At 43.1% G+C, this 144,179-nt stretch overlaps 2 protein-coding genes and 1 long non-coding RNA gene across 4 annotated transcripts; 1 reads left to right on the top strand and 2 right to left on the bottom strand.

Moving 5' to 3' along the window:
• The first annotated feature begins 14,120 nt into the window (after nt 1-14,120).
• LOC129703018 (claudin-14-like) lies at nt 14,121-58,125 on the top strand. Its single transcript, XM_055645184.1, has 2 exons — nt 14,121-17,307; nt 54,958-58,125. Exons 1-2 carry the CDS (start codon nt 17,284-17,286, stop codon nt 55,771-55,773), a joined length of 840 nt encoding a protein of 279 aa, XP_055501159.1. The 5' UTR covers nt 14,121-17,283; the 3' UTR covers nt 55,774-58,125.
• LOC129703019 (uncharacterized) lies at nt 28,285-32,246 on the bottom strand. The gene is made up of 2 exons (XR_008724490.1): nt 30,350-32,246; nt 28,285-29,308 (listed from the first exon to the last, which is right to left on the bottom strand). It is a non-coding gene; the product is annotated as an uncharacterized LOC129703019 (long non-coding RNA).
• A 26,026-nt stretch (nt 58,126-84,151) lies between the features above and the next one.
• On the bottom strand, nt 84,152-108,392 carry si:dkey-229b18.3 (uncharacterized). Of its 2 annotated transcripts, none has more exons than XM_055645185.1 (7): nt 107,328-108,392; nt 104,232-104,302; nt 100,290-100,515; nt 95,354-98,037; nt 89,901-90,122; nt 89,020-89,144; nt 84,152-86,959 (listed from the first exon to the last, which is right to left on the bottom strand). In XM_055645185.1, exons 1-7 carry the CDS (start codon nt 107,779-107,781, stop codon nt 86,950-86,952), a joined length of 3,792 nt encoding a protein of 1,263 aa, XP_055501160.1. In that variant the 5' UTR covers nt 107,782-108,392; the 3' UTR covers nt 84,152-86,949. The 2 variants fall into 2 exon arrangements, with proteins under 2 accessions (XP_055501160.1, XP_055501161.1); XM_055645186.1 differs by having other exon boundaries at nt 95,966-98,037; nt 107,328-108,391.
• Nucleotides 108,393-144,179: the final 35,787 nt, after the last annotated feature.

Raw genomic sequence — 144,179 nt, forward strand, 5'->3', positions numbered from 1 at the left:
TTATAAGCTATCTGGCTTCTTAAAAGTGTCTCAACTCCTTTTCTCCCCCTTCTCTCCCCTTCTCTACCTTTCTCTCCCCTTCCCCTCTCCCCTTTCTCTCCCCTTCTCTCCACTTTTTTTAATCACGAGTATTTTTTTACTCGTGGACATCTTTTACATGGGTGAAAAAACTTCACGAGTTTACCGGATGTCCCAAGTACCTACCGTTAGCATTACGAGCTGCTATGAGACACCACGAACTCCTACGGACCCACTACGGACATTCTCCGAGTTCGAATCAGGGGAAAACTCGTGAGAACTCTTGAATTACTTCGTACAGTGGGACGGGGCTTGTCATTTTTTTTAATGTAAATTACATTTTATCTTTCTATGTTTTATAAAATTAAAGATGGGTGTTATTTAAAATTCCTACCATATTGTTGTTACTGGAACCATTGTTTTAAATCTTTGTTTCTGGGATTCCAGCTATGAATAAAATATTTATCAATGTATTAACTGCCACAGTTACATTTGTTACATTTTAATTACTTTAGGTTTCGTGAAAAGATCATTTCATAAATATAATTATTTCCTTCAAAACCCATTGAGACTTTACAATGCTCAGAGATAATTTAAACACATATTAATGCACATTGTTAAATTCTTGTAGAAAAAGATTTAGCAGCAAACATTACCCTCATACATGTTGTAATCTGCCTAAAACTTCCAGGCTTTTCAATAAATTATTCCAGTCAAAACACTATTGCAACCATGCAAATAATTTCAAGACAAGTTCATTTAGTAGGCACGTCGGCTTTTAAACTCCCAGTTCAGAACTCCCTGTAGAGCCATCATTCCTCTGCAGCCTAAATAAAGAGCCAAGATTTTTGTGTGTATATATGTTTGTCTATTTTTTAGTTTAGGTTTAGAGATACAGTGCGGAAACAGGTCCTTCGGCCCACCAAGTCCACACCGACCAACGGTCCCCACTCAACACTACCCTACACACACTGGGGACATTTTTTACTTTTGCACCAAGCCAATTAACCTACAAACCTGCCTGTCTTTGGAGTGGGGCAGAAACCAAAGGCATTGGAGAAAACCCACACAGGTCACGGGGAGAATGTACAAACTCCCCACAGACAGCACCTGTATTCAGGATCAAACCCGGGTCTATATCCCTATAAGTTATGTAAGGATGTTATATACAAGGAAGTTAGATATATATAGGGTGAGTAACACAGGACAGTTGGGGAAATGCTAAAAGGTTTCCTGTCTCTTGTTTTCAGATGTAGTATTTTATTATGGCTGTGAGGTTTGGACCGAACGCTGGCAAGCTGATCCATTGTGCTTATATTGTGGTCCACATAACATATTTTTGGCGGAGTTTATCACTACTCTGTGGTAGAGATGTCAAACCCATGATCTATCTTCCCCCATTCATATATATATCTCCTCTTCCCATTCTTCCACCGGAACAGGCATTCTGTTCTGGTACAGTTCGGCTCCTCTCGGAGGCCGTGATCTCTGTTGGTTCGGCAAAACGGATAATCCAGTAAGGCTCTGGAACCAAGGGTGTGAGAAAGTCGGTGGTGGAGTTGTACTCAAATATCAACGATCCATGTCATTTAGGACTCAAACACGTTGTACATGTAGGTCTGCTGCGTTTCTCTACAAGATTTGAAGGTCTCCAAATGCCTCTAGATGCATCCCCCACCCCCCAATGCAATACTCACTAACCCTCTCTCTCTAGGTAAGGGAGCAACACCACAAGTTATGGCAGCCGCTAACCAGAGAGGTGTGTCTCCGTATTGCATGCTAGGATCATCGGCCACATAGAGTAAATGACTCCGGAAATGTAAAGTAGGAACAAACATGTGAAATAAGAAACAAAGCACATCAGGAAACATCAATGGAAAAAAAAGAGTTAACGTTTCGGGGTAGGACCGTTGGTAGAACAGTTGCCTCAGGGGACCAGCGACCCAGGTGTGATCCATGCTTCGGGTGCTGTCTGTGTGGAGTTTGCACGTCCTCCCTGTTCTTCGGCCCACAATGTTTGTGCTGAACATGATGCCAAGTTAAACCAATCTCATCTGTCCATACATGATCTCTTCCTTGCACTTCCATCTGTGTTTCCTCGGGGTTTCTCCGGTTTCCTCCCACATCCCGAGGACGTGCGGGTTTGTAGTTTAATTGCCTCTCCGCAAATTTCCCCCAGTGTGCAAGGAGTGTGCAGAATTACTATGTGGACGGGAGATCGATGGGTCGGAGCGGACTCGGTGGGTCGAAGATGCTAATGATGATGCCACCGAGTCCGGCATTCCCTCTCTCCCTATCCCTCCCCCACCCAAATCGTACTAGCTTCTCATTTTCACCCGACAAACAGCTTACAATGAATGGCCTGTCTCCTTTATCATCGTTACGTTTTTGCACATCTTTCGTTCATTGTTCTTTATCTCTCCACATCGTCTATTTCTCTCGTTTCCCTTATGCCTAACCAGTCTGAAGAAGGGTCTCGACCCGAAACGTCACTCATTCCTTCTCTCCAGAGACGCTGCCTGCCCCGCTGAGTTACTCCAGCTTTTTGTGTCTATGATGATGATGATGATGATGCTTTATTGCAGTGAAATTCTTTGTATTTGCAACCAAAGTACACAAATATAGTCACTACAAAGGAGCCGACAGTCACAGAAAGTATTCACTCCTTCTTCATCCTCCCCACCGGGTTCCCATTAGTGCTCAGCGGCCCCCGGACTCCAGGTCCCCCTTAGTTTTCGGAAACCAGAGTACCCGGAGGAAACCCACACGGTCACGGAAAGAATGTGCAAACTCCACACAGACAGCGCCCGATGTGAGGATCAAAGCTGGGTCTCCGGTGCTGCAAGGCAGAAACTCTACCGGCAGTGCCACCGTACAGCACATAGTTCATCATTTCCTTGAGAGAATTGTGTTTGTTCCACGGCAGCAGAAATGTTAGGAATGAATCACGCAAATCTTTTATCAAGGAAACGACACTTGAGGTCATTTCATGATATCTCATAGACATGACAGCGATATACATTGTCTCAACGATAGTAGAAACCAATTGTGAGCATTTATCGGGTCTAGCTTGTGATCAGTAACTCTGATGATCATTGACTAATTTATCTGGATATCGTCAAGTACTATTTTTAAAAGATAAATTTCTCCAAGTCTATGGTGAAACCTGAATTCTTTCAGCCTTGCCCTTCAATTTTAAATCTGTGGTGAGAAACTAAATATTCGCTATTTTGAGGTTAATTGTGGGATTAAAACTGAATTAGGTTCAATGGGAGTATAACTGATCCATCGCAGGTTTAATATATCATGTACCAGCATAATGCAGCCGTTCAGTCTCAATGCTGCAGAGTTTCGTCACTTTTAATATGCCCAGAGCCATGTAATCCTCTCGGCTTTTGGTATAAGACACCCATCCCTAATAGAGGATACAGTGACCGCACATTAAGATAGACAGCATAAATCACATAGAATACACTTAAAACAAGATGATCTTGCAGTGTTGTAGAAAAACAGGTAACTTTCAATCATGATGATAACTTTTTTACTATCTCCTAGACATTCCATCCTATTGTCTGAGAAAACTAAATGAGTCAATGCAAAGTTCTGTCAGTGTCAGAATATTTCACAGCAATGAGCCCATTCTGTTTCCAATCTGCAATCTAAAAATAGATTCAGCATTGTGGAACTCAGTGTCTGAAAATGTCATTTGATTATTCAAGATAGACACAAAACGTTGGCGTAACTCAGTGGTGCGGGTCAGGCAGCATCGCTGAAGTCTGAGACTCTGAGTCTGAAGAAGTGTTCCGATCCAAAACATCACCGATCCTTTTTCTCTGGAGATGAGTTACTCCAGCACTTGGTGTCATATAAATCAGCATCTGCAATTCCTTCTGATGCAAAGCCTTAACAACTTCTTTACTGGTGCAACAAATTGGCTCGATCTTGGAAGTCCACTAGTTAATTCACACTCTTTGCCAATTAATTTCATATCCTTTCATATGCCTCTCCCCTGACTCTCAATCTGAAGAAGGGGCTCAACCCGAAATGCCACCTCTTCCTTTTCTCCAGAGATGCTGCCTGACCCGTCGAGTTACTCCAGCTATCTGTGTCAAATTTTCTCGTTGTCCACCTTCTCTTCACAGCATCTACTTTACCTGGCAATCCCATGAGCTCGAGAACACCTGCTTAAATCCAAGCATAAATTTTGAGGGGGAGACTGGAGAAGGAACGGCATTATGTTGGAGCTCTCTGATCTTTGTACATAGCGCTATTTATTATAAACAAAAGCTGTTTGAAATTGTGATCAGTTTCAATTGTGGTTGACCCCGGTATCACATGGTGCCCAGTGTGGGCCTTGGCATCAGATGGGCTCTAGGCCCAAGCGGAAACTGGGACTCAGGTATTGGGCAGATCAGCATATCTACAAATTCAAAGTTGTCATAAGTTCACAAGTCATAGGAGCATAATGAGAACATTCGGCCCATCAAGTCTACTTCGCCATTCAATCATGGCTGATCTATCCTCTCAACCCCATTTTCCTGCCTTCCCCCCATGACCCTTGACACTCTTACTAATCAAGAATCTGTCAATCTCTGTCTTAAAAATACCCAATGACTTGGCATTCACAGGTGCGGCAATGAATTCCACAGATTCACCGCCCTCAAGAAATTCCTCCTCATCTCCTTTCTAAAGGAACATCCTTTTATTCTGAGGCTGTGGCCTCTGGTCCTAGACTCTCCCACTAGTGGAAACATCCTTTCCACATTCACTCTATCCAGGCCTTTCACTATTTGGTAAGTTTCACTGAGGTGTCCCCCTCCCCCCATCCCAATATTTCTAAACTCCAGCGAGTACAGTCCCAGTGCCTTCAAAGGCTCATCATATGTTAACCCAATCATTCCTGGGATCATTCTCAAAAACCTCCTCTGGATCATCTCCAACGCTACTCGTTCTCTCTTCTGAATTTTCCTTCATTTTAATTCACCATCTTTCCATGTTGACATGCCAGAAATTAGTCTCTTGTAAGTAATCATGGGCCTAATCTTATCCATACCATATACTTCCAGGGGCAAAAATCTCAAGGTATCATTTTTAGAAGTTAAGTGCAGGATTTCCTGATGCTCGTGCTTATTCAAATTTTCATTCTTTTCCTGGGGATGCTTAGTTTTACTCTAACGAGACCTGACATTTGTTTTAATTTCACCTCAGAGCAAAACCAGACTGCGGAATAATCTGACCCATGTTTCAGCTTCAGTCATCCTCTGCTCACTCACTGTGCCTTGGCCATTCAGGGTGCCCACCCTCAAATAGTTCAGAGCATTTAGGGATAAAGGGTGAAGTTGGAATAGATTATAACGCCGCTGATCGTTACAGCTATGATTTTCGCTCGAAATAAAACGTGTCAACTTTACAAAGGTACATCGGCAAGAGTGCGAGATGTTATTAATTTTCACATGATACATTTTTTAAAAGTGACATTTAATTTCCTCTCCGGCCCAGGGAAGAGGGAGGTCAACAGGTGCTGCTCTATTTGGCAGCCTACAGCTGAGCGGTGAGAACAAAATTGTGAGTGAGGATTATAAGCGGATCAAAATGTCCGTAGAATGACTGCTCAAATAGCCAATTTGCAATTTACACTTTGTAGTGTTAATGAAAGACACATTGAGGGGAATTCTCTTCTTTAATGGTGTGGCGCAGTCCCCCAAGGCTCCTATTTGACTATTTTATTTGGCGGCCTGAAGCATGTTTTTTTTTTGAGTCTTTGAATATTTATCAATTGGCTCGTTTAAACACATTTCCAGAACATAATTGTGACAGAACAGCAAAATTACTTGGGAATATCAGCAGGAAAGTTGGCTTTCAAAGTACTGCCAGTAATGCAGCGCTCATTTGCTCATGGTGAAAAGACAAAGAGCTAACACTAATTCTGGGTAAGATTGGGTCTCCTTGGGTGAGTGACAGTGTGTGGTTTTAAAACCTTACTCGCACTTTATTCACGGACCGCAGATATTACTGGCCAGGCCAGAATTTATTGCACGTTACTAATTACCCTTGACGAGGTGAAAGGGAATTAATTGCTTTCTCGAACTGCTCATCAATGAAGTATGGTTGTGTAATGGAGACTCAAGAGACTGCAGCTGTTGGAGTATTGAGCAAAGAGCAAAGTGCCGGAAGAACTCTGCGGGCCAGGCAGCACCTGCGGTGGGAATTGGACAGACGAAGTTTCGGGTCAGATCCCCTTTTCGGACTGAAGGTCGTGTATTGTTTAGGATTCAACTGGCCAACAATCAGTAGACTGATTCCCGGGTGTGGCACGGTGGTGCAGCAGTAGAGTTGCTGCCTTACAGCATCAGAGAATTTACATGCTGCTCTCTTTCCATTTTGCATGGGATGCCATTTTCGTTATCCATCCCTTTTCTTCAGTCTGAAGAACTTCAGTCTCTTCAGATAAGTCTGAAGAAGTGTCTCAACCCAAAACCTATTCCTTCTTTCCAGAGATGCTGCCTGACCCGCTGAGTTACTCCAGCATTTTGTGTCTATCTCCAAAAAAAAAAAATGAAAGTGACGGACAAAGTACTTGTGCCTGGTTCAACAACGTACCTCGGTGACTGTCAATCACCACCCCCCCCCCGGACACTTATTATTATTTATTCAAATCATTTGCTATGTCGCTCTTCCAGGGAGATGCTAAATGCATTTCGTTGTCTCTGTACTGTACACTGACAATCACAATTAAAATTGAATCTGAATCTGAATCTGAATCTTGTTCCCTGAAAGTGCCATCACGGGTAGATAGGGTGCTGAAGATAGCTTTTGGCAAACTGGCAGTCAGTCAGGGAAGTGAATATAGAAGTTAAGACGTTGTGCGGGCGGCACGGTGGCGGACTGGTAGAGTTGCTGCCTTACAGCGTTTACAGCACCAGAGACCCCGGTTCGATCCCGACTAAGGGTGCTGTCTCTATGGAGTTTATACGTTCTCTCCGTGAACGCGTGGATTTTCTCTGAGATCTTTGGTTTCATCCCACACTCCAAAGACGTGTACGTATGTAGGTTAATTGGCTTGGTGTACGTGGAAACTTCCCCTAGTGTGTGTAGAATAGTGTTAATTTGCGGAGATCGTAGGGCGGAAAGGCCTGTATCCCACTGTATCTCTGAACTAAACTAAACTAACCATTATATTACAGTTTTAGAAGATATTGGTGAGGTCGCATTTGGAGTATTGCATTTGGTTGTGGTCACCCTGATATAGGAAAGATGCTATTAAGCTGGAAAAAGTGCAGTGAAGATTTGCAAGGATGTTACCAGGTCTGAGCCAAAGGGAAAGGTCGGGTAGAAGACTTGGACATTATTCCTAAAAGGGTAGGAGGCTGAGGGGTGATCTTACAGAGGTATATAAAACCATAAGGGGAATACATCGAGTGATTGCACAGAGTATTATTCCAGAGTAGGCAAATCAAGATCTAGAGAGCCACAAAATACTGGAGTAACTCAGTGGGACAGGCAGCATCTCTGGAGAGAAGGAATGGGTGACGTTTCAGGTCGAGACCCTTCTTCAGATCCAGAGACCGTTGGTATAAGTAGAAAGATTTACTAGGAGGGGCAACTTTTTCATTCAGAGGGTGGTGGGTATATCAAACTAATTCATATATATATGAAACAAATTCATTTCACTTGCACTTTATATGCAAGTGATGAATAAAACTGATTGATTGATTCATTAATTGATTGATTGATTGATTTGTGAGAGGAAGTAGTTGAGGCAGATGCAATAATAACGCTTAAAAGACATTTAAAGATCGACACAATCAAGAATCTATCTACCGTTGTCTTAAAAATATCCATTGACTTGGCCACCACAGACTTTCGTAGCAATGAATTCCACAAATTCACCACTCTCTGACTAAAGAAATTGCTCCTCATCTCCTTTCCAATGGTACGTCCTTTTATTCTGAGGCTATAAGCCTCTAGTCCGAGACACTCCCACTAGCGGAAGTATCCTCTCCACATCCATTCCATCTAGACGTATATTCTGTTCTGATTTATGCATTTAAAAACTCACTTTCTCCTGAGAGAATTTCCGACTGAATTTTTTCTGATGTTTACTGCCGGACTGATTGTAAATTCACACCCTTCCATTAGTTCAGCGTTGAGTTGCTGTTGAGGATGACCACAGCACTGGAGGAGAGAGTCACTGACACTAGCTTCTGGATTTCCATACATTGTGTTGTGTACTACACGCTACTGACAGATTTCACCCACAACCATAAAAAGCACCAATAACAACACCATTTATCAAATTCTCCGTCATTGGATCGTTTGAGTGTAGGAGCAGGGAGGTTCTACTGCAGTTGTACAGGGTCTTGGTGAGACCACACCTGGAGTATTGCATACAGTTTTGGTCTCCTAACCTGAGGAAAGACATTCTTACCATAGAGAAGGTTCACCAGACTGATTCCTGGGATGGCAGGACTTTCATATGAAGAAAGACTGGATAGACTCGGCTTGTAGTCGCTAGAATTTAGAAGATTGAGGGGGGTTCTTATAGAAACTTACAAAATTCTTAAGGGGTTGGACAGGCTAGATGCAGTAAGATTATTCCTGATGTTGGGGAAGTCCAGAACAAGGGGTCACAGTTTAAGGATAAGGGGGAAGTCTTTTAGGACCGAGATGAGAGAAACATTTTTTACACAGAGAGTGGTGAATCTGTGGAATTCTCTCCCACAGAAGGTAGTTGAGGCCACAGTTCATTGGCTATATTTAAGAGGTAATTAGATGTGGCCCTTGTGGCTAAAGGGATCAGGGGGTATGGAGAGAAGGCAGGTACGGGATACTGAGTTGGATGATCAGCCATGATCATATTGAATGGCAGTGCAGGCTCGAAGGGCCAAATGGCCTACTCCTGCACCTATTTTCTATGTTTCCTATTTTCTATCTAATTACCTGTCAACTTATATGCACCGTATCTATCATGATAAGGAGAGAATTCTAGCAACGTAATTTTATTGTCTTATCAACCTGAGGTGCTAATTTTACTTTGGGGTCAGAGATACAGTGCAGAAACAGACCCTTTGGCCCACCAAGTCCGCGCCGACCAGCGATCCCCGTACACCAACACTATCCTACACACAATAGGGACAATTTACAATTTATACCATGCCAATTTGCCTACAAACCTGTACATCTTTTGTGTGTGGGAGGAAACTAGAGCAACCGGACAAAACCCACACAGGTCACGGGGAGAACGGACAAACTCTGTACAGACAGCACCTGTACTCAGGATCGAACCAGGGTCTCTGGCACTGTGAGGCAGCAACTCCTGAACCTGGATGTTACATTTTTCAGGCTCCAACACCTTCTACCCGATGATGATGCTGGCTGCATTTTTGAGGCAACGACTCTTGTAGATCCCTTCAATGGTGGGAGTTCAGTACCCATGATGGACTGACCTGTTTCCATGCTGTTTCTCTTTTAGTTTAGTTTAGTTTAGAGGTACAGCGCAAAAACAGTTCCTTTCAGCCGACCGAGTCCGCGCCTTTGGATTAGTAAGTAAGTAAGTTAGTAAGTTTATTGGCCAAGTATTCACATACAAGGAATTTTCCTTGGTGCTCCGCCCACAAGTAACAACATGACATACAGTGAAAGTTACGAGTGACTCATAAAACACTAAACATTAATAATAATAATAATACATTAATGATAAAACATCATTGGTCAAGCATGTGAACCAACAAAATACCAGATCTAAGGGAGGCTTTATCCCTTTGGGATAAAGGGATTATCAAAGAAAACCCACATAGGTCACGTAGAGAACGTACAAATTCTGTACAGATAGCACCCGTAGTTAGGATTGTACCCGGATTTCTGGTGCTATAAGGCAGCAACTTGACTGCTGCACCATCTCTAAAAAAATGTAAATGCTAAGCAGCAAACTGTCAGACCCCAGAGTTATGTCATTATATAGTTCAATTGAGCTAGAACAAGCCTCACCTACAAAACTGTCATGGAAACCATTGGCGGGTAGGAACGCCACGCCTTCAGCTTTGCTGACTGTCAAATTCTTGGAATGTTTCTGAATGTCCATGATATTCAGAATTCACAAACTATTAAAACAGAAATAAATCCTTGAACTTTTTTTTTTAAATGATGAAGTTATTTTGTAATTAAACACACAAAAAGAAAAATTAATTTAGCTGTCCTCTTTGCAGCTGCAATTTCTGCACTGAAGTGAGCAGGCACTAAGATCCCACCCTAGAACTGACCTGATGAGTAAATCGCCACAGTACAGGAGCTGAGGAATCTCAGCATGTTGAAGTTTGGCCACTGATAGATGCACTATCTGGAATCTATCTAAATTCAGAACTATTATAGAGTCATAGCATAATACAGTATGGAAACAGATCCTTCAGCCCAACTTTCCCATGCCAACCAAGAGGTGCCATCTTCACTAGTCCCACCTGCCCATGTTTGGCCCATATCTATCTAAGCCGTTTCCTGTCTATCTACCTGTCCAAAATGTCAAATAGTACCTTGAAGTGAGTCCACGGATTGGTTTAATGGCGTTGATAAGGTGTTTAAAAGGTATTCAGTATAATTTTTCTTATTAGCCAAGGTATTGGAGCACAAGAGCAAGTAGGGTTAGGTTAGAACTGGCCTCAACATGAGCATCATGTATCATTCCTGTCACCAAAATATAGAAATGATTTACAGCAGAGGGTGGAGAAGAGAGGAATAGATCGGGTAGACACACAGAGGTTCTTCTCAGAGTAAGGAAATCGAAAATGAAAGGACATAGGTTTAAGGTAAGGGGAGGGGGGGTGAATTAATAGAAATCTGAGGGGGTAACTTTTTCACACAAAGGGTGATGAGTGTATGGATCGAGCTGCCTGAGGAGGCAGTTGCAACGTTGAAGAAACATTTGGACAGGTACATGGATAGGATTTAGAAGCATATGGGCCAATTGCAGGCAGATGGGACAAGCGTAGCTGGGGCATCTTGGTCCGCTTGGGCAAATTGGGCGGAAGGGCCTGTTTCCACACTGTATGACTCTATGACTCTACTTGCCATCACTCTGGGCTTGGGTGACATCCTCTGCCTGAGTTAACAAATTGCGGAGGGTAAGGGTAGGGAGGCAAAACGCAAAGTCATCTCTTTTCCTGTCCTCAGCCCAAATCTACACGTCCACATTTCCTCTGAGGAGCCACTGCATAAGGACCGATGATCGCAAGAGCCTTCCATTTTTTTTCCGGCCTCACTTGTTCAAGACTCCGTGATCGATTTCATCGCGTGAAACAACTATTCCGAGCTGACTATAGAAAGTCAGGAGCAGATCAGAGAGCAAACCCAATGAATCAATGTGTCTTGCACAATACTGGACAGTCAAAGCAACTCCAAGCCATCATGAGAATCAAAGAGCAGTTCCTGGGAACCAAGAAAATAACATTTATTCTAATGGAAGTGATCTTCCTATTGAAGTGGGACTCCACTATGCACCATAATGGAATTTTTGCCAGGATCAGGGAACAATCATTGATTATAATGAAAGGTCTGTAACCACAAGACTGTAATAATGTTATTCCATTGTACATGGATTAAGCTTCTCCCGTTTCTTTGCTGTCTTTGAAGGAAATCGGATTGACAATAATTGCTAAACTGTTAGAATGGAGAATGAGGAAACACGAGTGAGCATGGACAGTTTCTTGCTTGAATCTTTTAATGCTCTAATGCAAGGCTCTCACATAACTAGAGACCACATGCGCACTGGGCTTTTCCATGGGCCCATTAGAAATCAGGAATATATAAGATGGAAAAGAAATGTAACCGTGTGAAAAGACTTATATGAGTAATCAGGGGATTTGTAGCACTTTCGGTGATTACAAGGTCACAATGGTGAATACTCGAGCTTTAAGCTTGTGGTGTTAGCCACTCCTCTGCACACTTAGGTATACACAGCTGTTAGAATGAGCACAAAAGACAGTTTTTTTTCCAAATGAAAAGTGGAAGAATGAGAATTGAAGGAAAGCTGATCTGAGCCCTTTCCATTCCATAGTGATGATCCTACGCTAGTCAATGCCAGTAAAGCTGAAGAACATGAGAAATTTCACATCGGTGGTGATTGCCAAACAGATATCAGTGGGAACGCTGATATTCCCCGTGGTTTATTACTTGCAGCGCAGTCTATTGGGATTACATTGGAGCCAGATCCATGTTTAACCAAACTAGGGCCTTTTTCTCCTTTGACCTTAAGAAATCCACACCTCCGAACAATTCTCAGAGCAATTTCTTTCTGTTTTATTATTGATATGCAGAACATTTAATTCTTATTTATTGATTTGCTTAAATGCTCTATCAGGAGCATGTTTACCGCTCATAGTGCGGCACGGTGGCGCAGCGGTAGAGTTGCTGCCTCACAGCGCCAGAGACCCGCTTTCCAACCTGACTACGGGTGCTGTCCGTACGGAGTTTGTACGTTCTCCCTGTGACCGCGTGGGTTTTCACCGGGTGCTCCGGTTTCCTCCCACACTCCAAATACGTACAGGATTGTAGATTAATTGGTTTTGGTCAAATTGCAAATTGTCCCGAGTGTGTAGGATTGTGCTAGTAGACGGGGTGATCGCTGGTCGGCGCAGAGTCCGTGGGGCCAAGGGCCTGTTTCCGCACTGTATGTCTAAAATAAAGTCAAGAGTGGTCAGGAGTGGATAGGAGTGGTCAGGAGTGGACAGTCACAGGTTTTGAGTAAAATTAGGCAATTTGGTCCATTGAGTCCACTCTGCCATTGAATTATGGCTGAACTCTGCCTTCTAATTTAGAAGTTTTTATCCATGAGTAACTACTCAACTCTACTCAACAGCCAAAAATCTGTAGCCTCCCTTTGATCTGGTATTTTGTTGGTTCACATGCTTGATCAATGGTGTTTTATCATTAATGTTTTATTATTATTAATGTTTAGTGTTTTCTGAGTCATTCGTAACTGTCACTGTATGTCATGTTGTTACTTGTGGGCGGAGCACCAATGTAAATTCCTTGTATGTGAATACTTGGCCAATAAACTTACTTACTTACTTACTTACTAACTTACTTACTAATCCCATTTTCCTGTCTTCTCCCCATAACCCTTGATACCCATTCTAATCAAGTCATGAGACATTAGGTAGTACCCATTAATGGGGAGGGGGCTGGGTGGCAGGGTTTGCATTTAGCACCACTCAGATCTCTCTCTCTTGTTCTATAGGAGGTGATGCTAAAGTAAATCAGACTGATAAAGATGAATTTTAACCATTTTTCACCCCAAATCGTAAACGCACATAGCATTCTGCATCTAACCCAGGAATTTATAAAATGCATTGAAGAGCGTTATCATAAGCATCATGTATAGAATCCTACTTAGGAGAGAGGAAGTCTGAAGAAGGGTCTCGACCGAAATGTCACCCATTCCTTCTCTCCAGAGATGCTGCCTGTCCTGCTGAGTTACTCCAGCATTTTGTGTCTATCATCGATTTAAACAAGCATCTGCAATTCTTTCCCACCTACTTAGGAGAGAGCTGCACTAGAACTGATCGAACATAGAACTGCACAGGGGCAGGCCCTTTGGCCCACAACGGTTGTGCCAAACATAACGTCAAGATCAACTATTATCTGACTGCACTTAATCCATATCCCTTCATTCCCTGCATACCCACGTTACTGCCCAAAAACCTCCTAAATGCCATTATCATATCTACCTCCATGACTATCCCTGGCAGCACCTTCCAGACAAACCACCCTCCCACTTATCTTTTAGAATGAGGATGGGCAAGTGACCATGGTGGAACATTTGGGAACAATGACCATAGTTTGTAAGATCCAATGCAGCCATTCAACAACATAGAGTTGATTCTCAAGTTAGGGTCCTAAACTGTGGGGGTGATAGATTTTAATTATGTTAGGATATGGGAGAGGATACTTGGGAGCAGGGAATGGATGGGATCTGTGGAGCATCACTAGATCGCGGCTGATATAGTTGATGTCTGGGCATGGGGATTGGTGTGACCGGAGGCAGGAACATGTAGTCATAGAGTCATAGAGTCTGAAAGTCATAAAGTGTGGAAACAGGCCCTTCGGCCCAACTTGCCGACACCAGCCAACATGTCCCAGCTACACCAGTCGCACCTGCCAGCCTTTGGTACATACCCCTCCAAACCTGTCCTATCCATGCACCCGTCTAACTGTTTCTTAAATGTTGGGATAGTCCCAGACTCAACTGCATCCTCTGGCAGCTTGTTCCTTATACCCACCACCCTTTGTGTGAAAAAGTTGCCCATCAGATTCCTATTAAATCTTTTCCCCTTCACCTTAAACATATGTCCTCTGGTCTTCGATTCACCTACTCTGGGCAAGAGACTCTGTGCATTTACTAGATCTATTCCTCTCATAATATTATACACCGCTATAAGATCACCCTTCATCCACCTGTGCACCAAGGAATTAAGTCCCCGCCTACTCAATCTCTGCCTGTAGCTCGGCCCTCTAGCCCTGGCAACATCCTTGTAAATCTCCTCTGTACCCTTGCCAGCTTGACAACATCTTTCTTATAATGCGGTGCCCAGAACTGAACTAAATGTGGCCTCACCAACGTCTTATACAATTGCAACGTGAGTTCCCAACTTCTACACTTCTACGATGGAGTTGTCTTCCTCATCTTGGTTATCAGGTGACTTTAGTCATCGAGAGGGCAGACATCATCCTGGGGAAATCTTTTTCCCAGGATGGAAAGGCCAAAGACTAGAGGGCATAACTTTAAGGTGAGAGAGGCAAAGTTGGAAGGAGATGTGCGGGTCAACTTTTTTTGCACAGATTATGGTGATGACCTGGAATGTGCTGCTACTGTTGGTGGTGGGGGCAGATGCTATAGTGTCATTTAAGAGACTTTTGGATATGAATATGGTTATGCAGAGAATGGAGAAATATGGATTATGCACTGGTAGATAAGAGATGGTCTTGGCATCATGATCGGCAAAGACATTGTGGGCCAAAAGGCCTGATCTTGTGTTTGTTTTACGTGTTTTTTGTTCTATGTTAATTAATAAGGAGAATTGTCCAATTATTAATCCCATGACTTAGACTTAGACTTAGACTTAGATTCCTTTATTGTCATTCAGACCTTTCGGTCTGAACGAAATTTCGTTGCCTGCAGTCATACACAATAATAATAAATACCAAAACATACAATAAACACAAATTAACATCCACCACAGTGAGTTCACCAAGCACCTCCTCACTGTGATGGAGGCAAAAGTCTAAGAGAGACTTAGATAGAGCTCTAGGGGCTAGTGGAGTCAAGGGATATGGGGAGAAGACAGGCACGGGTTATTGATTGGGGACGATCAGCATGATCACAATGAATGGCAGTGAAGGGCCGAATGGCCTCCTCCTGCACCTATTTTCTATGTTTCTATGTTTCTACACGTTCCAACCATTGAATCCAGCAAGAAACAAATGTTCACTATTGTTAGTGCGGTTCTACTCAAATGGGGAGGCCTTGCTTCTCTGTAACGCAAGTTGAGAGTTATACCCACAGCAATACTGGTAAGCCTCGAACTACAGCTGTACAAACAGCAAATGACAAAAGATGCAGCACAGCATTAAGCAGCCATCAGAAAGGCTCTAACAAGTTTCAATAACTTCTTTTGTCCTACGGACTTAAAGCAGCGCAGAAACAATCAGAAGCTCAAAGATGCATCAAGAAGAACCAAGTCCCAAGAATACAAAGGAATCAACAAAAAAGGAACAAGCCTGCATGTTCTGCTTCAGTTAGAGTATCACTTAGTCAGTTGGCCATTGCTTGCATATTTCTGTTGCGTAATGGAGACGCCCCTGGATTTAAAAGAATCTGGGCACTTTACTGAGCTTTGTGAAGAAATATGATGGGTTCAAATATGTACCTGTGTATGCCCACCATGGCAAACTATATTAGTGGCAACATGTGAAATGGAATGGACACGGACATGAGTCAGCACAGACTCGGTGGGCCGAAGGGCCTGTTTCTACACTGTATCTCTAAAGTAAAGTAAATCTGCAGTTCCTTGTGTCTGTATCATAGCATGGGATGAGCAGAACCGACAGGTGAAAGACAACCTTTGGCATCCAAAACTTACGTCAACAGGAGCAGAATGGAGGGTGTGAGGTTTTGAGTTTGGGTAATAGGAAGAGGATAATGGGGGGTATAAAATACATTTTTAATAAAAACACGGTTGGTATATCCTTTTTTGCGGAGTTTTGTGTTACAATAGAGCGATTGATTTTCCTTTCTTCTTTTTTTTCTTTTCTTTCTAGGGTCTTATTTCTTTTCTTTGCTTCCTTCTCTAATTCCTTCCCTAAGGGGTTCTTTACTCCCAAAACTTTCCTGCACTTTCACGATTCTTGCTTACTTTCCTTACTTCTTTTATTTCTATCTTTTTTAAAGCTCAAAAAATGAAGTGGTACAACATAATGTAATAAGATATATGCGATGTATTAATGTGATTTATTGTACTGCTAATAAAAATAAAATTTAAAAAAATAAGTTAAAAAAAATAGGAAGAGGATCTGAGAATCATAATTTCTAATCCCCATTATAACATGCCAATGCAAGAAACAGTTCCTCACAATGCCTAGAACATCTGACCACCATCTGAATCCCTGCTACATGGATCAATGGGTCTAAATGATAGTACGCGCAGTGTAGTGCTCCCGTGCATGGCATGACATGTCCGCATAGACTGCACGCTCCAGCAAGTGTTAAATGAAAGGCTTTCTGGCTAACAGGTCAAAGTGCCAGCCACACGCTGTATGGCTGCAGACTGACGCAGGTAGGCTTCAAGAATGAGCTCACGGACTGTGCACAACCTGGCCAATTGAAGATTTGACCCCATGCTCTTTCAGGAACAGATGTGAGGCTGTTCCAAGCAGTAGACGGTGACTTTGCGTGAAGCAGGTGTTAGCAGGTGTGCGGTCTCCGGGGATCAATGTAACGCAGGCTGTCAACTCACTCTGGCCCATTTTACATCTACCCACAATTGCCATTCAACTCCCACAGACACATTCAGAGAATCACCTTTCAGGCTGCTCCCAATGCATATTTCCTACCTCAAAGTAGCACAGGAACAACCAGCTTCACTGCTATGTGTGTTGTTCTTCTCTCTTTTCCCAGTAATTCATTGCTTCAAGTTACAACTCCAGCTAGAATTTGGCTTATTTTCCCACCTGTTTCATATTAACCAGAGCATGAAGTCCATCAACTAGCGGAGGGGGATGAATATCAAGCCGAGAAATCAGGTATGCTCAGATACAGTCTACCTTTTGTAATGGTTTGTGTACAATATTCTGCACAGATGATAAGAAATATGAACACGCGATGATGGAGATCTTTGGCATATGTTTGGTGTCTGTCCAGAAGCATGGAATGCTAAAACACCAGCACTAGAATGCTCACGAGTCATATCTTACCTAGTATTGTATGTGTAGGAAGGAACTGAAAGTTCTGCTTTATACCAAAGATGGATGCAAAGTGCAGGAGTAACTCAGCGGGTCAGGCAGCTTCTATGTAGTAAACTGTGGGTGATGTTTCAGGTCGGAACCCTTCTTCAGACTGAAACGTCATCCATCCTTTTTCTCCATAGTTGCTGCCTGAACTGCTGAGTTAATGCACCACTTTGTGGCTATCTCGCCTTCTATGCTCCATCAACGATCTGTTGGGCGGCACAGTGGTGCAGCAGTAGAGTTGCTGACTTAAGGGTCTGTCCCACCAGCATGCGTCTGCATGCGGCAAGCGCGACCTAATGTGGTCGCTTGAGCCGTACGGCCTCGCGGGGCCAGTCCCACTTCGATCACCGGAGCCATATGGAGTTGTGCGGAGCTGGTCCCGACATCGCGCGGGGCTCCGAAAAACTGACACTGTCCAAATATTCCGCGCGGCAACGGCCTGCCTGGTCGCGCTCGCCGCATACAGTCGCATGGTGGTGGGACCGGCCCTGTACGGGGATCACTCGACCTCCGCGCGGCCCCCGCTTCCGGTTTGGTCGCGCTTGCCACATGCAGTCGCATGCTCGTGGGACAGGCCCTTTACAGCGCCAGAGACCCGGGTTCGATCCTGACTACGGGTGCATGTCTGTGCGGACATTGTACGTTCTCCCCGTGACCAGCGTGGGTTTTCTCCGGGAAGACCCGGTTTCCTCCCACACTCCAAAGATGTACAGGTTTGTAGGCTAATTAGCTTGGCATCAACGTAAATTGTCCCTAGTGTGTGCAGGATAGTGCGGGGATCGGTGGGCTGAAGAGACGGTTTCTACACTGTACCCCTAAACTAAACTAACCTAAACTAACCTAAACCGTTCTTTGAGCCAGTGTGAAATGCTTTTGTTTTGCATTCATCGCTGTCAGCGGTTGTGAGATATTCTTAATATTCCCACCCAGCAGGATCAGACTGTCCCTGTTATTAACTCCTCGAAACTCTGAAAGTCTGATTTCTAAATTCACTGATATCAGTCAAGTTCCACTTAACAGCTATTCATGTGGGAAACTGCTGCATATTTCCTTGTATAAAATAAGCATGCAAGTGAAAAATGCCAATTGTGTCCATTGGAACCGTCTGCATTCTATTCAGAGTTCTACAATACTGCCTATTCAGGGAGACCCTATCATATAAACACAAGGCCTATTGATCCACAATCCATATTTCCTTAATCCTGCCCTGTAGTGTATACAGCTGTCTTTTAAGAAGGTGTTGGCATTGATTTTTCATCCTCTTGAGAATTTCTTGCGCTATTGTATATAAATAAATGTGAAATGAACCTTGTGTGCCTGACCTCCCCTCATGTTATCTCTGCCATTTGACAAACCACAGGAAAGGAAGAGGGAAAGTGGTTCAGACATGGATTTATTTGACAAAGTTATACTGAAAATACTTTGAATGGAATGGGTAAAGGTTGATGGATCCAGCTATTAAACGTAAAAATGCCGGAAACACTCAGCAGGTCAGGCAGCGTCTGTGGGGGGAAGAAGCATATTTAATGTTGCAGGTCAAAGACATTTCACTAAACTAGGAGGAGTTCCCAATCACCCAGGAATGATTGGGTTAACATATGATGAGCCTTTGAAGTCACTTGGGCATGCGCTCGCTGGAGTTTAGAAGGATGAGGGAGGGGAAGCCTCATTGAAACTTACCGAATAGTGAAAGGCCTGGATAGAGTGTATGTGGAGAGGATGTTTCCACCAGTGTGGGAGTCTAGGACCAGCCATGGCCTCAGAATAAAAGGACGTACCTTTAGAAAGGAGATGAGGGATTTCTTTAGTCAGAGGGTGGTGAATCTGTGGAATTCATTGCCATAAACTGCTGTAGAGGTCAAGTCATTGGATATTTTTAAGGTAGAGATTTAAAGATTCTTGATTAGTACGGGTGTCAGGGGTGATGTGGCGAAGGCAGCAGAATGGGGTTAAGAGGGAGAGATAGCTCAGCCATGATGGAATGCCGGAGTAGACTTGATGGGCCGAATGGCCTGTTTCTGTTCCTAGAACTTATGAACATAAACTTATGTTGGAAATTAAGTGTGTTTTAAGCTGCGGAGCTGTGGGGAGGGTGGAGGGAACAACGAGAAGGTCTATCGCAATCAAGAGCGGCATGAAGGATTACCAATCGCTGATGATATTTCTACAGATGCAAATAGAAAAGATACGATGATAAAAGAAAACAATGCTGGAACACTGAAATACAGAACACTGGTACTTCCGATAAAGAATGCCAGAATATATGGGTGGCACAGCTGGTAGAGTCACTGCCTTACCGTGCCAGAGACCTGGGTTTAATGCTGACCTTGTGAGCTGCCTTTGTGGAGTTTGCACATTCTCCCTGTGACCACACATGGGTTTCCTTCGGAAGCTCCAGTTTCCTCCCACGTACCAAATATGTGTGCATTTGTAGCATGTAGAAAGGAACTGCAGATGCTGGTTTATACCAAAGATAGACACAAAATGTTGGAGTAACTCAGCAGGTCAGGCAGCATCTCTGGAGAAAAAAGGATGGGCGATGTTTTGGGTTGAAACCCTGCTTTAGACTGAAGAAGAGTTCTGACCCTGAAATGTCACCCATCCTTTTTCTCCAGAGATGCTGCCCGACCAGGTGAGTTACTCCAGCATTTTGTGTCTACGTGTGTTTGTAGGTTAACTGGCCTCAGTAAATTGCCCCTAGTGTGTAGGGAGTGGAGGCGAAAGTAGAATAACCTCAAACTATTGTGAAAGGATAAGTTGGCATGGACTTGGTAGGCCGAAGAGCCTGTTACCATGTTGTATCTTTGAACAAAACTAAACAAAATACTCTGCAGATCAGGCAACATCTGTGGAGAGAGAAACGGAGTTGGACAACCTTTTTGTCAGAACTGCCACTTCTGATACTGGAAAGACTTGCTCTTTGAAATGATTGAATTCATCGATGAGTACCAAGGGCTGTGACCTGCCTGGTCAGAAGATGGGAAACTCCTGCTTGAACTTGTATCAGGTTCTTTGGAACCATGCAAGAGACCAGAAGCACGCAGTGGGAATAGAATAGAACGGAGATGTCTAGTGGAAGCTGAGGACCTCCCTTGCGACTGAATGGAGGTGTTCTAGTCACCCAGGGTGAGTTTGGTTTCTTTAGAGTAGAAGAGGTCACATCATGAGCTTGGAGTGCAGAGCATTATACTGGAGGAAGTGCAAGTTCCATCCTGAATTTTGCTGAGGGGACCAATAAAGTATTTTTTATTATTTTATTATTATTATTATTATTATTATTATTATTATTATTATTATTATTAAGTGAATTGCTGCTTCATCTCTGCAATTGCTTCGTGCATCAACGTTTCTTCCACATGGGATCTTCCATAGATAGGGTAGACAGTCAAAGCCTTTTTTTCCCCCAAGGTGGAAATGTCAAATATCAGAGGGCATTTCTTTAAGGTGAGAGGGGCAATTTTAAAGATGTTTTTTTACACAGAGAGTAATGGGTGTCTGGAACATGCTGCCAAGAGAGGTTGTGGAGGCAAATACGGTAGTGGCATTTTAGAGGCTTTTGGATAGGCACATGGATATGCAGGGAATGGAGAGATATGGACCTTGTGCAGGCAAATATAGATTGATTTATCTTGGCATCATGTTTGGCACAGACATTGTGGGCCAAAGGGACTGTTCCTGTGCTGTACTGTTCTATGTTCTATGTTCTGAGGTTAATGGGTTCAGAAATGAGCCAGAGACAAATCAGTAAAGTAGTGACTCAGTGGGTCAGGCGGCACCTCTGGAGCTCATGGATAGGCACGCATTTCTCTCATTATCCAGCCCCCCCTTTTCCCCTTCCCCCAGCCCCCTTCCACTTACATCCCTTTCTCCGACTTCACATTTTGTCTCTTCCCACCTCATCTCACAGTCGCCTGTCTCCTTTTCATCTTCTGACTTTGTCCATCCATCTGCAATCAGCTATATCCACCTATGCCTGGCTTTGTCCCGCCCTAAACCTCCCTTCCAGCTTTCTCCCTCCCTACCACAATCAGACTGAAGAAAAAAAAAAAAGATTCAATTTATTGTCATTGTCAGTGTACAGTACAGAGACAACGAAATGCATTTTTAGCATCTCCCTTGAAAGGGAGACACAGGGCGTCGCGGTGTGCCCGCGCCTGCCGCCGTAATTACATTCCATTACACACAGGCAAAGGTGGGTGAAGTGTCTTGCCCAAGGACACAACGACAGTATGCACTCCAAGCGGGATTTGAACCGGCTACCTTCAGGTTGCCAGCCGAACTCTTAGCCCATTGTGCTATCTGTCGCCTACATTGTGCTATCTGTCGCCTACCCGTTGAGATATTCCAGCACTTTGTTTGTTTGTTTTTTTGTAAAATAGCATCTGCAGTTTCTTGCGTCTACTCTCCAGATCTTCCAGAGAACCAGGACAGGGCAGATTCTATCTGGATTTGTGTTCCTGGGTAAATTACAGAAGCTTCCCATTAGCAGTGTTAGCAAGATTCAACTGTTAGGGCTGACTTGGTCATAGACTCATACAGCACAGAAACAGGCCCTTCGGCCCAACTTGCCCATGCCGATCAATATGCCCCATCTACACTAGTCCCACCTGCCTGCATTTGGCCCATATCCCTCTAACCCTTTCCTATCCTTGTACCTGTCCAAATATATTTTAAATGTTGTTATAGCAACTGCCTTAACCTACCGCCTCTGGCAGCTCATCTCATATATCCACCACCCATTGGGTGAAAAAAAATCCCCTCAGGTTCCTATTAAATAGGCTGTCCCACTTGGGCGACCAAATTGGCGAGTTTAGAAGAGATGGAAAAAATGACATGTTTAAGACCTCCTTGGGCTATGTAGAAGACCTCCTTTGACCTCTTTCGAATATGTTGAAGACCAGCTTCGACCAGCTATGACTAGCTACGACTAACTTCAGGAAAATTGGACACCGAATAGTGGAGAGTGAAGACGACCTCCTTCGATCTCCTTCAATGTCCTTCGACCTCCCTTCGACTTCCCTTTGACTATGATGAAGACTATCTTTGACTACCCTCGATTACCTACAACTAACATGCCAATCTACTACAACCTACTACGACTAAACCTACAAGTAAAAAAAGTATTGATTTTTTCCATGGCGATCTTTTTTTGTTCGCGGGCATTTTTATAACATATTGAAAAAAACGGCGCGACCTAGCTGAGGCCTCGAGTACGCGGAGACCACTCTCGATCATGAAGGAGAGTTACGAAGACCTCCTACAACCTCGTGTGTCAACCAAGCTGCGAGTATGAGTCGAGGGCAAACTCGCCAGAACTCGTGGATTAGGTCGCCCGAATGGGACAGGCCCTTAAATCTTTCCCCCCTCACCTTAAACCTGTGACTTGAAAAAGAGAAACTTCAATTCTCACTCTGCAATTCCGATCATTATCCCTGGTTGAGGTTAGACATTGGAGACGATGGTCTGGTGATCATTGTAGACAAAATGCATACTGCACTGTCCCCTTGTGGCAGTAATCGGCAGTGCATACTGATTTAATATCACAGGTATATTCATTAAACGGACAAAAGGGTAAGTATGATATATATCATTTAATGCAGTTGAATTTTTCAATTATAATTTTATCAGGTTAAATTTTTGCAATTAGTGCTGATCAAAAATTAGATCACAGGTTGATGCTGGTTTTAATCGAAGGTAGACACAAAATGCTGCAATAACTCAGAGGGACAGGTAGCGTCTCTGGAGAGAAGGAATGAATGACATTTCGGGTCGAGACCCTTCTTCAGACGGATCTCGACCCGAAACATCACCCATTCCTCTCCAGAGATGCCGCCTGTCCCGCTGAGTTACTCCAGTATTTTGTGTCTACCTTCGATTAAAACCAGCATCTGCAGTTCTTTCCCACACATTAGATCACAAGATTGTGGGTGTATGGAACGAGCTGCCGGAGGAGGTAGTCGAGGCAGGTACTATTGTAACGTTTAAGAAACATTTGGACAAGTACACTGATACAACAGGGTTATGAGCCAAATGCAGGCAGGTGGGACTAGTGCAGATGGGAAATGTTGGTCGGCATGGGCGAGTTGGGCCAAAGGGCCTGTTTCTACTCTATTTGACTATCTCTATGACTATTACAAGGGAATTGTCTCTCTTTTGGCAGTCGTGGTCTAAAACCGACTGCCTCTAAGAGTTCTGGAGGTCGAGATCCACATTGCAGTTAAAAAAATAAGGGAGCAGGGGAAGAAATGTAACCCACAGCAGAATGGCCAAGTACTTGGTGGTGGGATTGGGCTGAATGCCCTTTTGTAGGCAATGTAGACACAAATAACCCTGGAGATACAAGAGACTGCAGATGCTGGAATTTGGAGCAAACTGCTGGAGGAACCCAACGGATCAGGCAGCATTTGTGGAAACAGAGGGATGGTCGACGTTTCGGATCAAGATTCACTTGCCAGGAATATTTTGCAGTCAGTTTTAGTGGCATGTCTCCAGTACTTTGAAGTGCCTATTTATGGATATGTCAGTCCCCTTATTACGGAAAGAATATACCTGCATTGGAGATAATCAAGAAGAGATCATCGCTAGCTTGAGAGGATGTCTAAACATGTTATTTTGGGCTGGAATGAATGAGGGTGATCAAATTGAACCAACGAAGATATTAAGGGTAGGGTACATGTTGCTACTAGTGAGCGAGAAGGGACATGGTTACAAGATTAAGAGGCAATCGTTTAAAATGGTCATGTGTAGGAATTTCTTCTCAGAGAGTGGTGAATCTCTGGAATTCTCTGCCACAGAGAATTGTATAGTTAGATAAATTGAGGTGTTTAATGCCCCTGTCCCACTTGGGAAACCTGAACGGAAACCTCTGGAGACTTTGCGCCCCACCCAAGGTTTCCGTGTGGTTCCCGGAGGTTCCCGGAGGTTTTTGTCAGTCTCCCTACCTGCTTCCACTACCTGCAACCTCCGGCAACCACCTGCAACCTCCGGGAACCGCACGGAAACCTTGGATGGGGCGCAAAGTCTCCAGAGGTTTCCGTTCAGGTTTCCTAAGTGGGACAGGGGCATAAAGGAGGAGACAGATCCATTTTGAAAGATCAGGGGGATTGAGGTTCATGGGAAGCTGGAACAGAGGAGGAATCGAGACCTGGGGTAGATCAAACACGATCAGGTTGAATGGGGCAGGACAGGCTTGAGGGGCCGAACGGCCTACTGTTCCTATGTTCTTGTGTTCTCGACTACCAGGCCAGTCACAGCCCATCTTTATGTCCTTCACCTAATTGTTCTGTTGTCAACAAATTCACATCAAAGTGATAACAAATCAATGATAAAGCAGCAATGAGACCTGGCAATTATGCAGATGGCAGAGTGGCGTAGTGGTAGAGCTAACGCCTTACAGCGCCAGAGACCCGGGTTCGATCCTGACCAAGGGTGTTTGTCTGTGTGGACTTTGTACATTCTCCCCGTGACCCGTCTGGGTTTTCTCCGAGATCTTCCGTTTCCTCCCACACTCTAAAGACGTATAGGTTAGTCGATTAATTGGCTTGGTGTAAATGTAAAATTGTCCCTAGTGTGCATAAGGTAGTGTTTTTATGTGCGGGGATTGTTGGTTGGTGTGGACTCGGTTGGCTGAAGCCTGAAGGGCCTGTTTCCACATTGTATCTCTAAACTAAATAACATAATTCTAGGCTGCTACCAAAATGTTTTGGCAGAGTAACAGAAATGAACCTGTTGGTATTAAACTGAAAGGTGAAGAAAGTGACCAGGACAGATTTGAATGCAAATGCTGGTAAAGTAAATCCTTTTATACAATAAATTTAAATGATAAACTAAGATCAGATTTCCACAATGAATGGAGGTCGAATAAATGAAAGTTTATTTTTTCTGTTCATATTCATTTGGTTCCGTTCACCAAAGCTGTATGGAATGTCTTTTTTTTTCCATAGGTTTCCAGTGCAACGAAAATTGATAAATTAATAAATTCCCGCTTTAAAACAGATTTATCCTTTGGTGTAGAATGTTATTTTTACTGCTCAGAGTGAAAGCACAAAAATGTGAAAAGCCAGATTCTATGCAAGGCTATCATAAACCATTGAAGCAGCAGGTACATTCTGCTCCTGCCATGTGAAAAGACCACATATTTTATTTTCCAGCCAAACTTCCCTTTGCACTATTTGAAAATCCTGGTCAAGAAAATGTCTTCTCTTTCTTTACCTAATATAAAACATTTCAGTTATAATTGGCAGCAGTGAGAGGAAACAATGAAAATGGAAGAAAGTACACGGTATTCCATTTTATAGTGTCATGGACTCATACAGCACGGAAACAGGCCCTTCGGCCCACCTTGCCCAAACCGCCCAATGTGGCATAAAGCCAAAGAATACAATAGGAACTTTATATTATAACCATATAACCATATAACAATTACAGCACGGAAAACAGGCCATCTCGGCCCTTCAAGTCCGTGCCGAACACTTATTTTCCCCTAGTCCCATCCAAAGATCGTAGAGGGACAAGATAGACCACTCCTTCGAAATTCAATGGGCTGACGTGTAGTACGCAACGGAACGTCACGGCCGCCATTTGTTACAGCGACACTCGACTTCCGGTATTCCACCCGCTGTGATTCAAAGCAAAGATTATAGAGCTCCGATATAATCTTTGATCCAAAGCAAAGATCCTCAAGTATCTTGTAGCGGGAACAGACCCCTCCTTTGTGTAGTTTCCCTTGCATTGTATTGCTTTAACACACACTGCAAAAAATTAAATTTAACGTATATATATTTAATATATTTATATGAATATGTGTCTGTGTGTGAGAGGCAAGTTAGAGATAATAGTTTATTCTCATGTATCAGAAGCAACTTTGATTTAAATCATCACTATTAATTTATTTGTCTTGTAAGATGATATACATAAACCATAAAGGCAATTATATATATAATTATATAGTAATAATAAATATATGCATATATATATATATTTATACACACACATACACAAATGCACATACATATTGATACATTTATATGCATACATATATAAACATATATATATATATACACATACGTATATACACACATATACATGCATATATACACATACATGCATATATACACATACATATATATTTATATATATTATCATTTTCCAACGATCAATAGATTTACGATCAGCTCCTGTGGATTGGAGGATAGCTAATGCTATCCCACTTTTCAAGAAAGGAGCGTGAGAGAAAACGGAAAATTACAGACCAGTTAGCCCGACTTTGGTGGTGTGAAAGATGCTGGAGTCAATTATTAAAGATGCAATAATGGGGCATTTGGATAGCAGTAAAAGGATCTGTCCAAGTCAACATGGATTTATGAAAGGAAAATCATGTTTGACTAATCTTCTGGATTTTTTTGCCACAAGGCTTGGTGTTGGGGCTGCAACTGTTTACCATATATATTAATGATTTTGAAAAGGGAATTAGGAGCAAAACTAATGTATACATACCTACATATGTACCCATGCGCTGCTGTGACCCGAGCCCCGGAGATTCGGAGGCTCCAACCGCAGGCCTGGCAGACAGTAATATCGGAGCCTGCGGGTCCCTGCTGGGAGACCGCTTTTCGGGGCTTCCGCAACGGCAAATTATTCCGCCCGAGTAGCAGGGGTCGAGGATGACCTGGAGCGGGGCCTTACATCATCGCCCGGCGTGGCTTAAATGGCTGCGGCACTTTTCTAGCGCACGCCGGGGGCTCCAACAACCTCTATGAGGTTCAAGTGACAAATAAATTGTATTGTGTATTGTGTATATTTAAATTAATCTGGCAAGTTGGTCAAATAACATGGGCACCTTCTTGCTTTTTTTGCAACATGGATTTTTTAAATGTGAATGTCTCATATCAACACATTTGTGGGTCAACAGTATTTTGTATCAACCCCCACAATTTCAAATAATTCTCAATTGAACTTCTTAAACAGGAAAACAATTTTTATTTACATCATTTTGTGTGGCTGTCAAGGTAGCTGTGTAGACTGTAATTATGAGACTGCCGGGCAGTATCACTGTGAATGGTGGTGGCTGTGTGTTTTAATGCAAGTGTGAAAAGGAGAGTAAATTTAAAGAGACAATGTGAGAACCATCAGGGTTTCATCCAGGAACCAATTTAAAGGCAAGTTTCCATCAATTACAGTATTTTAATTGAAAATCTTACTCTTAATATTCTTCCTAATTAGGCTTTTTGTGTTCCCTCTTGAACCTTGTGTCTCCCAGAGCCTCTGGGGAGGTTCTGGAGATACAATAACCCAATTTTGAGGCAAATAACCATCTTTAAAACTGCCTTTAATTCTACATTCTCCGAGGATGCTGGATGCCGCGACAATCTCTTGCAACAAGTACAGAAAGGCAGTCAGCTGCAAAAAGATCAAAGAGAGGAAAGAGTATGGAAGGGAAAGGCTTTTCAGAATCATAATCAGATTTTATTTTCCAAGTATGTTTTGCAATATACGAGGAATTTCATTGGCCAGGTCAGTCATACAATGAAAAGCAACAGCACTCAAAAACACATTTTAATACGGACATTCACCAAAGTGACTCCTACACATTCCTCACTGTGATGGAAGGCGAAATAAAGTTCAAGTCCCTTCCTTTTGTTCTTCCTCGGTCGGGGGCCTCAAGCCCCCCGTTCAAACTCCGTTCAATGGTGAACTCCTCTTGGTCTCCAGGCCTATAGTGCTGCACAAATCACTGCACCACATGCATCTATTTATTCATTTTTCACATGGTTCATATGCAGCTGGATATTAACTTGCTGACATGGAAAGAGATGCAGTGAGCATTCAATAGTTCAGACTTCTGTGCGAATTAAGGGACTGCTTGATGGGCTGAGGGTAATCGAGATTGGCTGATTGTCATTCTTTTGCAAGAACTGATGGAAGTTCTTATGGAAAAGCTGATGAATTGACTACGGGATGAGCTGGTGGGCTCGAGGATTGCTGGATGAGTGTTTTAGAAATATAGAAAATAGGTGCAGGAGGAGGCCATTTGGCACTTCGACCCAACACCGCCATTCATTGTGATCATGGCTGATCAGCCCCAATCGATAACCCATGCCTGCCTTCTCCCCATATCCCTTGATTCCACTAGCCCCTAGAGATCTATCTAACTCTCTCTTAAATCCACCCAGTGATTTGGCCTCCACTGCCCTCTGTGGCAGGGAATTCCACAAATTCACAACTCTCTGGGTGAAAAAGTTTTTTCTCACCTCAGTCTTAAATGGCCTCCCCTTTGTTCTAAGACTGTGGCCCCTGGTTCTGGACTCGCCCAACATTGGGAACATTTTTCCTGTATCTAGCTTGTTCAGTCCTTTTATTCATTTAGATGTATCTATAAGATCCCCTTGCATCTAACAAGAGTGTTTTATTGTCATGTAGAACAATTTTCCTGCATCTAGCTTGTCCCAGATAGAACAATTAAATTCTTACTTTCAGCAGCACAACAGAATCTGTAAACATAGTACACTGTAAACAATATGATAAGATCTCCCCTCATCCTTCTAAACTCCAGTGAATACAAGCCTAGTCTTTTAAATCTTTCCTCATGACAGTTCTGTTAGGTTATTTGATGGTTAGGACAGGTTTAGAGGGGTATGGGCCAAATGCAGGCATGTATCGTCATTTGCATTAGTTTTGTGCAGTTAATAAATCACAATTTCACACAATGTACATAAGACGGCAGTTTTTTGACAAATACTCTGCAGTTCGGTGCAGGAGATCTTGTCGATGAGTATTCTGGACCCACTGTTGACATCTGAAATTACAGGAGATATCATTTAGGATTAACTAATAAGAAGAAAGATGATCATAACTACATGCCTGAACAATGGATGATATATCACTTAAATGCAATTGTTTTCAGTTGTGTGGAGATCTGTATGTTGAAGATGTATTTTGCCTCTAATATGTCAATTTACCTTAAATGTAGAAGAGCTTATTAAAATCTTCTTACAAAGACCATTAAGTATTTTCTTTCTATCCTCTTTTGGACCCAAGGCATAGCAGAGCTGCCAACTCTCACGAAGAGGTAAGGGAGGGAGAGAGGGAAGGGAGGGAGATCGAGAGAAGAGAGGGAGAGAGAGAGATCGAGAGAAAAGAGGGGAGAGAGAGATCGAAAGAGGGGAGACAGAAGAGAGGGAGAAGGGGGAGAGGGAGATGGGGAGAGGGAGAAGAGGGAGATTGGGGAAAAGGGGGGGAGAGGGAAGAAGGGGGGAGAGGGAGAAGGGGGACAGGGAGATGGGGGGAGAGGGAGAAGGGGGAGAGGGAGTGGAACGATAGCACATTATAACGCGCAGCCGTCCCATTCCGACCAAAGATTATAGAGCAGAGCTGCTCTCGTATCTTTGATTGCGGCCGCCGCCGCCTAACCCCCCGACCCACCATTGCACCCAAAGATGATAGAGCAGAGTTGTATAATATTTGAATGGGCGGGCTTGTGATCACGGCGGGCTTGTGATCTTTGCTTGTGATGTCTCGACAATTCGAGGGATATAATAGGTAACAGCCGCCGCATTCTCGGACACGAATCTGAGCTCGAAAAATCCCGTGGCCACTGGGCCTGATGTGTCCGCGGGCCATATTTTGGAAATAAATCCCTTACAAGAACAAAACCTAAAATGTACAGAAGTGTTAAAACTGTCTTTATTATTATGGTAAGTAAAGATCTATTAAACATAAGTCTAATAACTTTATAATGTACCGACAAACCCATTTCCCAATGGCTGTTGATGGGAGAACAGAAAATAACATTTTCACGACAGAATATCGACTGAAAATAATAAAAATATTTTCTCACCTTTCTTTTTTATTGGGGAACCTAAAGAATGACAGCACTGGTCGTTTAGATTTACGATTAGAACAGTTGATAGCGGAGCAGTGAGATGTAGATTTAGCTGAGGACGCCATTACAGCCCAATAAATGCTTAACAATATGGCGTCGACGGTCACACACGTCATACTACGCGTTTTTCGAGGAGTGGTCTATCTTGTCCTCTAGGATCTTTGGTCCCATCTACCTGCACTCAGACCATAACCCTCCATTCCTTTCCCGCCCATATACCTATCCAATTTATTTTTAAATGATAAAATCAAACCTGCCTCCACCACTTCCACTGGAAGCTCATCCCACACAGGCACCACTCTATGAGTAAAAAAATCCCCCCTCATGTTACCCCTAAACTTCTGTCCCTTAATTCTCAAGTTATGTCCTCTTGTTTGAATCTTCCCTACTCTCAATGGGAAAAGCTTATCCACGTCAACTCTGTCTATCAATTTCATCATTTTAAAGACCTCTATCAAGTCCCCCCTTAACCTCCTGTGCTCCAAAGAATAAAGACCTAACTTGTTCAACCTTTCTCTGTAACTTAGTTGCTGAAACCCAGGTAACATTCTAGTAAATCTCCTCTGTACTCTCTCTATTTTGTTGACATCCTTCCTATAATTAGGCGATAAATATCTAGGAACTTTCTTCCCAGATATACGTTATTCCCATTATCCTGTATCTCTACACTGTGGATGGCTCAATTGTAATCATGTACCTGTATAGTCTTTCCACTGGCTGGATAGCACACAACATAGATCAGCCAAGATTTAATGGTGGAGTAGACTTGATGGGCTGAATGGCCTAATTCTGCTTCTGTCACTTATGAATACAAACCTTTTCACTGTACCTCAGTACATGTGACATTAAATTAAACTAAATTAAATTTAACTATTCACTGGTATCACACTTCTGACAGAATATCCTCAGGGTTCAGTGGTTATGGGGTGAAGTGTGCCAGGGATTATGGGGAGAAGGCAGGAGAATCAGGTTAGGAGAGAGAGATAGATCAGCTATGATTGAATGGCCAAATGGCCTAATTCTGCCCTTCGAGCCAGCAACACCATTCAATGTGATCATGGCTGATCATACCCAATCAGTACCCCGTTCCCGCCTTATCCCCATATCCCTTGATTCCGCTAGCCCGGAGCTCTATCTAACTCTCTTTCGAATGCATCCAGTGAACCGGCCTCCACTGCCTTCTGAGGCAGAGAATTCCACAAATTCACAACTCTCTGGGTGAAGAAGGTTTTCCTTATCTCATTCCCAAATGGCCTACCCTTTATTCTTAAACTGTGACCCCTGGTTCTGGACTCCCCAAACATTGGGAACATTTTTCCTGCATCTAGCTTGTCCAATCCCTTAAGAATTGTATACGTTTCTATAAGATCTTCTCTCATCCTTCTAAATTCCAGCGAATGCAATCCCAGTCGCCCCATTCTTTCATCATATGTCAGTCCCGCCATCCCGAGAATTAACCTGGTGAACCTACTCAATAGGAAGAATGTCCTTCCTCAAATTAGGAGACCAAAACTGCACACAATACTCCAGGTATTATTGTATGATATTCCAGCGCTGTGCAAATATTATTTTAATACTTTATTACTTGTGTTGCTTCTTTGCTCTAGTTTCTGAAATGCTCAGAACACCGCCTGCAATAACACTTTGGACAAAGTCCTACAATATGCAATCAACGAATAAATCTCCAGTGAAGTGTACTGTAGAATAATCAAGTAAAAGGGGTAGCAAAGAATATTTGGCAGCTACCTGCCATAAATTACCCAGCTACTGAATTCCACTCTCCCAGCTAAAATGAAACATTCTTTAAATTACTGATTAAGAGGTAAAATATTACACCTTACATTATACAAATATGGCATATCCTTTACAAAATACCAGTCAGTCACGAGAAAGCAAAAAAAAAAAAACCCCGTAATTGGGGAAGGAATAGCGTTAATCTTGCCAACATTAACATTTTTCCTCCACACTGCATACACAATAGCTCTATTGAATTACTTTAACTGGGTTTGACTTGTATCAACCTCAAAGAGCCATGGTAAGAGTGGTCTTGTTAGCTTGGTGTGGGAGATAAACACCATGTCCGGACAAATGGAATAGGTAACGTTTTGAGGCCCGAAACCTCACCTATTCTTTTTCTCCAGAGCTGCTGCCTGACCCGCTGAGCGACTCCAGCATTTTATGTCCATTTTCGGTGTAAACCAGCATCTGCAGTCCGTTCCTACACGTAACGTGGTGTTGGCATTGGTATATTATTGTCGTGTACCGAGACACAGTGAATTTTTTTAGTTTGCATGCTATCTAGGCAAATCATACTACAAATGAGTGCATCCATCCACACCCGAGTTCGGCAGATAGTGCAAACAGAAAATAGTCAGAGTACAAAATGTAACGTTACAGCTACAAAGATTCAGATTCAGATTCAGATTCAGATTCAGATTCAGATTCAGATTCAATTTTAATTGCCATTGTCAGTGTACAGTACAGAGACAACGAAATGCATTTAGCATCTCCCTTGAAGAGCGACATAGCAAACGATTTGAATAAAAAAAAAAAAATAAGTGTCCGGGGGGGGGGGGGTGGTGATTGGCAGTCACCGAGGTACGTTGTTGAGTAGAGTGACAGCCGCCGAAAAGAAGCTGTTCCTCGACCTGCTGGTTCGGCAACGGAGAGACCTGTAGCGCCTCCCAGATGGTAGGAGGGTAAACAGTCCATGGTTGGGGTGAGAGCAGTCCTTGGCGATGCTGAGCGTCCTCCGCAGACAGCGCTTGCTTTGGACAGACTCAATGGAGGGGAGCGTGGAACCGGTGATGCGTTGGGCAATTTTCACCACCCTCTGTAATGCCTTCCGGTCGGAGACAGAGCAGTTGCCATACCATACTGTGATGCAGTTGGTAAGGATGCTCTCGATGGTGCAGCGGTAGAAGTTCACCAGGATCTGAGGAGACAGATGGACCTTCTTCAGTCTCCTCAGGAAGAAGAGACGCTGATGAGCCTTCTTGATCAGAGTAGAGGTATTGTGGGTCCAAGAGAGGTCATCGGAGATGTTGACTCCCAGGAACCTGAAGCTAGAAACACGTTCCACCTCCGTCCCGTTAATGTGGATGGGGGTGTGCGTGCCGCCTCTGGACTTCCTGAAGTCTACAATGAGCTCCTTGGTCTTCTTGGAGTTAAGGGCCAGGTTGTTGTCAGCGCACCATGCTGCTAAGTGCTGGACCTCCTCCCTGTAGGCCAGCTCATCGTTGTTGCTGATGAGGCCAATCACCGTTGTATCATCTGCATACTTGATGATGGTGTTAGTACCATGTACAGGTGTGCAGTCATAGGTGAAGAGGGAGTAGAGGAGGGGGCTCAGCACACAGCCCTGAGGAACGCCGGTGTTCAGGGTGAGGGTTGAAGAGGTGTGCTTGTCTAACCCACAGACTGGGGTCTGTTGGTTAGAAAGTCCAGTATCCAGTTGCAGAGGGAGGGGTCGATGCCCAGGTTACCGAGTTTGGTGATCAGTTTTGATGGAATAATGGTGTTGAATGCTGAGCTGTAATCGATGAACAGCATTCTTACATAAGTGTCTCTGTTGTCGAGGTGGGAGAGGGCAGAGTGAAGTGCCGTTGAGATGGCATCCTCCGTACTCCTGTTCTTACGGTAGGCAAACTGATAGGGATCCAGTGTGGGGGGTAGGCAGCTTTTGAGGTGTGCCAGGACCAGCCTCTCGAAGCACTTGGTGATGATAGGGGTAAGTGCAACTGGGCGGAAGTCGTTGAGGCTTGCCGCAGTTGAGTGTTTTGGCACTGGCACGATGGAGGTGGCTTTAAGGCAAGTGGGGACAACTGCTTGGGCAAGTGACAGGTTGAAGATGTCAGTCCAGACGTCTGTCAGCTGCGCAGCACAGGCTCTGAGCACGCGCCCGGGGATGCCGTCAGGGCCAGCAGCCTTACGTGCATTAGTCCTACTCAGTGCCACGTACACGTCGTAGGGGGTGAGTGTGAGGGGTTGGTGATCGGCAGGTAGCACAGCCTTGATGGCTGTCTCTAGATTGTCCCTGTCGAAGCGGCCATAGAAGTGATTAAGCTCCTCAAGGAAGGAGGCGTCGCTGGATGTGGGGGTGATGGTGGAGGGTCTGTAGTCCGTGATGGCCTGGATGCCTTGCCACATGCAAAGAAAGTGCAATTTATAAAAAGTGCAAGGGGCAAAATGAGGTAGATTGAGAGAATGGGACTACACCCCTAACCTATGAGAGGTCCGTTCAATAGTCTGATAACAACAGGGAAGAAGCAATTCTGGATTCTAGTAGGACATGGCATTAACCTTTTATCTACTGCTCAACTGGAAAGGGGAGAAGAGGGAATGATTGGGGTGTAATGGGCATGTCCCACTTAGGCTAATTTCTTCGGCGACTGCCGCCGACTGTCATAGTCGTAGCAGGACGCCGAAAAACTGGCGACTGGACCCTCGTACGACAATGTGTACGGCAATGCCTTCAACAACCTACCTCCTAGTCGACGTCAAGCTACTGGCAAACGGCAACCGATAGGACGTCTACCTACGACAACGTACGTCCACCCGCGACAAGCTACGACGAGGTGAGACAATTAATTTGCCGGTCGATGTAGGTTGACGTGGGTAGTCGCCAAAGGATGTCAGCACCGGCGACAACCTACATCCTCCTGACGATAGCACCACGTCAGATTACGATCGTTGCCGTCCAGCACACGGGCGCCGACTGTCGCGGAAAAATGTTGAACATTTCAAAATCCAGAGGTGACCAGAAAAAAGATACGACTCTTTGGGCAACTGAGGAGACTACACACGACCAACCAGGTGACAAGCCAGCGACTATATGGTGACAGTCTAATCGCCTGTAGTCGCCTAAAAAAATCGCCTAAGTGGGACAGGGGCATAAGTGGTCTGTGGTTATGTTAGCTGTTTTCCAAAGGTAGTGTGAAGTGTAGATAGAGTTGATGGTGTGGTTAGAGGCTTTTTTGTGTGATGGACTGGGCCGGGTCGGGACCCTTCTCCAGAGATACTGTCTGACTCGCTCGAGTTATTCCAGCATTTTGTGTCTATCTTCAGTGCAAACCAGCATTTGCTTTTGCTTCCCACACCAAAGGACTACATTGAGCCAGGTAGCTGGAAGCCTGAGAGTGCAGTACCATCGACAATTCTGCAACAATTGACTGCAGACGTGTGAATCTGGAACAAAGAACAGACTGCTGGTGGAACTCAGTGGGTCGGGCAGCATCTGTGGAGGCCAAGGGGGAATCGACGTTTCTGATGGTGAACCTGCATCAGGACAGGGAACGCCACTGTGCTGCCCTTTCTCTTCCCTACTCTAAACCAGGCTCTCGTTTTTTTTAGTTTAGTTTTTAGTTTAGTTCTGAGATACGGTGCGAAAACAGGCCCTTCGGCCCAGTCCGCAGTGGTCCATCGATTACCCTACAGTGTAAGAAACATAGAAACATAGAAACATAGAAAATAGGTGCAGGAGGAGGCCATTCGGCCCTACGAGCCAGCACCACCATTCATTGTGATCATGGCTGATCGTCCCCAATCAATAACCCGTGCCTGCTTTCTCCCCATATCCCACGACTCCACTAGCCCCTAGAGCTCTATCTAACTCTCTCCTAAATCCATCCAGTGACTTGGCCTCCACTGCCCTCTGTGGCAGGGAATTCCATAAATTCACAACTCTCTGGGTGAAAACGTTTTTTCTCACCTCAGTCTTAAATGACCTCCCCTTTATTCTAAGACTGTGGCCCCTGGTTCTGGCCCAACATTGGGAACGCTTTTCCTGCAAGAACTGCAGATGCTGGTAAAATCAAAGGTAGATACAAAAATGCTGGAGTAGCTCAGCGGGTGAGGCAGCATCTCTGGAGAGAAGGAATGGGTGACGTTTCGGGTCGAGACCCTGAAGGGTCTCGGCCCGAAACGTCATCCACTCCTTCTCTCCAGAGATGCTGCCTCACCCGCTGAGTTACTCCAGCATTTTGTCTCTACCAGTAACAATTTACATTTATACCAAGCCAACCTACTAACTACCTACAAACATGTACACCTTTGGAGTGTGGGAGGAAACCGGAGCACCCGGAGAAAAGCCACTCAGGTCCAAACTCCGTACACACAAGTACCCGCACAAAGTCCAGTCCCCAACCCCAGTTCACCTCCACAGTTGCCTCTACGGAGGCCCGATGTTCCAGGCCGTTCTCGCCGGGTGATGTTGCTCCGGCGTCGGGAGAGTCCTCTCAGCGGCTTGGGAACCCTGGAACGGCCGCTTCCGTACTGGAGGCCGCGGCTTCCGAAGCCAACAAGGCCGCGCCGGTTGGAGCTCCACAACTGGCGATCTCATCTAGAGATCCCAGGCTCCCGGTGTAAAGTTCAGCGCCGCCGCCCGCAGCTGGTCGCTCCACAGTCCCGCAGCTCCGCGATGTTTTCCTCAGCGATCTTCAGCTCACCGGAGCTCCAGCGCGGCGACCCGGGCAAGGCATCGCCCGCTCCGCGATAGCGCTCCAGCGCTGTGCCGCCGCCGAAGCCGAGGTTCTGGGCGGTCCCCGACAGGAAACGCCGCTCCAGGCCCGCTGGTAGGCCACGAGGACGGGTCGAAGCTGCAGCCTGGAGAAAAGCTGCCTCTCCGACCAGGTAGGGACCCTGAAAGGTAGTTTCCCCCCTCCCCCCCAACATAAAAAAGTCTAGACCTCCAAACAAAACACTTTAACTAACTAAAATAAAATAAAAAGATGAAAAGACAGACAGCTGCTGGCTGGGCAGCCATGCACAGGACAGCGCCCCCTAGAATGCGCACACATTCCCAGCAGGGAGTCACATATGTGGGACTCTTACAAGTGGTAACTCTCTCTGAGGCTCTGTGCTGCAATTTGTAACGTGAACCCCTAAAAATATGTAAATTCACCACCCAGATTAGGGCACTTGAGTGAGGGGGAGAGGCCGAGCGAGATGCAAACTTACAAAATTCTTAAGGGGTTGGACAGGCTAGATGCAGGAAGATTATTCCCGATGTTGGGGAAGTCCAGAACTAGGGGTCACAGTTTAAGGATAAGAGGGAAGTCTTTTAGGACCGAGATGAGAAAATCATTTTTTACACAGAGAGTGGTGAATCTGTGGAACTCTCTGCCACAGAAGGTAGTTGAGGCCAGTTCATTGGCTATATTTAAGAGGGAGTTAGATGTTGCCCTTGTGGCTAAAGGGATCAGGGGGTATGGAGAGAAGGCAGGGATGGGATACTGAGTTGGATGATCAGCCATGATCATATCGAATGGCGGTGCAGGCTCGAAGGGCCGAAGGACCGAATGGCCTACTCCTGCGCCTATTTTCTATGTTTCCATGTTTCTATGAAATGTTGACATGGGAGAAAGCCCAGGAGCAATCTTATTACAAGTACTGGATGTGCTCAGAGGCACGAACAAGATAATAATGAACACAATTTACATTAAGCCTGCTCTATGGTGATTAGTAATTGCCTGCAACTTGAAATGGAAGAAGGGAAAGAGAGTTTGTATTACCTGAAGCTGGGTGGATATCAGAGTTCATGAGTTAGTATAGCGGGTAATGTGTGCTATATATTTCCTGGTGCCGTGATAGAGGCAGATCCATCTCCACCACATCTTCTCCCAAGGCTTTCCAATTCTAGGACATCCAAGATGTCCTCATTTTTCAGTAAACGTGGTCCACCCTCTGCTGTCATAGATGGGTCCCTCACCCGCGTCCCCTCTGTCCAGTAGCTCTGTCCCCACTCCCCTTCCCCCCAGATGCAACAAGGATAGATTCCCCCTGGTCCTCACTTTTCACCCTGACCAGTCTCCGTATCCAACACTTCAGACTCCAACATTTTCACCACCCTCAACGTGATCCCACGGCCGGCCATATCTGTCCATCCCCACCCCCTTCTGCCTTCAGCAAATTGCGCAAGATTTTAAAATCCTTTTTGCTTGATCAAGCAACGGTAAAAATCAATTTTGTCAACTGCAAAGCAAGACTGAAATAATCGAGAACAGCGGCACGGTGGTGCAGTTGTAGAGTTGCTGCCTTACAGCGTCAGAGAGCTGGGTTAAGATCCCAATTATGGGTGCTGTCTGTACAGAGTTTGCACCTTCTCCTTGTGACCGTGTGGGTTTTCTCCGGGTGCTCTGGTTTCCTCCCACATTCCAAAGATGTACAGGTTTATAGGTTGATTGATTGAGGTGAAACTGTAAAAAAAAATGCCCCTAGTGTGTAAGATATGTGGTGATCGCTGGTCGGCGCAGACGCAGTGAGCCGAAGGAGCTGTTTCCGCGCTGTATCCTAAAGTCTAAAGTCTAAAGAATATAGATGAATTTAAAGGAATTCTTTCTAAAATAAAACTACATGCACTGCCAGAGGTGATGGTGCAGGAAAATATTATCATCTTTAAGAGGTGATTAAGAGATTTTTGGATATGTACATGTATATGCAGAGAATGGAGGGATATGGAGCACGTGCAGGCAGAGATTAATTTAAGATGGCATCAAGTACAGCACAGACATTGTGGGCTGAAGGGCCTGTCCCTGTGATGTCCTGTTTGTTCTATGTTAACTCGCCTTTTCTACTGGACTTGTTGAATTTAATCAGCGGTTTCTCCCAGCTACGATATTGATTTAAATGGCAATGTCACATTCCATTTCTTGTACATTTCGCTTCAGTCACAATATTGCACAGAAGATCCACAGTAACTTTTATTCAGACTGCACCTTTACCGTGGCAAACCGTTCCTGGGAGGTATTAACAACTAAAATTTGATATTGTGCCGCCGTATAAGAAGGTAGTTGGATAGATGACAGAAAGCTTGGTCAAAGTGTGGTTTTCTCAGAAGCATCTTGAATGAAATATGGTAAAGAGGCAGTGGGATTTAGGGAAGGAATTCCTGAGCTTAGTACGTTAGTATCCCAGCCAGCTTCCAGCTTCCAGCTGCCGTGTGAGAAGATGGGGTCCTAAATCAAGTTGAATCACAATGACTGGTTGGCATTTGTGTTTCAGAGCAAGTAGAGCAGCAAATATATTGCTATTGTGCACACTTTCATTCATTTCTATTGACCTTTTTGCCTTGAGGGTAGACAAGGCAGCGGCTTATATGTGTGAGCAACTGCATTTGGCAGACAAAGCCGGCTCTCTTCACTTGCCTAGCTCGATGGTTTAAAAAACTAAAGATGCTGCTGCAGAGATATGACTAATTATTAGAACAAATAGAGCATAACTAAAGCAGGTGAGTACAGATTTGTGTTCATAATCGGTCCTCATTAGGTTTATGTAACTTAAGTGAAGTCTATTAACGCATGATGCCACTATGAATTGTTCAAAGTTCATAATAGCACTTTCAAATGTTTTCAATTTGGGACTTTCAATTTCTTTAGCATTTTTGAATACCACTAACAGGTCAATGGCTTCAACATGTATTAAATCAAATGTCTCTGGCTGCAACCTTGTAGGTAATTCAACAAGTAACTGTAGAAAAGAATTTACTCGGTAAGTGAGATAGATCTGAAGACCCCCTCTGAGAGGCAAACTATGCTTTGATTTTACCATGGAAGTTCAGCAAATACTTAAGTTCCACTCTGAGTATTGCATTCAAGATAATTAAGGATCGGTTTGCAATTAAAAACAAAATAAGTATCATTATGGAATGCGAGTTCCAGTAAAAATTACTTGGTGGAAATGGGACTTGACAAGTGTGCAATTTGAGCCGGTGGTCCTTTCCAATGAGGGAACGTATTTTGGAATTTGTGTGTGAGCCTGATTTCTCGAAGTGCTGCCTCTGGGTGAACCTCAGCCCTCCAGTATAATTTTGCAAAGGTAACTCAATCAGCCACTATAAACAAGAGGAACCAAATTATGGATGGTGGAGTCCAATCTCCACAAACATGAGCAGCAGTCTCAAATCTCAGCTCATTAAAAGCAACTTATTCACTGGAAACCAGTTGACTTGACAATATGTGTGGGGAGGATGCTGGTTTAAACCGAAGATAGACACATAAAGCTGGAGTAACTCAGCGGGTAAGACAGCATCTCCGCAGAAGGGTCTCGACCCGAAACGTCACCTATTCCTTTTCTCCAGAGATGCTGTCTGACCCGTTGAGTTACTCCAGCATTTTGTGACTATCTTTGACGACGATATTGTTATGTTTTCCTCTCTGTACTGGTGAAATCATAGCAAAAGGATTTGAGTATAGGAGCAGGGAGGTTCTACTGCAGTTGTACAGGGTCTTGGTGAGACCACACCTGGAGTATTGCGTACAGTTTTGGTCTCCTAATCTGAGGAAAGACATTCTTGCCATAGAGGGAGTACAGAGAAGATTCACCAGACTGATTCCTGGGATGTCAGGACTTTCATATGAAGAAAGACTGGATAGACTTGGCTTGTACTCACTAGAATTTAGAAGATTGAGGGGGGATCTTATAGAAACTTACAAAATTCTTAAGGGGTTGGACAGGCTAGATGTAGGAAGATTGTTCCCGATTTTGGGGAAGTCCAGAACAAGGGGTCACAGTTTAAGGATAACGGGGAAATCTTTTAGGACCGAGATGAGATTAAAAAAAATTTCACACAGAGAGTGGTGAATCTGTGGAATTCTCTGCCACAGAAGGTAGTTGAGGCCAGTTCATTGGCTATATTTAAGAGGGAGTTAAATGTGGCCCTTGTGGCTAAAGGGATCAGGGGGTATAGAGAGAAGGCAGGTACAGGATACTGAGTTGGATGATCAGCCATGATCATATTGAATGACGGTGCAGGTTCGAAGGGCTGAATGGCCTACTCCTGCATGTATTTTCTATGTTTCTATGATTACAAGCGTGGGAAGTATTTTACATCAGTCAGTGGTGTCTGGTCAGAATTTACGCAGTTTTGGAGGTGATTTGAGAACATAGGTATATATTTCCTTCAAAAAAATTCACAGCCACCTCAGTGGGGGGTGCCTTTTGACGAGAACAATCCACAACACCAATAAATGGCAATTCTTGAAATAAGCAAAACTGAGAGTTTATCGGTGCAGAGGAGAAGTCAAATGCAGGATCCTGTTGCGGTAATGAAGTGGCAGGAACATGGACCTGAAGCCAACAGAACAGCCAGAGCGTTATTGAATGACCAGGCAGCTCGAGGGAACTTCAGGCATTCCCCTTCTACTATTTTGCTTAAAAAAGTACCCCTTTGTGCCGTCAATGTTGTTTGCTATATCGCTGTTTTCAGTTACTCCTGGTTAAACTGAACTCTTAAAGATAGCGGAGTCAGGGGAGATGGTGAGAAGGCAGGACCAGGGTACTAGACAATAGACAATAGACAATATGTGCAGGAGTAGGCCATTTGGCCCTTCGAGCCAGCACCGCCATTCAATGTGATCATGGCTGATCATCCCTAATCAGTACCCCGTTCCTGCCTTCGCCCCATATCCCCTGACTCCGCTATTTTCATGAGCCCTATCTAGCTCTCTCTTGAAAGCATCCAGAGAACCTGCCTCCACCGCCCTCTGAGGCAGAGAAATCCACAGACTCACCACTCTCTGTGAGAAAAAGTGTTTCTTCGTCTCCGTTCTAAATGGCTTACTACTTATTCTTAAACTGTGACCCCTGGTTCTGGACTCCCCTAACATCGGGAACATGTTTCCTGCCTCTAGTGTGTCCAAGCCCTTAACAATCCACTGATTGGGGATAATCAGCCATGATCACATTAAATGGCTCGAGGGGCCAAATTTATTGTCCTGCAGATTCTTCTCAGAAGTAAGGGTTGGGGGGGGGCATCTGCCACTAACACATGTTTTGATGGAAACAAGATAGAATTGATTTTTTTTCTGCCAACTGCACTTGATATTTTGATTCAAGGCCCTGGCTTTGCATTTAAATGGCAGGGTGAGATCTAGGTGGTCTGCTATTATCTGTGGATGAGTCTGAGGTTCCCATCTTGGCCTCATCGGTCACCTCTGACACTCAAAGCCAGAGTCATCTTCCATCCCAAGTGAGCAGAATAAGACATTCTCCGCGTTTCTAAACACCCTGAGGTTTTGGTAAGTGATATTCTACGTTCAGCAGCCACGACATATCAAGAGTCAATATTTTATTGTTAAATGCCCCGAAACGGAACAATGAAATTCCTACTTGCAGCAGCAGGGCAGCACGGTGGTGCAGCAGTCGAGCTGCTGCGTAACAGCACTTGCATCGCCAGAGACACGGGTTCGATCCCGACTACGGGTGCTGTCTCTACAAAGTTTGCACGTTCTCCCTTTGACCTGCGTGGGTTTTCTCCAAGATCTTCGGTTTCCTTCCACACTCCAAAGATCTACAGGCTCGTAGGTTAATTGGCTTGGGTTTGTATACTTGGTATAAATGTAAATTGTCCCTAGTCTGCGTAGGAAAGTGTTAATGTGCGGGGATCGCAGGTCGGCGCGGACTCGACGGGCCGAAGGGCCTGTTTCCACACTGTATCTCTCAACTAAACTAAAGGCTGTGTTTCACATTGGTTCAGGTGTAGAGAAACAAGGAAGTGCAGATGCTGCTTAACAAGAAGAGACACAGTGCTGGAGTAAAGAGCCTATCCCACTTGGCGAATTTTTCGGCGAATGCCGGCGTCTTTGATTGACATATCAGGTCACCGAAAAATAAACTGCGTGACGCGGCAGCGACGCAGCGTGATGACGTATGACGAGCGGCGTTTTTTCAAGTGTCGCAACATTTTTTTTGTCGCCGCTGGATTTTGAAATGTTCAAAATCTTTTGGCGACACAGATATGACTCCAAGCAAAATCGCCAAGTGGGACAGGCCCTTTACTCAGCAGGTCATGCAGCATCTCTGAAGAACATGAATAGGCGATGTTGTGGGTCACATATTCATGTTCTTCAGGGATGCTGGTTAATACACAAAAGGACAAAAGGACACAAGTATCTGAAACAGGGCCTTGACCAGAAACATCACCTATCAATTTTCTGCAGAGGTGCCGCCTGGACTGCTGAGTTACTCCAGCACTTTGTGTCCTTTCCCCTTTTGTTATTTTCCTTATTTTTTGGGTTGCATTCATTTTTCATCAATGGGCTAATTTCAACCTCACTAATAGAGTCCTCTAAAGGACACAAAGTATTGTGTTGTGGCTGAAGCAAAGCAAGAATTGCATTGTCCTATCAGGGACGCATTCGTGATTCAGCTACCCGTTCCTTTCCCTCCTCCCAGCCAAATTCTCCAACCTCCAAGTTGCATTTTCCCACTTCACCGCTGAGTCCTGCCACCATCAGCTGAGGAGTCCATAAACATTGCTAACACCTCCTTTAATATTATTTAAAATGTATTTACATCATTCAATTCTCCTTCCTGCTTGACCTATCTTCTCATGCGTCACAATTACCTGATGCGTGTCAAGTGTGCAGAAGAGCGTGACCATTTCAGAAATATTATTCAGCAGTGCATGACATTAACATCAACAGCTGTACCACACGAGAAAGTAAATCTGTGTATGTAGAGAGTCTCATTATTTTTCTTTTCTATTTTCTTAGTAATATAACCAACAGATTTGTTCTGGGTAAGGCACTGTGCACGCGGCAGCCAGCCAATAGACGCTTGTCTTTTTCGTTTTGTTTTCACTTTTAATTTAATTGTAATTTCAAGTTTATCGTGTACCTTGTTGTGTGTTGTGACTGTTGGCAGACCAATTTCCCTCCGGAGATGAATAAAGGTCTATTGTATCGTATCGTACTGTAGATTTTGCAGCATGCTCTATTAGAGTACGATTCTAATAAGTTATATTGTTAATTTGATGTAGCCTTGGGCGTCACTAAGTTGATTGAACAAATGTATGTGGACATCATTTCTCCTGTAACCATTCCTTCTCAGTCACCTTTTCCCTTGAGTCAAGATTCAAGATTCAAGATTCAAGAGAGTTTATTGTCATGTGTCCCAGATAGGACAATGAGATTCTTGCTTTGCTTCAGCACTACAGAATATAGTAGGCATGAATAATACAGAACAGATCAGCGTGTCCATATACCGTACGAGGTAATTCAAGAGTTCTCCCGAGTTTCCCCTGATTCGAACTCTGAGAATTACGGTAATAGCCGCTCGTGGGTATTCGGGGCTCTTGTGGACATTTTTCAACATGGTGAAAAAACTCATGAGCTTACCGGGTTTCCCGAGTACCTGCCGTTAGCGTTACGAGCCGCTAAGAGACGTTGCGAGCTCCGACGTACCCGCTACATACATTCTACGTACTTACCACGACTTTGATTTTTTTTTAAACTCGGGAGAGCTCTTGGGTAAACTCGTATACTGGGACAGGCACTTTAGTCCGGCATTTCGTGTCTATCTTCCCTTTGTAGAACCTGACAGCTTTCATTTCCATGGATTCTCAAACATTGTTTTATTTAACAGCAACGGACAGCTGTACAGCCATTGGCAAGTTGAAATCCTGTCACCAAGAGGGCACCTCGAGGGTGCTTCATTGAATGGCTTAGCGAAAGCAGGATTGACCCAGAAGGTTGGTCAGAGTTGGACAATGACATGGGAGGGGCAGAAAGACAATTGATGGCTTTGCTTTCAACATCATCATCATCATCATCATCCTTTATTGTCATCTTGCAAAGCAACAGTTGTACAGTGCAAAATGAAAAGACGTTTCCCAGGGAAAACCGGAACATCGCACATAAAACTTAAACATTTCACGCATAAAATAAAAACAATAATCCAGTTCCTGATAAAACAGTACGAATAGTTTAAAAAAAGTGCAGGTAAAAACAGCAACATTAAAATACAATTAAAAACAGTCATAAAATGTCCTGGGCAACTGATTTAAGTGGCCAGAGCCAGTGCCAGAGTTATTACTCAGTGCCAGTTATTAAATTGTCAGTGCAAAGCAGCAGAATCAGGTGGAGTGACTGTTTAGCAGCCTCACAGCCTGTGGAAGGAAACTGTTTAGCAGTTTAACAGTGGGCTGAAGGGAGATGAGTTGAGTACTGGGATGAGAGGAGTGGATATTTGAGAGAGGCTCGTTCACCTTATCCACGCCCCTCGTGATTTCACATACCTCCATAAGCTTACTTCTCAGCTTCCTACACTCCAGCCTCTTCTTGTAATTCAAACTCTCTAGTCCTGGTAACATACTCAATCTTTTTTAGCACCATTTCGAGTACAATGGCATTCTTCCCTTCACAGGGCAACCAGAACTGTACACGGTGCTCCAAATGTGATCGTGACAAGTCTTGCACAGGTGTAACATTACATCCCAACTCCATCTAGCTGGTGGAGGCACGGTGGTGCAGTGGTAGAGTTGCTGCCCTACAGCACCAGAGACCCAGGTTTGGTCCTGACTACAGGTGCTGTCTGTTCGGAGTTTGTCCGTTCTCCCCACGACCACAAGGGTTTTCTCCGGGTGCTCTGGTTTCCTACCACACTCCAAAGACCTACAGGTTTGTAGGTTCGGTGAAGATTGTAAATTGTCCCTGTTGTTTTAGGATAGTTAGTGTACGGGGATCACTGGTCAGCGCGGGCTCGGTGGGCCAAAGGGTCTGTTCCCGCACTGTATCTCTAAACTAAACTAAACTGGTTAATACCCTGACCAATGAAGGCGAGCTTGCCAGTTGCTTTCTACACCATCTGTCCACCCTTGTCATCATATTTATGCACCTAAACCATGAGGTCTCTTTGTTCTACAACAGGCCCCAGTGCCCTTCCAATTACTGCATAAGTTCTGACCTGGATTGTCCTAACAAATTGAACCAGCACTCATTTTTTTCTGAATTAAACTCCATCTGCCACCCCTCGGCCCATTAGCGCAGCTGATCAAGATCCCATTGCAACTAGAGGTAACCATCTTCACGGTCCACTATACCACCAATGTTATTGTCGTCTGCAAACCATGCCATTTGCAGTCACATCCAGATTCTTAATATTAAATAAAGAACAACAACTATCCCTGTGGTACACCACATGCCCCCCGTCTAAAAAACAATCCTTTACCGCCATCTTCTGCCTCGTAGCTTCGTCAATTTTAGACCCAACTGGCTGGCTCACCCTGGGTTCCATGCGATCAAACCATCCAAACTGGGCCACATCTACGATTCTCTGTGATTTCATGACTTTCATGGGCCTCGGAATCAGCACACCACATCAGTCCTCGTCCTTCCAAATGCATGTAGATCCCGTCTCTCACAATCCGGCATCCCCTCTGTTGAGTTGCGGCCGTCCAAATAACTGAAGCCTTGCACCGCGATAAAGGTCCAAAGACTTTATTAACGACATAGCAGAGGGTAACTTCATGCTGACATATTTTTCTAACAATGCAGGAACCAGGCAGGGAGGATTACTGTAAAGCTAGTGGCGTAACTACAAAACCATGACTTATAACATGAGTGACACTGATCTACACCCTCCCCCCCTTCTACTTTCAGTCTGAAGACCCGAAATGTCACCCATCCTTTTTCTCCAGAAATGCTGCCTGACCCACTGAGTTACTCCAGCACTTTTTGTCCCAGGTGTAATCACGTCCTTCCTATAATCTTCAGTAAGGGCAGTGTGAGAGAGGGGATGGGTTCAGGAGTCTGGTAGCAGTGGGGAAGAAGCTATGCTGCAGTCTGGAATCTAGAGCTTTCAAATAAGAGACTATACTACCTGTTGAAATCTTTCTAAAACAATCCGGTCATTCTCACTCCCTTAACTATCACCAGAGATCGACTAATCATAGAAATTAGGTGCAAATTAATCATTTGCTATCATGTACCCATCCAATTCCCCTTTGAAGGCAACTGATGGATTATCAGCAGTATGTTCCAAACCATTTCCACTCCCCATATAAAGATGCTTTCCTTCAAATCCTCTTATTTATTTTGTCTGTCACTTTAAATCCCTATCCCTCAGTCCTTGAACCTTCTGCTAATGAGAACAGCTTCTCTCTATTTACCCATACTAAATCCGCCATAAATCTCTGGCAAATCTCCCAACTTTTTTGTTTGGCTCCAAGGAAGACAATCCAGCTTTTTTTAGCCTTCGCTCAAGTCGGTGATTATTTTTGTCACAGCTGCAAGTTGCCAACTTAAGCACTAGAACCGCTTCAGGGGATATCCTTGATGCTAAGGTAAACCTGTGCCTTTTCCTCCCTCAGCCTTCCCTCTGCAATCCACCGCGTTTTAAAGCTCATTACGATGACTACAATATAAACCAAAGGCAAACCAAACACGTTATCTACTTGCTATTGTTTTATTCACGTTTTCATGTATCACCCGAGTGGCCATTCAGCCCAATGGATTAATGCCAGCCCGTTCAGCAATCCCATCCCCGACTGATTTCCCCAGTAATCTGGTCTCTTGCGTATGCCCATTAACACTTGCCCAATTCTCCCACTAGCCACTTACACCAGGGATGTTCCATAGCGGACAATGAGCTTAATAAACAGCATATCGTTGGAATATGGGAGGAAACTGGAGCATTTGGAATATTGTCGGCTGTTTAGTTTAGTTTAGAGATAAAGCACGGAAACAGGCCCTTCAGCCCAACGAGACCAGCGATCCCCGCTCACTAACACTATCCTACACACACTTCTTAGGCCCCCTTTAGTCATGGCTGACCATGGGTGGCTCCAGGGTGCTATTCCCTATATGGAGGACACCTGTGCGTGACTTTGTTTAACGTGGTGAGAGTGGTGCACAGACAGCCACCCCACGGTCCTTGACAGATCTGGGTCAGGATCCAGTGGCATGGAGTCCAAGACGACCGGAGACCCTTTTCTGCTGCAGCCTTCATCCGCCTTCCCAGCCGTTGTGACGCTCCACTAAGGTCAGCCATCGTCCTCCGCCTGTTCCACCATTGAGGTCTTGGTTGGATTGCTCTTTGTCAGAGACCTCCCCCTTGACCTTACCGCCATGGGTGGCCCTACCAGGAGCATAGCTCCAGACGGCATCGCTCTCAGGATCTCAGGTCCACACAAGCTTCTCCACCACTACAAGGTGACAATCCACGGAGAAGCCTGCACACACTAGGGACAATTTTTTTACATTTACACCAAGCCAATTAACCTACAGATCTTGGAGAAAATCCATGCAGGTCACAGGGAGAATGTACAAACTCTGTATGGACAGCACCCACAGTCAGGATCGAACCTGGGTCTCTGGCGCTGTAAGACAGGAGCTCTACCACTGTGCCAGCGTGCTACTGTTCTGATCGCCCCATTATGGGAAGGATGGGACGATGATGGAGAGGGTGCAAAAGAGCATTACCAGATTACTGCCTGCATTAATGGGCATTAAAGGTGGACAAACTAGAATTACTTTTTCTGGAGTATCAGAGTTGCAGTTTAGGGTGATTGCATCAGATGGTAATATCACATCCTCTGGGAAGTATGCCATCTTTCTATAGACTGAAGACCTGATATAAGTCTATAACCTTATGAGAGGCATAAAGAAGGTAGACAGTCAAGACCTTTTTTTCGAGGGTGGAAACATCACTGACTAGAGGGCATAATACTCGCTAGTACTCGGCTTGTACTCACTAGAATTTAGAAGATTGAGGGGGGATCTTATAGAAACTTACAAAATTCTTAAGGGGTTGGACAGACTAGATGCAGGAAAATTGTTCCCGATGTTGGGGAAGTCCAGAACAAGGGGTCACAGTTTAAGGATAAGGGGGAAGTCTTTTAGGACCAGGATGACAAAAAACATTTTTTTACACAGAGAGTGGTGAATCTGTGGAATTCTCTGCCACAGAAAGTAGTTGAGGCCAGTTCATTGGCTATATTTAAGAGGGACTTAGATGTGGCCCTTGTGGCTAAAGGGATCAGGGGGTATGGAGAGAGGGCAGGTACAGGATACTGAGTTGGATGATCAGCCATGATCATATTGAATGGCGATGCAGGCTCAAAGGGCCGAATGGCCTATTCCTGCACCTATTTTCTATGTTTCTATGTTTCTAACTAGGGGCCATTTACCGCCTTTAGAGGTCCATAATTGCAAGGGTTTACTGCATGTGATTTTTCAATCCTGAGAAAAAGGTTCTGACTGTCTACCCTATCCATGCCTCACATAACTTTATATATTTGAGGTCTCCTCTCGACCTCCGGCATTCCAGAGAAAACAATCCATCAGCATCAGAAAGTGTCTGGATTTGGCTTTTTTCAGACAGGATCTTTCACTGTGAACATCCAGTTACAACATTCCTGGCACTTTTGTGCTTTTATGTTGAATGAAAATGATGTTGTAGAAATTGCAAGACCTAAAGGTTAATTGTCCATTGACAGATACCATGATAACTATTGTAAAATATAAAGCATGAGGAGCACAGAAATTAATTTAGTCCATTGCCTTCTAAGTGCTGGTTTTAAATTGCTCTGAAATCTATAAATAGCAGGTGTATTGCATCTAAAAATAAACTGTAAAGAGCAATAACACACATTAAGCAGTGCTTCGGCTCAATATACACAGTTAAGCTCAGTTCTAATGGGTAGTGTGCTGCAACCAAGGTATGTCTTTTACATATTTTTGCTCTGTGCTTTGATCTGTACTTTAACCCTGATTGTGACCTTGGGCTGACTTCTGAATGCAATGGTTAGCCTCTCTGCCTGCAGGCAGATTTACAGTGTATCTAACATCCATCAACAAGAGACCCCTGTGAACCTGCCACAAGTTCAGTTTAGTTTAGAGACACAGCGTGGACACAGGCCCTTCGGCCAACCGAGTCCGCGCCGACCAGCGATCCCCGCACGTTAACACTATCCTACACATGCTAGGGACAATTGGCTCAGCGGTAGAGTTGCTGCCTTACAGCGAATGCAGCGCTGGAGCCCCGGGTTCGATCCCGATTGCGGGTGCTGTCTGTACGGAGTTTGTACGTTCTCCCTGTGACTTGCGTGGGTTTTTCTCCGAGATCTTCGCCTTCCTCCCACACTCCAAATGTGGGAGGTTTGTAGGTTAATTGGTTTAATAAATGTAAAAATTGTCCAGTATGAAATTGTCTAACTTCCAGTACAGTCCCCTGTGGACTCTTTGGAAGTGATGAACTCAAGGCACAAGGTACCAAGCCACTTAACCTACAAACATGTACTTCTTTGGAGTGTGGGATGAAACCGAAGATCTCGGAGAAAACCCACGCAGGGTCACGGGGAGAACGTATAAACTCGGTACAGACAGCACCCGTAGTCAGGATCGAACCCGGGTCTCCGACGCTGCAAGGGCTGTAAGGCAACAACTCTACCACTGCACCCTGTTCTTCACTGAAGCCTTGTGAGCTCCACATTTCTTTTTATTCATTCATGGGACGTGGGTCTGCCAGCGAGGGCAGCATTTGTTGTCCATCCCTCCCGAGCTGTTCGGCAGTGTCAGAGGCAGTAAACAATTCAACACGTTGCTGCAGTTCAGGGGGCAAATACAGCCCATTCCAAATATTACTGCACCAGGCTAATTCCCGGGATGGCAGGACTGACTTATGACGAAAGAATGGATCGACTGGGCTTGTATTCACTGGAGTTTAGAAGGATGAGAGAGGATCTGATAGAAACATATACAATTCTTAAGGGATTGGACAGGCTAGATGCAGAAAAAATGTTCCCCATGTCGGGGGGTCCCAAACCAGGGGTCACAGTTTAAGAATAAGGGATAGGCTATTTAGGACTGAGATGAGGAAAAACTTTTTCACCCAGAGTTGTGAATGGGAAATTCTCTGCCACAGAAGGCAATGGAGGTCAATTCACTGGATGTATTTAAGAGTGAGTTAGATAAAGCTATTTGGGCTAATGGAAACAAGGGATATGGGGGAAAAGCAGGAAAGGGGTACTGATTCTGGATGATCAGCCATGATCACATTGAACGAAGGGCCAAGTGGCCTACTCCAGCACCTATTTTCTATGTATCTATTAAGTAAACAAGTTCAGTATTCTAAGACATTGAGTTTTCTAATAAGATTCCAAGATTTCTGAGAGTCTACTTCAAGGGTATTCTAATTAAATTCCAAGAATGTTATTCCATATTTATTTGAAACATCTACATATATTTAAACTCACCAGCTATTTTGATGGGCTTAAAGAGAATGCCTCTAATTACTAGTGCAAGACCTTAGATTGTTAGTTCAGTACTATGGCCAGAGTGTTCTTACATCATGTCCCACCTTGTCCCTATACAAGGTAAGAGTCCAGTACATAACTTTAACATCAGAACCAGTTCATCCCTATTCGGTATGGCGATGAATACTCTTTTGAACTTCTCTACAGGTGTACGGTAGAGAGCATGTTGACAGGTTGCATCACGGCCTGATTCAGTAACTCGGACATTCAGGATTGAAAGACATTGCAAAAAGTGGTGTACCATGTGTCCTGACGTCCCCACCATCGAAGGGATCTATAGGACGCGCTGCCTCACCATCAAGGACCCACACCACCCTGTCCATGCTCTCATTTAATTCCTGCTATTGGGGAGAAGGTGTGGAAGTCTCAAAACCGTTACCATTAGGTTCAAGAACAGCTTCTTCCCAACAACCATCAGGGTATTGAACCTGCCACCCTGCCACTACATCTCAATTTATCCTTTAGTTGAGAAGATCATGGATGGATTCTCTTGAACAACTAAACTTTGAACTATGACCCGGCCTGGTTGCACTAGTCACTCACCGCTAAAGAATAGTGGAGCTTTCCATGGTGGTGGGTGCATGGCTTGAGCTACCAGAGGAGGTAGTTGAGGTACTTTTGCAACATTTAAGGAACATTTAGACAGGTACATGGATAGGATAGGTTTTGAGGGATATGGACCAAATGCAGGCAGGTGGGACAAGTGTAGATGGGGCATGTTGGTTGGTGTGGGTAAGGTATTCCAAAGGGCCTGTTTGCATGCTCTATGACTCTATGACTAATAAACCTTTCAAAGCGGTTTAGCAAAGTTTCTTCTTCTTCATTCAATGAAAGAAGTGGAATAGTTCAAGGGCCTGTCCCACTTAGGCGACTTTTTAGGCGCGTGCAGGAGACTCTGCGCTCGCCTTATGATCGCCACATGGTCGCCACATGTTCGCTGGTGATCTCTGGTGAGTCTCCTTCATGGTCGCGAGGAGTTCCCGCATTCTGGGAACTAGCCGAGGCCTCAGTATGGTCGCCGCAAGTTTTTCAACCATGGAGAAAATCGATAATCCCGTAGTCGTAGGTGTACTTGTAGTGGGGTCGCCATGTAGTTGAGGGTAGTCGAGGTAATCGCAGGTAGTTTTAGTTAATCGCCTTTGCTGACTGCGCATCTTCATTGGCTCATTGGGGAAAAAAACGTAAGTTTTCAGAACCAAGGATAACCGATTGTTAATGTTAATTGCCCGCCAAAATACACAGCTGTGTATCTCTGGCTTATTAAAAGTAGTCTGGTTTCTTAAAAGTGTCTCCACTCCTTCTCCCCCCTTCTTCCCCCCTTCTTCCCCCTTCTCCCCCCCCCCCCCCCCCCTTTTTAATGAGCGGTGTGTGTCTGTATCACCTTGGCTTTGCATCGTGTGAATTTCAGACAGAGCTCCCCCGCTTTCCCTGGTCCCCGCCTTTGCGATGTACTTGTGTGTGTGTGTGTTCCACTCTGACAGTCGTCGTTCCAGCTCCCGGCTTTTCAGGCGAGTGCCACGAACTAGACAGTCGCCGGCAGTCCGCTGAAAAATCGCCTAAGTGGGACAGGCCCTTGAGTTTCACAAATATAATGTTTGCAAATTATGGGAAAATTGGGCTCAGATTCTTCAAACGTGGTGAAAGTAGATGCAGTTAATGAAGAGGAAAAGATCTCTCTCTCTCAGAACACGTCATTATAAATCAATGTGGAATGCAGGCTGGTGACAAGTTGTGATGTGAGATGGAGGATTGTGTATTGGGATCGCTTTAACTGTACCTCAGTGCAAGGGCCAATAACAAACCTGAAACTAACCGTAAGGATATCACAACCATTGATAGTTTTGGCCCCTCAGTGATTGCAATCAAAAATGGTCAGCAGCATGTCTTCATTGGGGTAGAGGGCACAGGGTTGTGGCTGTCCACTTCCAGCTATTTCAAGCTTGTGAACCTTATTCTTCAATGTGCTCATCAATGATATGCCAACAAAGGTTGTGAATGTGTAAGGGTGATGTGTAGAGCCAGGATTTTGCCATAAATGTCATGTGCCTTTTCATGCCTCACCAAGATAATGTCTTTTTCACGATCGAGTGCCTAAATCAGCCTTTTTTTGCCGTTTTGCTAAAAGGTTGTGCTATTTTCTCTAGTTGTACCATGATTACAATGATGTTTTCTATGTTAACACGTTAATATTAATGTTATTATTAACGTTTTAATATAGTATAACTTACAAGAAAAGTTCCATCACCGGGGCGAAACTGGGAGCGCCACCATCGGTCGTTCATTCGTTCGTGCCGCTGCACGCTGGTTCAGTCTTCTCCAAGATCTATTTAAGAAAGAACTGCAGATGCTGGAAAAATCGAAGGTAGACAAAAAATGCTGGAGAAACTCAGCGGGTGAGGCAGCATCTATGGGGAGAAGGAATAGGCAAAGTTTTGGGTCGAGACCCTTCTTCATACTGATGTGGGGGGTGGGGGGGATGAAAGTAAGGGGCGGTGACAGTAGGACTAGAAGGAGAGCTGGGAAGGAGGATGAGGGAGAAGACAAGGGCTATCTAAAATTAGAGAGGTCAATGTTGATACTGCTGGGGTATAGACTATCCAAGTGAAATACCCAAGCTTGTCTCCTCACTACATTTACTGCTGGCTCCAATCGCAAATCTGAGTTTTTGAGTGATCTGTGCAAGGCATTCATTGATGCTGGAATTCCACTGTGGAAATTGGAAAACAAATCTCTCAGGGTTTTTTTTAGAAAAATACACAGAGGAACATATACCAAGCGAGTCATCATTGTGGAAAAATTATGTTGACAGCAACTTCAACATTGTTGTGCAGAAAATTAGAGATGAAGTTGCATGCAACAAAATATGGGTCTCAATAGACGAGAAAACCAATGCTGTGGGGAGATATGTTGCCAATGTGGTCATCGGTACATTGGAGGCAGGTCAACCATCAAAGGGGTATTTGTTGACATTGGAAGCACTGGAGAAATCAAACAGCTCAACTATAGCTCGGTTGTTACATCTTTTCTTGCTGTTATTTGGCCAGAAGGTATAAAACACGAGAATGTTCTTCTGTTTGTGACTGATGCAGCTCCGTACATGAAAAAAGCTGCTAGTGCTCTTAAAGTTTTATTCCCCAAAATGTTGCATTGGACATGCTTAGCTCAAGGATTTCATAGAATTGGCAGGCACATACATAGCCTGTTTCCAAATGTCGATCGCCTAGTTTCCAATGTCAAGAAAATCTTCCTCAAAGCACCGTCACAAGTGCAATTGTTCAAGGAAATGGCACCCGAGATCCCGCTACCTCCTCAGCCCGTTTTGACTAGGTGGGCTGATTTCATACTGTGAGATCCTATGACTCTATGCGTAAATCCAAGCTTGCAGTTACCTGCCACCTTATCTCTTCATCTCGTTCCGACTAGGAGCTCTCTGCTGTATGACTGCATGACTCTGTGATGTACCCTTACACCAATTGTGAAAGACCATGTTTGAAAATTACTTACATTTTATTAAACTGTTCATTGTAAATAGGTTGGCGTCAGCTCCTCACGTAAGAAGGACAGCAGAATTCCCCGGAAAGGTGGTGTTGCAGCTGCATCCATCCAAGAAGGAAGAATACAGGGCAAAGCCTGCATCAAAATGGCCAACATGGCAATTCAGATCATTGGCTTCTCTTTCGGTCTCCTCAGTCTCTTCGGAACATTGATTGCCACCGTTTTACCGCACTGGCGTAGGACGGCGCACGTGGGCGCGGATATTATCACCGCCATGGAGTTCATGAAAGGACTTTGGATGGAATGCGTCTGGCAAAGTACGGGCATCTACCAGTGCCAGGTCCACCGATCGCAGCTGGCACTGCCCACGGACCTCCAGGCCGCTCGTGCCCTGATGGTGATCTCCTGCTTGCTTTCCACGCTGGCCACTTGCATTTCCGTGGTGGGTATGAAGTGCACAGTGTGCTGCAGGGAAACCTCATCCAAGGATCACATCGCCATCTCAGGAGGAGCCTGTTACGTTCTGGCCGGCATCTTGTGTCTCATTCCAGTGTCCTGGTCAACTAGTGACCTTATCCGTGATTTCTACAACCCAGTCTTGCCAACCGGCACCAAATACGAAATAGGGGAGGCTCTGTACATTGGCTTTGTATCGACAGGCATGGCTCTCGTTGGTGGGACTCTCCTGTGTCTTCCATGCCCTCAGCAAGGCAATGGCAGACCCGACCAACCCCAAGCCTCATTCACGCAGACTACACCTCAGCATGGTCCGCCTTCCATTTGTAAAGGCAACTATTCCACATCACAGACGTCTGCCTCACTTAGCGATTATCGTTTAAATGACTATGTCTGAGTAAAGAGAGACTTCAGTACAAACCACGCATCGAGGTCGCATGCAATTGCAATGAAGTCGAATGGAAGTGCGAAAAGCATCTGCACTTCAGAGCTGCAAGACGTAATGTACCGTATATATTAACTTTGTTCTGCACCCTGCAGATCAATGGGAGTTCCAGTTAACTTGTAGGAGAAATTCACTGACTTTTGCTAATGGAGGGAGCAGCATGCAAACTTTCATTAATCCAACTTTTTTGAAAACACATTTCACTGTCCCCATGACCACATGGTAGAACTGTAGATTGCAACTAACGAGTTCAATGTTGGCCGTTTGATATGTGATCTGACTAGGTCTTTGAAAATAATTGTTCACTATGGACCATTGCTGATAATTACTGAAGTCTTATGTGTGCCAGATTTTTGGAAATGTGCCACTTTACAGAGATCCTAGATGCAGTATTCGAGTCTGTGTATATTTTGTTATCTGAACGGAGAATTCTGTAAAATAATCAATGCAAAGTTTGCCATTGGAAGGTTTTGTTTTACAACATATGCACCTACAATGCTTGATAAAAAAATTAGATGAGAAGATTTGCTTTATTTCTATTTTTAATGGATCTCTGTTACTAGGAATTCATTTTGCTGCTTATGTGTCTCAATTTTTGCATCTGAGCAGATCACTTCAAATCTGAAACCGGCTTTGTTTTCTTGTCAAGAGATTCTCTGATATACAGTTGCAGCATGGGACCCAAGCACAAATAAAAAAAATTCTTCCATTGAACGTGTCCAAAGACAGGCAGCTCGATTTGTTACTAACACCTATGAAAGAGAAGCGAGTGTTACCAAACTTCTGAATTCTCTGGGGTGGAACCCTCTCCAAGACAGACGTGAAGTTCACCGTTTGACCTGTTTTTACAAAATGTTAAATGGCGAGCTCGACATAGATCACAAAACCTACACCAAACCCAAACCAATTAGGAGCAGACGAGGGCATTCGATCCAATTTGAGATACCAGCTACCAAGACAGATGTGTACAGCAATTCATTCTTCCCCCCAACAATTAAAGCATGGAATAGTGTTCACCCTACCATAGTTACCCAACCAGATGCAACTCAATTTAAGGTAGCTCTTTCTTCCCAAAAACCCTTTCTGGCTTAAGTCCTCCCTCCACCACCTCCAGTTTAAATTCCATTTGGAATATTTTGGAGGACCAAGAAACCAAGAAACCCAATTTACTTTTCATCATTTTGTGACAAAACCAATGAGCATCCATGGAGAAAGTTAGCTTCAGTGTTTAGGTTGTCAGGAGGGTCAGATGAATGAGAGAAAGGGAAAAGAAAATGCTGACTCTGGCGAGGGTCTAGAGAAGATTTACAAGGATGATCCCAGGAATGAGTAGGTTAACCACTGGGCCTGCACTCGCTGGAGTTTAGAAGAATGAGGGGGGACCTCATTGAAACGTACGGAATAGTGAAAGGCTTAGATTGAGTGGGTGTGGAGAGGATGTTTCCACTGGTGGGAGAGTCTAGGACTAGGGGGTCATAGGCTCAGAATTAACGGGAGTTCTTTTAGGAAGGAGATGAGGAGAAATTTCTCTAGTCAGAGGGTGGTGAATCTGTGAAATTCTTTGCCACAGAAGGCTGTGGGGGCCAAGAGTTGATATCTTTAACGCAGAGACAGATAGGTTTTTGATTAGTGTGGGTGTCAGAGGTTATGGGGAGAAGGCAGGAGAATGGGGTTAGGAGGGAGAGATAGGACAGCCATGATTGAATGGCAGAGTAGACTTGATGGGCTGAATTACCTAATTCTGCTCCTGGAACTTATGAACTTATTTTATTTTATTTTATTTTATTATTTATTTCAAACAGAATAAAAGAATAAAAAGCCAGTGTGAAACAGCATACAAAAAACAAAACAAAAATATTTATAAAGTGTCATAAACAATATCTATAAATAAATGAAATCATATGTGTCCGAAAAGGAGCAGGAAGAAGCCAAAGCTTATTTATTCCCACCCCTTATTCAACTGCTTGTAATTATCTTATACAAATTTAGCAGCTATATGTACACCATATGTACACCAGCCACTATATGTACACCAAATTATTTACATATGAACACTAATCAAATATTTACAAAGCCATACAAAAAAGAAAAAAAGAAAAAGAAAAGAAGAAACCCGCATATAAAATGCTGGAAACACTCAGCAGGTCAGGCAGCATCTGTGGAAAGAGAAACACAGTCAATGTTCCAGGTTGAAAATCATTTGCCGTTCCTTGTTATTGCTCACAGTAATCTGGTTGTTTCATGGATACCAGTAGTTTTTATTCCAGATTAGTCATAGAGTCATAGTCATAGAGTGATACAGTGTGAAAAAAACAGGTCCTTTGGTCCAACTTGCCCACACTTGCCAACATGTCCCAGCTACACTAGTCCCACCTGCCTGTGCTAGGTCCATATCCCTCCAACCTTGTCCTATCCATGTACCTGTCTAACTGGTTTCTAAAAGTTGGGATAGTCCTAGCCTCAACTACCTCCTCTGGTAGCTTGCTTGTTCCATACACCCACCACCATTTGTGTGAAAATGTTGCCCCTCAGATTCCTATTAAATCTTTTCCCCTTCACCTTGAACCTATGTTCTCTGGTCCTCGATTCCCCTATTCTGGGGAATCTCCCTGAGCTTTAAGTTCAACATCTCATAACTACAGGCATTCCCTCACATTCCAAGTTACAAGATTTAACAAAGTCAATTAAACTGAAGAAGGGTCCTGGCCCGAAGCGGCACCTATCCATATTCTCCAGGGATGCTGTCTGAGCCACTGAGTTACTCCTGCACTTTGTGTCTTTCCTGCAGAAACCAACAAGTGCACCTTTAGTTTAGTTTAGAGATACAGCGCGAAAACAGGCCCTTCTACCCACGGAGTCCACACCGACCAGCGATCACTGCACATTAACACTATCCGACACTATCCTAGGGACAATTTTACATTTATACTAAGCAAATTAACCTACAAGCCTGCACGCCTTTGGAGTGTGGGAGCAAACCGAAGATCTCGGAGAAAACCCACGCAGGTCACGGGAAGAACGTACAAACTCCGTAGAGACAGCACCCGCAGTCAGGATCGAACCTGGGTCTCTGGCGCTGTCAGGCAGCAACTCTATCGCTGCACCACCGTGGCCCCATGCAGTACATGCAAGTGTTCTGTCACAACTCTACATTGAGAGCAACCATAAGCAAGACACTGGTAGAGCTTGATAACCTGATGCTCCCTTTCCATTGAGAAGGAGGCAATGCCAGCTACAGGAATATCTGGCCCGTATTCCTGGAGTACTAGTATTTGAACGAAGATGCTGCTTTTCATAATAATACAGATAGACTCTGAAAATAACATTCATGTCACTCCTGTAATTTTTATACATCCTTCACATAGTCATTCTTTATGAATTTAAGGAAGAAAGTTGTATGTAAGCATAGATTCATTATGACGAAAGTTACAAGATTTAAACATTGTGTATATAATAAAGAGTTATTAAAGGCAATAAATTTACAAGTAAATCTATATATTTTTCTTTTTCTAGCGTGATTTAGAATACTTTTACATTTAAGAATAAGGGATAGGTCATTTAGCACTGAGATGAGGAAAAACTTTTCACCCAGAGAGCAGTGGAGGCAAATTCACTGAATATTTTCAAGAGAGAGTTAGATATAGCTCTTAGAGCTTACAAAATCAAGGGATATGGGGAGAAAGCAGGAACGGAGTACTGATTTTGGTTGATCAGCCATGATCGTATTGAATGGTGGTGCTGGCTCAAAGGGCCAAATGTGCTCCTCCTGCACCAATTTTCAAAGCTTCTATGATGTATTCGCAGTGAAGAAAGCGAATGGTATGTTAGCTTTCATAGCAAAAGGATTTGAGTATAGGAGCAGGGAGGTTCTACTGCAGTTGTACAGGGTCTTGGTGAGACCACACCTGGAGTATTGCGTACAGTTTTGGTCTCCAAATCTGAGGAAGGGCATTATTGCCATCGAGGGAGTGCAGAGAAGGTTCACCAGACTGATTCCTGGGATGTCAGGACTGTCTTATGAAGAAAGACTGGATGGACTTGGTTTATACTCTCTAGAATTTAGGAGATTGAGAGGGGATCTTATAGAAACTTACAAAATTCTTAAGGGGTTGGACAGACTAGATGCAGGAAGATTGCTCCTGATGTTGGGGAAGTCCAGGACAAGGGGCCACAGCTTAAGGATAAGGGGGAAATCCTTTAAAACCGAGATGAGAAGAACTTTTTTCACACAGAGAGTGGTGAATCTCTGGAACTCTCTGCCGCAGAGGGTAGTCGAGGCCAGTTCATTGGCTATATTTAAGAAGGAGTTAGATGTGGCCCTCGTGGCTAAGGGGATCAGAGGGTATGGGGAGAAGGCAGGTTTGGGATACTGAGTTGGATGATCAGCCATGATCATATTGAATGGCGGTGCAGGCTCGAAGGGCCGAATGGCCTACTCCTGTACCTAATTTCTATGTTTCTATGTTTCTATGCATTATTATGTTTGCCCCAGAGTGATGGAGTAACGCCACAGGTCAGGTGGCAACTCTTGACATCATGGATGGGGGGGGGGGGGGTGTTTCAGGTCGGAAGGAGGGTCCGGGCCCAAAAGTCACCTGTCCATATTAGAAATGCCACATTTGTCAAGAAACTGGTTGCTCGTGTAGTCAGGCATTCTTCTTCAATATAACTTCTTCTGAGAATCAAACATTCTGAATGACGAAATATAGCAAAACAATAATGTAACAGAAACTATACACAAAACACTTTGCTTGAACAGCTTACAACCCAACGGTATGAACGATGATTTCTCTAAAGCACCTCATATTTCACTTGGGTAGCTTCCAGCCCAACGGTATGAACATTGATTTCTCCAATTTCAAGTAACTCCTGCATTCCCTCCTTCCCCCACCCTAGTGATAAGGTCATAAGTGATAGGAATAGAATTGGGCCATTCGGCCCATCAAGTCCATGCCACCATTCAGTCATGGCTGATCTATCTCTCCCTTCTAAACCTATTCTCCTGTCTTCTCCCTATAACCTCTGACACCTGTACTATCAAGAATCTATCTATCTCTGCCTTAAAAATATCCTCTGACTTGGCCTCCACAACCTACTGTGGCAAAGAGTTCCACAGATTCACCACCCTCTGACTAAATAAATTTCTCCTCTTCTCCTTCCTAAAAGCACGTCCTTTAATTCTGAGGCTATGACCTCAGAATTAGTCATCCTACCTGTTCCACTCTTTGCATCCTTGTATCCCTCTTGTTATCACACCTTCCCCAGCCAACAATGGACCATTGTGGGCTCCACCCTTCCTGAGGTCATCTGTTGCCGGCCCTGATTTGTTATGACCTTTTCCCAATTCCTGTTTGTTTCCCCCTTCCCCACCTCTACTTTCAGTCTGTAAAGGATTATTAAAGGTTATTCTATTCTATTCTATTCTTCTAGAAGGGTTCCGAACCAAAACGTCACCTACTCCTTTTCACCAGAGATGCTGCCCGACCTGCAGAGTTGCTCCATCTTGTGTCTGCCCCAAAAAAACTACTGCTGTGGGAGCTCAGTGGACCAGGCAGCATCTGCGGAGGGAAATAGACAGTTGACATTTCAGCTTGAGACCCTTCCACTGGCTGAGAGTGGAGGGGAGGTAGCCAGTGTAAAGAGATGGTGTAGGGGTGGGACAAGAGTTGGCAGAGGATAGTAGGACCTAGATGAGGAGGGATGGGTTGAGGTTGGAGGGGTGGGGATAACCAGTGCACCCCATAACCCATGTCATTTATAAAGATACGCACCCCAATACATTATGCTTGCTTATTGCCAGATAGCTTCTTTGATAAAGGATAAGGAGGCAAGTACCACTGTCAAACTGCATTGGACAGGGTGGCACGTTGGCAGTGCATTAGAGTTGCTGCCTCACGGCACCAGAGACCCAGGTTCGATCCTGACCAAAGGTGCTGTCTAATCGGTGTGTGTACGTTCTCCTCGTGACCTCCGTGGGTTTTCCCGGGGAGCTCCGGTTTTCTCCCACACTCCAAAGTCGTGCAGGTTAATTGGCTCTGTAAAATTGAAAAATAACCCTCGGATGGTGTTAACTTCCCGGGATCGCTGGTCGGTGCTGACCCGGTGGGCCAAAGGGCCTATTTCCGCGCTGTATCTCTAAAAAACTAATATGGTGTGCACTTTATAACTCCTCTGCAGTCTAAAGGAGATTAGTGGAATTGTTTGCAAAGTGCTTCAGATTAATTGAGCGATAAATTGGAAGTGAGTGAAAAACACTTAAAAATGAAGATGTGCTTCACTTAAAACTGACACCACAAATGCCTTTTAGCGACCATTAATCAATATCACCACTCAACTGCTATTGCTTAAATCGATTGCTGATGGCTAGCTCAACATTGTCAATAATGGGGATTGAACAAAAATCGTGTAACTGGCTAAATTGTCACAATTACGAATATAGATGGCTTCAGATGATATCATGTTCATGATGTTGTTTTCCTTTGTCACAGATTCTGTTCCCCATTTCGTCAGTATGGTATTATTCTGGTGGAGTACAATAGGTAGCACCGTGGTACATCATCTGGAGGCAGGATAGGTGGGAAAAACTGGACAGGAACGTTCCCTCTTGTTCGTGAAGACGGACATAATTTATTTCAATTAAGTTTAAGAAGAATGTTTTACCAGATAGAACGTCGAACAGCACACCACAGGATCAAGCCCTTCAGCCCACATCGTCACTGCTGAACAAAGCTTTATTCCCTTTATCATGTATCTGTACACTGTGGACGGCTCGATTGTAATCATGTATTGTCTTTCCGCTGACTGGCTAGCACGCAACAAAAGATTTTCACTGTACCTCGGTACACGTGACAATAAACTAAACTGAACTAACTGTACTTCTGTGGAAATCTGAGAACTACCTCCATTCAAAGTCAAAGGTTTAGAAGGATATGGGCTGGTGGAACTAGTGTAGATGGCGCATCTCGGTCGACATGGACAAGTTGAGCCAAAGGCTTTAGACGTTTGAGATACAGCGCGGAAACAGGCCCTTCGGCTCACCGAGACTGCACTATCCTACACACTAGGGATCATTTATCATTTTACCACAGCCAATTAACCTTCAAACCTGTAGGTATTTGGAGGGTGGGAGGAAACCGGAGCACCCGGAGAAAACCCACGTGGTCACAAGGAAAAATGAACAAACTCTGTACAGACAGCACCCGTAGTCAGGATCGAACCCGGGTCTCTAGCGCTGTAAGGCAAGAACTCTACCACTGCCCCACTAAACCTCCCTGATGGGCCTGTTTCCATGCTGCATCACTCTATGACGTTTAGACAAAGGATAAACCTCCATCTGCAGCAAACCAGACCTCTCTGCCTGTCGTTCCAAATCAGCAGCAATTTCTCCAGGTGCCTAACAAATGTATGCAAATGTTACAAGAGGATTCGGGAGAGAAAACACTCACAATACTCAACAGGGGTAAATGGACGTGATGCTCAAAGGCAGTAAACATGTACTTAAGAATTAATACACAGTTTTTGCAGCAAATATGTATCCCTTCAAGGCACAACAACTCAACAGGAAAATTGTTCCAGCCCCAGTTAACATGAGAAGTTAAAGATGGTTTTAGATCAAAGCAACAGACTGATAAATGGTGCCAAAAAATAGCAGGAAGCCTGGGGATGTAGACATTTTCATAATTCAGCAAAGAAGGTCTGTGGAATTGATAAATGTAAGCAGAATAAGAAAATAATCTGGCAGGAAACATAAAGAGGTATACTCTTCAAAAGACACAGTAAATCCTCGGAACAACGGACCACGGTGGGTGGGCTGGTGTCCGTTATTGCCGATCGTCCACTATAACAGAGGGAGGGGATAAAGTTTAACCTCAGGTTGGGAGGGAAGAAAGTTGAGTGGGAGTTAAACAAGTGGAAATATAACTCTGAGGGCTAACGGAATCAAGGGATCTGGGGAAAAAACAGGAACAGGAAACACTGATTGTGGATGATCAGTCATGATCATATTTAATGGCGGTGCTGGCTCGAAGGGCCAAATGGCCTACTCCTGCACCTACTTTCTATGTTTCTATGAAATTCACGGGCCGGGGAACCGCAGAGCCCCCGGCCCCACACGGTGGTTAGAACGGGTGTCAAAGGTTATGGGGAGAAGGCAGGAAAATGGGATTAGGAGACAAAGATCAGCCATGAATGAATGGCGGAGTGGACTCGATGGGCCGAATGGCCTCATTCTACTCCTATAACTTGAGAAATTATGAAATGGCGGTACGCCAGGGATGGGCCTGGTACTCGCACCGACCTCATGCTGCTAGCTCTCTCCACTCACGCAACTAGATGCTCCCGCCACGTGGCAACTGTTGGGTGGGTAACCTGGGAGGGCAGTGCAATGGGAGCCTCAGTCCTCTATAACTGAAATCCACTTGACAGAGGTCTGTTGTCACCAGGGCTTGCTGTCTCTTTTTCTTGCGTATGGCGTGCACAGCCTAGAGTTGTTGGTCAAGGGTAGACATCCAGGCCAGGACAGCATCAGTTACTGGGTGGATGGCTTTGATGCCCCCAGGGAAAAGCCTCAGTGGGCAGTCATTCATGATGTGTGGGATCGTCTGGTCTGGATGTCTGCAGACGCAAGCAGGGCTGTCTGTCATCCCCCACTCATGCAGGTGATGGGTTGTTCTTGCATGGAGGGTGCGGATTCTGTTCAGGGTTAGCCATTGCTTGCGATGGAGGTCAAAACCCGGTGGTTTCACTGTGGGGTGTGTGATGACCTCTCCGTTGTTGGTTTCGGCATCTTTCCAGGCTCTGCTCCACTCAGTCTTGGAGTCAAAGTCTCCCAGGGATTTAACGGAAGACCAGAAGGGTTTGCGGGACTTCAGGCGCATGTTTAGCAGATTGTTCAAGTCAGCGTGGATGGGAAGGTCAGGGTTAGCCTCGGTGGTGTACCAATCTTTCAACATCCTCTCCCTTCTGCGTATGCCGGGAGGGGCGATATGAGAGAGGACAGGGAGCCACTGCAAAGGTGTTGACTTAAGTGTCCCTGTGATGACCTGCATTGCAGAGTTAAGGACAGTGTCAACTCGTTTGGTGTGGCAGCGATTAGCTCAAGCTGTTGAGCAAAACTCAGCGGTTGAGTAGACTGGGGCTCAGCTTGCGGTACGGAGGGTGTGGACATTGGATCCCCAGCTATTGCCTACAGGTTTCCTGATAATGTTGACCCTTGCTTTCAGTTTATCAGCCACCCTCTTCAGGTGTTGTGTATAGAAAGGAAAAGATTGACAAAAGTGCCACGTCATTGCATTACACCTAATACATGGTGAGGCAGGAGAAATTATGTTGGGAAATAGGGAAATTGCAGACAAATTAAACAACTATTTTGTGTCTAAAATTAAAACAGAAAATGTTGGATATACGGGTCAGGCTGCATCTGTGGGAAGAGGCAGGAATAATGGATCAGGTCAAAGACCCTTCCTTGGTTCTGTTGCAGGATCTCCAACTTGAAGTGTAGAGTCTGTCTCTTTTGCACAGATGTGGCCTGACCTGCTGAGTATTTCCAGCATTTTCTGTTGTCAGGGTCTCGACCCGAAACATCACCCATTCCTTCTATCCAGAGATGCTGCCTGGCCCACTGAGTTACTCCAGCATTTTGTGGCAACCTACAAACCTGTCTTTGAAGTGCAGGAGGTAACCGGAGCACCAGGAGAACGTACAAACTCTGTACAGACTGCACCCAAGGTCAGGATCGAACCCGGGTCTCTGGCGCTGTAAGACAGCAACTCTATCGCTGTGCCACCATGCCGCTCCAATTGTGTTTAATAACTTTTTGCAAAGCACTTTAATGAAGGCCTCTGGAAGCCCAAATGTGCCACATCCACTTGCTGCCCCCTTTTGCTAACAAAATCCTTAAGTCACAAACTAATCAAATAACGATAGCACAGTCATTCCATGTACAATCACCGTGAATAAACACAGGGCCTTTCTGCCAAGGTGGGTCGGAATTAATGAAATGATTCGGTTCATTTATCGGGGAGTCATGTTGTGACTGATAAAAGCAGAGTGTGTGTCAGTGGATAAAGGAGTGGGATTAGTCAAACAGCCATTGTCCAGCAATTGCGAATATTCTGCTGAAGCGTACGGTGAATTAGCAATTGCTTGGTTTAACTAGCTGACCCGTGTTTCAAATCACACTAACACGAAGTGACAGCTCCGGCCACAAGGTTAGCCAAGTTCGCAGCTCTGGCAATTACACGGGTCCAAATCTCTTCTGCAAAACCTAGGTCACGTCTGCGCCATTCTCCGTCTGCAAGGCTGAAATACACCAGGGGCCGAGGTCTCAATCTATCAGCTTATGGTTCGGGTTAGCGAGCCCTCAATCAGCCTTCTTATGATGTTTTATTACAACATTTTACACCCGAGCATGCCTGCAACTACTTTGGGTCCCAAGGAGCAGCGAGTGGTTTTAATTGAACACTGATGATGTTGGTATGTAGCAAGGTCACTCCTACCCGCACACCCCTCAAACTGCAAGCCCCTGCCAAGAATGCCCCGCTCTTCCTGAATAACTTGAGATGAACAGATCAGGTAGACGCACCGAGTCTATTGCCCAGAGTAGGGAAATCGAGAACCAGACGACATAAGTTTAAGGTGAGGGGGGGATAGATTTTAATAGGAATCTGAAGGGTAACTTTTTTGCACAAAGGGTGGTAGATGCACGAAATAAGCTGCCAGAGGAGGTAATTGAGGCAGGTACTATCGCAATGTTTAAGAAACATTTAGACAGGTACATGGATAGGACAGGTTTAGAGGGATATGGGACAAACGCAGGCATGTGGGACTAGTGTAAATGGCATGTAGACACAAAATGCTGGAGTAACTCAGCCGGGACAGGCAGCATCTCTGGAGAGAAGGAATGGGTGACGTTCCGTGTCAAGACCCTTCTTCAGACTGAGGGTCAGGGGAGAGGAAGACATAGAGATATGAAAAGGTATGGTGTGAAAACACAGTTAAAAGGGGGCGATGTTCAAGGTAAATTTAGAATGGTTCAGTGTTAGCTGAGGGGAAGGTGACAACAAGGCATACAATCAGTTACATGTGACCAGGAAGAGAGTGAGATGAGTCAGAGAACTAGGATGGGGGAGGAAGGAGAGAGAGGGAAAGCTTGGGTTACTTGAAGTTATAGAATTGTCATAGCGCTGGGTTGAAAGCTGCCCAAGCGAAACAAAGCTGGGTGGCAGTGTGAGAAACGATGAGGATGCTATGAGGCTGCAGAGCGACTCGAATAGGTTGGGTGAGTGGGCAGAAGCATGGCAGTTGCAGAACAATGTGGATAAATGTGAGGTTATCCACTTTGGTGGCGAGAACAGGAAGGCAGATTATTATCAGAATAGTGTCAGATTTGGAAAAGGGGACGTGCAACGAGTCCTGGGTGTGCTTGTACATAAGTCACTGAGAGTAAGCACGCAGGTACAGCAGGCAGTGAAGAGAGCTAACGGCATGTTGGCCTTCATTGCGAGAGGATTTGAGTTTAGGAACAAGGAGGTCCTACTGCAGTTGTACAAGGCCCTGGTGAGACCGCACCTGGAATATTGTGGTGGAATTTTGGTCTCCTAATTAGAGGAAGGACATTTTTTGTAATTGAGGGAGTGCAGCGTAGGTTCACCAGGTTAATTCCCGGGATGGCGGGACCGACATACGATGAAAGAATGGGTCAACTGGGCTTGTATTAACTGGAATTTACACGGATTCAAGGGGATCTTATAGAAACATATAAAATTCTTAAAGGATTGGACAGGCTAGATGCAGGAAAAATGTTCCCGATGTTGGGGGATTCCAGAACCAGGGGTCACAGTTTAAGAATAAGGGTAGGCCATTTAAGACTAAGATGAGGAAACATTTTTTCACAAAGTGAGTTGTGAATCTGTGGAATTCTCGGCCAGACAAGGCAGTGGGGGCGAATTCACGATGTTTTCAAGAGAGAGTTAGTTTTAGCTCCTCGGGCTAGAGGAAACAAGAGATGGGAAAAAACAGGAACGGGGTACTGATTTTAGATGATCAATCATGATCATATTGAATAGCAGTGCTGGCTGGAAGGGCCAAATGGGATACGCCTGCACCTATTTTTCCATGTTTCCACATGTTGGCTGGTGTGAGCAAGTTGGGCCAAAGGGCCTGTTTCCACGCTGTAAGTCTTCATGACTCTGCAACTTGTGAACATCTCTCCGAGATCGAAATGGAAACATGGGTGTCTGGGAAAGAGGCATTCGACATGGTGGCGGTGGTGGGAGTGGGGGGAGGGGGATGTTATTTCTACAGCTCTTGTTTTAGATGATCTTTCATTTACACCTGTGGCCAACTACAGTGCATGGTGATATTTGATCTATTGGCACATTTAACATAATCACTTGACCTGTGGAGATAAAGCTGCTTACCAGAATGTTACCAGAGTGTGGTCTTACTTCAGCCCACCGAGTCCACGCCGACCAGCCATCCCCGCACCCATTACACTATCCTACACACACTAGGGACAACTTACAATTATACCAAGCCAATTAGCCTACAATCCTGTACGTCTTTGGAGTGTGGAAGGAAACTGGAGATCCCTGAGAAACCCCATGCGGTCACGGGGAGAACGTACTAACTCCGTACAGACAGCACCCGTGATCCGGATGGAACCCTGGTGTCTGACACTGTAAGGCAGAAACTCTACCGCTGCGCCACTGTGCCGCCTGTTTGCATGTACTCTGGCAGAAACATGTACCATGGAGTTATCAACGATGGATAGAGTGCCAACTTCCTGATTATTGATTTCAAATAATGCGAAGTGCATTAGAGGCAGCGACCAATCCAAAACAATGTTTCACCCATGGAGTTGTGAATCTGTGGAATTCTCTGCTACAGAAGGCAGTGGAGGCTAATTCACTGGATGTTTTCAAGAGAGAGTTAGATATAACTCTTAGGGCTAACGGAATCAAGGGATATAGGGAGAAAGCAGGAATGGGGTACTGATTTTGGATGATCAGCCATGATCATATTGAATGGCGGTGCTGGCACGAAGGGCCGAATGACCTACTCCTGCACTTATTTTCTATATTTCTATTTATAACTACTGATATGTGGTGGAATACAATTCTCTGACTGATGTTCCACGATGCCTCCATAAAAGGCCAGGTTTGAGAATTTAGTCTGTTCAGAATCTAAACTGTTCCGCAGAATGGTGGTTTACAACAAAAAGAAAAGACACAAAGTGCTGGAGTGACTCTGCAAGTCAGTTAGCATCTCAGGAGAACATGTATAGGTGATGCCTATTTCCTTCGCTCCATAGATGCTGCTGCACCCGCTGAGTTTCCCCAGCTTTTTTGTGTAACCTTCGATTCTCCAGCATCTGCAGTTCCTTCTTAAACACTATGGATAGGTGATGTTTCACCTTGGGGCCCTTCTCCACAATGGTGGAGCCATGCAATGGGACAGAGGAGATGTTGAGTATGAAGATAACAACTTGGCCATTGTCTAATGGAAAGACAGAGCAGACTTGAGGGGCTGATGGCCTTACTCCTGTTCCTATGAGATTTTTGTATGTCAATAACTTTGACAAGATAATTTATATGAAAAAACAATGAACAGAAGTTCCAAAACCAGATGTGCTCTGTTTGTCATAACTCATCATTTAGAGCTTTTCCAATTGATGGCCTTCTTCTGTTTCCTATTATTTTGCAATTAATAATGCGCTTTCTATATTTAGCTCCTAGATATGTGCTTTATTAAATCCATATTTGCATCAATCAGCGTGCATTCATAAAAGGGCTTTGTAGATGAGGTGTAATGGTTGTGAAGCTACTTAATGATGACTCTGAACACTTGATATTGAGGTTTAGAAAATTCCCTTCTTTTCCTGCAGCACCTTGGGTTATACTGAAGATGAGGTGAAATATTTCAATAAAGACATGAGAAACTGCACTTTATGGAATCCTGAGCAAAACACCAAGTGCTGGAGGAACTCAATGGTCCAGGCAACACCTGGGGGGAGAACGGACAGAAGACATTTCAGGTTGGGACTCTTCTTCAGACTTCTGGTCATCTCTCTCCAGATGCTGCCTGGCCTTATGCTTGGTGAGATATTCCAAGCGTCATATTGCATTAGTTTAAGAAAGAACTGCAGATGCTGGAAAATCGAAGGTAGACAAAAATGCTGGAGAGGGTGAGGCAGCATCTATGGCGCAAAGGAAATAAAAGTTTTGGGTCGGAAACCCATCTTCAGGCCTCTAATTAGTTTGTTATTTTCAAGATATAGCATTAAAACAGGCCCATCAGCCCACCAAGTCTGCGCCAACCAGCCATCACCCATACATTAGTTCCATCCTACACACTAGGGGAATTACTAATTAACCTACAATCTTGCACGTCTTTGCAATGTGGGAGGAAATCAGAAAACTGAAAAAATCCACAAGGAGAACATACAAACCCCATACAGTCAGCACCCGTAGTCAGGATGGAACCCAGGTTTCTGGCGCTATAAGGCAACAACTCTACCACTGTGCTGCCCCAACACAGTGAATCGGATGGGAGATGAAAGCAGTCATCCATATTTTTACTGAGATTAAATCCACGTTTGAATCTCTTCTGTCTCGACTGACTCTGGTGGAACAGTAATTATCCTCCTGGAGTGGAGGAAGAGATGAGGATAGCTGGAATTCCCATTCTTCACTCATCTGTTATGAGTGAATGGATGTGGCAATCGGGTTTAAAGTTAGAACTGACAGAGATCGTGGTGCTACTGAAGTTTGCAACACAGAATTTGACCATTTGACCCTTTCTGTTCATGCCAGCCAACGAGACCATGTTAATCCTGCTTCCAAGCATATGGTATAGACTTTCCAGTGTTGTTTCATCCAGCTGTTTTATTGATGTGGTGAGAATTCTATTTTTCACATGGTGAAATCCAGACACCCACTGAGATCCAGACAGCCTACTGCCCACTGAGTGATATTCTTTCCCAAAATAATTGAGGGGTATGAGTTATGTGTAAAAGGGAAGTGAAAGTCTTGGCATTATGTTCATAGAAACATAGAAACATAGAAATTAGGTGCAGGAGTAGGCCATTCGGCCCTTCGAGCCTGCACCGCCATTCAATATGATCATGGCTGATCATCCAACTCAGTATCCCGTACCTGCCTTCTCTCCATACCCTCTGATCCCCTTAGCCACAAGGGTCACATCTAACTCCCTCTTAAATATAGCCAATGAACAGGTCTCGACTACCCTCTGCGGCAGAGAGTTCCAGAGATTCACCACTCTCTGTGTGAAAAAAGTTCTTCTCATCTCAAAAAAGTTCTTCTCATCTCAAAAAAGTTCTTCTCATCTCAAAAAGTTTTCTCATCTCAAAAAAGTTCTTCTCATCTCAAAAGAGTTCTTCTCATCTCTTCATCACTGATATTGTGGGCTGAAGGGCCTGTTCCTGTTCTGTTCTACATGTCCTCTAATCCGTCTTCCAACTAATAAGTCAACAATCCATACAGGTGGCCTTCATAGCCTGTGTCTTATGCTTAACTTCCCAGCAAGTAACTTTAGACTTTACTTTCGACATACAGCGCGGAAACAGGCTCTCCGCCCACACCGACCAGCCCACTTACTAACACCATCCCACACACTAGGGACATTTTCCTGAAACCAATCTAACCTACAAACCTACACATCTTTGTAGTGTGGGAGAAACCGAAACACCCGGACAAAATCTAAACGGTCACAGGGAGAACGTACAAACTCCGTACAGATAGCATCCGTAGTCAGGATTGAACCTGGGTTTCTGGTGCTATAAGGCAGCAGCCCTACTACTGCAGCACTGTACCGCCCAACATCGGTAACATCCAGTGGATTTCCAGTAACCAAAGGGACGGTGGCCAGCTTATTACTAACTTCTGAAACTGCTGGAGCAAAATGGTGGTGAATCTGAGGAATTCAGTGCAACAGAAAGCTGTGGAAGCCGTCAATGGATATATGTTTAAAGTAGGGATTGATAGTTTCTTGATTAGCACGGGAGTCATGGGGAGAAGGCAGGAGAATGGGGCTAAGTGGGAAAGATAGATCAGCCACGATTGAATGGTGGAGTGGACTTGATGGGCTGAATGGCCTAATTTAAGAATAAGGGGTAAGCCATTTAGAACGGAGACGAGGAAACATTTTTTCCACACAGAGATATGTGAGTTTGTGGAATTCTCTGCCTCAGAGAGTGGTGGAGGCCAGTTCGCTGGATACTTTCAAGAGAAAGCTAGATAGGGTTCTTAAAGATAGCGGAGTCAGGGGAGAAGGCAGGAACGGGGTACTGATTGGGGATGATCAGCCATGATTACATTGAATGGCGGTGCTGGCTCGAAGGGCCGAATGGCCTACTCCTGCACCTATTGTCTATTTTCTGCTCCTCTGAATACATGGATAGGAGGGATATGGGCCAGACATGGGCAGATGGGACCAGTGTAGCGGGACATGTTGGCCAGTGTAGGCAAGTTGGGCTGAAGGGCCTGTTTCCACACTGTATCACTATGACTATGAACTTATGAACACAATTATTTGTTTTCATTAGGTAAAAGGATAAATCATCGAATTTGCTGTTATTCAGAAGGCACAAGTGAATCGAAGATTGCAGTGCGTTTTTGGAAAGGTGGAGAGACAACAGATGTGCATTGCCTCCTACCAGGTAGACTTGTCATTCCACACACTTTGGAGGAAACGGCAGCTGGAGTTAGTTTGGGGCACTTCAATTCTTTCCACAGCAGATCAGGTTGAAACTGTTCCAAGCTTATTTTACTTGCAATTTTAACGTACGTCAAAGAGCGGAGACTGTTTCATTTACCAGCTCTGGGCTATATAATCAAACACCAGTCTCTGGAGAGGAAGATTGCTTGAGAATGTGACACCGACCAGCGGCACCTGCTTGCTGCTGGATATACTTATGCTCCTTTGGAAAAAAAAAATCCTTTTGCTGCTTCTGAAGCATTATAAATGAAATAATGGTGTGCCCAAAACAATTTCCATTCTGATCTCTGAATGTTCATTTCCCACAGGTATTATACCTACAGGAGTTGCTGCTTGAACCAGAAAACAAAAGACTTTCAGATTTTATCCCTCGTAAGTGATAGACCTACAGCAGTCATGAAGGCGATCCATTGACAACAATCAAGAAGGTGATCCATGGGCATCAGGGGTTGTGGGGAGAAGGCAGGAGATGGGGTCAGGAGGGTGAGATGGATCAGCCATGACTGAATGGTGGAGTAGACTTGATGGGCCAAATGGCCTAATTCTGCTCCTATTACATGATCTTATGATCTTGTGATTTTGCTTCTGTTGCATAAATTTGATGAATTAGTCATTAGTTTATTGTCATGTGTGTGGTGAAAAGCTTTTGTTGCATGCTCACCAGTCAGCGGAAAGGCAATACATGATTGTAATTCGAGCCATCCACAGTGTACAGATACATGATAATGGGAAGAAATCATGAATTAATGAAATGTTGCTGCCAGAGCAGAGATTTAAAAGAGTGGAACGATTGTAACGAGTGATGGCAGATCCGCCTCTGTGACTCGCCCACCTGGGTTGGGCGCCATCTTGGATCTATAAATCAAGACGAGTTTGCCTTAGTTAGGGAGGGTCAATAAATGCTGGCATTTCCTCCAGTCCGCACATCCTGCAAGATATAACTGGGGAGAAAAATAAGTTGGAGGCAACAAAAGAGACAATCTATGAACGGCTTTGTTAGTGCAAAAGATATGTGAAAGGTGTCATGGCTGCTGCTGCATTTGTTTTCAAGGGAAATTATAACTTAGAAAGGAATATTGGTCATTATCACTGGGCTGGTGCTACCTGATTAAACTCAGTTCCTGAAATACAATAATAATACATAGAAAACCATATCAAAAGATCTTAGTTTATAAAGAACTAAAACAACAATTTTAAAGTACCCGTTCAAGTTCAAGTTCACATTTATTGTCACATGCACCAATTAAGGTGCAGTGAAATTTGAGTTACCATGCAGCCATACAATCAAGAAGAACACAATACCCAATAGAATTTAACATAAACATCCATCACAGTGGAATCAACATTCGTCACTGTGATGGAAGGCAATAACGTTCAGTCAAGGGCCTGTCCCACTTGGGCGTCATTTGCACGTCATTTACGCCACATCATTTCGCATCGTGACGCGCACGTGATGCGCGCAGGTGTGCATTACGCACGCGTGGTGATGTAGGCAGTGACGAGTGGTCGCGCGCGGCACCCCAGGATTTTGGGATGTACAAAATCTTTGCGGGCCATCTGCGTGACGCGCAAATGGCGCCCAAGTGGGACAGACCCTTCAGTCTTCCTCCTTTGTTCACCATGTTCGGGGCCTTTGAACCCTCCGTAGTCGCCGCTACAGACGGCCCGATATGCAAGCCCTCTCGTCGGAATGATCAAAACTCCAACGTCGGGACGCATCGGAACACAAACTCCGTGGCTTAGAGTTCCCGAATCGGCCACTTTCTTACCGGAGACCGCGGCTTCAAAATGTAAGTAGCATTTTAATTTTTATCTGTTGTGATTCTTTAGTTTAGTGTAGTTTTTAGTTTAGAGATACAGCGTAGAAACAGGCCCTTCAGCTCACTGAGTCCGCACTGGCCAGCGGTTCCCACAGACTAAGACTATCCTACACACACTCTGGACAATTTGCAATTACACTGAACGCAATTAGCCTCCAAACCTGTAGGTCTTTGGCGTTTGGGAAGAGACCGCAGCTCCTGGAGGAAACCCCACGCAGGTCACGGGGCGAATGTACAAGCCCCGTATAGACCGCTCCTGTGGTCTGGATCTAACCCGGGTCTCTGGCGCTGTGAGGCAGCAACTCTACCACTGCACCACCGTGTTGCCTTAAACATTATAATTTTATATGTTCATTTCCTCCAATGAGTTAAGTCATATTTTGAAGCATGAAGATCATGGCTTGTCCACGTGGTGAATATGGCACTTCTATTTTTGAGAGCTCCACCGTGGTTGCCTGCGGACTTACCATCGCGGAGCTCGCGATCCCTTTGCCAGGGATCGACCTCGGAGCTCCAACCGTGGGTGTATGCGAAATTAACATCACGGAGCCCGCAGTCTCTGGTCGGAGACCGACTTCAGGAACTCCAAGCTGCAGGAGTTTCGATCGCCCCGACGGGGGGGGGGGCTTCGTCCACCCCTATGGATGGTTCGACTGACCCGACCGCGGGAGAATAAAGAGAAAGAAGATTGGACTTTTGCTCTCCATCACAGTGAGGAATGTGGGGAATTCGCTGTGGTGGATGTTTAAGTTAACTGGTATGTAGTTGTGTTCTGTTGCTTTTGTTTTTGTATGGCTGTATGGTAATTCGCATATCAATGTACCTTAATTGGTAAATGTGACAATAAAATACCTTTGAAACCTTTGGTGCTGTATCGTGCTACATTAATGTTTATTTAACTCCTTGAATACTGCTATTTTGCACACAAGGTTGATTGTTTTTTGCACAGGGCAGTGGTGGGGATGAAATGGTCTCTGCACCTCACCACTCCCTCCTTCTCAAAATGGGTAAGTTTATAATATTTTGTAATAGAAAATTAGGGTTATGCTTATGCCCCTGTACAATCCTGTATATTTTACTTTAGACTTTAGATTTTAGGGATAAAGTATGGAAACAGGCCTTTCGGCCCATCAATCCGTAGATTAGCTTTATCCTACACACTAGGACCATTTACCCTAGGTTAACCTACAGACCTGTACATCTTTGGAATGTGGGAGGAACCCGGAGCACTCGGAGAAAACTGACTCAGTCACCGAGAAAACGTACAAACTCCGTACAGACAGCACCCATCGTCAGGATCGAACCCCGGTCTCTACTGCTGCGCCACCATGCCGCTTTGTGGAATTTGGTAACACAGAAGGCTGTGGATGCCAAATCAATCAGATTCTTGATTAGTAATGCCCTTGTCCCACTTAGGAAACCTGAATGGAAACCTCTGGAGACTTTGCGCCCTACCCAAGGTTTCCGTGCGGTTCCCGGAGGTTGCAGGTGGTTGCCGGAGGTTGCAGGTAGTGGAAGCAGGTAGGGAGACTGACAAAAACCTCCAGGAACCGCACGGAAACCTTGGGTGGGGCGCAAAGTCTCCAGAGGTTTCTGTTCAGGTTTCCTAAGTGGGACAGGGGCATTAGGGTGTCAGGGGTTATGGGGAGAAGGCAGGAGAATGGGGTTTGGAGGTAAAGATAAATCAGCCATGATTGAATGGCAGAATAGACTTGATGGGCCGAATGGCCTAATTGTGCCCATATCATTTATGAGCTTATGTAATGTTCATGATATTATTTGCACAAGATGTGCAATCTTATTTTTTTTTATTGCGAGAAGTGGAGTTTGAAAAATGGAGGAGTGATCGAGGGTTGGAAATAAAAACTGACTTTGAAAAATGATCAGGAAAGAAATAATAAACCAAAAATGTCTTCTTCCATCACTCTACCTTTGCTCAAGTCACTCTGAGCAATAAATTCAGATGTAAGTAATGAGAGCATAAAATTAATCAACCTTTTTAAAAATCAAAGCCAGTGTAAATCAAGTCTCTGCTACTGAACAACTGAACAATTTTAAGCCCAGGGTTGTGGCTATGTTCAGTTCAATCAGTTAACTGCAAATTAATCCCCAGTGCTACAGGAAACCAGCTCCCAAGTAACGTCACCATTTCTCAGAAGTGAAAAACTGAACTGTTTTTACACTTAATATCCACTACGCTAGCCTATAAAATATTGTATTTATTTTAAAAGACACTTGGGACTGATTAATTAACATTTAACCTATAATTTCCTGAAGAAAGTTTGAATTTTGGTACCTTACTTAACTAAACATTTCCTTTTGAGAGAGAGAGAGAGATGGAGAGAGGGAGGCAGACTGTGCTTCCAGGAATAATTGACCCAATTATGTAAATATCTGAGAGGAAATATTAAAGAACAGTGCGCTCTTTATTCAAATTTAAAATTGTATTGTTTGGATTGCAATCATTTCTGGATTGTAAGAATAACAATGTGAAGGCGAGGCAACAATATAAATGAGACGCATGCAAGGTAAGATTATTCTAAATAGGATGATGGAAACTATGGTAGTTACTCAGTAGAAGTTTGTAATAGATTTAATGCAAGTCTGGAATAAAATAACATGAGTAAAAGCAAAGAATTGTTACTTACTTTGGACATTTATCTACTTTACAAGAACAGCACCAGCAATCTCTGAGATTCTAATTTCAAATGTAACCTGTATGAATGATTCATTATATATGTGTTTGATTAGGAAGGCAATTAAAAGCAACTGAAAAGATATGTTAAATTGACGATAGGCACAAAATGCTGGAGTAACTCAGTGGGACAGGCAGCATCTCTGGAGAGAAGGAATGGGTGACATTTCAAGTCGAGACTCTTCTTCAGACTGATTATTGACTATTGATTGATTGATATTTTATTGTCACATGTACTTGGTACGGTGAAATTCTTTGTTCTGCATCCAATACTCGTTTGTAAAGAGTTGCCATTTATAGGGCACCAATAAAGTCACAAAAGTATTCAATATAGTCCCAATGGTCTCGCTTCCTTCCAGACCAATAGTGATTGTGTTTTTCCTATTTTGTTTAGTTTAGCTTAGACATAGTGGAAAAAGGCCTTTCAGCCCACATTGACCATCGGTCGATCACCCATTCACACTAGCTCAATGTTATCCCACTTTCACATTCTGCACACAAGAGGCAATTTGCAGAAGCCAATTAACCTACAAACCTGTGTCATTTGAATGTGAGAGGAAACCTGAGCACTGGGAGAAAACTCACCAGGTCACAGGGTGAACATATACTCACGATTGAACCCAGGTCTGCCGCTGAGGTAGTAGCTCTACCTCTGCACCATGGTGCTGTCCTGCTGCAAGCTGTTGTCTTCCTGTTTAGATATCTTTGCATCACATCCTTTTGTAAAACAGTGATTTGGCCTCAGTAAGTTATCGCAACTAATTCTGGTCACTGCTCTTTGGGCAGTTGTAAAAGGCCTCGAGTGTATAGAAAAGAGTGCTCTGATGATCTTAGGCTTTGGTTACCTGAACAGAATAGAGAATCTTGGGTAAGTTTGGCATGGAGAGCAACTGTTGAAAGAAGATTTGACAGATATGTACAATATTATAGACAATAGACAATAGGTGCAGCAGTAGGCCATTCAGCCCTGGCCATTTGAGCCAGCACCACCATTCACTGTGATCATGGCTGATCATCCACAATCAGTACCCCGTTCCTGCCTTCTCCCAATATCTCTTAACTCCGCTATCATTAAGAGCTCTATCTAACTCTCTCTTGAAAGCTTCAGAGAATAGGCCTCCACTGCCTTCTGAAGCATTATGATGGCTTTAGAAACATAGAAAATAGTTGCAGGAGTAGGCCATTCGGCCCTTTGAGCGTGCACCGCCATTCAATATGATCATGGCTGATCATCCAACTCGGTATCCTGTACCTGCCTTCTCTCTATACCCCCTGATCCCTTTAGCCACAAGGTCCACATCTAACTCCCTCTTAAATATAGCCAATGAACTGACCTCAACTACCTTCTGTGGCAGAGAAGTCTAGAGATTCACCACTCTCTGTGTGAAAAATGTTTTTCTCATCTCGGTCCTAAAAGATTTCCCCCTTAACCTTAAATTGTGACCCCTTGTTTACTTCGAGATGTTCATTTCCTGATACTTTTGGATCAGCCCATGCCTACGTGTTGTCTTGGTCTTGTTGCATGATGTGTAAGTTACCTCATTAGCTGAGGTGTTAACGACTGGAATTGAACATACTGCAATCAACGTTAATGAAGTAGCTGTAGATAGCCCTGATACTACCAACCTATTTTTTTGCCAGCAGTTCCACACATCAAAAGAGAATTAAATGCTTATTTCCCTTTCTGCAAAGAAGGGAGGCTGTTGTTGGCCAAGTGGGGTATTAGTTATTGGTTCATTTTAAGGCATCATTAATCTATCTCTTTATAGAGCTATTACGGTGTCCAACAACAGCACAGTCCTAGGTTACAACAAATAAACCAAACAGTTCACAAATCAGATATGTAACCGTGAACCAAGTTCTCACATGGCAGAAGATGTCCCGGGCCCTATGGTAACCGGCAAATCCACACAGCTGCTCGCCTGTGCGAATTTACTGTATGTAAAAGTCAGCCATTCAAGATCTGGGGAGGACCTGCATTATAGTTGTGTACTGTATCAGAATTGGAAACACCATTAATCAAGACTGTGGTTCAAAAAGTGATGTTTGTTGATCTTTGAAGCCCTACTGAAGATGAGCAAATTGGAGAAACAGGCAAAGAAAATGGAAAATTATTAACAAATTATTAATCTATGAAATCACTCCCCTCGCCTTAAATCTATGTCCTCTGGTTCTCAATTCCCCTACTCTGGGCACACGACTGTATTTATCCGATCTATTCCTCTCATGATTTTGTACACCTCCAATAGATCACTCCTCATCCACCTGCGCTCCAAGGAAGAGTCCTAGCCTGCTCAACCTCTCCATATAGCTCGGGCCCTCAAGTCCTGGCAACATCGTTGTAAATCTTCTCTGCACCCTTACCAGCTTGACAGCATCTTTCTTCTAACGTGGTGCCTAAAACTGAAAACAATTCTCTAAATGTGGTCTCACCAACACCTTGTACAACAGTAACATGACCTCCCAACTTCTAAACTATAGTAATTCTACCAACTCTATTCCCCAAGTGTTCTAGCAATAACATTTCTGCTCCAAGTTAAGCCAGTACAGTTGGAAATAGCATTATGGAAATAATGATGCAATTAAGTATATCCCTGACACCAGAAAAATATCAGGCACACTGACATGAGTAACACATGAAATTAGCCAACTAATTTGATATTAGTGGGTGTAATTTTGAATAAAAGAAGGTCAATATGTGAAACAGTTTCCGACATCCTACATTCATTTATAGTGACTCCCAAAATCTCTTGGAAAGATTGCCATCCAGTGGCAAGCTAGATAAATTGTTTAATGGTGCTTTTTTAAAGCGTTCATCGCATGTGTTGTTGGTGAGGTTCAAAAAGCTTACTTACCAAACACTGCTAAGGTTTTACTACATACTGGAGAATCATTACAACATTTAAGCAAGCAGTCTGATAATCACTTATGTCAGAAAGTTCGAACAGATTTTGTTTTTGTTTTTTTTGACATTTCTGTGATAATATGAAAATTCAAGACCCGGATCGATTACATCAAATTTTACTGTAAAAGACATGGAAGACTAACGAAGACAGAGCAGTGTTTGAATAATTTAAATAAATATGCATTCGTGCTGGCAACTTTATCCACCGAGGTGAATGGTTTTATTTTGATTCCAGTACAAAAATATCAAACACATCATTTTGAAGGCATATCAGCATTAAATGGAAAATAAAGAAATACAGCTGTGTGGAATTAGACACTCTCAAATTGAGTAAAAACCTATGTTGATTTAAAAAAATTAGACATGTTTGCAACTGATTTTTTCTGCACTAATCCCTGTTTGCATATGCAACCTGACTGCCATGCCTCTTGTTTTGTCTATTTGTTTTGTCATCTTTCTCTACATTTTTTTCAAAACCAATTTGGTATACATCAAAATGTACATCCAGGTTTTTACCAGTGCTGTTGTCAAATGTGGGTGGGTGTGGGTTGATAAAGATATGTCAGAGATTGAATGAATTTGTAGGAAAGGGCACTATTTACACAGAAAGTATGCAAAGTCCAAGACACTGAAATGAAAGATTAACCCTGCAAACTAAGAGAAAGCCAGCGAGTTAACTAGCTGTTCGCCATCTGTTTGGGATGCTTGATCCTGACTTGCCCTATTGCAACAGCTGCCTAGAGTTACTTAGAATTGCATGTCAAGGAATTATTCAGATTTAAGATTTGATACTGACCTTGAGTTGCTCCATGGCACTTTAGACGTTGACACATCTGCCAGATCCTTCAGATAAACACCACCCCCCCACCCCAAGGAAGAAATAGCATGAACTGAGATCATGTCATTAAGGAACCAATTTGGGCGTTATGATTTGAGAGAAAAGATGGTGGTGGTCTCCAGGGAACCTTTCTGGAGTCTACCCAGGCAGAAACCACAGCACAAAATGTGGACCACAATCCAGTCATCTTGATAGACTAGTGTCAAAAATAGCTCCATCTACCACCTTTTGAAGTAACATAAGGTTTTGGTTATAGCTTTCAGCACGAGACATATTTCAAGGCAACTTGTGGATGCAATTCAGATTTACTATTTTTCATACGAAACATGGATAAACTACTTTGGCCTTTGCAAATCCATGCTTCTACAAAATGGTCACCTCTGATTGTGGTGGTGGCTTAAGCCTTTTTAAATAGACTTCACCATATAACTTACACCAAGACTGCAGAGGTCCTGATCTTCACTTACAAAGTCAGTTAAAGGACATGGAGCAGGTGTCATTTTGGGTCAAGACCCATCTTTCTCAACCCAAAACATCACCCATGCCATTTCTCCAGATATGCTGCCTGGCCCGCTGAGTTACTCCAGCATTAAACCAGCATCTGCAGTTCCTTCCCACGCATAAAGGACATGGCTACCTTTTTGGGTGATTCTTGGATACTCTATTCTTGCTTTTATTTACACGTTTGCCTCTGGTTGGAAAATCACAGCCCTGGATCCATTTGCAGTGAGCCTAGAATCTGCCAGAGGCTAGTGAAAGTCTGGTTCAGGGAGGGGTAGAAAGCAGGCATTAAAAGGGAGAGGCACTAGAAGAGTGGGTGTGATTAGGGGAGTAAAAAAGCTGAAGGAAGCAAATAATGGATTGTGGGGAGGGGTGGGGAACTGAAGAGAACGGTGCTGTAGAAGAGACTGCGAGAAAGATTGTGTTTGTAACCCTGCGTTGTGGCTGAATGTGCACCTAAATATTTGAGTTCAGCCTTTGCTGCAAAGTCTGGACTCTATAATTATTGTGAACTTACTTGTCAAAGAATCAAACCTCATTGTCTTATCTGGTACCTGGTGTGCGAAGAACACCCCTCCGTAAAGTGAGTGAGAGAGAGAACATGTTATTGCATTTACTCTTTATAACTATGGGGGAAAATGGCTTAGTCCTAGGTCATGAGAAATTAGATCTTCCACCCTTTAGAACTGGAGTGAAACCATGTTACCCTTAACTGTGACAAGCCACAAAATAAAGAGAACATATCCAAAGGTATTTTTTCCATTGCATACTTCATGGCATTGTCGAGAAACTAACAATTCTCTTGGTATCTTGGTTTACTTTGTTGCCTCAACCAAAACATAGAAACATATAAAATAGGTGCAGGTGTAGGCCATTCGGCCCTTCGAGCCTGCACCGCCATTCAATACGATCATGGCTGATCATCCAACTCAGTATCCTGTACCTGGTTTCTCTCCATACCCCCTGATCCCTTTAGCCACAAGGGCCACATCGCACTCCCTCTTAAATATAGCCAATGAACTGGCCTCAACTACATTCTGTGGCAGAGAATTCCAGAGATTCACCTCTCTCTGTGTAAAAAAATGTTTTTCTCATCTCAGTCCTAAAAGATTTCCCCTTTATCCTTAAACTGTGACCCCTTGTTCTGGACTTCCCCAACTTCGGAAACAATCTTCCCGCATCTAGCCTGTCCAACCCCTTAAGAATTTTGTACGTTTCTATAAGATCCCCCCTCAATCTTCTAAATTCTAGCGAGTACAAGCCAAGTCTATCCAGTCTTTCTTCATATGAAAGTCCTGACATCCCAGGAATCAGTCTGGTGAACCTTCTCTGTAGTCCATCTAATGGCAAGAATGTCCTTCCTCAAATTAGGAGACCAAAACTGTACGCAATACTCCAGATGTGGTCTCACCAAGACCCTGTACAACTGTAGTAGAACCTCCCTGCTCCTATACTCAAATCCTTTTGCTATGAATGCTAACATACCATTCGCTTTCTTCACTGCCTGCTGCATCTGAATGCCTACTTTCAAAGACTGGTGCACCATGACACCCAGGTCTCGTTGCATCTCCCCTTTTCCTAATCGGCCACCATTCAGATAATAGTCTACTTTCCTGTTTTTGCCACCAAAGTGGATAACCTCACATTTACCCACATTATACTGCGAACTACCAAAGAACCGAGTTCTTACTCTTTATCTAAATTAGCTTTATTTGAAACAACTATCTCTAATATTTTAATTTGTCAACTATTGTCAATAATCTGTCAAATCGCTAGAATTTAGAAGACTGAGGGGGGGGGGGGATCTTATAGAAACTTACAAAATTCTTAAGGGGTTGGACAGGCTAGATGCAGGAAGATTATTCCCAATGTTGGGAAAGTCCAGAACAAGGGGTCACAGTTTAAGGACAAGGGGGAAATCTTTTAGGACCAAGATGAGAAAAACATTTTTCACACAGAGAGTGGTGAATCTCTGGAATTCTCTGCCAAAGAAGGTAGTTGAGGCCAGTTCATTGGCTATATTTAAGAGGGAGTTAGATGTGGCCCTTGTGGCTAAAGGGATCAGGGGGTATGGAGAGAAGGCAGGTACAGGATACTGAGTTGGATGATCAGCCATGATCATATTGAATTGTGGTGCAGGCTCTAAGGGCCGAATGGCCTACTCCTGCACCTAATTTCTATGTTTCTATTCAATTTTGTATATTTTATAAAATATCACCTGGCCTTGCATTTCACCAAGTGCCTTTCACATTTATTGATGAAAGCAACTCGGGACATCATAAAAATGTAATAGGACAGTACACAAACAATTTCAATTTTCTTTAAAACTACTTGTGGTACCTGTGCCAAAATAAGATTTAATATACATCTCATTTTTACAGAGACATGACTGAGCATCAAGGAAATAAAGACTTGAATTATATTTCTCTTTTTACAGCAGCTGAACGGTTAACAGCTATTTCTAACATGGTCACTTCTGTAACATGGGAGAAACAAAAGCCAATTTGGACAGCAAAGACCCACAAATAGCAATATATCTTTTGGGTGCAAGGTTAAATGACAAATAACAAAATCCCAACCTTGAAATAATTGAATGGGATTTTTCAATCTTCCCTCATCATCAGAGAGTTTCGACTGAAAGGCAAGACTGCCTGGTATTCCCTCCACGCTGCACAGCACTGCGTCTGGATTTTTGTGCTCAACTCGAGCGACCACAAAAATAGCAAGTCAGAAGGTAGATTCTTGTGCAAGTAATTCAGTTCCATACCTCCCAAAGACATTTCAATGGAAGGGCACAGCAATGGACTTTTTTTTTTTTTTTTTTTTTTTTTTTTAAAGCATTGACTAACCTAATCAATATTCAGAAACGTAACTAAAAACTCCTAAACCACTGTCATTTTTTTTAAATGGTATCCTACGGCAGTGGTCTGTTTCAGCAGATATCTTTGCGGCCACATTGCTATGTGGAAGACACTATCAATTTGAAAACTCTTGCCTTAAACTTAAGGGATCAAACAAACATTTCTGCACCAGCAAAGTTCAAACATTGAAATTTCAGCATGGTAGATGCAGTTAGATTGGAGGCAAGTAGTAATGAAAAGACCGAGAAGTCTGTTGTTCAAAATAACCAGTAGCAGACAAATTATTTCAGAAAATGTCTTTATTGGTTGTATAATCATAATATAAGGAACAAAGAACTGGACAGGGACCAGTTTCCATTTGGAAACTTCAGAAAAGATCAAAATATATTCTGCAGCTCATGGGAACATTCTCCACCCAAATGGCAGCCACAGAAACTATATGCAAGAAGTACTTAACTGCAACTGTACATTGTGGATAGATTCAGTGTAAATTATTTTTATACATTTTAATCGTGTAAAGCAAAGAAATTAGCATCGTTGTTCATATTTTACAGCTTTTTTCATTGCATAAGTGTAATCAAAGTTATAAGTGTCTGAAGTGACTGTACATTTATATTTTTATTATTCTAAAACAATGAAAAAACTTATGAAACAAAGAAACTTAATAGATCAAAATTTAATTACTTGAAAATCTATTCTAAAACTACTTGTCAAAAGTTAAATTACAAAATAGTACAATTAAGCATTTAGTTCATCTTTGCTGGGGGATTTCAAAACTACATTATAAAGTCTTCAACTTTGCGAAAACCCCTCAGAATTATGTACAAAAGTTAAGGTGTTAATGTTCATACAAAATTTACATTCCTAAAAAGTTTAACATTTGGAATGGGAACCAAATTCAACTTTGACTGTAAAGCATTAAACAGTTTGAGGAAGGATTCTCTCCGAGACCTGAGACTAAGGAAAATCCACGAACTGGAGGTATTCTTAACATGTCACTTTGTTCAGCATTTCAGATAACTGTCCTTTCAAAATAAAATATAAAGCAACATGCAGTAAAAGGGTACCTAATGTGTTCCTTTTGGAGGATTTAAAACACCTTCGGAAACAAAGACTTGTGCAGTAAAGTTGTCGTTGGTTCAGCTACATCAATGAACACGTTAAACTTCAAATTCACATTTTAAAAGGCCAACCGTGGCGTTCTACCTAACATTGGCAAAGTAAAAACATAGAAAGCAAATTAGAGGTTGTAAAAAAAACTGATTTAACTTCAGTAGTGAATCTTTGTATAAATAACTTGATAAACCCAATTTCAACACAAAACCCAATTTCAACAATGCCCCTTTCTGTTCTATCGCTAGAGACTGTTTCTTCTACAAATATAAGGATTTTAGTCAGAGAACTATATCTGGGAAGATTCAGAAAGCAGCTCATGTCTTAAGGTCAAGAGAATGCAACTGGTTAGAAATGAGGCCGCTGGTGAGTGAACAATGATGCCAAGACTGTATAGAATATATTTTAATTTCTCAGTTCAAATTTGATAGTTTCAACTTGCTAAAACCCAGAGAAGGTTGAGATGAGAGGGTTTTCTGCAGGCTTCAGCGTTTTCAAACTTTTAGACTGATAATTGATAATGTTAAAACAAATCTGAAAATGAAATAAATTTAAATTACATCTTTCTCTCAAATACATTCACCCAAATAAAACCTGAGCAGGAGAGTGCTTTAACACATGTATATTTGTGTGCTTGTCAGTGATATAAATACACTTACAATACTAAAACACATACAACTGAACTAGTTAGATTTGCAGAATGAAAAAACTTCCCAAACATTAATGGCCATTTCAATTGTAACATTAGAGTAAACACCTTTTGTAAAATATTAAGTTCCCTTTTTTAAAAAAGCTGGTGTACTTCTGAGATAAAACGTGCAACACTTTAAAGAACATCTTAAAAATTATGAAGTAGTAAAACCTATAATTCTACCATTAGTTTCATAAATATAAATTTTAAGTATGAATTTTTTCACCAGTTAGTTTGTGTAGACTGTTAATTGGATAGCCATATTCTTTTAAATAGACTGAACATACATGTTTCTGAATATTTACAACAGCAATTATATCCAGTAATCTACAAAACATTACAGTGTTTTGCACAATTGCTTCATTCTAGCAGTAATGGTTACATCAAATACATGACTATAACCACAGATCAACATCAAATATGATTCATTTTCTATCAAGTTACTAGTCTCCAAGTCCAGTGCATAGAAAACAATCATGCTTTTGGTTATACCTACTAAGGGGTTTCAGTAACCACCTTTTTTTTTTTAATGTACATAACAAGTCTCAAAGGCACAGATTTTATCCATTCCAAATTAACCAGAAATCAATCACAGGGTAAAACAGAGTTGCAATAAAGGCAAGTACACTGATGGATAAATAAAACTAACCAGGCACGATTAATTTTTGGGGGATAACATTTCTAATTTTTGCTAAAGTTTAAGGGTTGGCCACATTTTTTTAATGGCTTAAATGGCAGAATCAGATGGCGTGTACAGCAATGGGCTCCATTTTACTTTTCTCATTTAAGGATAATTAAGTTCGAGGGGCCCCAATGGTCATTTAATGTTCTGATGCAAACACCATAAAACTCTGCCCGTTTTCTCAATTTCTCAATGGTTGCATAAATTTGGATGTACCAAAACAACTTCAGATTCCAGCTTGCAACTATAACCATTTCAGTTCTTTGGCCCATCCACCTCGGCTGTTTATTTCCGCCTGCAACAAATGGAAACAAATTACAAGGATCAGTAAAATCTACTTTCAGCAAAGATTTTGAGTTTCAGTTCACAAAGACAGGTTTCGCTGCTTAGTGCTACCCCGCAGAACATTTGTTAAAATACTCTTAAGACCTCCAGTCTGAACACTTACAGGCACATATCCACTTCAGACTTAAGAATATCTAGTTGGGCTGTGCAGTGTTGTGCAAGAAAACGGGTGCAACCTCCAGTCTTTCCTTCTTTCTATCCTTCCTTCCACCCCTCCCCCCCTCTCTGGGACCCGACACGATTCATCACACAGCTCAGTGTGGCGAGGCTGGTGTTAGGCAGGGTAGGGCGCCTAGAGCAGCTGCTCAGCTGGAGAATTGGCCATGATTGATCCGTCACTGCGGTGATATATCCATGCTAGAGGCAGCTGTGCACTAAAAAGGAAGATGGAGAGCAGCTTCCATCACATCTAATAGGTACCATGGAAGAGTTTACAAGTCTGAACGAAGCAGAAACTATTTCAACATTTAGAAAGTGGTTTAGAATCCAATTGGGATTATAACTACTGATGTTGGGAGGGAATGTAAATGCCTAGATGGACTTCTGTCTAATTCTGTGGTTCCAATAATCACATTCAATCATCCACTAACATGTTACATCATGGTCTAGTTAGTTGTTTAAATGGGAATTTATTTGGCCACCATTTTGCAAGAAACTCTATATTAACCTGCATAGAAACCACCTGGTTCAGGTATTCACATCTTGCGCAAAAAGATGGAATACTAATTTGCTCACCACTCTTTGCTAGCTTTTTTCATGAGTACAGTCCAGCATTACACTCCTCGGAGCAAAGTTGGAGCAATTTCCCAACACTGAAGCTGCTTTGAGTTAGGTTCAGTTCAAATCCATCTAATGTTTTGTAAAATAAGAATATTCGTGTTTTATTTATTTTTATTTTATTTTACAGAACATTGTTAAATTGTTTGATTATGAAAAGCTTTTGACAGTCTGAATGTCAGTATAAAGAGTAGTTTAAATGAATAGGAAAGTGCATTAGAAAAATAAGCATGCATTAAAGTGTTCCTAATTGTCTTGGGGCATTAATGTTATCATAGTAATTAAAAAGTGTTTGTACAACATAATTACATTAAAACTACATTTTGTTAGGTCAAGAGGCAAAGCATGATGGCATATTAAGTAAAATAATGCAAAATGCCAGGAATGTGCTGAAGAGGCAAAACAACTTGGAAGGGCAGGTGTTGGGATTTCACACAATTCCGTAGGAAAGTGGTGCAAGGGTAGTCGTTGGTGGAAACAGATGACTGAACCAGAGAGCAACAGTGAGAAACATGCATCTCAAATACTAAAAGAGAAGAGGAAGTCTGTGGAGGAATCACATTGGAAGTGGTAGAAATAATGAAAGATGATTGTTGAATGTGGAGACTGAAGTGAGATAATCCTTGTGATGGCTGGGAGAAAGGTGGACATGAACGGAAATAGAGGAAGCACCATAGAGTGCCTAGTTAACTGTCGTGGAGGAAAATAAATAATGAAGATAAAAGAACGACAGTTTAGAAAGTCTTATCACCAGAGCAAAATTGCATACAAACAAAATGGTAGAATCAAATGGAGTTGATGAGGTTATAATGGATGTCGGTAGTTAATTTCTCCCGAGATGGAGATAGAGATGTCATAAAGATTGGAGAAGCTGGATCGTTGTAAGGATTTAAAATGGAAGTCGATAAAAGTATGAAAAAATATGAGTATTGAGGACACTGCAGCAATTCCAACACAGGTCAATGTCGTAAGTCACTAATTTGATTAAACAACAAAATTCTTCCAAGTTTTACTTCACCACTGAGTGGAAAGCTGACAATATTTTGCCATTTGTTTTTAAATGCTGGATGAAACATAATGATAGCGTCGTTAACAGAAGGCAGTTAAAAATAAAAATATAAATCAGAATACTATGCAACTTGAGGTCAGGCCTTCACAAGACACATTTCATTTTTATTTTTGGTTTAATCTAGCGTTCTGTAGCTGAATAAAACAGCAATAAATATTACTTACTTGGACTGAAGTGACTTTGCTTTCTTTGATACTGCAATACACAGCTTGCATTTGTACAGCTTCTCACTATGACTGCGAAGGTGAACTCGGATGTTCTTCCGGAGATGGAACAATTTATCACACAGCTAAAAATAAAACATTTTTCACAGGTTACTGTTTAGAAATTACAAACAAAGCACAAAGTTTAGGCAAAATATTAAAATGCCCAAAGAAAATGATCTATAATGGATTTTCTTTTTTTTTGACATCTTCATTATTATAACATTGATACTATCAGTATCAGCATAAGCAAAAGAGTTACACACATCCTATCTTTAGAAAAAGGTTACCCCCTTGAAACTTAATAAACTGAGTAAACAGTCCTATGCATTTCTATAAAGCTTCCAAAGACTATTTTCAGGATAATATTTCAAGATTTACTGTTAAATTAAAATGTCAATGTTTCCAGTGCGGTCCCGAGAATTGAATCACTATTTAGGCAACTTTGGATGTTAAGATCATCTCTCTACAACTCAAGTCACAGAAGGACCATGGAAGCAATCACTTATCATTCTGGAACTGCTCAAATGCAAATTACCTTGCCAGGTAAGGATTATAGATTACTTAGCAAAGATATTTTAGCATAGTTCTGAGGAAAGTCAATGCTTTAATGATGACTGTGTAATAGTCCAAAGTCACCACAGATGTGTTTATTATTGACCTATTTAAGTATAGCCCATGGAACTAGTGAGGGACACATATCCAAATCTGCTCAAACTTCATCCGTTAAAATTTTAGAGATCATCTCGTGTAAAGATAGTCCTTGGGATAAAATAATTTTCCTCATCCCATCCTCCCATCAAGATATCAACCTTATACAAGTTCCAACAAACAGTACTTACGAGACAGGGCCAGCGCCTTCCCCCACTGTGTCTGATTCTGTGCAGAAACAGAGTGTCACAATTTGTGAACGTTGTACTACATTCATGGCATGTGTGGGCTCCTGAAACTTTGGTCTTTTTCATGCTTTCTTCACCTATGTATTTTCTTCTTGCAGTCAATTTTAACGTTTCCTTACATTTTGGCTGCATTTTCTTCAGTTTTTGTGCAGCTCCCCGCAAATTCTAAAATATATATTTGTAATCATATTACATGTATTTGCACGGTCCTATTACCATTAAAACAGCATAGGCCATTTGAAAGATATAACATGCTTTTAAATTTAGTATTTCATTACATGACCAGCAACTCATACAAAGGACAGACACTACAAGTGATTATTGTGCACATTTCATAATACTGTTTAAGGCCTGTCCCGCTTACACAACCTTTACAGGCGACTGCCGGCACCCGTGATATGTCGCCGAAATGTTCAACATATTGAAAATTCCGCGGCGATCAGAAAGACTCTACGACTCTTTGGAGATCTCTGACGACCATACAGGCGACCCCTGGCGACATGTCGTGGGTTACAGGCTGTATGGTCATGAAAGGTCTCCTTTGGTCGTGAGAGGTCTCCAAAGAGTCGTAGCGTCTTTCTGGTCGCTGTTGAATTTGCAACATGTTGAAAATTTCGGCGACCTATCACGGGTGCCGGCAGTCGCCTGTAAAGGTCACGTAAGTGGGACAGGCCCTTTATCTATTTATTTCCTACATGAACCTCTTCTTGCTTAGTGGTCTCTGTGCTAATTATCTGAAATCCTTGCAATACATATGCAAAACAGAGGTTCATTGGGCTCGTGTCATCTTGCTACATTCTATCTTACTAAAAACAATTCAACACCCATGTTTAAATATTTGGTTTTAATCAGAAGAGTTCATTCTCTTGGAGGCTTGCAACCACCTTAAGCTGTTTTTTCCATAAAACAGGGGCAGATTTACACAACTGTTAATCTTGTAGGAAGTACATTCATGGAGAAAATCTCTTAGAAAAGTTACTTCCGTTTTTCATTCATAAATTCCACTGTGCTTTCAATGTTAAACATTGATCGCAATGAACTAATTTGAAGGGTTAACCGTGAACTCTACCGAGCATGTTGATAGCTCAATGCCACAGCTTTATTTATCATATCCTCATTTTGCCTTTCAAATGGTTTCACAGACCCCCTGCACATTTCAGAAAACAGCACAAACTTAAGAGTTAACTGTGCTGGAATAAGGGCACACAGGTGGTTCTGCATAATTGATGTTTCCACGTCATGAACTGAATATAATGCAAGAGATTAATTAGGGAATAATGTTCGATTAGCATGGCCGAATTATAACACTATTTTGGACAAGGAACCAGCGACCTGCTTAAAAGTTACTTTAGAAACAGACAATCAAAAAAAAAAAAGCTGTCTTTGGTAGAAAACAAAACAGACCAGGAAAAAAAAACTGGCGTAATTACTCCGCAGTAATCGGGCATCATTGTCTGTTAAGAGCAGCTGCTAACTTTAGGTGGCCATTGAAATTGACAAGCAATCACTTCACTTGACACTTGTGCAATGATACCATTAAAAAATGTACTTTAAAGCCTTTAATATTTTTAGCTTGTGGTTATAGTTATTGTTATTAAAAAGACCTATTTTTGAAAATCCTGCAGGAAAAATAACTATTATTGCTGAGTCTCTAGTCCCCAACTCTCCCATTGACACAATCGTTTCTGTAATGTGATTTTCTATTATGTAAGGTTTCTTAGGAACACAACTATTACATTTTAGTAAAACTACCCTATATCGAGAATTTTAGCAATAGGGCTGAAAATATCAAATTGTGTGCATACTCAAAATAGCTGCACGTTTTCCATAAATGAAATTTTACATGGCCATTTAATTCCCACCTACCCTCTTCCACAATTTAACTAGCTGATCTCAAGTTCATTTACTCACTTTTGATCCATTCATGTTAAAAAAATCTATTGATCTCAGTTTTGATTTCAATTCCCAGAGCCGTTTGAGGGCGTTCCAGATTTATGCTGCAGGAATTTCTCTACCAAATGATGCATCTAAAGTTATACTTGTGTCTTCCTTCAAAGTAACCTCTATCGACCCAATCAATTTTTATTTTAAAGTCAAATAAATCACTCTCTTCGTTCATTATTTAAAAGAACTACAAGCCAAGTCACTACATTGTCACCATAATTTATAGCTTTGACCTTCTTTCATTCCAATGAAGCTATTACCCACTCCCTGTCCAGCCACACCATATATTTAAGATGCAGTGTTTAAAACTGAAACAAGTACTGGAAAGTATACTAATTTAAATGGTAATTCTTCTAAGATAGACACAAAATGCTGGAGTAACTCAGCAATACAGGCAGCATCTCTGGATAGAAGGAATGGGTGACTTTTCTTCGAACTGAAGAGTCTGAAAAAGGGTCTTGACCCAAAACTTCACCCATTCCTTCTATCCAGAGATGCTGCCTGCCCCGTTGAGGTATTCTAGCATTTTGTGTCTATCTTTGGTGTAAATCGGCATCTGTAGTTCCTTCCTACACATGGTAATTCTTCTTTTACTTCTAACAAAATAAATCGAAAATTAAAACAGGACTACAAGGTCTGACACGAGCTGCGGGCAACAATCAGTTCACATGTACAAATGTTTAAAATGTCCTAACTTCGAAAGTGCCAGCTGCACATCTAAATGCAACCAGAATGCAGAATGGTTGCCCCTTATCTGCACTGCGCAGGGTGTCAATGCAAGTATGAATGGGATGTCCATCATAATTAAGCAAGTTATACCAGCAGCTTACCATATTGTGCAGTTTACTCCCAAAAATTAGATTGATGCTGATTGCAACCAGCAGCAACATTTGATTTGATATTTGACCCAATGTATTAAAAATGATACATTTATAAGATGATTATAATTAAAAAGATGAATTATAATAAGATAATGTTACACCAGAAGCTGTGAGACCTGAAAGAAGTACATCAAATTATGAGACGGGTTAGGCAGTCAGAACCTTTTTCTCCAGGAAGGAAAAATCAAATACTAGAGGGCCCAGCTTTAAGGCGAGAGCGGTAAAGTTTAAAGGAGACTAGACCAAGTGCAGACCCGTTGGGTCTACTCCCCCAACACAGCCGTTCCCTACCCGTAGCCCCCACGGGAGACGTGGTCCACCAACTCAAGCGGCTCAGGAATCAGCAGTGCGGCTGTCTTTAAATGGCGTCTTTGAGGCAAGATGCAGGCGCCAGCAGCCGTTATGGTCGCTGGCCAGCAGGAGGCGACAAAATGAGTGAGTGGGGGGGGGGTAGCAGGATTTGATTAAAAAAGTGTACATAAACACGATGAAGTGTAATGAGTGGATACTTAGAAAGAAAAGTGAAATCTCTACCGAAATGGAAAAGATCTCAGCGATTGTGCGTCTGGATTCGGCGTGGCATGGAATCAAAGGAAGAAAGGCAGCCGGCAGCCGTACATGTAAATGGATCCATTCCGATTGGACATCTGCGAGCATTGGGCATTCCGATTGGACATCTGCAAGTATTGGGCATTGTGACATCACACGATGGAACGAATCAAAAGGCAGAAAGGCAGCCACAGAGTTTTATATAATAACTAGACCAAGTGCAGACCCGTTGGGTCTACTCCCCCAACGCAGCTGTTCCCTACCCATCGCCCCCACGGGAGACGTGGTCCTCCAACTCAAGCAGCTCAGGAATCAGCAGTGCGGCTGTTTTTAAATGGCGTCTTTGAGGCGAGATGCGGGTGCCAGCAGCCGTTATGGTCGCTGGCCAGCAGGAGGAGACAAAATGAGTGAGTGGTGGGGTGGGGAAGAAGGATTTTATTAAAAATGTGTACGACGAAATTTAATGAGGAGTGGACACTTGGAATGATAAGTGAAATCTCTACCGAAATGGAAAAAATCAGGGCAGCTTCTATGGGTGAGAAGGCAGTTTATTTTTTGAAATATTGGGGGGGGGGGGGGGGGGGAGAGGGAAGGATTTGATTAAAAATGTGTGCATAAACACGACGAAATGTAATCAGGAGTGGATACTTTGAAAGAAAAGTGAAATCTCTACCGAAATGGAAAAGATCTCGGCGATTCTGCGTCTGGATTCGGCGTGGCAAGGAATCAAAGGAAGAAAGTCAGCCGGCAGCCGTACATGTAAATGGATCCATTCCGATTGGACACCTGCGAGCATTGGGCATTGTGACATCACACGATGGAACGAATCAAAAGGCAGAAAGGCAGCCGGACGGACGTCAGGCAGCCACACAGTTTTAATATATAATAGATAGAAGATAGATGTGCAGTGCAACTATGTTTTAAACTTAAGGGCCTGTCCCACTTGGCCATCATTTACGCGACAGGCCGGCAGTGACTGACGCGCTACTCCACACTCCTCCACACCACGTGCCCGTCCCGCGCTACCCACACGCTAGCAGGTCGTGTAAATGGCGCACGAATGACGGCCAAGTGGGACAGGCCCTTTAGTAGTGAGTGCTTGGAACCCACTGCCAGGGTTGGTGGTTGAGAACAGTAGCATTTAAGAAGCTTTGGGTCGGCATATGGGCATGCAGTAAATGGAAGGATACAGATTATGCCCAGATCGAGAAAAGCTGGTCTTGGCACAGACATTGTGGAGCGAAAGGCCAGCTCTTGTGCTGTACTATTCTATATTCTATGATAAGCAATAGAATTTATAAAACAGAAGGCAACCACTGTGTTCAATCTTTAAAAGTATCAAACTCATCTAATTTCTAACTCACCTCCACAGACTTACAACTTTCTTCTAATTGCATATCTATTTTCCGTTTAAGGTTACTGTTGAATCTAGTCTCACTACATTTTCAATGCGGTAGATACCAGACTATAGGTAGCTACACTTCAAAAAATGTCTAATTTCTAGCTCTTTTACCAAATGTCTTGAATCTGTGTTTACTGGTTACCAACCAATCAGGCAACTTAAGGGTTCCAACCTGAAACATCCCCTAATCATGTTCTCCAGAGATGCTGCCTGGCCCATTGATTTACTCCAGCTTTGTGTGTCTTTCTTAGACATTAGATATAGTTTATTTAGTCAATTAATTTAATTTAAACTTTGAAATGCTTCTTAAATGTCATTTAAAAACTTTCATTACTTTAAAATAAGACCAGCTTCTCTAGTCTCTCCATGAACCTCAATTTCTTCAACTTAACATTCCAGTAAACAACTTCTGCACTATCCCCAAAACCTAAAATACTTGTAATCAATGTACAAAAAATTAGCTCTACTCCATTGCCTTTGCTGCTTCTATTTATAGAACCTACAATTAATTATGATCTCAATTCACCAATATAAAATGGCGTAATAAAATTTAAATCCTTTGGTTGCATCTCGTAATCTAACGCTCAAGATTACCATTAAGACTAAGAAAGGATGCATACCTTTGGTAGGCTCTTGGAACCTGTGAATTTTGAACTAGCACTGGCTACTCGCAACTTCATTGCCTTCTGAGAGGTAGACAGTTGTGTTTTTTTGTTTATATTATTAGCTTTTGGATTAGGTCGTTTTGTCGCCTTTTTAACCAGTGTATTCTTAATGTTCAAATTTAACAGCTTCTTTCCATACAAGGCAACAGGTTTGATTCTCTTTATTTTTGCTGTCACAATCTCTTTCATCCTTCCTGAAGCTTCTGAACACGGCAACTTTCTCTGACCAAAGCCATGTTCAGTTGTGTTACAATTCTGTCTTCTAACTGTTGCTCGATCATTAGGAGTGGTTATTTTCGACTTTACTTTTTCAGGAGTCTTTGTTTCAGTTGCACTGTTGTTCCTTATCATGCGACTTGGAGATAAATCTAATTGTTTGCTTTTGGTTTGGTCAGGTAACCTATTAATTTTATCCTTTTTTTGGGATGATAAAAGAAATCCAAAGGATAAACCAGCTTCAATTATTTTCTGTGTAGGTGTACGTTTCCTTTTACCCAGGACAGCTTTTATGCATTGCAAATAATTTTGGTTTTCAGCACCTAAATATCGACATCCTGTGCTACTTACTTTCCTTTTAACTTGTGTTTTGCTGGAGGTGATCAGAATCTGCTTTTTTGGGTTCCTGGAAACAGTTTTTAACTGTTCTTGTTTCTTTGTCCCTTGATGAGTTCTCAATCGTGATAAATTTAGTTGCTCATTTCTACCTCGTCTCCTGTTTAGCCGAGGTGTCGCCTTCCGTTCCTTCACTACTCCAGCAATATTTTGGCAAACTTTTGGAACTGGGGTTTTTCCATCATTTTGTCTTTTTAACTTTCCAACATTATCTCTTGCAGGCAATTGGTTTAACAGTTTCTCCGTCATAACTTGTTTTCCTTTCCTTTTCGCTGGCCCTGCCGCACAGATATCATCAGAAAACAGTTTTTGATTCCCATGAAAATTATGTCCATCTAATAGCTTATTCTTCAATAGTTCATTCTTCAGAAGTGTTTGTTTTGACAATCTTTTCTGAGCAGCATTTTTTGAACAATTTGGCATATAGTCCAAGTTCTTCAGTTTACACTTTCTACAATTTACCATGGACTTGAATGACTGTCTAGTTCTTCTACCAATGTGACCATGATCCATCAAGCAAGGTGACAACTTAGCTGCAGTGCTTCCTAGAGAGGAAGAGCATTTCACTGACATATCATACAAGGCACATCTTCCAGACTTTCTTGGTTGAGTTTTTGATGACACTGCTACCTCCGCAGAACTTACTGACAATTTATTCTTCACACTTGTTTTAGAAATACTGGAATTTGTTTGGCGTTGAGACTTTTTGGTTGCAGAGCAATTATTTTCTGGCTGGATTTTCTTATCAAGTAAACTGTTCCAGCCTTCTATTTTAACTTGAGGGTTATTTATTTGTATTTTAGCTGGACTACAAACTACTTCATTTCCAGTATAACACGGAGACACGTTGATTTTACAATTTAAAGGTTCAGATTTTAGTGCAAACCATGTTTTGTTTAATTGTTGATTGTCTTCTTTTTGTTTCTGTGCCGTTGGCAAGATCTTTTCAATGACAACAAAGCAATTGGCAAGTCCTTTTGCTTTAATCTGGTCTTGCTGCAGTTGGCTTTGTGCCCTCTTGATCCTTTGTTTCCTTGTCCCGGTTGCCAGTGAATAATTTCTTACTTTGGCCTGTCGAAGTCTTCTTTTCTGTTTCCAACTAGCCTGTTCTTCCCCATCAGTAACAGAGGTTTTTCTCTGCAACCCCAATACACTAAGTAGTTTATATTTCTCAGTTGTGTTAGGTGAATAAAGTTCTTCTTCAGTGGCCACTTGTCTGACCGGTGACCGGAGAAGTGTATTCACTCCTTTGGAACCAGAGTTATCTTGAGGGCCAGAGTTATTATGATCCAAGTGCTTTGACGCTCTTGACCGTGATTTGGATTTGATGGGGGATTTCTCAAGGTTACTTTTTCTTTGATGATAAACATTTCTCGACGTATCTGCAAATTTTGGTTCGAAAGAAGTAGGAATGTTATTAAGTGCCTTATTTGCAGCTGAACATCTTTGTGGCAAATCAGATTTAACCTTTAACTTTTTAGATGGAGTTTGACCTAATAATTTAAAACGTCTACTGGGATTTTCCAATGTCTCCATCCCCAGATTACCAAAACAGCTTTCAGAATGAACTGGTGCCATCTTGTCTTTGAAAAGTCCCGACTGCATTTCTTGTAGCTTAAGAGTAAAATCAGGCACTTTAATTTCACCTTGAATCACTGGTGAATGTGATATTGGAGAAAACACATTTCTACCAAATTTATCCTGTTTTTGTTGTGCTGGGCCGTCTTCTAACTGGCCAAAACGATAGTAAATATCAGACACATGCTGCCTCGATCCAATTAAAGATTGATCAATACAAACTTCATATGAAGAAAATTCCTTTTTCTCTTCTTTACTGGGTTCCTCTTTGCACGCTTTACTGTTCCCAGTTCCATGCAATTTGCACAATGCTGCACATATTTCAACCACATCCCAAATCCGCAGATGTCTGGCTAAAGCAGATGTTTCAGCAAAATAATCCGGTTTCACAGACAATGAAGACGTGTAGGAAAATTCCAAAAGCGGAAGAAAACTTATGCTGCTGAAACCTAGAGAGCAAAATATAAATATAATTACAAAACATAACTAGTCTTTCAATTAATCTATGAAAATCCAAGCAATCCATTTGTCAAAGTATGTTTCTATAATTAATTGTTAACGGAAGGTTTTAAAAAACAAAACTAAAGGTCTAAATTTTATCTCCCTAATCTTTTTCTTATTTTTTTATCTTCTAAATGCAAAACCTGTAACTAGCATGACAGTTCTAATGGATGCAACTTTGGTCCACCTACATTTATACTGATATTTATCAGAATAATTTCATGAACACCAACGCAATGTGCAATCTGAATACTGGAATTATCTCTTTCCTGCTGCTATTGATTCACCCATATCCACAATTCTTCCGCTTCAAATTTCATTTTTTAATATCATGTAAATGAAAATTTCACCTCAGCTCTTTGGTAAACCAAAGGCAAAATTATTCCATCTGCTATTTCTGCTAGAAATGTGCACAAATCACATTTCTATTTCCTTAAAATTGTGTGTGAGGGTACATTACTTATCAAACTATATTTTCAACGTGCACTATTTGAATAGTGAGATTTGAAAGTTAAGGAAATGTCACAAATGCCAAATGCAACCGTGAATAAATAATAAAAGCAGTAAGAATACCAAGGGTGCTGCTACTTCATAATTGCTAAATCATAAAACTAGCATTCTGTCACTGAAATGAAGACAATAGAAATCAGTTGTTGCTGAGGCAAATACAATAACAATATTTAGAAGACACTTCGACAGGCATGTGGATAGAAAGGTTTGGTATATAGGTCAAACAAGGGCAAATGCTGGCATAGACGGGCATTTGGTTGTCAATGACATGTTGGGCCCAAGGGCCCGTTTCTATGCTGTTTCACTGACTAATTCCTCATGATCAAGAACACCAATGTCTCAATGTGCAATAAAAACGAACAGTTGAACAGTTTCCTACTCATCTTGTAGATGAATATTAATTTCACAATTCGCACAGGGCAGTGGATCTAATTTACAAGTTAAGCAGAAATATTGAGACAAATGCTGGAAATGCAGGCAGCTTCTGTAGAAAGAGAAGCAAAATCAACATTTCAGGTAAAAAACCCTTCACCTTGCACGAAGAGTCTAATTAGTTGACATAATAATTTCTGTACCTCTTTCCACGTGTTGTTGACTTAATTGTTTTCAGCATTTCCAGCTTCAGCAGTTTAAAAAAAAAATGTCAATGCTGAAGAACAAAGTGAGTTTCATACACTATCTAATATTTGCAGCACAAAAATAGACCACTTATCCCTAACTGCCATTGCCACTGCTCTCCACAAACTTCAATCATCTTAATTCACCTCAACAAATCCTTTCATTGATCATTATCCCTGTGTATCTTGTTTCTTTTTAAATGCATTTGCCACTCACCTAGACCATTACGAGAGCAAGTTACACTTTATATACTCATTATAATCTGTAAATAGCTTACTCATGAATTGCGCATTAATTGTTTTTAATTGCATCGTGAATCATGGTAATTGGAGTTCAAATATCAGAATGCATGGACTTGGAGTTGACAGCTGACCCTAAAAAATAGATTTGATGCTTCTGTCACACAAGATACTAATAAGTACTTTCCAATCAGCATGACAAAAAAAAACCTTAAAAAGCATGGATGTGGATGTTGGTGACAGATGAATTTAGAATGCTTTAAGTAGGCTTTATTACTGCCAGTCCATCTTTACACAACTGCAATTAGAAGTTTAAATGGTAAAATAATTAAATAATGAAAATTCTGTGACCCCCGACAAGTAAATAATGGAAACAATACTTGTTGTTCATATTCTGCCTTTGTTTCCAAATGCTTCATTGACAAATAATTGCTTGTTTTTCTTAACAATACACTATTTTATAGGTAGAATTAATAGCCAAACTGTCCAAAGCGTCCCACAAAACTAAACCAAGGGAATCATATTAACCTGGGGATAGATGCTAAGCAGAATAGAGGGCTCATTTCTTTCGCCCAAAAGTGCAAATATTTAAGTAAAAGGAGATTTAGTTCAGCATCACATGCAAAATAATGCACGGTAATTGTACATGCCCTTAGTGCTATACCAAAGAGTCAGCCTAGGTTACGTATTCAACTCTTTAGCGTGTATTTTAATTTTTGAAGTTATGACTCATTATTACCAAGATAAGCTCCCATCAGGATTGCAGTATATGTGCAAAATATATGTGCAAAATTGCAATAGGATTGCAAAATAATTACTTAAAAGTCCTTCACCTTTCAAATCCACAACTTTATTAGACATGGTTCCTTTCTCTGAAAACAGATCGTGGAAGTATTCACTAACAGCTGCCAAAACAGCACGGTGAGCTGGATAAGGTGTTTTCTCCACTATCAAAGTCACATCACAAAAAAGTCCTTTTGAACGTTGGCTGTTCAACCTCTCAAGCACTTTGCTGCAGTGTGAAGTCAGTTTACGAGTTATGTGCTTTTCTTCTGAAATCTGTCAATAAAAATCAAATGTTTATAACAGTTCTTTCCATTCAGAGTAACTTCTGTATTGACTTTGCCCGCTCCAAATTAACCAGCCCCTTGTAATAAACTGCTCTCATAACATTGCCTGCCTCTGCAGGCCTGCTAACACTAATCCAATGCAGGCATAAGTGATTTATAATTATTTTCTCTTCCTCTAACCTGAGAAATTAAATCATTACAAGCAACCTTCCTATATAGCCCCAAACACAGCGGCTAATTCACAACAAATAAACTTGCCATTATTTAGCCATGTATGTCCATTCATCCATACTGTAAATGCATCAAACAAGCATCACTATGCAACCTAATACACCCATGATCAACATGTGATGCAACTTGTGGCAAGCATGCTCTTAAATATTAAACAAAAAATATTTACCAAAAAATAACTCAATTCAATGCAACTCACTTAATTCGAAGGAATATAAATCACCAGAAACATACTCCTCTCCCTTGTAGCCATTCTTCCCCATTGAGATAATGGCAGTTCTGAATCTGAGTCAAGTTTAATTTTGCCCTTAGGAAAATTCTGGAAGTTGATGTTGTTCCTAGACTAGACTCCACGAAAGAACACAACACTAGAGGTTGTTGGCAAAATAAAGAATTGCTACCTGGAGCCATAAGATATGAGCAAGGTACTAAACGAGTACTTTGCATCAATATATGTGATGGATAAGGATGATGATAGTGAGATTAGTACGTGGCATGTTAGTATTCCAGGATATCTAATAGGTGGTATTGGTTCTACATAAAAACATGGACCCAAATGTCTCTAAGACCTAACAAGATTTATTCTAGGAATTTGCGGTGACCTCAACCAGGCACGATATTCACCTCCAGAAAAAAAGTAGGAAGTATTGGCCAGCTAGGCGCCTGGCGGGGTCCAGGGTCCTCCTGCATTTTCAATAAATTGAAAGTAATTCCGAAGCTTTCAGCTGGTAGTTCACATAACAGAAGCTTAGAATTTTTTTAACACATAACCAGTAAAATAACCCCCAAAATATAAATATTTAATGAAATAATTTACTTCATTCCGCTAAAAAAATCTTTACAAAAAAATGTTACCCGAATTTCTAAATAAGCTATTTGTAGAGATGCCAAAAGAACACAAAAGTAAAACCTACACATCACCATCTCAAGGCATAATTACGCACAATACTGCAAGGCACAGTTAACTGTCAATACACTGATGTCACATCTACAACGCTAAGAAGGTAGAAAACTAAAAACCTGTGCCAATAACAATAAAAACAAAAATTCCCAATATAAACAGAAAATCACCAAAAAGGGGAGGGGGTAGCCACTGCCCGGGAGGTAGGGCCCTGCACCTCTCTAACCCCCACTATCATCACCGGTACCATTCCCTTTCCAGTCGCAGCTCCATATGGGAAACACAAAACTGTTGACTGTTCATTTATCTATTTTCCCCACAAGAGAGGAGGGGGAGGGGATCAACGCCCCACAGCCATCTCCCCGTCTCAGCTGTCCGGGGGTCCGGGTCACCCCGAGCCCGCGCTCCCATTCGTGGCCCTGCTTCTCACCTGCTCGCGCTCCGGTTCCCTCTGACAAATGGGCACCGTCACAGCTCGCACTGCGCTGATCTCAGCAGCAGCCAAAGAGCGTCATTGTGTTCCCTCCGCCCACGGCCTCCCGCGTGTCTTCCCCCCCTCCCCTCCGCTATTGGCTGACCTTGCTGACTTCCATCATGAATCACAAGCATGCCCGCTTCCAGACCGGTACATCCACTGACTCTCTTTCCCTTACCCCTTTATTTGATGATCTTGCCAACTAAACTGTGTCAAAATCGGGAACAAAAAATTGAAAAATCTGATTCATTGTTGGGAAAAGAAAAAAAATTGGAATTATGATTTAAATCGGAAGAATATCATGCCTGCTCAACTGAGATTATCATGTCCTCTATAACCACAGGCAAGGTCCCAGAGGACTGGAGCATAGCCCGTGTTGTTCCTTTAAGAAAGGCGATAGGAATAATCCAACAAATTACAGCCCAGTGACCCATACATCAATGATAGTAATGAGGATTCATGGGAATAGGATTTACACATATTTGGAAAAGCATGGACGTATTGGGGATAGTTAGCTGTGCATTAAAATGCATCAGATCTATAGTCATTTGGTACATTAGATTCAAAATTGGCTTGGACATAGAAGGGACCTATGTTGTTTGTGATATATAGAGGGGCGAAAATGCTGATAGGCTGATTAGTAAGGAAGGTTGTCATAGTAAAACATAGACCAGTTGGAGAAATGGCAAATGGAGTTTAATCCGGAGAAGTGTTTTTCGTGTACCTTGTGTGTTGTGACTGTCAGCAGACCAATTTCCCTCTGAGGGTTAATCAAGTTTTATCGTATCGTATCGTAGGTGCTGCCCTTTGGGAGGTCAAATGCAAGGGAGATAAGTATACCGTACGTGGTGGAACCCTTGGGAGCATTGATGTACAGAAGGATCTTGGGATGCAAATCAAGTCCATAGCTTACTGAAGGTGGCAAGTTGGCCATTTTTAGATTGGAGAATGTTCATATTAGTGAACAATTAAGTCATGTAACTACAATCTTTGTTGTATAAGAACACTTTAATACAATGTTTTAAAAAAAATATTAAGCTAAAAAGTGCTGAGAATCTATGGAATCATTTACAAAGGACTTTTCACAACTTCAGTGTGTTTCTAGAATTTCATAGCGAATCAAGTACTTTTGAAATCCAATCATTCCAATGCTGCAGAAAAAAATGTTTTGCTTTACTAACTTGGTTGTCCCAGATACCAAGGACTCAAGACAAAAAGTATCTTGGATTACGTTATTACTCCTGAGGATGCATGCTCAGCTTTCGATGTCCAATTTGAAAGGCTGCAATCCTACGTTTGCTTAATATTGTGTCAAGGCACTCAATTGCAAACAATTAATTGCTCAACTTGGAACAGGACTTGACCTCAATATTCTGCACTGACTGACATTTGAACTCATATCTACTTGCACTAGCACTTAGGAGTCAATGGGAATTGGCGGCAAGCATGGATCTAAAAGTAAAAAAATAATTAGAAATGGGATATGCATTCCAAAATATCAATGGATGGTAAATAAGGAGGTTTATACCATAATGTGCAAAATAATCTTTGGAAAACAACCATTCAACTGCAAATCTAAAAGAGATTACAAAACATTACAAAAGTGAAATTTAGAAAAATATATAATACGTGACCTTGTGTTTGGCAAGTAAAATGTGATGGATTAAGATGGTCAAAAGAACGGGGTTGCAGTGCTCTCACTTGCCTGGAACCTAGGTTTCAGAATGCATTCCATCTCGCCACGTGTCCCTTCATTAAACTCATTTCCGTGCCCAATACCCAATAGTTCAATATTTAATTGCGCTTCATTTTTCCCAGAACCTCAGGGTTTTTCAATCTAACAAAGGCACCAAGCTATTGCAAGTGGCTGTCAGTTTAGAGCAGAGATTATAGCACAAACTGAAACAGAATGGAATACTGATTTGAAAATACAAGTGGAAAGGGAGGAATGGGATTAAAACATTTCACTCAAATTGAAAGATCCAGTCACCAGATTTAATGAAATTGTTTCAAAATCTACAAAAATTATGATTGCATAAGCCAGAAGAATTTACAAGATCAGCTATCAACAAACATATTTATTACAAAAGTCACTTACCAGAGGATTATCTCTCTTGTCTTTACATTGTTTGCATCCTTGGACATAGTCTCTGATGTCTGGAAACATTCCTTAAAAATATAAAAAGGCCTATTAGTAGAGATAGACAAAGTTCATACAAACTACTAGAAAGTTTGGATCAGATGCATATTTGCTATTGCACTATTCTTTCAAAAAGAAATGGGATCCGATGTTGGCAAACCTAAACTATACAAGCATTTGGGGAAGGGACGAGGGAAAAAAAATAAATCACTTATTTTACACAAAATCACAGAACTTCTGAACCATAATTTATATTCTTATTCTTATATGAAGGTAGGCAAACTGTTGGAGTAACTCAGCAAGACAGGCAGCATCTCTGGAGAGAAGGAATGGGTGACGTTTCGGGTCGAGACCCTTCTTCAGACTGATCACCCAAAAGGTCACCGCTGAGTTACTCCAGCATTTTGTGTCTACCATCAATTTAAACCAGCATCTGCAGTTCTTTCCTGCACATTTATATTTTTGAATTTTGCGATATTGTGTCCCACCATTGCCTTTGTAATAGACCACAAAAGGTATGATTACTTTGAAAGAATGAAGAACTAGACTTTTATAACTTCAGTAATTTAAAAAAATCTACTTCCTTTATTGAGCCTGGCCTTCATGGGCTGCCTTAAACATTAGACAAAGCTTTCGAGGATGTGATCCAGAGGACAATTTTTTCTTGTGAAGGATTTGCAATTTCTGATTTACACAGTTCTGAAAACAGCTGACAAGATGATAAACAGTCACAATCTCCACCACCTATATTTCATCAGCGAACGCTGGCACATTGCACTTGATCCTCATTCAGACCACATGCATTAAAAAAAATCCTGTGTTATGGCCATCTATATTTTCTCACTGATTAGTTCACTCACTACGCTTCATTATAGAAACATAGAAAATAGGTGCAGTAGGCCATTCGGCCCTTCGAGCCTGCACCACCATTCAATATGATCATGGCTGATCATCCAACTCAGTATCCTGTACCTGCCTTCTCTCCAAACCCCCGATCCCTTTAGCCACAAGGGCCATATCTAACTCCCTCTTAAATATAGTCAACGAACTGGCCTCAACTACCTTCTGCGGCAGAGAATGCCAGAGATTCACCACTCTCTGTGTGAAAAAAGTTTTATGCTGCCTACATTTGTCATCAACACACCCATCCAGATCTATTTTTGATTATGACCGTATTCTCCACATTCGTATTGTAACTGGTTTACATAGAACAGAACAGCACGGGAATATGCCTTTCGGTTCACAATGTCTGTACCAAACATGATGCCAAGTTAATCTCCTATGCTTGCACATGATCTATATCCCTACGCACCCTGCATATCCATGTGCCGATCTAAAAGCGTCAAATACCGCCATCATATCTGCTTCCAACATGCTCCAATTGCATCTTTCACTTTTTTCACTGCACATTCTTTTTCGAAACGTTATGCAATATTTATTGCAATGGTTGCAGCCAAGTCTTTGTTTAAGGATATTGCTTTGGAAACATGCACCTCAACTGTGGGACCAAAAAGGTTGATGAAAAAATTCCCAAACTTTGCCGCAAGCTAAAATATGGAAAAGGTCCATAAGTCCATATCTTGTCATAAAGTCTTGTGTCATTCCTTCCCTTATACCAACTGACACTTTGTAAAACCCATTTATAATTTATATATACAAATTTAATTTACGAAGTAAGAAGAGGTTATGGAAAATGGTTCATGCCACAACAACTTATATCACCTACCACTCAGTATTTCTCATCAATTACTTAAAGGAATGCAGGAACCCCTTTTCCGTAATTTTGAGATAGTGTCCTTAACCATAATACTGCAATACTGTTTATTGCCACTAGAGGTTCACAATGAGCTTCCCAAACTTCAGAGGTCACCCTTGATGAAAAATGTTGGTCGATGTTGTAACAATAGACTTTTAACCATTTTATTGACACACTTTTCAAGAATATACAACTGCATGAAAAGACCACGTTTCATTTGAATCGGTTCCTAGTATTCAGATTTCACATAAAGTTTATCAGTATTTTATGAATCAGTTGAGTTGACTCAAATCAGAACTTAAAAAAAACCCTAAGAATTCAACACTTTTGAAACTGAAATTTGTTATTTGACATGAAGATGCTACCTCAAAACAAATGTATTTAAGTGTCTAAAGAAACATCTGTCCTCACAACTCCCTAAATTTCAGTGCTGTTTTTCCACCTTTTTTCTAAATTAATCTAACATTCCTCACCTTCTCAAAATCAATCAGGCATTCTAAATCTGGGTTAGGCCTATGAACATCTTAACTCCTCAGAAACCTGCCTTGTTATATAGTGGGAGGCATCAAACCAAATTACTCTTGCAATCACCTGCAGTTACTGCACTATTAGTAAGAGTACCTAGTCATAAGGTCATAAATGATAGGAGCAAATTAGGCCATTCGATCCATCAAGTCTACTCTGTCATTCAATCATGGCTGATCAATCTCTCCCTCCTAACCCCATTCTCCTGCCTTCTCCCCATAACCCCTGACAACCACACTAATCAAAAAGTCCCTTATAGGGAAGAAAAGGAGTGTGCTTGTGCTGATAGAACTTAATGAAAAGTTCAGAAAAATAAGCAAAATTAATAGACAATGGAAAATCAAGCCAAACACAAAATATCTACAGATTTTGACCATACCTTGGCTGAAAACATAGGAAAGAACGAAGAATGAAGACATCTAGTCTTTCCACAACTACAACAAACACTTACAATCTCAAATTAGTTGCTTAATAAGTTTCTGAATTTGGCCATAAACCCATTTCGGACCTTTGGGTTCTCAAAGCCAAAACAGCAGTCACATGAAAACAACACCGGCAAGTTCATATTTCACTGAAGAGTTTGAGCTCCTCGCAGGCAAACAAATTCCACCACATTGGTTAGGAAAGAGATATTTTTTACAACCCAAAAAAATACTCGATCTGGAACATTTCTGGGCTCTTTCTGGGTAAACCCGGCTCTTTCTGGGTAAACCCGCTGAAACAAAAGATTTTTATTTTGGAAAATAAAACTTTGAGGCAGGCCACCGACCCACCTTCCCACCAATAGTTCTCAGAGACATTCTTGTAGGTCTCTTCCATGGTGCAGTGACGCTGGCCGACCGCCGGCTGCTGCTGCTGCTGTTGGTGGAAAGAGGCGATGACAGCGCTCCTCTGCTCGGCGGCGGCCCCCACCAGCACCTCGGTGTAGCTGGTCGCCCCTCTCTCCAGCCTCTTGCGGTACAGGGTCCCGTCTATCACTTCGTAAGCCGAGGCGGCCGGAGAGCCATCGCCCGAGGAGGAGATGATGGCGATGGCGGCGGCATCGCCGTCTCCGTCTCCTTCCACTCCGGGATTATTTTTTTCTTCTTCTTCTTCCTCCTCCTCCTCCTCCTCCTCCTCCTCGCCGCCCATCGCCGAGCCCTGCTCCTCGGCGTCCTTTAAATACCGGCTGACCACCTCAGACGAGCCGCAGTCGCCGGCCATTTTACAGGCCCCTGTTTTCTTCATAAATAAATTAGATGCTTTCGCCCCCTCCTCTCCTCTTTGGTTCGTTTTTTTTTCCCCTCAAATAAATATTCTTTTCACTTTCTTCCTCTCAGTTTTGTCGTTGTCGGCGTTGCCTGTCGCTCTTTAACTCCTCCGCTCTCTCTCCCCGGGTTAAAAAAAAATCATATATATATATATATATGGGTTGATTGACACAATATCTCCCTCAGCCGCAGAGGCGACTCCACAGCAGCCGCCGGCTCTTGACTCTTCCACCGGCGTCGTCCCGGCTCTTGACTCTTTATATAACCTCGGGCTCAACCTAGTTTGATGGCGAGAGTGCGATCGCGTCTTCTCCGCCGGGCTATTGGACCGCCCGGGGTAGTTACACTTTCTGATTGGCCCAGGGGGGTAAAGGGGGCGGGGTTGGGACCCATGACGAGTGTCACTTGGCTAACAAGGTAGGTTGACCCAACACTTCGCCTGTGCTCCAGGGACCACGCGTCTGGCAGAAGTCAAGTAGACTTGACTTGTCTTCAATGCTGCAACTCAAAGCATTTTTTTTTTGGTAACAAACGTTCATCCAGCAATCGCATCCCCCCCTCCCCTTGCAAAATAAATATACACATTTTTCAGGACTCGGTGAATCTCTTCCCCACCTCTCCAAAAAAAACAAATGATGGACTTGCAAAAGAAAAAAAGTATATTGTAAGTCATTTACTCATTCCAATTGCAGCAGAAGATTGGAAGAGCTTCTTGACACTTGAGCCTCTGTGCCGAATGAACCCTAGACCTTTTAAAAGTTTGCCACTCTGGTGAATTTGTGGAATTCATTGCCACAGAAGGATGTGGAGTCCAAATCAATGATCGAAGTGGGACCGGCCCCACGAGGCCGTAAGGCTCAAGCGACCACGTTAGGTCGCGCTTGCCGCATGGAGTCGCATGCTCGTGGGACAGGCCCTTATGGGTGTCAGGGATTATGGGGAGAAAGTAGGAGAATGGGGTTGAGAGGGAAAGATAGATCAGCCATGTGGAGTAGACTTGATTGGCCGAATCGCCTAATTCTGCTATTACTTATGAGCTTATGAACATCGAAAGTTGTAGAAGCAACCCAATATTTTTTAAAGGAGCAGAGAAAATATAAAAAAAAGTTTGCAGATGTTTCCTTGGTGGTGGTTTAATATTGAAAATGTATAAAGTACAACTGCTAATTAAAGTGATGAAGTAATACCCAAAAAGGTACCTTTTATGCAATGAAAATATGAAATTGGCTGGTTATAATCAGAAACCATCAGTCATCAAAATAAAAAAAGTAATTCTGATGGTTACACACTAAATTGGTTGCCAACTGAGAAAAGTGACCTATTTGGTTAGCACACAACAAAAGCTTTTCACTGTACCTCGGTACACGTGACCATAAACTAAATGGAACTGAACTATCTTCTGGAAGATACACAAAAAAGCTGGAGAAGCTCAGCGGGTGCAGCAGCATCTATGGAGCGAAGGAAATAGGCACTCGGGGGTCGCGTAACTATTTAGCATGTAGGAGTCTCGTTCATTATCGGCTCTTGTAAAACAAATATAAATCAAAGCAAAATGAATAGCACACTAGTTTGACATCCTTAAAATATTTGAAGGGAGGATTTGCATTTTAATAACCGCTTTTGGCATATTCCAAATGCTGCATATCAAAGGACTACTTTTGATGTGTTGAAGTAACTAAACTTACTGAGCTCCCACTAAAGATTTTATGAGCTTAATATTATTTATTCAAAGCAAAACAGTGGAGACACTCAGCAGCTCAGATCAGGCAGACGGAGAGGGAGAAATGTACAGGGAGAAACAATTAATGTTTCAGCTTGATAGATAGATAGATAGCCTTTTATTGTCATTCAGACCGAAGTCTTGATGACTCTACATAGAAATTAAAGGCAACATTTCCCATTGTACTGATAAGAGTCATCAATTTAAACTTTAACATTGCTTCTTTCCCCTTAGATTCTGCTTGGTCTTCAGAATTCCACCATTGATCCAAGGAAGATTGAGGAATCGACCTAGACCAGAACACCAGAGATAAGTCCCATGCTCTTCTTCAAAATGGTTGCCATGTACCATCTATAAGTAAGTTCTAGAAGTAGAATTAGGCGCAATAATCAAACATCTCCATGAATACGATCTGGAGGGTCACTCTAAATTTAGGCTCAAGTCTTTGCAGTGAGATTTCAGTTCTGCCCATTGACTTCACTACGGAACAGCAACACGTCAGTAAATGAACAAAAGTATATCCAATTTGGAACCAACATTCTTATAGAAACTTACAAAATTCTTAAGGGGTTGGACAGGCTAGATGCAGGAAGATTGTTCCCGATGTTGGGGAAGTCCAGAACAAGGGGTCACAGTTTAAGGGTAAGGGGGAAATCTTTTAGGACCGAGATGAGGAAAACATTTTTCACACAGAGAGTGGTGAATCTCTGGAATTCTCTGCCACAGAAGGTAGTTGAGGCCAGTTCATTGGCTACATTTAAGAGGGAGTTAGATGTGGCCCTTGTGGCTAAAGGGATCAGGGGGTATGGAGAGAAGGCAGGTACATGATACTGAGTTGGATGATCAGCTATGATCATATTGAATGGCGGTGCAGGCTCGAAGGGCCAAATGGCCTACTCCTGCACCCTATTTTCTATGTTTCTAACATTGTTTCTATGATCCAAATAACCAGACCGAAAAATGTTCACAGTTCCCATTTCAAAGAGGAAAAGCATACCAACCATCATGAAAGATAATCAAAAAAACTGGAAATCTGAAACAAGAACAGCAAATGCCAGAACCACTGGGCAAGTTAGATATCGTCTGTGAAAATAATTAATATTTCAGCTTGAAGCCCCTTCATCAAAATTGGAATGAAGAGAAACCAAATTAGTTTTGTTGCGGACAATGAGAAAAGTTCTGAGGTTAGGACTACCAAGAGATTAGATTAGTTAAGTAGTGAAATACAAAGTAGCAATTAAAGGTGCAAAAAAATGCAGGGATGGAGGGCGTGTAGGGCAGGAGGTTGTGTTGTGACAATGGAGAGAGAGAACTGAGCCAATGTAGCCGATGAACTTTCAGCAGTTCTGATGCAGATAGAGAAAGTGAGCTACCTAAAGCTGTAGAATTCAATATTAAATCAAGACATTTGCAAAATGTTCATTTGGAGAGATGATTTGGAAGAAGATGGTGTCCCTCAAGCTCATGTTGGGTATCACTTCAACAGTATAAGAGGCAAAGGACAAATCTGTCAGAATGAAGAATTAAAGTGGCAGATAACCAGGGTCACGCTGCTAATTAGTCATCTAATCTGCATTTGTTTCGCCAATGTAGAGGAGAGCACATTGTGAACCACGAATGCAATGCACTAGATCGGAAGAAGTGCAAGCAAAGCAAAGCTTCACATGGAAGGACTGTCCGAATGCCTGGATAATGTGAGAGGGGGAGAAGTTAAAAAGACAGGTGTGGCATCTCATGTTGTTGCCTGGGAAAAGTGCTGTAAGAGGGGGAATGGTTGGTGAGAGCTGGTGGACAGAGAAGAGGATTATAGTGGCAGATTTGCATATTGTTCAAGAGATTACTCCCTCAAGCCACTAAGTGGACTACATGATTAAGGAGAATATCGTAATACACATGTGAGCTCCCCGTCAGAGACCTTCAGAGCTTCTTCACAGATAAATCTTCATAACACAGTCTTTTGATTAATAGATTTTTTATTGTTGATGAAAAACAAATAAGGTATACATCCAACCTTCTTCCGACTCGTACATTATAATCTTCATTGAACTCCAGCATATCGCTTTATAGGTTAGAAAACTCCAAGTGTCTCCGTTACACTTCGCATGGTCAAAGAGTATGCCTTCTTCATGCTGGTCCAAAACTAAACTAAAAACTAAGCTTCTGCGCAAGAAGGCTAGCTCCGAACACGCCCCAGAATACGTCATAGAAACATAGCAAATAGGTGCAGGAGGAGGCCATTCGGCCCTTCGAGCCAGCACCGCCATTTATTGTGGTCATGGCTGATCGTCCCCAATCTATAACCCATGCCTGCCTTCTCCCCATATCCTTTGATTCCACTTGTCCCTAGAGCTCTATCTAACTCTCTCTTAACTCCCTCCAGTGATTTGGCCTCCACTGCCCTCTGTGGCAGGGAATTCCACAAATTCACAACTCTCTGGTTGAAAAAGTTTTTTCCCACCTTAATCTTAAATGCCCTTCCTTTTATTCTAAGACTGTGGCTCCTGGTTCTTGACACGCCCAACATTGGGAACATTTTTCCTGCATCTAGCTTGTCCAATCTATCTTATATTACTAAATCTCTGATCTTGACCACTTTTGGCCTACTGTGCTGCGATTTCCGACAGAACGCCGTCACCTACGGCCGTCATTTTTGGCCATCTCGCTCAGAGCCCCCCCTCCGCCTTATGGATGCAGAGGATTTTTCCCAACGATGACAAATCAGAGACCTATTAATGTTTTTTTTTTAATTCACCATTCTCTCTGCTGCACCTGCTGGAGGGAGGGGGAGGGACTATAAAACCAGGAAGTGGTGTGCCTCACTTACTCTCTGCAAGATGGATGAAGCCAAGGGTCACGGCTCTCTGAGCTCCGAATGACACTGAACAAATGTCGACACAACTGTGAGTACCCTTAATGTGGTTTGAATATGAAAATATGTTTTTTTTAATGTAAAAAGACACTTCCTGCATATGGTTGTTTTGGGTGCTTTGGCTTGAAGTTGAAAGGAATTACTTACCGCAAATAGTGGCTTGGGAGCTTTGGCTTGAAGTTGAAAGGCACAACTTACTGCAAATGGTGGCTGGGGTGTTTTGCTTGAAGTTGAAAGGCACTACGTACTGCACATGATGGCTTGGGTGCTTTGGCTTGAAGTTGAAAGGCACTACTTACTGCTAATGGTGGCTTGGGTGCTTTGGCTTGAGGTTGAAAGGCATTACTTACTGCAAATGGTGGATTGGGTGCTTTGGCTTGAAGTTGAAAGGCACTACTTACTGCAAATGGTGGCGGGTGATTTGGCTTGAAGTGGAAAGGCACTTCTTACTGCAAATGGTGGCTTGGGTGCTTTGGTTTGAGGTTGAAAGGCACTACTTACTGCAAATGGTGGCATGAAGTTGAAAGGCACCACTGCAAATATTGGCTTGGGTGCTTTGGCTTGAAGTTGAAAGGCACTACTTACTGCAAATGGTGGCTTGGGTGCTTTGGCTTGAAGTTGAAAGGCACTACTTACTGCAAATGGTGGCTGGGGTGTTTGGCTTGAAGTTGAAAGGCACTACTTACTGCACATGGTGGCTTGGGTACTTTGGCTTGAAGTTGAAAGGTACTACTTACTGCAAATGGTTGCTTGGGTGCTTCGGCTTGAAGTTGAAATGCACTACTTACTGCAAATGGTGGCTTGGATGCTTTGGCTTGAAGTTGAAAGGCATTACTTACTGCAAATGGTGGCTTGGGTGCTTTGGCTTGAAGGCACCACTTACTGCAAATGTTGGCTTGGGTGCTTTGGCTTGAAGTTGAAAGGCACCACTTACTGCAAATGGTGGCTTGGGTGCTTTGGCTTGAAGCTGAAAGTCACTACTTACTGCAAATGGTGGGCGGGTGCTTTGCTTGAAGTTGAAAGGCACTACTTACAGCAAATGGTGGCTTGGGTGCTTTGGCTTGAAGTTGAAAGGCACTACTTACTGCAAATGGTGGCGGGTGCTTTGCTTGAAGTTGAAAGGCACTCATTACTGCAAATGGTGGCTTGGGTGCTTTGGCTTGAAGTTGAAATGCACTATTTACAGCAAATGTTGGCTTGGGAGCTTTGGTTTAAAGTTCAAAAGGCACTACTTACTGCAAATGGTGGCTTGGGAGCTTTGGCTTGAAGTTTAAAAAAAAATCACAATTTTCTCTGCTGCCCCTGCTGGAGGGAGGGGGAGGGACTATAAAATCAGGAAGTGGTGTGCGTCATAGTCTCTGCAAGATGGATGAAGCCAAGGGTCACGTCTCTCTGAGCTCTGAATAACACTGAACAAATGTCTACACAACTGTGAGTACCCATAATGTGGTTTGAAAATGAAAATATGGTTTGTTTGAAGTAAAAAGGCACTGCCTGCAAATGGTTGTTTGGGTGCTTTGGCTTGAAGTTGAAAGGCACTACTTACTGCAAATGGTGGCTTGCGTGCTTTGGCTTGAAGTTGAAAGGCACTACTTACTGCAAATGGTGGCATGAGGTTGAAAGGCACCACTTACTGCAAATGGTGGATTGGGTGCTTTGGCTTGAAGTTGAAATGCACTATTTACTGCAAATGGTGGCTTGGGAACTTTGGTTTAAAGTTGAAAGGAACTAACTGCAAATGGTGGCTTGGGTATTTTGGCTTGAAGTTGAAAGGCACGACTTACTGCAAATGGTGCCTTGGGAGCTTTGGCTTGAAGTTTTAAAAATTCGCCATACTCTCTGCTGCCCCTGCTGGAGGGAGGGGGAGGGACTATAAAACCAGGAAGTGGTGTGCCTCACTCAGTCTCTGCAAAATGGATGAAGTCAAGGGTCACATCTCTCTGAGCTCTGAATAATACTGAACAAATGTCTACACAATTGTGAGTACCCTTAATGTGGTTTGAAAATGAAAATATGGTTTGTTTGAAGTAAAAAAGCACTGACTGCAAATGGTTGTTTGGGTGCTTTGGCTTGAAGTTGAAAGGCATTACTTACTGCAAATGGTGGCGGGTGCCTTGCTTGGTTGAAAGGCACTACTTACTGAAAATGGTGGCTTGGGTGCTTTGGCTTGAAGTTGAAAGGCACTACTTACTGCAAATGGTGGCTTGAGGTTGAAAGGCACTACTTACTGCAAATGGCGGCTTGGGTGCTTTGGCTTGAAGTTAAAAGGCACTACTGCAAATGCACTTACTTCCTGTTTGCACTGTATATTGATTTTAGATAAAACGTTACACTTACGGCTGTGAATTTTGGCCATCTTACTCATTCCCCCCTCCGCTGAGCAGGTGCAGAGAATTCTTCCCATCAATGAAAAATAAAAGTGTTATTAGTGTTTAAAAAATGTTGATAACCTCTTTCCTGTCAATCACGCCCTGAAAGCCACACCTTTTCCGGTGGTAGGGGGAGGGCTTATAAAACCCGGAAGTGTGGATGTGGCTCAGTCTCTGCGTGATGGGGGAGGGAGCGGTCATGACTCTGTCTGAGCTGTGAATCATCTGAACACTGAATGTCTACTGAACTGTGAGTTTGGTGTTTTGTGTGGTTTTATGGTGGTTTCACCCTGCATGAAATGATATGAAGCTGCATTTGAATTTGGTGGCCTTGGACCCTGCTTGAAGTGGAATAAAACTGCACTGAATTTGGTAGCCTTGCACCCCACTGAAAGTGGTATGAAACTGCACTTGTGTTTGGTGGCCTTGGATCCAGCTTGAAGGTATGAAACTGCACTTGAACAGGTGGCCCTGCACCCTGCTTGAAGTGGTTGGAAACTTTTGAATTTGGTGGCCTTGAACCCTGCTTGAAATGGTAGGAACATGGATTTGAATTTGGTGGACTTGCACCCTGCTTGAAATGGTAGGAACATGGATTTGAATTTGGTGGACTTACACCCTGCTTGAAATGGAATTTCAAGGAATAGTCATGAGTCAACTGCCAGCCCACCAGCCGTGAGTGAGCTGCCAGCTGATCAGGCTTGAGGGACTGAGCTGCCACCCCAAGAACCCTTACCAGCACTCCAGAAAGCCCCCCCCCCCCACTTGCCACCAATATTGGAATTGGTGGAGAGGTGGAATATTGCGTCGGGGGACCAGCCCACCCGTGTGGCATGAGACCCAACGGGTCCCACTTAATCTAGTAATTTTATATATTTCTATAAGATCTCCTCTCATCTTTCTAAACTCCAGTGAATACAAGCCTAGTCTTTTCAATCTTTCCTCATGTGACAGTCCCGCCATCCCAGTGAACTTATGCTGCACTGCTTCAATCATAAGGATGTCCTTCCTCAAAATTAGGAGACCAAAACTGTAAACAATACTCCAGATGTGGTCTGACCAGAGCCCTATGCAACTGCAGAAAACCTCTTGACTCCTATACTGAAATCCTCACACTGATATTGCCTGCACTTATAACAAATTATAGGACTCTAAGTCTCTCACCATATGTCCTTTTTTCAAGTCCAAAACAGATTTCCTTCTCTTTCAAGAAAACCATCTTTTCTTCATGTTCTTTCATCTTGAATCTTCGACATCATCTTATGATGTGACCAACTTCATCACATAACAAACAAAATACTAATTGCTTGCTAGTAGATACATTTCCTTTCATTCCATCTGTCGTTTCCACAGGTCTGGTTGTGATAGCAAAACTACTTCTCTTGGGTTCTGATGTTTCTTCAATTTTGGTAAAGGTAGAACCTTTGTTAGTTGCAATTGGTTTACGATCTTTAATAATCCCATGGTGTGGCTCCAACATGTACTGTACTTCCCTTTCTAAGAATTTCACCAGGTCTCGTAGCCTGGCTACTCGCTTCTTCTTATCCATTATTTTGCCTGCTTTATATCTCCACCTCTCAGTCTTCTGGGCAACTTTCTAATGGTGACTTGAGTATTATTCGCAAGATTCATTTCCTTCATGTGGCCGAGATTTTTCATCGAACTGCAACAACCTCTCAGAAATCTATATTACTAAATCTGTGATCTTGACCGCTTTTGGCCTACTGTGCTACGATTTCCGACAGAACGCCGTCACCTACGACTGTCATTTTTGGCCACCTCGCCCAGAGCCCCCCTCCGCTTTACGGGTGCAGAGGATTTTTCCCATCGATGACATATCAGAGAGATATTAATGTTTTAAAAAAATTCACCCTTCTCTCTGCTGCACCTGCTGGAGGGAGGGGGAGGGACTATAAAACCAGGAAGTGGTGTGCCTCACTCATTCTCTGCAAGATGGATGAAGCCAAGGGTCACGTCTCTCTGATGTCTGAATGACACTGAAGAAATGTCTACACAATTGTGAGTACCCTTAATGTGGTTTGAATATGAAAATATGGTTTTTTTTAAGTAAAAAGGCACTTCCTGCAAATGGTTGTTTTGGGTGCTTTGGCTTGAAGTTGATAGGAACTACTTACCGCAAATGGTGGCTTGGGAGCTTTGGCTTGAAATTGAAAGGCACTACTTACTGCAAATGGTGGCTTAGATGCTTTGGCTTGAAGTTGAAAGGCATTACTTACTGCAAATGGTGGTGGTGGGTGCTTTGGCTTGAAGTTGAAAGGAACTACTTACTGCAAATGGTGGCTTGGGTGCTTTGGCTTGAGGTTGAAAGGCATTACTTACTGCAAATGGTGATTTGGGTGCTTTGGCTTGAAGTTGAAAGGCACTACTTACAGCCAATGGTGGCTTGGGAGCTTTTGCTTGAAGTTTAAAAAAATCACCGTTTTTCTTTGCTGCCCCTGCTGGAGGGAGGGGGATGGACTATAAAACCAGGAAATGGTGTGCCTCAAAGTCTCTGCAAGATGGATGAAGCCAAGGGTCACGTCTCCCTGAGCTCTGAATAACACTGCACAAATGTCTACACAACTGTGAGTACCCATAATGTGGTTTGAAAGTGAAAATATGGTTTGTTTGAAGTAAAAAGGCACTGCCTGCAAATGGTTGTTTGGGTGCTTTGGCTTGAAGTTGAAAGGCATTACTTACTGCAAATGGTGGCATGAGGTTGAAAGGCACCACTTACTGCAAATGGTGGATTGGGTGCTTTGGCTTGAAGTTGAAATGCACTACTTACTGCAAATGGTGGGTTGGGTGTTTTGGCTTGAAGTTGAAAGGCACCACTTACTGCAAATGGTGGCTTGGGTGCTTTGGCTTGAAGTTTAAAAAAAAACACCATACTCTCTGCTCCCCCTGCTGGAGGGAGGGGGAAGGACTATAAAACCAGGAAGTGGTGTGCCTCACTCTCTCTCTGCAAGATGGATGAAGCCAAGGGTCACATCTCTCTGAGCTCTGAATAACACTGAACAAATGTCTACACAACTGTGTCTGAAGAAGGGTTTCAGCCCGAGATCAGTCTGAAGAAGGGTTTGGGCCCGAAACGTTACCTATTTCCTTCGCTCCATAGATGCTGCTTCACCCGCTGAGTTTCTCCAGCATTTTTGTGTACGTGTGAGTACCCTTAATGTGGTTTGAAAATGAAAATATGGTTTGTTTGAAGTAAAAAGGCACTGCCTGCAAATGGTTGTTTGGGTGCTTTGGCTTGAAGTTGAAAGGCACTACTTACTGCAAATGGTGGCTTGGGTGCTTTGCTTGGTTGAAAGGCACTACTTACTGCAAATGGTGGCTTCGGTGCTTTGGCTTGAGGTTGAAAGGCACTACTTACTGCAAATGGGGGCTTGGGTGCTTTGGCTTGAAGTTAAAAGGCACTACTGCAAATGCACTTACTTCCTGCTTGCACTATATATTGATTTTAGATAAAACGCTACACTTACGGCTGTGATTTTTGGCCATCTTACTCATTGTCCCCTCCCGCTGAGCTGGTGCAGAGAATTCTTCCCATCAATGAAAAATAAAAGTGTTATTAGTGTTTAAAAAATGCTGAGAATCTCTCTCCTGTCAATAACGCCCTGGAAGCCACACTTTTTCCGGTGGGAGGGGTTATAAAACCCGGAAGTGTGGGTGTGGCTCAGTCTCTGCATGATGGGGGAGGGAGAGGTCATGACTCTGTCTGAGCTGTGAATCAACTGAACACACTGAATGTCTACTGAACTGTGAGTTTGGTGTTTTGTGTGGTTTTATGGTGGTTTCACCCTGCATGAAATGATATGAAGCTGCATTTGAATTTGGTGGCCTTGGACCCTGCTTGAAGTGGAATAAAACCGCACTGAATTTGGTGGCCTTGCACCCCGCTGAAAGTGGTATGAAACTGCACGTATTTGGTGGCCTTGGATCCAGCTTGAAGGTATGAAACTGCACTTGAATTCGGTGGCCTTGCACCCTGCTTGAAGTGGTTGGAAACTGCACTTGAATTTGGTGGCCTTGCACCCTGCTCATAGTGGTAATAAACATGCACTTGAATTTGGTGGCCTTGAACCCTGCTTGAAATGGTAGGAACATGGATTTGAATTTAGTGGACTTACACCCTGCTTGAAATGGAATTTCAAGGAATAGACATGAGTCAACCGCCAGCCCACCAGCCGTGAGTGAGCTGCCAGCAGATCAGGCTTGAGGGACTGAGCTGCCACCCCAAGAACCCATACCAGCACTCTAAAAAGCCCCCCCCCCCCCCCCCACTAGCCACCAATATTGGAATTGGTGGAGAGGTGGAATATTGCGTCGGGGGACCAGCCCACCCGTGTGAACATGGGACCCAATGGGTCTCACTTAGTCTAGTATTGCATATTTCTACTCAATGCATCCCCATCTTCTGGCTTGATTTCTTTCCAAGCATGGGCCTTCTCCATGTAAACGTTAGCAATCCTCTGTTCATTACCAAAACGTTCTCCAAGTAACCTTCTCGCCCTTTTATAGCCTTGGCTGCAAGGCTCATTCTGACAACTTTCTACAAGTACCTGAACATCTCCGCTTGTGTACTTCACCAGAAATCGTAAGCGCTCCTTTTCATCCGTAACTTTTGTTTCTAATACTTCTTCTAATGCCCTTATGAAAGCTTCATACGGCAAAGGATCTCCATCATATGTATGAATTTCTGCTGGTGCTAGAGTGAGAGAGGTATTTTGTTGAGCTATGATCTGGTTGAATTCAGCTTGCCTATTCGCCAATGCCAATAATCCATCCTGATAACCTTGGCTTGGCTCCAACGAACGATAGACAGGCCTTGGCACAAATTGGCTTGCTCGAGCCTGTGCACCAAGCCTTGGAAAAGCGTAGTCGGCTATTGGTTTGTCCCGAGCGTCTACAGATGCTCCATAAGTAGTTGGTTTCGATCTAGCACTCATTTGCTGAAATGGAGTTTTACCCATCTTACTCTGGTCCAATGGGTGTTCAAAGCCATGAAATCCAGTGGACCTCGATTGTGGAATTGATCCAACTGCTGACTCACTTGGAGCAGTTTTTCCTCTTGGTCCAGAGCTCATCATCTTCGATAATCTAGAGCTGCATCTTGAACCCTTTCTTTCCAGTATCTCCTTCTTTGATTTGGCCACCGCCAAGTTTGTGTCTAGTTCCAATTATTCTTTTCGTCACCTCATCTCTTCTTCTTGTCGTCTCATCTCTTCTTTTTGTCCTAGCTTCTCTCTTTTTATCTGTTCTTCTTGTCGCACAATCTCATGTTTCTTCTTCAAGGCATCCGCTTCTATTGAGAGAGCGGCTAGATCAGCCTCAACTCACAATCGAGTAGAAAGCCATGATACTGAACTGGCTGTAGAACCAGATTTATGTCCTGATCCTCAAGTGGATACTTTCGAGATATTATCTCGTGGTGTAATCCCATCTTCCATTCCAGCACCTTGTTGCATCGCACCTCAAGCTGTTAAGCGCGTAAGTTGTGGTATAATTTCAGATAACCACTCCTCTGCCTTATCCATGAAACCATTGAATATGTTCACCCTGTCATTCCACCACTGGGTGTGTCATGCATTCTTCCAGAGGCAGTTGTGAACACAGCAGCACATTTTGTTTCTTTCCAACCTCTTGGCAGAGGCTCCATAGTTGGCTCATATTAGATTTCACTTTGATTGCATTCTCATTCAATTCCATTAGTTTCTTCTGTTTCTCAATCAATCTGGTAACCTGTTTCCATAATTTGTTTCTCTCCATTTCGATTTCTTTCAGGTAGGCAGCTTGTGTATCATCTGTTTCCTCTCGATACACGAGTTTTCTGTAGCTTTCAATTGACTCGTTAACGTTCCCAGATCGAGTTTTCCTCCTTCTTAATTTCTTTCAAGTAGGCAGCTTGTCCTTGACTTCGCCACCTTATGGTTCCTCTGGTGTAGCTTCTTATTCATCTTCAGGTTCCATGATTTTAAACAAGTCTTGGCAGATTGCAAAATCTTTAAATTGAACGATCAAAGTCCTCTGCTGGTTGCTCTAATTTTGTTTTGTCAACATTTTCATCAGAACAAAAACAAACTGAGATTGTTGCCAACATCTCATCAACATCCACGGGCTAGCAGTGACATTAGTTCAGAAGGAATGTGTATTATCAAGACTTCAAAACAATTTCCGAGGTCGGACTGGCTGGACATCTCCAGACAGTGAAAAAACACTTTTATGCTATCTTCCAAGCTAGTGGCTAGATTTCTGGCTCTTCTTACAGAAGCTGTTTAAAATTAAAGCTTTTCAGCTTCAAAATTCAATAGAATAATAATCGATATCTACTCACAATTTCTGGATAAAGTCTTCAGATAAGTCGTGTCACTGTCGATAAACCTCTAGGCCATCTCTGGCCGAGATCTATTGTCTTCAGTTCCTTGGCTGGAACCGCTCTTCTGTCCAAAACCTCTATCAAGATCTTAGCCAAATCTTCTGTCCCACTCTCTGGGACTGGGTTTCACCCCCCCGTCAGAGGTATCCTTTGGCTTAATGTAGCGGCAGATTTTTATATGGTTCAAGAGATTACTCCCTCTAGCTACCAAGTGGACTAAATGATTAAGGAGAATGTCATAATACGCATGCGAGCTCTCCGTTAGAGACCTTCAGAGCTTCTTCACAGTTAAATCTTCATAACTCAGTCTTTTGATTAATAGATTCTTTATTTTGATGAAAAACAATAAGGTTTACAGCCAACGTTTTTCCGACTCGTACACTATAATCTTCATCGAACTCCAGCATATCGCTTTAAAAGTTAGAAAATTTGTGTCTCCATTACACTTCGCATGGTCAAAGGGTATGCCTTCCTCATGCTGGTCCAAAACTAAACTAAAAACTAAGCAACTGTGCAAGAAACGTAGCTCCAAACACACCCTAGAATACGTCATAAATCCCACCCACATAATAACGGGCAGTCTAATATTTTAAGACACATGCCATAATTAATGACACAAAATAAGCCAAAGGACAACTACAAGAAGAAACCCTTCAAAACGATACGATCAAACTTTATTTATCCCAGGAGGTAAACTGGTCTGCCAACAGTCATAAAATGCAACAAGATACATGAAACATGAAATTAAGAAAGTCCAGCATTGGGGATGTGCAAAAATTGGGGGCTGAGGGGGGGGAGGGAGGTCAGTCTACCCCATGACAGAAGGGGGAGGAGTTGCATAGTTTGATAGCCACAGGGAAAAAATAATTCCTGTGGTGTTCTGTGCTGCATCTTGGTGGAACCAGTCTGGTGCTGAAGTTGCTCATCAGGTTGACCAGTGTGTCATGGAGGAGGTGAGCTGTATTGTCCAAGATGCTTCACAGTTCTCTCCTCCAAGACCATCTCCAGTGAATCCAACTCCACCCCGAGGATGGAGCCAACCTTGCTGAAGAGTTTGTTCATTCTGGTGGCGTCCGCGGCCTTCGAGCTGCAAACACACGACAGCAAAGAAGATGGCACTGGCACCACCATTTGTTACAACAAAAGGCTGAGATAGGAGAGGAGAGGATGATATGATTGGTGGTGAAACATTGTTGAACCTGGCAAAAAATGTGAATGTTGATTTGTTGAAAGTAGAGGCCGGCGTGATGGAGAGGAAAGGTTCCTGGGGAACACTGAGTGTAAGAAAAAATCCTACCAGAGAGTAGAGGAGAATTAAATCAAGGTTGGCATTCCTGGGAGAGACCTGGAAATTAATTCAACAGCAGATAGATTCAAAAAGCTGAAGTAACTCAGCGTGACAGGCAGCATCTCTGGAGCATTTCCCCAGAGATGTTGCCTCACCCGCTGAGTTACTCCAGCATTTTGTGTCTATCTTCGGTGTAAATCAGCATCCTCAGTTCCTACCTACAAATTAATTCAACAGTAAATGTAAACCAAGTATAGAGCTAACTCTGGACTTTGACAAATTCAAGTAACTCACTATCTTTGTCTTCTTCAGAACTGGTCACTTCTGTTAAACGTCATACACCTGTGATATTGACTCTTCCTTTCTCTCTCAATTCAATTCAATTCAATTCAATTTATTTGTCATTTGGACCCCTTGAGGTCCAAACGAAATGACCTCCATTAGCACAGCCAGACCTGCTTGATATGTCAACAGCCCTGTATTTTGCAGCTATTAATGTTTCCTTGCAAGCATTCTCACTCTCTACCTGCCCTCATCATATAGGTTTTGTTCAATGTCATCTCCCTATTTTCCACCATTAACCCATTAATTGAATGAACTCTCCAACTTATTCCCATAGCAACCCAGACTTCACTCTATCAAAGATATTCCCATTGCCCTATCGATCCTTCTTCTAACATATCTGAAACTTAAAGCTAACGTTATTCCTCTTGTTCTGAGTTCTGATGAAGGACCTTTGACTTGAAATATGAACTCAATTCTCTTTCCACAGATGGTGCCTGACTTGATGAGTGTTTCGAACATTTTCTGTCTATATCACCAACATAACCCGTTGTAATTTCAAAAACATTCACACAAAATGGTCATCGCGGGGCTGTGGTTCGCGGAGAGCACCCAACGCGGGCGGCGCTGATCAACATCGCGGAGCCCTGCCACCCTTTGTTGGGGTTCGCCAGCGTGGGTCTCCGGTGGGAGGTGGCTGATTTGGAGGTCCCAAGAGGGGAGGCGGAGAAGCGACATGGAAAAAGTCGCCTCTCCGTCGAGGAAGTGACTGAAAACCGGTTTCCCCCTTTTCTCCCCCACCACCCTCAACATAAGACATACCGAGAGACACTAAAACAAACATTTGAACATACTAAAAAACACAAAAAAAAGTCAAAATAACGAACATGCTGCTGGCTGGGCAGCCGACTCGCAGCGCAAACAGAAGCAAACATACAGAAGCAAACCTCAGAGTGATTTTGGAAGGGAAAGGGTGAGAAGTAAAAAGAAAGTCAAATAGAATTGGTTATGATGGATGGAAGGTTGTTATGGAAGAATAAAAGTAGCATTGATCAGGGAGCATTGATGCAGGGAACTGCAGATGTTGGAATTGTGAGCAAAACATAAAGCGCTGGAGGAACTCAGCGGGTCAGGCAACATCTGTGGAAGGAATGGACGAGTGATATTTCAGGAGATGTGAAACATGGCCTGTCCATACCCTCCACAGATGCCATTTAAAACAAATATGAGATAAAACATTCCCTCCATATTGAGTTCCTCCAGCACTTTGCGTTCTGATTGGATAGTGGTTTTGAAAAATCAAGAGTTACATGGAATTTACAAAGAAACATGTGTGTCCGCAGGTCCATGCAGTTGTTTATTTACCAAGCTACTTCCCATTCCATTTAGTTTAGTTTAGTTCAGAGATACAGCCTGGAAACAAGCCCTTCGATCCACTGTGTCCGCGCCGACCAGCGATCCCCGCATATTAACACTATCCTGCACACAACATGGACAATTTACATTTGGTGCTCCGGTGGCTGGGACGACGTTCTGGCGGCGGTGTCCAGAGTCCTGGGTTCAGCCGCGGGCCGGCGGCTGCGTGCGCTGGACTGGAGGTGCGGCGGCTTCGACCACCCCGGGCCGCAGTGTTTGAACCGGCCCGTTCCCGGGGTTCGGTGAGCTGCGGGACTGTTTATACCATCGCCCGGTGGGGAATCGCCTCAGAGCAGAGGGAGAGACTGCAACCCTAAGATTTTTGCCTCCACCACAGTGAGGAGGTGTTTGGAGGACTCACTGTGGTGGAAGTTAATTTGTGTTTATTGTTGTTATTATTGTATCATTGTATGTATGACTGCAGGCACAAAATTTCGTTCAGACCGTAAGGTCTGAATGACAATAAAGGAAATTCAATTCAATTCAATATACCAAGCCAATTAACCTACAAACCCATTGATCTTTGGAGTGTGGGAAGAAACTGAAGATCTCGGAGAAAACCTACTCGGTCACGGGGAGAACTTACAAACTCCGTACAGACAGCACCTGTCGTCGGGATCGAACCTGGGTCTTTGGCACTGAAAGCGCTGTAAGGCAGTAACTCTACCGCTGCGCTACCGTGCCACTGTGTCTTCCTCACATTTTCATCACATCATTTTGTATCTCCCTCTTGCAAATATCCTACATCCCTTCATATTTAACCCAACCTTTCCCTGTGGTGGCAAATGCCCAATCTTCACCCTTTGGCGCTTTCAACGCCCATGCAGGTCACGGGGAGAACATACAAACTCCGCACAGACTGCGCCCATAGGCAGGATGGAACCTGGGTTTCTACCGCTGCAAGGCAGCAACTCTACCGCTGTGCCACCGTTCCACCATTTTTTTAGCACACAGGCCTTGCACATCAGTGACTGTAAAAGATCTCAACCTGTCCTCCAGCATTCTCATTCGTGGTGCTCTGCTGTCACCTACACAAGTGCAGCCTCACTGATGCCATCTGCGCAGCCTGAGGATGAAATCCCCAGTGGGTATAAAGCAGGGCTGTTGCTTTGTGTGCTGCACTGGTGGATACAACATTCTCCAAGCAGCTCCTCGGGGAGACTAGTTTAAACGAGGCAAAAACACAAAGTGCTGGAGTAACTCAGCGGAAGACAAAAATGCTGGAGGAACTCAGCGGGGAGGCAGCATCTATGGAGAGAAGGAATAGGCGACGTTTCAGACTGAAGAATGGTCTGAAGAAGGGTCTCGACCCGAAATGTCGCCTGTTCCTTCGCTCTTCCTCACCCGCTGAGTTTCTCCAGCATTTTGGTCCACCTTCGATTTCTCCAGCATCTGCAGTTCCTTCTTAAACGGAGTAACTGAATAGGTCGGGCAGCATCTCTGGAGAATGTGGACAAGCAGAAATGTTGTCAGAAACCTTTCCACGGACTGAATAGAATGTTGGGACTGTTCCTCAGATTGGTATGAAACAAGGAGGTGTTCGCCAAAGAATAAGAGGTAGGCCATTTAGGACTGAGATGAGGAAAAACTTTTTCAGCCAGAGAGTTGTGAATCTGTGGAATTCTCTGCCACAGAAGGAAGTGGAGACCAATTCACTGGATGTATTCAAGAGAGTGTTAGATGTAGCTCTTAGGGATAAAGGAATCAAGGGACATGGGGGAAAAAGCAGGAAAAGGGTACTGACCAACCGTGATCATGGTGAATGGCGATGCTGTCTCGAAGGGCCGAATGACCTACTTCTGTTTCAAACAATGACCCAAACTGTATTTGGTTTTCCCCAAAAGGACAGAAAGTGCTGGAGCAACTCAACGGGTCAGGCAGCATCACTGGAGAACATGGTCAGGGGACATTTTGGGTTGGAAACCCTTCTACTGTATTGTATTGTATTGTATTGTATATCTTTATTGTCATTTCCTGAGTATTCGCATACCCAGAGGAAACAAAAAAACGTTGCTCAACCAGTGTCCATTCAGTGTGCATGAAAAATAAATAGAAATAAAAAAATACATGTATCATGAACAAATTTAACACTCTACTAAACATTCAACAGGCATTCCGACCGGCAGCGGCACCACAGTGGCTCTGCTGCAGTGTGTCCAGGTTGGGGGTTTGTGCGCGATACTTGGCAGGGGGCAAAGTCCATTTAGCAGTCTTATAGCCTGTGGGAAGAAGCTGAGGAGCAACCTGCTGGTTTTGCAGCTAATGCTCCTGTACCTCTTCCCAGATGGCAGGATGGAGAAAATGTCATGCGATGGGTGGTAAGGGTCTTTGATGATGGAGATGGCTCTGCTGATACATCTCTTCCTGTATATGTCCAGCAGGAAGGGGAGTGGAGCACCAATAATCCTGCTGGCGGTCTTCACTATCCTGTCTAGTTGGTGCCGTTCGTACGCCTTGCAGCTCCCGAACCAGGAAGTGATGCCGTAGGTCAATGTGCTCTGTTGCCTGTACATTCTACAGAATGTACAGGCAACGTTTCGTGTTGAACCTTTTCTCACATTTGTCTGAAACAAGGTGTTCGGCAAAGCAATTACCTAATCTGTGTTTGGGTGTTCCAGAAAAGGACACAAGATGTTGGAGTGACTCAATGGGTCAGGCAGCATATCTGGAGAACATGGATAGGTGACGCTTCGGGTTGGAACTCTTCCTCAGACTCACATGTGAATTGGCTGAGAAGTATCTGTGGAGGACCCACTGATGTTCTCATTGTAATGGAGCGCGCACTGCAAGCGGTAAATGCAATAATACATTAAATTGGAAAAAGTGCAGGTGAATTACTGCTTCACTTGGAAGGACTAGTTTGGTCCCTGGTTGGTGGGAAGGTACAAGGTAAATGATCTCATCTGTATATCGAAATCTCCAACAGCAGATAATGCACTCTTTCTTTCTTTTTGTATTCAGACTGGCCACTTTTGCCATTCATCTTTTTCTTCTTGTGCATAGCGTGTCCTGCTGAGCGTGTCCCAGCATTACACTGACTCTAGATCATTAGCAACACATCGCACAGACAAAGAAGGTTAAACCACTTCATTGTTATGGAAGAATAAAAGTAGCATTGATCAGGTAACATTGATGCAGGGAACTGCAGGTGTTGGAATCGTGAGCAAAACATAAAGCGCTGGAGGAACTCAGCAGGTCAGGCAACATCTGTGCAAGGAATGGACAAGTGATAATTCAGGAGATGTGAACCATTGCCTGTCCATACACTCCACAGATGCCATTTGCCAATTGTTTCCCTACCTTCTCTGCCACTGATACTAACGTGTTTCTCTCTATGTGTTTGAAGAAGAAAGGTCCCGACCCGATATATTGCCTGCCCATTCCCTCCACAGAGGCTGCCTGACTCGCTGAGTTACTCCAGCATTTTGTGTTTTGAACTAGACTCCAATATCTGTAGTTTCTTGTGTCTCCATGTTTCTGTTTTTCTCAGTTCTGCTTGAACCTGAAACATGAACTGCTTCTCTTCCCACATATGCTGGCTGACCTGCTGAGTTTCTCTTTCTCTCTCTACGATTGCTAACTGACCTGAAGAGTATCCCAGTTTTTATTACAGTCTTCCAAGTCCGTTTTGTTTGCCTTCATTTGGACAGAATGTACTAGACATAGACCTTGACATAGAACATCAACAGATCTTGAAATTTATTCGGAACTGCATAGGGAGCCAGTGGAGAGAGTCAGAATCGGGGTGATGTGGTCCTTTTTTCGGGTGCCCGTCAGGACAATATGTGGTTGTCTTTACATCTTCGCAAAAACATTATTCGGTAACGATTACATTTTTACATATTCCGGTTGACATTTTTCCAGTCGAGGCCGGAATCACCTTATCTGAACATTTTATGCTTTATTTCTCGACTTATTGCTGATTAAAGTTTAAAAGAAATCAAAATACCTTTCTTTTCAAACCGACCAGCTTCAAATGATGACATCACAATGGCTCGGCTAGCAGGGGGAGGGCGAAATGCTATTGCAACACGCAGTGCAAGTGCAATTGGAATTTTTTTTAAAGATCACTGCTGAGGAAGGCAAGGGGAGTGCTGGAATCTTACGTTCGGGAACGGCTTGAGTTGGAGGACCACGCCTCCTGTAGAGGCTTCGGGTAGGGAACGGGTGCTTTGGGGGAGCAGACCCAACAGGTCTGCACTTGGTCTAGTAATTCTATAAAGTTCTATTATGTCTCCTCTCAGCCTCCAACTCTAATGACATGAATGGGCCCTTGCCTTCAGTGCCCTGGTTTTGTTTCAATACTGCTTCTACAGTGCTTTTGCTTTCATAATCCAGTGTACATACTACTTCTCATTGTGGAACCATAGAGTGATAGAGTGTGGAAGCAGGCCCTTCGGCCCAACTCGCCCGCACCGGCCAACATGTCCTAGCTACACTATTCCCACCTGTCTGCGTTTGGCCCATAACCCTCCAACCTTGTCCTATCCATGTACCTGTCTAACTGTTTCTTAAACGTTGCGATAGTCCCTGCCTCAAATACCTCCTCTGGCAGCTTGTTCCATACACCCACCACCCTTTGTGTGAAAAGATTACCCCTGCTCGATTCCACCTATTCTGGGCAAGACAATTCTTTGAGATTTTTCTCAATAATCTTTTATTACAGGTGTTGACAATGTCCTCTATATCGTTTTACTTCCATATTTATATCATATTGCCACAAAACTAGAAGGAGACAATGTTTCAGCTCTTTTTACTTCCATACTTGGTAACCCATTTATATAATCCATACTTCTCATTGCCCAGTGATACAGTGTAGAAGGAGACACATGTATTGCTCCATCTTTGGTTCATTTTAGTTTCTGAACCAGCTTCTCTTGCAGAAATCACTGGGAGAATTGCAAACACCGGAGTGGTGGGAATGTTACCTGGAGAGAAGCTGCTTGACGGTGACGTTTTGGGTCGAGACCCTTCTTCCCACTGAAGAAGAAGAAGGTCTGAAGAAGGGTCTCGATTCGAAAAGTCACCTATTCCTTTTCCCTAGAGATGCTACCTGACCTGAGTTACTCCAGCTTTTTGTGTCTCTCTTCGGTTTAAACCAGCACCTGCAGTTCCTTCCTACACTATTTGCAAACACCATGCAGATAGTAACAAAGGTCAGATTGAACCCAGGTATCTGGTGTTGCAAGTTCCTAGTGGTTCCCAGTAACCACTGACACAATTGCTTGACATATAGAATGAATCAAGGAAGAATATTTGTGCTTTCACCTCCTTAAAATACTTTACCATCAATAAAGCAACCTTGAAAATCACTTGTTAAGTGGGCAGTTATGCACCAATTTGGATACAGAAAAAATGGTGAGGTGCAGTACAATAAATGATCTAGAATGTAGAAACATGGAACTGCAGATGATGGTTTTCAATAAAAAAGACTCAAAGTGCTGGAGTAACTCACCAGGTCAGGCAGCATATCTGGAGAACATGGATAGGTGACATTTCGGGCTAACCCTAACTCCAACCCTTCAGTCTGAAGAATGGTCCTAACCCAAAAAGCACAATCCAGAGATTCTGCCTGACCGGCTAAGTTATTCCTGAATTTTGTGTCTTATTTTGCAATAAATGATTTGTTAGTCTGATTTTTTTAATGTTGATTGAAGAATAGTTTGTTCAAAAACTATCTAAATATCCTAGGTACACAAAAATGCTGGAGAAACTCAGCGGGTGCAGCAGCATCTATGGAGCGAAGGAAATAGGCAACGTTTTGTGCCAAAACCCTTCTTCAGACTGATGGGGGGTGGCGGGGAGAAGAAAGGAAAAAGGAGGAGGAGGAGCCCGAGGGCTGAGGAAGGGGAGGAGGCAGCAAGGGCTAACAAAATTGGGAGAATTTATCTAATTATCTATTTAAATCTATTTACATTTAAATATCTATTATCTATTTAATTATCTATTTAAATATCGAATTTATCTATCTAAATATCCTAGTTCCTTAAACAGTAAGCAGGTAACTTGATGTACGGTATCATTGAAGGACAATACACTGATTATCAGCAAGATAGTAAACAATGCTGTCTGGCTACACATTCAATGTTTATATAAACTCCTTTGGTGACTAATACCCAAACACCGAACTAGGACTCTGGCATCTTGGTAAAAGCTAGGACGTTGAGCTAGTGGAAGATTGAAAACAGAGGCAGGATGGTAACAAGCTTGCAGTGCACAGATAGATTAGTGTGGGTTTTGAAAGAATGTTGTACATGTCATAGAGTCATAGAGCTGGGATGTAATGTTAAAATTGTACAACGCATTGGTGAGACCAAATCTGGAGTGTGGTGTACAATTTTGGTCGCCCAATTATAGGAAGGATGTCAACAAAATAGAGAGAGTACAGAGAAGATTTACTAGAATGTTGCCTGGGTTTCAACAACTAAGTTACAGAGAAAGGTTGAATAAGTTAGGTCTTTATTCTCTGGAGCGCAGAAGGTTAAGGGGGGACTTGATAGGGGTCTTTAAAACGATGAGAGGGATAGACAGAGTTGATGTGGATCAGCTTTTCCCTTTGAGAGTAGGGAAGATTCAAACAAGAGGACATGACTTCAGAATTAAGGGACAGAAGATTAGGGGTAACATGAGGGGGAACTTCTTTACTCAGAGAGTGGTAGCGGTGTGGAATGAGCTTCCAGTGGAAGTGGTGGAGGCAGGTTCGTTGGTATCATTTAAAAATAAATTGGATAGGCATATGGATGAGAAGGGAATGGAGGGTTATGGTATGAGTGCAGGCAGGTGGGACTAAGGGAAAAAAGTTGTTCGGCACGGACTTGTAGGGCAGAGACGGCCCGTTTCCGTGCTGAAATTGTTATATGGTTATAGAGTCCTTCAATGTGGAAACAGGCCCTTCGACCCAACATAACCACGCCGACCAACGTGCGTCATCTACACTAGTCCCACCTACCTGCTTTTTGCCTATATATCTCTAAAACTATCCTATCTATGTACCTGTCTAAATGTTTCTTAAATATTGCAATAGTACGTGCCTCAACAAGCTGAAGAAGGGTCTCAAACAGAAACGTCACCCATTCCTTCTATCCAGAGATGCTGCCTGTCCTGCTGAGTTACTCCAGCATTTTACTCCGCATTCTACATGCCTCACCTACCTCGTCCCCGATAGCTTGTTCCATGCACCACCTACACTTTGTGTAAAATAGTTACCCTTCAGGTTCCTATTAAATCTTTCCCCCTCTCACTTTTAATATATGCCCACTGGTTCTCAATCCCCTACTCTGGAAAAAATCTGTTGACAGAATAATTTAGTGTTTCCAAAGCAGTAGAGTTATTTTTCTATTAACTAAAAACTAGTTAGTAATAAAGTGTTTTAAACTAAATTTTCTTATATATTTCATAACATTGCATCACTTGGAGTTATTTATTTATTTGTAGATCATTGCCCATTTGGAAACATAGAAACATGCCACACATCCAGTAGCTTATAACAGCATGAAGTTGGAGGAAATTTAAGTCCATGACAAAATGGGAACCCAAGCCTCTTATTGCCATTCAAAAGTGGCACTTCATCAGCTCGTTGGGTGTCAACTTAATAATTTTCATGGAGCATGTGACAAGTTTGGAGGTTGAGAGTTGGAATGGTTTTGTTTTCCCATACATCAGTTACATATGCAAGACCAGAATCCAATCCAATCCAAACCCAGCAAGAAACAAGGCAAAGTCGTAGATTTGGACCATAAAGTAAGGCGGCAGAATGCCTCATGCCAGCAGGAACTTCCCTGTCCACACTGGGCTTTGTCAATGAGATCCCAGCAAATGGCAAAAAGAGAAAGTAGGAATTTAATCGTTTACCTATGAAAGGGTGCTATGGCGCAGTGGTAGAGCTACTGCCTTTACAGCGTCAGAAACCCGGGTTTGATCCTGACGACGGGTGCTGTCTGTACGGAGTTTGCACGTTCTCCCCGTGATATGTGTGGGTTTTCTCCGAGATCTTTGGTTTCCTCCCACTCTCCAAAGACATACCAGTTTGTAGGTTAATTGGCTTGGTTACTGTATCTTGTATGTGACAAATAAATGTATCTTGTATAAATGTGAAATTGTCCCTAGTGTGTGTAGGATTGTGTTAATGTGTGGGAATCGCTGGTCAGTGTGGACTCGGTGGGGCTGAAACACCCGTTTCCGCGCTGTATATCGAAACTTAACTAAACTAAATTCAGAGGAGCCCTCCACTGCTCTAGAATCATAGACAAATCTGTTCCATTAACATTTAGAAAAAGATGGGAAATATGGTCCTGTGTATTCAGTTCTGGGTATCGTGTTATCTAGGAAAGATGTTGTCAAGCTGGAAATGGTACAGAGAAGATTTACAAGGACTGTGGTCAGCTTGAAGCCGGTGGCTGAAGGGCCTGTTTCTGCACTGTACAAGTCCATGACTCTATAGGTTGATGAATTGGATATTTGATCAAATGTACAGATCATGGTGAGAAGAAGCTGTAGATGCTGGGATCTTGAGCAAAACACAAAGTGCTGGAGGAACCCTGTGGGTCAGGCAGCATCTGTGGAGGGAATGTACAGATGACATTTCAGGTCAGGACATTTCAGCAGCACGTTTTGCTTTGATGAATATGATATGGTGCTATAAATGATGTCGCGGCACGATGGCGCAGCAGTAGAGTTGCTGCCTTACTGCGCCAGAGACCTGGGTTCAACCCTGACTACGGGTGCTTGTCTGTACGGAGTTTGTACGTTCACCCCGCGACCAACGTGGGTTTTGCGCCAAGATCTTCGGTCTCCTCCCACACTCCAAAGACCTACCGGTTTGTAGATTTATTAGCTTGGGATCAATGTAAAATTGTCTCGAGTGTGCGTATGATGGTGTTAATGTGCGGGGATCAGGTGGTCAGTGCGGACTCGGTGGGCCGAAGGGCCTGTTTCCGCAGGGTATCTCTAAACTAAACTAAACTAAACTAAAAAGACACTTTGCATTCGTTAAATGGATGAGCTCAAAGAACCGGTACAGATTCACGTAGGAGATGACTGTTAGAGTTAGAATAACAGTCCATGCCATTCATGGCTTTGAAATCAACAACAATAGTAGTGCAGAATAGCATGCACCAAACGTTTAGTTGACACAGGCTGTCCAATAATGATTGCGAGGAAGTAGCTTGCTCGAGCTATAGTTTACATCGCTGGCATAGTTACTCTTGGCTTAATAGGTAATTAACTCAAACTTGGCAGTTTTATCAAGTTCCTGAATTACATAAGCTGCTTGTTGATAATCTTCTTGACAATCAACAGTAAGTCTACACCAGTGGTTGTGCATTGCTTGATTTGTGGTGTATTGGTGTTTATTTAATTCACTGGCCACTGTGTGTTGACAGTCACAGTCATAGAGTGATACAATGTGGAAACAGGCCCTTCGGTACAACTTGCCCACACCAGCCAACAATGTCTAGGCTATACTACTCCCACTTGCCTGCGGTTGGTCCATATCCCTCCAAACCTGTCCTATCCATGTACCTGTCTAACTGTTTCTTAAACGATGGGATGGTCCCAGCCTCAACTACCTCCCCTGGCAGCTCGTTCCATACACCCACCACCCTTTGTGTGAATAAGTTACCCCTCAGATTCCTATTAAATCTTCGCCCCTTCACCTTGCACCAATGTCCTCTGGTCCTCGATTTCCCTACTCTGGGAAAAAGACCCTGTGCATCTACCCAATCTAATCTTCTGGTGATTTTGTACACTGCTATAAGATCACTCCTCATCCTCCTGCGCTCCATGGAATAGAGACCCAGCCTACTCAATTCAATTCAATTCAATTCAACTTTAATGTCATCGCACAAATACAAGTATCAGTACAACGAAATGCAGTTTTGCGTCAGTCCGTAGTAGTTGTACATAAAGAGAAAAAAACAAGAAAAAAATAGAAAGAGAGAAGATACAGAATAATCAGGAAATACAGAATGATTAAACAAAGGGGGACGGAGGGACCAGAGAAGTCTATCGTCGGGACTCCGAGTTCAGCAGTGTGATTGTGTTGTTATAGAAGCTTTTCCTCATCCTGCTGGTACGTGACCTGAGGCTCCTGTACCGCCTCCCTGATGGGAGGAGGGCAAACAGTCCATGGTTGGGGTGTGAGGGGTCTTTGATGATCTTCCCAGCCCGACTCAGACACCGCTTTCGGTGGAGGGCATCCATGGCAGGGAGCGGGGCACCGATGATGTGCTGCGCGGTTTTCACCACCCGTTGTAGTGCTTTCCTGTCCGCAGCAGTGCAGCTGCTGTACCATACTGTGAAGCAGGTGGTCAGGATACTCTCTATGGTACAGCGGTAAAAGTTGGTCAGGATCTGGGGGGACAGGTGGGCTTTCTTGAGCCTCCTAAGGAAGTAAAGGCGCTGCTGTGCCTTTTTGATCAGCTTGGAGGTGTTGAGGGACCAGGACAAGTCCTCCGAGATATGCACTCCGAGGAATTTATAGCTGGAGACGCGCTCCACCTCAGTCCCGTTGATACTCAACCTTTCCCTATAGCTCATACCCTCTAGTCTTGGCAACATCCTCGTAAATCTTTTCAGAGCCTTTCAAGCTTGAATGTATCTTTCCTATAACATGGTGCCCAGAACGGAACACAATATTCTAAATGCGGTTTCACCAACGTCTTATACAACTGTAACATGACCTCCCAACATCTATACTCAATACTCTGACTGATGAAGGCCAGTGCCAAAAGCCTTTTTGACCAACTTATCTACCTGCGACTCGATCTTCAAGGAACTATGCACCTGTACTCCTAGATCCCTCTGCTCTACAACACTCCCCAGAGGCCTACAATTGATCACGTAGGTCCTGCCCTTGTTCGATGTCCCAAGATGCAACACCTCACACTTCTCTGTATTAAATTCCATCAACCATTCCTCCGCCCACCTGGCCAATCGATCCAGATCCTGCTGCAATCGTTCACAACCATCTTCACCATCTGTAAAACCACTAACTTTTGTATCATCAGCAAACTTTCTAATCTTGCCCTAAATCATTGATGTAGATGACAAACAGTAACGAGCCCAGCACCGAACCCTGTGGTACACCATATGTCACAGGCATCCAGTCTGAGAAGCAACTTCCACCATCACCCTCTGCTTCCTTCCATGTAGTCAATTTGATATCTATTCAGCTATCTCTCCTTGGATCCCATGCAATCCAACCTTCCAGAGCAGCCTACTATGTGGAACCTTGTCGGACGCCTTACTGAAGTCCATATACACAACATCCACAACATCCTTTTTTTTCCAGAGTTGCTAAGTTACTCCAACACGCTGTATCTATCTTAAGCATTTAATCCATCTGTTTTAACAAATTCAGTGAAATGGGCATCTAGCCGCACTTTAAAAATGTAAATAAACTAACTCTGGACCAGGGCAAGGCTTACGTAGACTTACGACAATCTCCATTAACAACGTCCCTCTTCACTTTATCTTGCAAAGGATGATATGCATTATTGTCCTGTTCCATGTGGACATTACAGTCGATGATTTGCGATCCCAATTTATATCATTGCTGGTTTTGCACCAGAAATTATTTTGTTGCCATAATGCTGTCAGATGCCATAGAATGGATGCTGTGAAATCACTCAGTGATTGCGAGTTCTCTCCAACTCTTTTCACCCACATCAGAAGGGCAGGCAGGGTGGCGAACTGGTTGGGGAAAGTAGCAAATTGCTCGGGGAACTTTGTCACTTCTTTGAATGGTGGCGCAGCGGTAGAGCTACTGCCTCACAGCCCCACAGACCCAGGTTTGATCGTGACAGTATCATCAAAGACCCACACCATCCTGGTCACACACTCATCTCCCTGCTACCTTCAGGTAGAAGGTACAGGAGCCTGAAGACTGCAACAACCAGGTTCAGAAATAGCTACTTCCCCACAGCCATCAGGCAATTAAACCTGCCTCGGACAAAACTCTGTTTATTAATAACCCATTGTCTGTTATTTGCACTTTATCAGTTTATTTATTCATGTGTGTATATATTTATATTATGGCATATGGACACACTGATCTGTTTTGTAGTAAATGCCTACTATGTTCTGTGTGCTGAAGCAAAGCAGGAATTTCATTGTCCTATCAGGGACACATGACAATAAACTCACTTGAACTTGAACTTGAACCTCGCATGGTCTCTGTGGAGTTTGTCCGTTCTCCCTGTGACTGCCTGGGTTTCCTCAGGGTGCTCTGTTTTCCTCCCACACCCCAAAGATGTGCCAGTTAATGGGCCTCTGTAAATTGCCACTCGTGTGCAGGGAGTGGATGAGTAAGTGGGATAGCATTGAGCTAATGTGAGCAAGTGTTCAACGATGGGCCTGTTTCCGTGCTGTCTCTCTAGTCTAACCTCAAAACTAAACTAAAAGCTTTTTGTGCATCCTAGGCTTTAAATGTCCATTGTCAGAGCGAGGCCTGGCACAATTGGAGGAACAGCACCTTATATTTTGGTTGGGCAGCTTACACCCCAGCGGTATGAATATTTAGTTCTCTAATTTCAAGTAACCCTTGCTTTCCCTCCCTCTCCATCCCTCCTCCTACCCAGTTCTCCAACTAGTCTGACTCTCCCCCCCGATTACATTGTATCTGTGTTGGCTTTGTTGTCACCTTCCATTTTGGAGAAGCAAGAAACCAAGAAACAAGAAACCAAGAAAACATAGAAACATAGAAATTAGGTGCAGGGGTAGGCCATTCGGCCCTTAGAGCCTGCACCACAATTCAATATGATCATGGCTGATCATCCAACTCAGTATCCTGTACCTGCCTTCTCTCTATGCCCCCTAATCCCTTTAGCCACAAGGGCCACATCTAACTCCCTCTTAAATATAGCCAATGAACTGGCCTCAACTACCTTCTTTGGCAGAGAATTCCAGAGATTCACCACTCTCTGTGTGAAAAATGTTTTTCTCATCTTGGTCCTAAAAGATTTCCCCCTTGTCCTTAAACTGTGACCCCTTGTTCTGGACTTCCCCAACAGTGGGAATAATCTTCCTGCATCTAGCCTGTCCAACCCCTTAAGAATTTTGTAAGTTTCTATAAGATCCCCTCTCAATCTCCTAAATTCTAGAGAGTATAAACCAAGTCTATCCAGTCTTTCTTCATAAGACAGTCCTGACATCCCAGGAATCAGTCTGGTGAACCGTCTCTGCACTCCCTCTATGGCAATAATGTCCTTCCTCAGATTTGGAGACCAAAACTGTACGCAATACTCCAGGTGTGGTCTTACCAAGACCCAGTACAACTGCAGTAGAACCTCCCTGCTCCTATACTCAAATCCTTTTGCTATGAAACAAGAAACCTTCTTCTAGCTCACAAAGGTCTCTTCTACATTTTCCCTGAACTTCATCTCCTTTGATCTCTTACACTTCCTTTCTCTGTAACTCCCTCTTTTCTGACTCTCAGTCTGAAGAAGGGTCTTGACCTGAAACGTCACCCATTCCTTCTATTCAGAAATGCTGCATGTCCCGCTGAGTTTCTCCAGCATTTTGCGTTGCCTCCTACTCTTTTTAGGTTCTCACTCTGTAGATGTGTTGATGTTGCAAATTTGGATGGGGGTGTGGGGGGGATGTTTGAAGATGTTACTTTGTGCCAACTATGAGCAAAGCTTCCAGTCTTGCAATGACGGAAAAGGGACAAGCAGAGGTAAATCAGACTCATCAACATACCCAGTGAAGCCTATATCGATGGGCACCATTTGCTGAGGTTTTGTTGAACTAGCAAAGTTCAGTCCAGCACAAGTGGAATTAAATGCTTAACTCATGAGATTTGGATGTTGTCTGTAATAACTTTCTCTGATAGTACATTCAATTAAATTTATAGGCCTGAAGAGGGTCTCGACCCAAAACATTACTCATTCCATCTCTCTGGAGATGCTGCCTGTCCCGCTGAGTTACGCCAGAATTTTGTGTCTACCTTCAATTAAATTTAGTCTGGATGTCATTCATTCTGCACCAGGACTAGAGCAGTGTTTTGCAGGGACTGAATGATGTTTCTTTTGCGATCAGGAACTGCGGATGCTGGAATTACACTTGTTCCAAATCTTACAGTGTTGGTCACCCTACTGTAGGATTGTACACACTGAACTTTTTTTTTCTCGTTTATTATATTGTTTACAGAGTGCTTTGTTTCCATATTCCGTTGTGTTGCTGCAAGTAAGAATTTCATTGTTCTGTCTGGGACATATGGCAATAAAACACTCTTGTCTCTTGGAAGGATGTAATTAAGGTAGAAAGAGGGCAGAGAAGATTTCCATGAATGTTGCCAGAACCCGCGGGCCTGAGCTATAGGGAGAGGTTGTTCAGTCTTGGACTTTATTCCTTGGAGCGCAGGAGGCTGAGGGGGTGATCTTATAGAGCTGTATAAAATCATGATGGGAATAGATATGGTGAATACACTGAGTCTTTTACCCAAAGCAGGGAAATCAAGAACCAGAGGATAAAAGTTTAAGGTGAGAGGAGCAAGATTTAATAGGAACCTGAGCGGCAAATTAAATAGTGCATATGATACAAATATGTGTAAATAAACCCAAAGTCTTAGATGTTTGGCTTGTAAGGGAATCTTTAGACTTGGCAACACTTCATATGCTCTGTGCTTTAAACCAGTTAAGTAACCTGCTTGCTTTGGAATTTGAAGAACCTGTTTCCTATGCATATTGAGGGTTTACCCTGTAACTTATCGACTTAGACATAGAAACATAGAAATTAGGTGCAGGAGTAGGCCATTCGGCCCTTCGAGCCTGCACCGCCATTCAATATGATCATGGCTGATCATCCAACTCAGTATCCCGTACCTGCCTTATCTCCATACCCCCTGATCCCCTTAGCCACAAGGGCCACATCTGTCAGAAATAAGAGTTACAGAAATTGCGAATGAAAAGGGAGATGGAGACTTTGAACATTCCCTCCCTATCCTCAGGCTGGAAAAAATACTAGTTATGCTCCATTGATCCAGATGTCAAACTACAGAGGGTGCTGCAAATGCATTTAAATGCCTGAAGTGTGTGCATTTGCGGGGCCTCGGGCCGGCGAGGCCTGCGCAATCAGCGATAATTTCCTGGGGCTTTGAAGATGTGTATTACAGAAATGAGTTGCTGAAAGCTTAAATCAAGTTTAAGTGAATTAGAATTTTTCATTTGCCTCACAACATGCACCATGAAGGCACAATGCACAAACTGCATAGAAACAGGAAAACAGGAGCAGAGATGGGCCATTTGACCCTTCGAGCTGCTCCGCCATTCATTACGATCACAGCGGATCATACAACTCAATGCCATTTTCATCTCAATACCATCACAGTCTGAAGAAGGGTCGTGACCCGTGAAGTCACCCATTCCTTCTCTCCAAGATGCAGTCGGTCCCGCTGAGTTACTCCAGCATTTTATGTCTATCTTCAGTGTAAACTAGCATCTGCAGTTCGTTCCTACAACCTTTACTCATGCTCTCCCCATCCCCCTTGATGGCTTTTGCATCAAGAAATGTATCTTTCTCCTTAAAAGACTTGGCTTCTGCAGCTGCAATGATAGTGAACTCCACCCATTCACCACCTTCGGAGTGAAGATATTTCAACCTAATCTCCCCTCTTACAGTTGTCCCATCATCCCAGGAATCATTTTGGTGAATCTTTGCTGCAGCCACTTTCTGGCACAGATATCCCTTCTTAACTTAGGAGACTTAATCTGTGGAATTCATTGCCACAGAAGGCGGAGGAGGCCAGGTCAATGGATATTTTTAAGGCAGAGATAGATAGATTATTGATTAGCACAGGTGTGAGAGGTTATGGGGAGATGGCAGGAGAATGGGGTTAGGAGGGAGAGATACATCAGCCATGATTGAATGGCGGAGTAGACTCGATGGGTTAAATGGCTTCTATCACTTATGAACTTATGAACTTATGAGACCAAGTCTGCACACAATATTCCAAGTGTAGTCTCACCACGGCCCTATATACAATAGCTGATGAAAAACATAAGTGCTCCTTATCTTAAATGCCTTTACCTTGAAGGAACTTGACTGCTTGTTGTACCTATATATTTGCTTTCAGTGACTGGTATACAAGAACAACCAACAATTTCCAATCTAACACTATTTAAGCAATACACCTCCATTCTGTTTTAGCATACATGTGGATAACTTCACATTAATCAATATAATGCTTTGTCTGACAATTTTATTCCACTCGTTCAGTCCATCAATGTTGGCTTGAAGCTTCTTTGCATTCATTTTATGAATACAATCCTACCCTGTGCAATGCAGGTAACACTAATCAAAAAATAATATATTTTATTCCATCACCAATTATAAGAAATAATTGATATATAGGTTTCTCCACTAGTTACAACAAGATGCATTTTACTCTGACCCCCTGTTTGCTGTACGTCACCAAATTTTCAATTTATGATGGTGTGCAACAGAGGGATGCATCACAGCATGGTTCGGGAACAGCTCCATCCAAGACCGCGAGAAATTGCAGCGAATTGTGGACGGGGCCCAGACCATCACACAAACCAACCTCCCTCCATTGGTTCCATCTACACTTCACGGTCTCGGCAAGGCCAGCAGTGTAATCAAGGACCAGACTCACCCTGTTCTCCACCTCTCCCATGTGCAAGAGGTACAGGTGTTTGAAAACACACATCTCCAGATTCCGAGACCTTTGCTTCCCAGCTGCTCTCAGGCAACTGAACCAGGCTAGGGAGCAGCCCCGATCTCCCATCTACGTCATGTGAGACCTTCAAACTATCTTTACTGGATGTTATTTTGCACTAAACATGATACCCTTTATCCTGTATCTGTACACTGTGGACAGCTTGAATGTAATCATGGATAGTCTTTTCAGTGACTGGATAGCATGCAACAAATAGCATTTCACTTTACCTCGATACACCTTACAATAATAAACAAAACTAAACTAAACTACTTACCCCAATGCCATGTGCTTTACTTTCATACAGTAACCTTTCATATGTCTCTTCCTAAAACACTTTCGGAAAATCTAGGTACACCACATCCATTGATTCTTCTTCCCTGCATATCCATGTGATTATCCAAAAGTCTCCAAAACACCACTACAGTGTTTCATATCTGCCTCCACCACCACCCCCCGACAGCGCATTCCGCCCACCACCCTCTGTGAAAACTTACCACACACATCTCCTTTAAACTTTGCCCCTCTTATCTTAAAGCTATGCCCTCATGTCCATTCCCTGTTCCTTACTATGAATTCTCCTATTTCTGTCCGTAGGGCACATAGAAGATTAGGTTACTCTTTTTTTGCTTTCGACAACCTTATAGAAACTGTACAGTCCACAACTGAGTTAATTCATTATTTGAATAAAACAGTATACTTCATAAAAACTACCCGTGTCTCCACATGAAAGCACACACATGCGCACACACACACAGTGCTTGCATATTGAATACATTAAGCAACTTGCAGCTGATGGACATTATCATTATAATGGGATCCCATTCTCCAAGAACAAATTATATTTAGGTTGTGACTTTAAAATAAAATTGCTTCCTGATGGGAACAGTATAAATAGCAATGTGCCAATGAACTGATTGGGAAACACAGTTGAAATCCTGTTTATGGATTTTCAACATGCTTCTAACAGTAGAAAGAGTAAAGGGAGGAGGAGGGTTTTAAGTGGGGTGTTGGGGGAGTTCAAACTATTAAACTATTAAACGTTCCTGCTGCCCTGCTTTGCTCCACCACCTGGCTGGAATCTCACCAGGACAGCAGAAAACAAACTGCTCCCCAACACTAAACTTTCAGACTGAAGAAGGTTCCCGACCAGAAATATCACCCATCCTTTTTCTGCAGGGATACTGCTTGACCTGTAGAGTTGCTCCAGCACTTTGTGTCTATCTTTGGTATAAACCAGCATCTGCATTTCTGCAGTCCTGACCCCCATCTACCTCATTAAAGATCTTTAATCAGACCTTGTCGGATTTCAATGTGATATCTTGCACTGAATGTTGTGCCCTTTATAAATTATCTGCGCACTGTGGATGCCTTGATTTTATTGATGTATCATTTTTGAATGGATAGCACACAAACAAAATCTTTTCAATAACTCACCAGGTCAGGCCAACATCTCTGGAAGAAATGGATAGGCAACATCTTCAGACGTCAGACCTGACCTGAAACGTCGCCTATCCTTTTCCTCCAGAGAAGCTGCCTGGCCCTTTATTTTATTTCCCGGCACTTTGTGCCTATCTTTGGTATAAACAAACATCTGCAACATCTTTGTTTCTCATCAGGAAAAGGAATATGTTTTAGTTCGAGACCCTGCGTCAGGACTGATAGATATATTGTTAATTCTTGACCCGTAAGATCCACAATCCATGCGCCTCCACAGAAATTGCACGACCTGCTGATTTCCTTCAGCAGTTAGTTTTATACTGTTATGCCTTGTTGGTCACCAAAGAAGAGAGCTGAAATGAGAGGCCTAGCAAGGGGACACTGGAGTAGGATCCGAGTGCCTATGATCACTACAGTCCTCCTTGCAAAGAGTAGTGTGCAGGTACAAGATTTTAAAGAGATTCAGGCGAGATATCAGACGTCAGGGATCATTTGATACATTCTTGGCTGAACTGATGTTTTTGGATGCAAAATGGAAAAGCATCCATTGGGATAGTTTACACTGTTGCTGTTCTTTCTTTCTTTCCCTGGCGCTGTTCCACTCTATGAAAGGAATTTTGTTGTTTACTCTCTCGCAGCACCACCTCTGTGATTGCTTTTTGCATATCAGTATGGTTGCGTTGCAGTAGAGTTTCTGCCTCACAGCGCTTGCGGCTCCGGATTCGATCTCGACTATGGGTGCTGTCTTTACGGAGTTTGTGTACGGAGTTTGTGCGTTCTTCCCGTGACCGTGTGTGTTTCCTCCAAGATCTTCGGTTTCCTCCCACACTCCAAATACGTATGGGTTTGTAGGTTAATTGGCTTGGTATAAGTGTAAATTGTCCCTAGTGTGTGTAGGGTAGCGTTAATGTGCGGGGATCGCTGGTTGGCGTGGACTCGGTGGGCCGGAGGGTCTGTTTACGCACTGCATCTCAAAACTAAACTAAACTGTAAATAGTAATAGGCACGGCAAAGTGTATCCAATTTTTCAGGGCCTCTGGAGTGTCCATCGCCAGAATTGAATCATTAAAATGGTAAACAATACAAGAAGGCAGACACAAAATGCTGGAGTAACTCAGTGGGTCAGGCAGCATCTCTGGAGAGAGGAATGGGTGGCGTTTCAGGTCGAGACCCTTCTTCAGACTTAGATTCAGGGGAAAGGGAAAATGAGAGATACAGGACAAATGAATGGAAGATAAGCAAAAAGCATTTACAGAGGGTAGCAGCGAGAAGATGTTGCTGAACTCTTGTCTGAGAGAGGAGAAGAACTACTTCAAAGTCGGCATACCGTGAGGAGATTTTGCAGTGGAACAGACAAAATCTGTAGGGAGGAACAGCAGATGCTGGTTTAAACCAAAGACTGACACAAAAAGCTTGAGCAACTCAGCAGGACAGGCAGCATCTCTGGAGAAATCTTTGGAGAAAATGTGGTGTTTCGGTTTGAGACCCTTCTTCAAACTGAGATAGGAGGGGATACGAGAGATATGGAACAAATCAATGCAAGATATGCAAAAAGCAATCACAGAGGGGGTGCAACGGGAGAGTAAACAACACAATTCCTTTCATAGAGTGGAACAGTCAAATATTGCAGCAAACAGCATGAATTGCAAAATGAAAAATGCCGAACTTCTGGGACGGAATGCCACATAAGCAAAAAACAAGAATTGTTTTACATTCTGGTGCAGGGAGAAGATTACTATCAAGCAGAGGAATTCTATTAGCAAGAGATGCCCTGTGTACAATTCCTGGGAGAAATCAGAGCGACGGTACGAGAGATTATAGTCAAGACAAGAAACCAGACAGAGAGGAAATGAAGCAAATGAACAGAAACAAAGAGGGCCAAGTAGACTACGGATTATTGCCTAATAATGGAAGTAGTTTAGTTTAGAGATACAGCA

This window comes from Leucoraja erinacea, chromosome 13 (genome assembly GCF_028641065.1).
Source record: "Leucoraja erinacea ecotype New England chromosome 13, Leri_hhj_1, whole genome shotgun sequence".
In the NCBI taxonomy this organism is placed as follows: Eukaryota; Metazoa; Chordata; class Chondrichthyes; order Rajiformes; family Rajidae; genus Leucoraja; species Leucoraja erinaceus.

Bases quoted from the DNA above. Each gene is read 5' to 3' on its own strand.
- LOC129703018 (XM_055645184.1), top strand. From the start codon at position 17,284: ATGAATATCAAGCCGAGAAATCAG. The intron at 17,308-54,957 runs GTATGCTCAGAT...CATTGTAAATAG, and splicing joins ATATCAAGCCGAGAAATCAG to GTTGGCGTCAGCTCCTCACG.
- si:dkey-229b18.3 (XM_055645185.1), bottom strand. From the start codon at position 107,781: ATGAAGAAAACAGGGGCCTGTAAAATGGCCGGCGACTGCGGCTCGTCT. The intron at 104,303-107,327 runs GTGGGTCGGTGG...TATATTTTTAAG, and splicing joins TGAGAACTATTGGTGGGAAG to GAATGTTTCCAGACATCAGA. The intron at 90,123-95,353 runs GTATGCATCCTT...TATATATTTTAG, and splicing joins GTTCCAAGAGCCTACCAAAG to AATTTGCGGGGAGCTGCACA.